Below are 103,417 nucleotides of genomic sequence, written 5' to 3'. Positions count from 1 at the left end.
TCTCATTTCCTTGAACAAAATATCATATGCGAAACTTATATACATGCATTAAAAATCCTATTGAGAAGGTTAACCGCACCATGATGGCATGAGGCATGCGAAAGTCCACAATGCAAACAAGTTTGTTTCCTAGACAGAAGATACTTGCAAGTTTATTAAAAAAAATCTACTTGCAAGTAGTCCAAAGCCCAACAAAAATTGTAAAATGAAATTTTCATTTAACTTAAGTGTAAGTAATAAGTCCAAATATAAGTATTTAGATACCTAGATGATATGAAAAAGAATGCTAAAATTGTTGAAAAAAATATAATATGCATTAACAATATAAGATAGTCATATTAACAATGATTTATTATTTTATATTATTAATGCATGATCATTAAACTCAAAATTATTACTCAATTACATAAACAGTAAAAACAACACAAGTACCGTGATTTATGTAAAATCTAGATTTTTGTATTTTTAAAACTTATTTTTCAACAAATCAAATATTAACATGCCATTTGTCAAACTCTCGTACCAGATTAATTCGTACCGTTTAGCACTGCTGTTTTCTTAAAACACAGACATGAAGAGCTGAAGACATATACTATAATACATTGGTGTCCCTAGCCCCAACACAATTTCACGAGTACTAATATTCCTGTATTAGCATTGCCGCATTGGCCCTTTGTCCCCATCCAAATTTCGCATTCACCACATCGGTGTTGTGGCTTATTCAAACAGAAATTAAACTATTGCTTTTAACCGGAATGTAGACAACATAAAATGTTTGAAATCATCCCACTATGTACAACCAGATATACTTACCTCTTCCTATTGTTAAAAATTTACACAATAAATATGTGCTCTTTAGTACAGACCATACACTTAAAGCTACCTTACATAAAATCAATGAACCTACTGTGCATAAAATTCAGAAAGAATGAGCACCTGCTAGCATGTTTATCCTGTCACAGAAAATAGAAGACAATGGGAAACATTAGAGACTGAATTCAGGACACATGGATTCCATCTTCGTCACTAAAATATTTTGGTATGTCAGCAGACACTTTTCACATTCATGCAGCCCATGAAGGATAATTTACCAATCAGCAAAAGCCTTTGATTTTCATTGAGGCCTATATACATGCTTCCAGATTCTCATTTTCATGCAATTCAAAAGTTCTAGGAGCCTTGGGATGATTTGTAAATCCGATATGCAGCTATGCACATTGTGGCATTACCTATAACAGTCAGTGCCGCTTGAAGAGCCACCAATACCTACAACCCATTAAGGAACCCCAATCATTTCAAATCTTCAGCATAATTCGCAGTCAATCAGTTTTATTACAAGACGGAAAGACCGTATGTCTACTATTGTAATCCAACATGACAATATTCTCAACAGTGTCACACTAACATAGATGACAGCATGTAATGTATAAGAATGGATCTCACAGTGCAACTTGGTAATCCAAATATTATACTTTGCTGTATTCTGACAAGTATAGATGGCAATGGTAGTGTTGTGTAAAAAAAAGATGGTAATGGTAGTGGATTAGTGGTAACTTAGTACACATGTTCAGTTTACGGGAAAATAGCAAATTTTGGGTAAGTGTTCAGATTGAAGTAACTAGTAAATTAGTAATATCTAATTCTACAATCTACACTATGACAGGAAAGGATTCTCCTAATTCGTCTCTAAGTCTTACTTTTTTCAACAAGCTAGTATTCTGTTTTAAGTTTTAACAAACTAAAAGTAGAGAAAATTGACATTGCATGTTAACCATAGAAGTCCACCATTAACACTCACTTCCTACTTTCCTGAAACTTTTCTTTAAATAGTAATTTTTTTCATGTTTCAATTTAAAGCAGGTTTTTATTCAGGTTCTAATTTTAAAAACAAAAAACTAATACCATGCTGTTGTAATAAATGAAATGAAATTAGATTTCAGTTTATGAAACAGAAACAGGCAGAGCTTTGCTGGGCTAGAAAAAGGGTTGGCAACCTTTACCCCCCAACCCCCACCCCAACACAAACAAAGAACATATTTAATGTTTTGTTAGTTTGTTTATTCCTAGACAACAAATTGCTTTCAAGGAAATTAATTATACGTGATTTATAATCTAAATATTGAATAGCAAAAGTACTCTGCAGTCTAAAGTATGTAATTCTCAAATTATCTGTAATAAGAAAGTTTCCACAAGGAACGGTGCAACGCCAATGTTGAGTTTTGAAATATTCTTAATTACATTTTAAAATAAGCATACAACTCTCGGGGGTTCCAAGGATAAGTTAAGATATATAATGGTGAGTGGAATGGAGCAAAATTATCATTTCATTATTTGGATATTTCATACTATTTTAAACCATCCAAACATGTTAATTAAGATTGTTCAAAGTAACAATAATATGAAGGATGGAAAGCCGTCTTACCTCGAGGGACTCAGAGTTATAAAAGAAATGCCATGTGCACGCACAAAAAGCTCCACCAAGTAGAGGTACCTAGAACAGAACAATCAAGAAAATAAGAGATGGAGGAATGAAAAATGGAGTGAAGAAAGCGAAGTGAGTGACTGACCATTCCCCAAGAAAGGCCCTTCCAAGCTGGGTATCCAGATTTTTCTCCGTATTGCCACACCAAAGCCATAGCTATAATCCATTCAGCGACACTGGACACGTGAATGGCCCATGTGGGCAAAGAGAGGGCATTGGGGGGTTCGTGGAATTGCAGTTGGAGACATGAACCGGGTTCGACGAAGTTAAGGAAGTGGAACAGACCCAGACCCAGTCCCAGGATACCCGCTTTCACTTTGGTTTTAACTTGACACTTTACAGTTCCAATTCCACTGTCCCTCACTCTTGGAAACGGAATTTTGGGAGTAAAAGACGAAGGCGGTTTTGCCAAGTACAACGTTGCCGCGGCCATCGCTCCTGTTCGTGCTTTTCAATCCACCCTGCTTCGGATAACATAACACCCTTTTCTCCTTCTTTCATTTCCACGCCTATTTTAAACTTCTAATTCTAAACAGTGGTCATTGTAATTTTAAGAACTCCTCCAATAATCATTATTTGATCATTTTAAAAATTAAAATTTTATCCTTAAAAATTTCAAAAACTAAATTAATGGACGTTCATAATTTAAAAGACTAATTTAATATAATAGATCAGGAAACAACGATTTTTTTACCCGGTGAGCAGAAAATATTATTTTTAAAATTTATTTCAAATCATTTTTTATTTTAAAATTATATATTTTTTAATTTTATTATGTCAAATAAAATAAATAAGTGTAAAAACTTTAATAAAATTAAATAATGTAAAACAAGGCTCGTAGGCTAAGAAATAAGAGGAAGCCCGAAGTTACTCAAGTCCAAACATCAAAATGCATGAGTACCCACAAAGAGAAAACAAAAAACAATTGCGGAAGTCTATACAACAAAAACAGGTAATGGGCTTGTGAGCGTGTGTCCATGTATGTAAAGGGCAGGACTTGAATCCTACACCTTCCTTCTTGGATCCTGCACCTTCCATTATTTAGTCTAAAGATCATTATACCTCTAATAAAATTTTCACCTTCCATCTTCCAACCCTAACACCTCCTGTGACAGCATCTCCCTCCCTCAATGGCCACCCCCCTCAACGGCCACCACCCACGACAGCATCTCCCTCTCGTTCCTCCTCCTAGGAAGGTAATTGATTTCTCTAATCAAATTTAATTAACTATAAAATAGTTTCCAAAATGAAAATTTCATAAGCAAAAAAACCTTTTAGAATGACCTTTCCATAAACAAAAAACGCTTCTAGAATGGCCTTTCAGTAAGCAAAAAAAATTCCAAAAATGGTTGTTCTAAAAGTATTTTTGCTTAAGAAAAGATGATTCCAGAAGATTTTTTTAAAATTTGAAACAACCTTTTTCAAAAGTGTATTTTACATATTTTGAAAAGGGGTTTTAAAAATCAGTATTGAGCTTACAAAAAGTCCATTCCATAAGCAAGAATTACAATCTGGAGTAGTCTTTTTGAAAGTGTATTTTGCAACTTCTGAAAAGGTCATTCCATAAAGTACTATTTTGTCTTATGGAATAACCCATTCCCAAAGCAAAAATAGCAATTTATAATAGTTTTTCCAAAAGTCCAATTTGTACTTTTCAGAATGTTCGATCTAGATAACACTTTTTTGCTTACAAAAAAGTTGTTCTATAACAATTATACTTCCAAAAGAGTCATTCTGTAAGAGTATTTATACTATCACGGAACGTCTGTTCAGAAAATAGGTCCACAATGTGAATGTGAATGTGTTAAAATGCACCTACAGAGTGGAGATGGACTTTTGCGACGTTGAGTTGGACTTGCTTTATACCCTTGATGGCTGCAATAAGAAGAGTTAGAGAAGAAAAAAAGAATTGGAAAGGGAGTCTAGATTGTGTTGTGGGAAGAAAAGAAGAACGGGAACGGGATGCGGCTGCAGGAGAAAGAAGAAGAAGATAGAAGGGGTAGGTTGAGGGTTTTCAAAAAATAGGAGGTGCAAGATACATTTTGGGAGGTGTAGAATTCAATTGCCGTAAAGGACTCTTTGTATAAAATAAAGCAAAAGTGCTTTTAAAAGTAGACATTTATATCCTACACCTCCCTTTTTGCATCCTACATCTCCCTTTTATAAAATAATCTCAAACCATCCTTTTCAAATTATACCTTCATCTTTCTCCTCATCATTCAACTCCACCACCAACGAGCTTCCTCTTCACGCCCACGAGATGCCGCCACTAGCTTAGCATTGAACTCCATGAGGTTTTTCTTCCTCCTTTGCATTCAACTCCACAAGCTTCCTTTTCATTTCTCCGCCATACGCAACGATTCTCTTCCACGAGAGAGGCAACAAAAGTGTTGTCCACATGCAGCTGGACAACTCCGGTGAGGTAGTCCACGTGCAATTACGTCATCTTCTCCCATTTTTGTGAAACTTTTTGATTTATGGACCACCTATTCCGAAAGAGAAATAATGCGAATTGTATCTATAATAGGTATTTTGGAAGTCCAAATTTGTACTTACCAAATGACAATTATAGAACACAAATTGGCTTCCAAAATATGCATTTTGGAATACATAAAATATGCTTTTAGTGTGTCTATTCTGAAAACATGTTTATTGATTATGTATTCCTTATTCCAGAATGTTAAAAGCATTTAATGGAATCTCTAATCCAGAAGTATAATTTATAGTTTTCAAAAATCAATGTGTTCCAAAATGGTTGTTCCGTAAGCATAATTTATGCTTTCAGAATGACTATTTTGTAACCATAATTTACATTTTCAAAATGATTATTTGGGGAAGGGAGGTGTATCTCATTAAATGTAGTTTTTACTTTTCAGAAAAAAAGAGAAGGTACATGATGCTTAAAGGGAGTGTAGGGTTCAAAACCCATAAAAGTATTTTTTTTAAAAAGTGATTTTTGAAGAAACTAATAGGATTTTTTTAAAGCAAGAATTTCTTTTTAAAACAAAAACAGTTTAAGCAAATACATCAAAAAAATAAAATTACTTATTTTATTAAAAAAATATTTTTTAACAAATAAATTTAATTAAATGCACCTAAAATATATAGATTGGGATTTAGCGTTTAAATTTAATTTTTAGAAGATGCTTGATACAATAATTTTTTTTTACAGTTAGATATGTTTGTTTCTCATGTTTGATTATTTAAAAAAAAATAAAATTTATAAGAAAAAACATTTTCATATATTTTTATTTATGTTTCCCAAAAAAATGTTATAACCTAACTTTTCTAAGTTAAAAAAAAGTTTTACTATAATAAAAATATTATATTACTTTTATTAAATTATTTAATATAATAAATAATTAAAAATCCTAATAAAAATATGATGTTACTCTTTGATGCACATTAAACTTATATCTCAACAATATTTATGACGAATCAAATAGATTTTAATCATTCAAATAAATTATGATTTTGGGATATTATAAAACTTTTCTTTTGCCAAACTTCCTCAAGAGAAAACATTAAAATAAAATATCAAATAAAGTTCCTAATTGTAATCGGAATTTTCTGGTTTTTCTAAAGTAAAATGTGAATGATTTATTTGTGTTTTGATAAAGAAAAGACACTTTTTAAATTAGATCATCTACATACTTTCTGAAAGGTGCCTATCACCGAACCCACTAAGTACTTGCAGGTAACGAACCTCAGCAGCCTTCAATTAAACATTTATTAAATCCAACGGCAACTAAAACTTGAGGAACTGGCGTACGTTACATACCATACCACCTTGGTTTGTTCTTTCAACAAAGTAAAAATTAAACCACAGAAGTTACTGATGAACTGAATTTCATTGATCACAACAAACTTCTTATTTGAGGTTCCTAAAATCTAAAAGAAACAGGCTACTAGTCATGAATAGATAATATGATATTAATACATTATCACTATGACTGCCATTGTTCCCTCCTAGTAAGCAGAACCGATGCTCACTAGAACAAAAGATGGACCAATTAGCAGTAACATATATCCCGATATCCATACCTTTCAGGAGCTGTTTTTTATCTCGCTCTTCCCTCTTCTGGTCCAAATCAGCACCAGAACAAATCCCATCAAAGACATAATTGAAGTCTGCAAGCAAATTTGGCAACTTATATTGCGATAGCATAATAATTCTTAAACAGCACTACGCCCTCCTACTTCTCTAGGTAGTCTAGTCATGCAATAATATATGTTATACTCAACACTTACACACACAAACTAGGTAGTTTTGTTTATATATCTTTTGAATTAAACCAGAAAAGAGGTAACAACAGATTTCAGAGAGTAAAAGAACACAGGACAAGGTCCCTCACAGAGTAAAATCTTTAAATACACAAAAACAGGCCTAACCCCCCAGTGCAAGTCCTCCTCTCTGGATCACACTCAAAATCAAGGTTTTCAAAACCGGACCGGATCGGCCGGTTCAACCGGTTGCCTGTCCTGTCCGGATGTTCCTTAGAACCGTTCTGTGAATGAACCGCTGAAGAATCGTTGGAACCGGTGAAGAACCGGGAAAACCGGCGGTTTGAGTGGTTTCGTGAAAACAGTTTTTTTTTAAAAAAAAAAAAAGGCTCAAAACGTTCTTCTTTGTCACGACTCTTCTCACAAGGCAGCTTCTCATGATCAGTCTCTCTCACCTTATCCGGCGAACCAGAAAGGAAAGAATAACCAGAAGAACACCATTTGCAGAGCTCTACAAAAAGGAAGAAATGCTCTACCGAAAGAGAAGAACAGTGAAAAAGAATAAGAATGAGCAAAAAAGAAGAGAGAAGATGAAAAGGGTTATATTTTATTGTTTCTCAGAAAAAAAGTGATGGTTTCAATAAAAGAGTTGTAGTGCACTGTTTGATAAGACCATCGGTAACCGCCACCAAAATTAAAGCAGTACGTATAATCATATTTAATTTAAGATTAAATTAAAGACTAAAGCACTGATCCACACGTAGTTGTAAATAGTAATTGCCAACAACATATAATATTAGTATTTTAATAATTTAAATATAAATAGTTTAAAATGTTTTGCACTTTATTTGCTTATTGATAATAATTTATAATATTTCATAATAAAATTGATATAAGTTACAAGAAGTTGTAGTATATATTATATTTTATATTCATAATTAATTTATAAAATACTTAGAAATACAGTATGGGACGAATGATCATTTTTTATCCTTTAACTATTTTTCATACTTCCTACAATTATCATTGAGTAACACTTGAGTGAAATTTAATTATTAATATTATAAATTTATATATATTAAGTTATTTTTTGTTTAATATTACTTAGTCTATTATATTAATTTTTTAAAAATATTATTTTATTAAAATCAATTCAATCCTTTTGAATCAGTGCCTTTATCGAATGACTGACCGGTCCAATTTTAAAAATCTTCCTCAAAATACAATCCCCACACTAAATGCAGAAACTGATATACCATACATAGAAGAAAAAGAAAAAAAAAACTCGCATATATAACTATAAAATAGTTACTAAGCACAAAACTGTCCAATAGTTACTAAATGCATAAAAAATTACATGCTGTTTACACTTCACATAACTGTCCTATCAATATATTGTTTGCTTTAACACATTCCACTGTTCACATAAGTGACATAATTGTCTTATCAATATAGATAATTAGATACTTCAGTGCCTTCTATTTTGTTGACCAAAAACAAAAGTTTGCATTTTCCAAAACATCGAACCAATCAGCTGTGTTGATATAAGTATGCAGTGAAGGAATTTAAATAATATACCATTCTATCCCATTTTTTATAGATTTAAAATCATATATCAAGCAGAACATATGTACACAGCGTCACACATACATGTGACAGAAAAGAGACAGGATTTATATTGCCAGACATATGACTGAAATTGAAGTCTAAGTGGAGGGGGAACTTACAGAAATTGCTGGAGGAATAGCCACTTTTGGATCTTCGAAGAACTTATTAGCAAGAGCCAGGGCAAGCAGGCTACTTTGCATGCCTGGCATCAGATAAATGAGGTTATTGAAGCAACATGCTATTACAGGCATTTGATGTATGAAAATGGAGAAACTTTGTACCTGTCTCAAAGGAAATTGTTCGTTGCAGTGCCTTCACATCAAGAGAATCGCGGAAGACAAACCCACTGAGGATATAACCAGCTATAAAAGATGACAAATGAAAAGCAACAACAAGCAACAAGATAGCGACTCCCAAGGGGGATTTCATAGTCTCAACATTTAAGGCAAGTGGCGCTCCGGCACAGATAGATGCCACCAGTACAGATAGCGGAGGCAAAAATGGTCGAATAACATTACAAATACGAGGAAAGAATCTGTAAAAAATGAATGGGTAAGAAGATGAAACCATTAAAAACAAAACACTAATATTAACATTTATTGAGACCATAGTATTACCGATTTAGAAGCAGGCCAGCTGCAATAGGCACAACCACAATCTGTGTAATGTTATACACCATTCCTTTTACATCTATAGGCAATTTCTTCCCAATGAGCAACAGTAATAAGAGTGGCGTGACAAAAACTGCAGAAGCAGTGGACAGTGATGTCATAACTATGCTTAAAGGTGCCATTTGTGGATCCGTCAGGAAAGTAGCATAACTTGAAAGCTGAGCACCACTAACACAAGCCACCAATACAATTCCTGCGCCTGATTCATTTTACTGCCAAAAAGAAAGTTCATCTGAGCAGCACTTTTTAACATTAAGACGAACCATCCTCACCTACTGTTGTTGGTAGGCCTAAAACAGTTACTGCAATCATGCAAAACAGATATCCAAGAAGAGGCTTCACAGCAAACTGGCCAAAATAACCAGTGACAATTTCTGCTGGCCTCTTGAATGCCTCAAGGAAGTCATTTTCATTTGAATTAACCCCAACAGCAAACATCAAAAAACCTAGTGCAGGTGCATAGAATCTGCAAGTAAATCATTTAATAATAATAATAAAAAACTATGGCTGTGATATTTATAAAAAGAAGTTATTTGTCTGTTTTCCATTCTGGATTTCAGATATCACTAGTTTGCAGCGTTACGTTCCATTTTGCATTTGCAGTTCAAACTTGAAAGATATACAGCATGAAATTCTATGCCAGAGCTAATTATTGTTCCTTCATTAACTGCCAATCATCTCACTAGTTGTGTTCACAAAATTGCAAATAATTGCAAAACAATCTTGTTATCTATCAATTCATCAGAACATCCACAGACCTGCTGGTAAACCACGTTAAAGAACGTGGGTAGATTAGAGCTAGCAGTATACTTGCAATGAGTGCATGAGGCAGATATGAATTTGATTGCTTAAGAATCTCCAGAATTGACATTGAATTTTGCTCCATCTGAGGAAAGAAACAAAATAACCAAAAATGAAGATGCCCTACGTTATTTTGTTTTGATTATGTGCGTGGCAGAAATTTCAGAAGTCAAACTTGATTACATGAATTTTAACACACTTTTTTTTTGTTGGGGAAATTTTATGAGTGTCATCAAATAGGAAGTGGAACCTAAATGATTTAGTAGGTTGCACTTGCACATGAATTTCACTCAATTGCTAGCATTTAAAAAAAATCTGATTAAGTAAACTGTAAAAGTCTAGACCAGGTGAGCAACTACTTTAACATATGAAACAAAGAGGAACTACATATAATATCATGTAAACAGTTAAGGATGGCAACCATGAACAATTTCAACTAATCCATTGTCACTCTTTTGATATCTGAATTATCCTCCGGCCTCTCTCTGAGCTAAAAGATTTCATGCATCTAGTACTGTAGTGCAGTAGACAAATAGAGATCTTAGCCGCTCCATTGGCAGCCCTAGGTTATAATCAGGCCATGCTGGATTGATTAAGATTAAAATGTGCAAAGTCGAAATTGACGATGTTGCTGGACTATATATAGTGAGTGCAAAGTGCAAACTACAAGTGTCTACTATTTTATTAGGACAGACCCAAAACGAGATCTGTGACAATTTGAATTAATTGTCATTGTCTTATTGTACAAACGCAGTATTGTCGGTGCTTTCTCTAATTAGAATTGGAATTTTACGGAGGTAAGGAAACTCTAATTCTAATTGAAAAACAACTATTCCTGGGTTAGTTGCCGGTACCAAACACTTTATTTTTTTTTTTATTTTTTTTGAATTGTGGTATCAAAGAATAAAAAATACCTGGGTCGAGGCAGAGGAAGGATCGGGTGGCAGGGAATCTGAAGAGTGCAGCGGTGCACATTTTAGGGGAATCTTGGGGCTCCGGTCTATGCAAACAAAACACAAATAAAATACAAACTACTATGTTGTATTTGAAAAGAGTTAAAGAGGGAGCAAGAGAGAGTAGAGTACATGGGAAAGGCGAATTGAAACGAATGGAGAATGGAGAAGAGATGTTATTGTGGGTGTTGGTTCGGCAGCATGGGACTATAATTGGATTTGGGGGTTGTTGGGATTTGGAAAGATTGAAGAGCGAATGAACGTTGTGGAAGTGCTTCGGTTTCAGTCCACTTGAAATCATAGTACTGTATTGGTGAGCACAACACACAGCTACTATTGGGATGGGGACTCCTTTTATACCTCCTGACAACTGATTCTGATTCTTCAAATCACCCAATTTTCTTTCTTTCTTCTTCTTCAAAACGCCATGTCACTCATACTTACCCGACCTTCTTCTTTTTTATTATTTTCCGGCAATGCCCAATGAAATTGGGTTGACTTTCTGCTCATTTCTTTTGACTAATTTAAAAGTTAGTTAATTTATTAAACAACATTAAATATGTTACTTAATAAATATGAATAAAACCCATCATTTTATTCTTTTCATTTATTCTCTCTTTTTCTCATAATAATTATCATATAAAAATAAGTAATTATTTTTTTATTTTAAAAATCATTTAAAGAAATATACAATGTAATACACAATGAGTATATTTTATGAATAAATTATGTATACATGAATACATCTATTCTTACGTGATATGTTTGTCGATTTTTTTAGTGACAAAAGAGGTAAAATACTAAAGAGCATATTAAATTAATATTTTTTTAGATCTTTCTGAATTATATACAATAATTTTATTTATTTAATGTTTACAATAATCTGTCTTATACGGGTTAGCGTAATATAAAAGGGAAAATAATCTCTCTTATACGGGTTAGCGTAATATAAAAGGGAATATCGGTATAATATTTTCAAACACTATTAAAGAAGATTAATGTAAAAATGAAAAAAAAAAGTGGTATTATATACAATTAGAAAGAAAGAAAAACTCAAGAAGTATGAGTATGATTTACTCAATATTAAAATGGGCTTTATGGCATGATGAGATTACCACCAAAGGCTTATCCATAAATTATTACACAACTAAATTATATGTTGTTTTCATTAGTCATGGCAACTGCGCAACACATCCTTGAATAGCAGGAGATTTCTGTAAGGAAGGTTGTCCATTAAGTAATTTAATAGGAATAAAATATAATTTAAATTTAAATTATAATTCATTCAAATTTTTATATATTTTTTTCTTTTTTATTTATGATTTTATTTTAATATTTTGTCTTTAATAATGATGAAAGGATAACATAAAAAATTATATATTTATTTACTGTTTCATATGAATAAAAATTATTAATCAAACCCATGTCTATTAGGAATTTGAGAAATCATTTTTGTTTTATGATCACAAACCAGTTGTGTCAATTCATGTTTGCTATCGACATTTATAGTAATTACTTGAATGTTGTACTAAAATAATTTCATTAGTTACCAATATAAAATTTTGTATACTTACAATTAAGCAACTAAATTGTTGAACTTGTTTCTTCCATGTGTTTTGTACGTGCATAAATGTTTTAAAAGACAAATAGAGAACCAATGGACTTGTCAATTTTAGTTTTTCCAATTTTTCACATGTATTTTTTTAAAGAGATTTTGTCCAAAATAAAGTTAAAATTAAATATAAATACCTCTATTAACAAAATTTTAAACCTTGAGTTATGACATAAAAAACTAACCATTTTCGTTCGACCTAACCCCCATTAATCATGTATTTTGGTTCCGGTTTTTATTATTTTAACCCTTTACCAAAACAAGTAAGTAAATAAAAAGTGGGTGGGTGGGGGTTGAATATTATTATTCATAGCATTGAGTACAGGATGAAGAAGATAGAATAAAAGGAATTTTTTAAAATTCACTAAAAAGTTAAATGAAAATTAAAAATTCAAAAATTAACTTATTAAATTAAAAGTGTTTAATAAAATTAAATGTTCAAATAATTATAAAATTTAAAATGATAAAAATAGACATATTTATATTATACTTATTTTATGTTGCATTTTTTTATGTTATGTATTTTATTATTAATCTTATATTATTTCTTAAAATAATTTTAATCAAATTTAAAATAATATAAGAAAATATATTTAAGTAGATATTATACTTTTATTATGTTAATTAATGTAATAGTTAAAGTAAATCATGTAATATAAAATTATTCAAAAATAATAGACAAAATATAATATTAAAATAATAAATTAAATATTATAGTAACATAAAAAATATAAAATATAATAACAAAAGAGTAAACAAAAAAATTGATAAATATATTAAAAATAAAAAAATAAAATTAAAAACTAAAAGTTAATATAAAAAATGTTATTTCAAATAACGTTTAAAAAATAATAAAAATTATAAAAAAAACTTATTTACCGAATAAGTAAATAAAATTTTTAACTAGTAAAATAAATTAAAATTAGTTTTTCCCAACCAAAATCCCTGATGATGTTAAACTAATATTTGTACGAATTTGTTATATTGACGCACGGAATGAATAATAAGTATTTTATTCGTAATCAAACTTATTCATTATTTGCATGGTGATTGGTGAACATAAAACCATTTTCATTTGTAATCAAACTATATATCTGTACTTCTTCCTTGATCTTAAATTCTGTGATAGAAGAATTTATATTTCTTGACAAAAATGGTTTTATATTTATATGATTTTTTGAAAAACTTCATTTATTTGTTGTAATATATTTTCCACATTTTTTCTGCTATTTTTTAATTTAAAAAATTTCTTAAAACATGTAAGTTTAATCATGTCTGAGCCTGATATAACAATTATAGAGATAAAACTAAATAAATTATAATAACTCAACACCGGTTGATACATGTGCTCCATGAAAAATAAGTAAGTCTTTTTAACCTTAAGAGGTTGACTTGTAACAGCCTATTTTGTTATAATGTTGCCCAAACCAAAGATAAGAAAATAATGTTCTAATCAACAATACAACAAGTAGTAGATAGATAGGTTTTTTTAGAGGTTTGATCACTGGGGTGTATAAAAAAATACTTTATTAGAAAAAGAAAATTTATTTTGATAATCTTTACATTTTGAAAAAAAAACCTAATTTTTGACTATTGTTTGAGAATATCTTGGTAATAATATTAATGATGTTCTATTGGAAGATGAATGAAATAAAAAAAAATTGGGAAAAAGAAAGAAGAAAAAATATAGTAAATAAACAGTGACGAATGTAGAATATTTTAGCTGTGATAGCAAAAGGCTCACATATATAAATAGTGGGGACTAACTCATATTATAACTTATTCGCTGAACTAACTTTTAAATTATAGAGATAATTTATAACTACACATTTATGTCGTATCAAGAAAAAAATAATTAATGGAGCAATTGTCTCCTTACTTCACAAAATAGATCCGTCCATGAATAAAAATAAAAGTAAAATAGAATAAATATTACTTACTATTTAGATACATAAAAAAAGAAGTAAAAAAATCTTTCTTTTTAATTGAATAAATGAAAAAGTAGAAATAAATAAATAAATTATACAAAAATTCTTAAATTAAAAATATTTTTTTGGCTATATTGTTTCTTCTCAATCTATTTTTTTTTACTTATTATTTTATTTTATGTCACAAGGCAACTAAAATAAAAAAAAGCCTTTGGTCTATTTTCTCTTTAAATAAATAACAAAACTCTAATCCAAATTATTTACTTTATGTTATTTCTTTCTTCTCAAATTCGTTAATTCAAATATAAAGGTAACTGGAGCCTGGAGGTGTTGAGGAAAGATCAGCTTTTTAGCTTTGTTTTTCTGTTTTTAGTTTCCGTTTACCACCCAAAAAAAAAAAATATGAGGTAACTTGTTTGTTTTAATATTTTGGAAAACTATTTTTCATTATAAAAAAACACAAAAGTAGTATTTATCAAAGGGAGTTTCTAACAGAAATTATTTGTATCAATCTAGATAAAAAAACTCCATATAAAATTGTGCTAATATTAAATTATTGAATAACCTATATTGCAGGATATATGTATGCACATGAATATATAAATTATAAAATACACATTTACATTATACATCAATTTTTTTTAATAAACATATTAGTATATAAATCATATAAATAAATTTTTTTATTATATGGTAAATAAAAAAATGATAAAATTATTAGTATCTAAATGATAAAAAAAGAGTCATGCTTATATCATGTATGAATTATATTTAAAGATATCATTTAATATAAATAAATTATATAAAAATAAATATATAAGGGATAGTGGCATGAATTATTACACTACATTAGTTAAATAAGAAGCAAACATAAAAATAGTAATCATAAAAAGAAGCCAATTGCTGAGATACAAATTAATTGTATTATTATTGTGGAAAACAACAAAAGAAAAGAAGCAGAGAGAGGTGAGGTCCACGGTCCACACAGCCGAAACGACAGCGTTCAATCAGTTGGAAGTAAGCAAAGGAATTTATTACTTTCCGCATCTACCTTCATTCCTTGGCGGGTGTTAGCGGTTGCGGTTTCGGTTTCGTTGCGCCGAATCTTAACCGTCCTTTTGGGGCCCACAAATCGCCGATACTGTGTTCACTTTCATTGCCGGTGGCGGCGAAGCCACCGTACCAACCACCGACGCCGTCCAATCCTTTTCAGCCTTTCAAATTGCGATGACGTATTTCGAAGAGGATGCCATTAACGGCGACGGTGATCGAACGAGGGACGTCAATCGCAATCACGACGGCGGAGGAGAATTATACGTCAATTTGAGGTGGGACCCACAACCGGAGGCCCCGAACACTAACCGGAGAGGATCGTCGCGTCTCTGGTATTGGGTTAAGTTGGTTCTCTGTTTCTTATGTCTGGGCCTCTTGGCTCTCGTTGCTTTCAAATGGCTTGTCCCACTCTTCACAGAAAAGGTTTCCTCTTATTCTTCCTTTCAAATGTCTCATGCATTTTAATTTGCATATGATCTTAATTTTTTTTTTCTTTTCATGCAATGTGACTTCATTTGTAAATTGGACATCTAGTTTATTAGGTGCGTTTGGTAATGATCTCCAATCAGAATTAGAATTTCACTTCGATAATCTATATTTGCATTAAAGATCAATATAGGTTACTGAGGCGAAACTTCAATTATGATTGGAGAACAGCTACCAGAATACTTAAAAATTGCACTTGAGTTTTATACTTGAAAGGGGGGAAAGGTCGCCGATTCCCCTGCTAACAATTAACATTTGCGGATAAAAAAACAATTTTGAATGCTGAAACACCTATCTTATGGATGGCATTACTTTTTTATTTTTATTTTTATTTTCAGGTGATTATTCCTATAATAAATTGGGAGACGAACACGTTCAGTTCTCCAGTGTTAGCTGTTCTGGTGTTTGCTTCTATAGCGCTATTCCCTACCCTAATTCTGCCATCCTCGCCTTCTATGTGGGTGGCTGGGTTGACATTTGGTTATGGCTTTGGATTCTTGCTAATCATTTCTGCAGCAGCAGTGGGAGTATCACTTCCTTTCTTGATCGGTTCAATCTTCTATAGTAAAATTGAAGTACATGCCTTGTGACTTTAGTATAAGTTGTTATCTGTCTTTCATGTGTTTGCCTCACATTTGCTAATTAATTAGGACCTGACATTTCATGATTCTTTGCAGGGGTGGTTAGAAAAGTATCCAAAGAGAGCTTCTGTTCTAAGATCTGCTGGTGGGGGAAATTGGTTTCATCAATTTCAGGCAGTTGCTTTAATCAGGGTTTCTCCATTCCCATACATAATCTACAACTATTGTGCCGTCGCAACAAATGTTGAGTATTGGCCTTACCTGCTCGGTTCCATGGTAGGAATGGTGCCAGAAATATTTGTTTCAATTTACACGTAGGGACCTCTTCTCTCTCTCTAATGCACACTTTATATTCCATACTAGGAGTTTGCTTTTGTTATGCCTGACCATTTTCATTTTTTTTTTTACTTCTTGAATACCTAATAATTGTGTATAGAATATAGATACAGAAGTTGTTGTGTACATCAGAAAATATAGAAGGTGACCTGTCTTTGCTCAATTTTAGGTGCTCATACCATACTTTGGATTTAGGTTGTGTAATTGGTTCAGCTTGCTTTGCCTCCTCCAGCATGAGTATATTTCACCATAGTATGGTTATTTAGAAAAAGACAATTGCTTACATCATGACTTGTATCATTTAGTGATAATTGCTTCATTTAGGTTTTTTAAGATCTGATATAATCAAGGTTCTTGCAGACTCTCCAACTTGCTTTACAATATTTCTTTGTTGTACATTGTAATATGCTGCTGCTCATGATTAGTCAAGTCAAATAAATATATCTAGAAATGATTTGGTGGATTAATTAATCTTAACAACTTACTAGGATCAGCCTAGTAGTGGAAAGAGATTTTGGTAGTTTGCATAAGGTCTTAAGTTGAAACCTCATTGCTGTCTTTGTACGCCGAAAAATAATATAATGGTAAAGTTGGCATAGCTTTTATTTTATTTTATTTTAATTTCATATATGCCAAGATTTTCCTTACCTCTAGTTTTTTTTCAGTTCATGGTTGTCTTTAATCATAAGATTTCTTAATCTGTATTTCAGACCAAACTCAAAGATTGTTTGTGGTTGGTCTTCAAAGTTTGTTCATTTAACAGATCAATACTTGTTGATCCATTTCCCTTCATAAATTTTACACTTTCATCTTTGAAACAAGTGTATCTTTTATTGTGTATGTCACTCCATCCTCACTATTTACTACTCCATGAAGTCGCCCATGGAAAATATGTTGGGCAGGTAAATTAAATTGATATCTTACCCATGAAGTAAATGACTGTTTTTCTTAGAGCAGTGGTGTCTTTCTATTCTAATTTAGATATTCACTTGGATCATGCCTTACCATCCATTCTATGATTTTGTCTATATGTAAGCAAATTATCTATTTCCATGCATGATAATGCGATGTAAGACTGTCATAACCTATGGAACCTCTTGTTCTCATAATCCCCCCCTTTCCCACCCTCTAAGCTAAAAATTGAAAATAAAATTCTATCTGATTGTTCTTTCTTTTCTTAGATTGTTTGCTGCCATTTTATTATTTAAATAAATTCAGCATGCCATGTTATTAATGAATGTTATTTGTCATCCTATTTTTGAACGGGTGTTGGAAAATAAATACAACTATGTAAGTATAGATGGATTGTTTGATTCTCAACAGCCAGATACAATACTCTCTAAATTCTTTATTTTGAAAATGCATCTTTACTTGGCAGCCATAAACGTCATTACCGTGTGAATTCTATGTTGAACCTTTTCTTTTTCCTCTTAGCCCTGCCCTCCCCAAGGTTGTTTCCGAAAACTCACATTCACTTGATCTGCCATTTCTTTGCTCGGTTTCATCTATCTCCACTAAAATCTTTTTATCCGCTAAATAGCAGTGATGATAGCACTTAACTGATACTTCTATTGTTGCTTTTTGACATGTATTTTATGTTAGCCATTTCAAATGTTGATTTGTTTTATACTGTTTATAAAGATAGGAATTAGGAATTAATGGTGCAAAATATCCTCTTGAATTCATTGTCTCCTTGTCTTCCACTGCAGGGGAATTTTGATAGAAACATTGGCTAATGCTTCACATCAAAATCACACTCTATCCACTCCACAAATTGCCCTCAATGTAGTTGGTTTCTGCATAAGTGGAGCTACAATAATCTTTTTCACAGCCTATGCAAAGAGGCAGCTCAAGGAGTTACAACAGAAAGAGGATGGTTTGCTCTTGCAATAATCCAGTAGGTTTAGTCTGGGTTTATTTGCTGGCAGCATGAGGCAGTTATCACTATCTTGAACGTCACATGTTAAGGCTTACCACAGAACAAGCTAACGCGGCTAACATCAGCATTTCTATCTCTTTTTTCTATATGTTGCCTACAACAACTGCTTTCTTTGATGGTGTTTCCGTCTCATTTCACTACTAGCATGTTTGGTTCTACATTTTGGATGTGATTTTCTACATCACAGATGTGATTTTAAGAAGCTAATAGTTATAGTTCCTACATCCTAAATGTAATTTTTTTATTCTTAACGAATTTCCAAACACGCCATATGTGTATTAATTAAATGAAATTCCCACTTTTGGAGTAATCGTTTTCAACATGCCAAGATTCGTCTGTGTAAATCCAGTATCGTCGTTGTTGACTTGTCATATGATTGATTCAATGTTCTAGTCCTCTTCGTTTTGGCATTTTTCTTTTAACCTTTTGTTATGACGGAAAGCACAAGAACCAATAATACAGAAATGATGGACATGACACAGTGACTTGTTCATCTCCACCCTACTCCCAACCCCGCCGCACCCAACGAATCTGAATTATTTTCGGCTTGTTGGTTATGAAAAATGTTTGTCTCACATTATTTTCATTTACACTTTGAATTTCCTGTAAAATTTAAATCACTGAACAGAGAGAGGAAAGAGAACTAAAGTAGTTATTTTTCATTAGGTTTAGAGATAAATATATTAATAGATGACTTGAAGGTGGAATAATGCGGCCTACTTAAACCTTTTTATCTGATCAGATTAAAACTATGACCAGGAGAGCAGGGAATGAGTTCCTGTGAGCCATGATTTTCTTTTCGTACTCCTTAATGCTAGAGCTAGACTATTTTAAATTCTTCTGTATACAACAATTTTAGGTTTAATGAACTGGATTCAGTTACTAAATTTTAATTGAATTTATTATTTACTTTCTGCGTACGATTCACATGGAATTTGTTGATTTCCTTGAGTTTGACAAGTTATATTAATGTTTCCTGTCTTTTTCCAGCTACATGCTTGTCCACTAATGATCTGACATCTTCATTGGTTTGTCCTATAGATATAGCTATCACATTCATACCTTTTTTTTTGTTTAGTTGTAAATTGTGAGTATATTCTACTAAAAGAAAACTTCAGAAATTGTGCGTCAAAAATAGGACAAGAAAAGAGTAGTGAAAGCTCGACGGGGAAATGGTAATCTGCATGACGTGCTTAACTACATAAATGTCATGTAAAATGTAGTAGGGAATATTAGGAATTAATCACGAATTACAGAATTAGAGATGGGTTTTCTAAGAGTCAAGATTGTCTATCTCCACATTCATGCTACAGTTCTCATTAATATCTCTCAGTTACACAATTTTTATTTTGTTTTTATCGCGGTCTGTGGAATTTCCTTTTTAAAATGCTCCTTTTTTTATAGTAAACATAGGACAATGATTGATGAAAACATCTCACTTGTATCAATGTTTGAATGAATATGTATGCAGTATGGGCTTGATGATAAGATCTCACTTGTTATGCACCCTGTATTGTTGTAGAATGCAATGGGTTTGATTTGCAACGATCATTCTGAAGTATAGTAAGAGGGTTCAATTTAATGTCACAATGGATAAGGCTGATTCTCTTGGTGGAGAGAGTCTCAGAGTTATTTGGACCCGTGGAGCATATTAACCATTGGGTACATGTTTATAATGTACCGTATTTATATTATTTTTTGTGTGTGTGTATACATATATACACGCACATATATATAGTGGGTTATGTATATAATTGAGTTTGGTACATGGATGTCTGAAATAACATATGTATACACTTAATTTGTAGTATTGTGGAGTGAGCTATGTTTTGTCATCCATCTCAGATTCAGTGCGGCACAGCTCAGTAGAGCATTTTGTGTTGGTTCTCCATTCTCCTTGGTTGTATTTACCGTTCATACAAGCGTTAGAACTTAGAATGACGCGTATTGAATTGAATATGTTACATGTGTCTTTAACAATTGTCTCAATGTGTTGAAGACTCTCATCTACTGTTTCACAGTGACATAAACACATAGGTACATTCGATTACAAATGAAAATGGGTATATGACGTGGATCCCATAAATGAAATTGAACTGTTGATGTCAGTTGGCCCTCATGTTTGTTTTCTTTTGGGGGACATGGGTCAATATTGGTGCCTACTATTTCGTGGGAGGGAGGGCATATATACCTGGTAGCTCAGCCAAGGACGAAAAAGAACCAACCTATTAGATTAGCTTCCCTCTTCTACAGTTTAAATACTTAATTTATAGAATGTTGAATTGAACATGATATCATCAGAGTTTGTATAAGTATAATTTTGCTAAACAAAAGAGATAGAAGGATCCAAAGATAGGACCCCGGGGACCACAATTATGCCAGCCATGCCTTTTATTATTCCCTATTAGATATTGAAGGCATTGAATTAAATGCATTTTCAAACCATGGCACGAGGGAAACCTACCTTTTGGAGACGTTGATTTATGCTTACATTCCATGTCTCAATGTGTCATCTGCTAAAGTTGAGCTTTTTAACCGTTGATTAAGTAAGAAAAATCCCCCTTTACGTAAAAGGAAAAGAAAGAAATTTCCGTAACAGAAGTGAAGAGATTCTGGTCCCTCTTTACTAGTCAAATGCTAAAAGACAAATTTGAACAAAAGGGAATAACGTTTAAGAGAAGGACTTTTCAGACAATTGAAAAACCAAAAGAGTAAAATAAAAATCAAACGTTTAAAAGAAGTAATGGGAAGGACCAATCTTTTTCTATTTAAATCCGACGACCAAAATCACCTAACCTAAGAAGTGAACGCTGCGTGGCAAGAATCGGATCACCTACGTATTTTTCTACTTTGCCTTTCACGGTGTCATTGTGGTCGCATCGCAGTGGCTGCGTTAACTGTTAGAATATTCTCGTAATTTTTTTAATAATTTTTAGTTACTTAAAAAAATAATGTTTTCTACAATTTTTAAGGCATAAAGTAAAACAAAAAATGTCATAATATTTGTAATAATACTCTATTTTTATAACTGTGACATTTGGTCCACTAAAAGCTTTTTCTAAAAAATATCTTTCCTAATCCTTAAGAAAATAAAACAATTAAGGCTGGTTAATTACACAAGATATCAAATGCAATTTATAAATACTTTGACGTGACTATTTATCTCTTTTGTTGGCACTGTAGATGATAAAGTAATGAGCTGCTAATTACGACGAATTCCAACGAAAAGTGTCGCGAACGAAACGGATAGATAGAATAAAAGCCAGGAAGCGGTACAACAGACAAACAAACACAGTCCTTAACTCTTTTCTTTTGCTCTTCTTTCTTCAATTTTCTTTTCCCTATATTACCTATCTCCTCTTTCTTGCATATTAATTGGGATGGTGCTGGTGATGGCGACGGGGGTGGTGGTGGCTTGGTTGGTAGGGAAGAATAAATGCCGGGTAAGAGAAACAGGCCCTACACAACAACACAAGACATAGAGTACTGAGATTATTAGTAGTAGTAATAACTCATTACTACTCATGAATCTATAGTAGTCACAGACACAGATTGGGTTCTCATAGTTAAAGGGTATCATTGGTTCAGAAAGTCTATAGAGAGAGAAAGTCTCTACTACTCACTCTCTCATGCACGTGGTTCAGCCTTCAGTTGGTGGCAATCTCTGAATTTATATATCACAGCCTATTAAAACAAGTTTATTTAATTCCCTCGCACTGTGTCACCTGCTCCTTTCCAGCAAAGGTACAGCCACCATTTCCACCTTCTTCATTTCATCACATTTACTCTCTGTTCTCTTCTCTTCCCCCATTCCACCCTGCCCTCCATTCCTTCTCTCTCTTCCTCTCCAAAATCTCCCATTTTTATGCCACCCCACTAAACCCAAACCATTAAAATACACAAAACACAAGATGGGCACTAATGAATCTTTGTTCTTGATTCCTACATAGAGAACCCAGATGGAAATAGAAGAGAGAGATTAAACGGCTACTAGTAGTACTTTTGTTTATTTTATTTGTTTGGGTTTTGTTTCTCTCTCCTTCGATTCCAATCTTCTTAATGAGAATGCTCCCAGTCGGTGATGATCGTGATGTTTTGTTTCTAATCGGACCAACGTTTACGAGACCTGAAACGTTGTAGCTGAGGAAACAACACCTCAGAATCACATCCAGTTCGGTTTTGACAGCGATGATGTCAAAGGGGTGATCACATTGTTTCGAGCATGAGAAGACACCGTGAAATTCATCTCTCTCATGCTCTGTTGTGCACCGTTTTCTGTTTGCTTGTGGCAGCTTCTGCAGCGACTGAGAAGGAAATTTTGCTCGAATTCAAGGGTAACATCACGGAAGATCCACGCGCCAGTTTGAGTTCGTGGGTTTCAAGTGGAAACCTGTGTCATGATTACAAGGGTGTTTCTTGTAATTCCGAAGGGTTTGTGGAGAGAATTGTGCTTTGGAACACTAGCTTGGGAGGGGTGTTGTCCTCATCACTTTCGGGGCTGAAGAGGTTGAGGATATTGACGTTGTTCGGGAACCGTTTCTCAGGTAGTATTCCAGAAGCCTATGGTGATCTTCACTCGTTGTGGAAGATCAATTTGAGTTCCAATGCTTTATCTGGTTCGATCCCTGACTTCATTGGTGATTTGCCTAGCATTCGGTTTCTAGATTTGTCCAAGAATGACTTCACTGGGGAGATACCTTCGGCTTTGTTTAGGTACTGCTACAAAACCAAGTTCGTTTCTCTTTCTCATAACAACCTTGCTGGTTCAATTCCTGCCTCCTTGGTGAATTGCTCCAACCTTGAAGGGTTTGATTTTTCCTTAAACAACCTTAGTGGGGCTGTCCCTTCGCGGCTTTGTGACATTCCAAGGCTGTCATATGTGTCGCTGAGAAGCAATGCCTTGTCAGGGAGCGTGCAGGAGCTCATTTCCACATGCCAAAGTTTGGTACATTTGGATTTTGGTAGTAATAGGTTCACTGATTTTGCTCCATTCCGCGTCCTTCAAATGCAAAATCTTACCTATCTCAATCTATCGTATAATGGGTTTGGAGGACACATTCCTGAGATCAGTGCCTGTAGTGGGAGATTGGAAATCTTTGATGCTTCGGGGAATTCTTTAGATGGGGAGATTCCCTCCAGCATAACTAAATGCAAGAGCTTGAAGCTCTTGGCATTGGAGATGAATAGGTTGGAGGGGATTATCCCAGTGGATATTCAGGAATTGCGGGGACTAATAGTTATCAAATTGGGTAATAATTCCATTGGTGGAATGATTCCCAGGGGCTTTGGCAACGTTGAGCTGCTTGAATTGCTGGATTTGCACAATCTAAACCTCGTTGGCCAAATTCCTGATGATATAAGCAATTGCAAGTTTCTTCTTGGGCTGTGAGTTCTGTAACTTTCTTAAATTTCTCTGCATTATCTTAAACCCTCTGAATAAAATCTGAGTTCATTCTTTTATGTTGCTGCAGGGATGTTTCTGGTAATAAATTAGAAGGTGAGATTCCTCAGACCCTTTACAACTTGACAAACCTGGAATCTCTTAACCTACACCATAACCAGCTTAATGGAAGCATTCCCCCAAGCCTAGGAAACCTATCAAGGATCCAGTATCTAGATCTGTCACATAATTCACTTTCTGGCCCAATCCTTCCTTCCCTTGGAAATTTAAATAACTTGACACATTTTGATCTCTCATTCAATAATCTCTCTGGTCGCATTCCTGATGTTGCAACCATACAGCATTTTGGTGCATCTTCATTTTCCAATAATCCTTTTCTCTGTGGTCCTCCTTTGGACACCCCTTGCAACGGAGCTAGATCGTCTTCAGCTCCTGGGAAAGCTAAAGTTCTAAGCACCTCAGTAATTGTTGCAATTGTTGCTGCAGCTGTAATTCTCACTGGGGTTTGTTTGGTGACCATCATGAATATGAGGGCACGTGGTAGAAGAAGAAAAGATGATGATCAGATTATGATTGTTGAGAGCACACCTCTTGGATCAACAGAATCAAATGTTATAATTGGAAAGCTGGTTCTCTTCAGCAAAAGCTTACCATCAAAATATGAAGATTGGGAGGCAGGTACCAAAGCATTGCTTGACAAAGAGTCTTTGATAGGTGGTGGATCAATTGGTACAGTCTACCGAACTGATTTTGAAGGCGGCATCTCAATTGCAGTGAAGAAGCTTGAGACTCTGGGAAGGATCAGAAACCAAGAGGAATTTGAGCACGAAATTGGTCGACTAGGCAACCTTCAACACCCTCATTTAGTTGCTTTTCAAGGTTACTATTGGTCATCTTCAATGCAGTTGATTCTATCAGAGTTTGTCCCAAATGGAAATCTGTATGATAATCTACATGGGTTTGGCTTTCCTGGAACCAGTACTAGTAGAGGCAATAGGGAATTATATTGGTCTAGAAGGTTCCAAATAGCAGTGGGAACCGCGAGAGCCCTTGCTTATCTCCACCATGACTGTAGACCTCCAATTCTTCATCTCAACATTAAATCCTCTAACATTCTCCTAGATGACAATTATGAAGCCAAGTTGTCTGATTATGGTTTAGGAAAGTTACTTCCCATTTTGGATAATTATGGTCTGACCAAATTCCACAATGCTGTGGGATATGTTGCACCAGAGTTAGCTCAAGGCCTGAGGCAGAGTGAGAAGTGCGATGTTTACAGTTTTGGAGTCATTCTTTTGGAGCTGGTTACAGGAAGGAGGCCTGTGGAAAGTCCAACCACAAATGAGGTGGTGGTTCTGTGTGAATATGTAACAGGTTTGTTGGAGACTGGCTCAGCTTCAGATTGCTTTGACAGAAATTTACTTGGCTTTGCTGAGAACGAATTGATTCAGGTTATGAGATTGGGGCTAATTTGTACTTCGGAGGATCCTTTAAGGAGACCAAGCATGGCTGAGGTTGTCCAGGTCCTTGAGTCCATTAGAAATGGATTGGAGTCCCATTAGACAGTAAGAGCTTTTCCATGCAGTACAGTTCAGAATTGAAGTGATTGCTTATTTTGTTAAATTCTTAATGGAATGGACGTATGAGATTTTGACATTCAAGCATACATGGAAGGAGATTTGGATCGTGATCGACTGTGTATACAAGAGGGCATGGGGGAAGGATGTTACTTAGGCATTCAAAATGTAAAAAAGATGAAGGATAAAAATTCTTTTGTATTCATTTTTACATTGCCATTATTTTTTTTCCATAAAATTTGTAACATTTGCAAATAAAGGCATTTGTTTATTCCATTACTACGCGTGTTTACAAGGGAAATACAAAAGATTCCTATGATTCATTTCCAACTTTTTTTCTCTTTTGGCTTTCCAGAAATGTCACGAGGTACAATACAAACGATGATACGAGAAAACGTTGAGAAAGCATGATACCATACGACGGCTCTGTTTCTAATCTTTATCTTTTTCTTCTTTCTTTGCCTTTTCCCCCCAAAAAGCAAATGAATGCCTGTTATTACCCATATTCTACCCCACAAAACTGGCTTTTCTTCTTACAAAGTGTTGTCTAGGGAAGTTGCTATCAACATTAAATTTGATCAATCCTCGTGAAGGAGGAGCACCCTGATAAAGGGTCTTCAGGAATTCCTTAGAAAGAGCATGTCATCCAAAAGCTCATTAAACTTCAACAGCTGAGCAATCAAGAACACTTATCAAATTCTGCCCTCGGGTTTGTCAATTATCACACCAAATGTTATATATAATACAATAGGACCTTCCTGCTGAAATATACAAAGCTTGAAGGATATGTGATTCTCTAATCTCTAATATAAGTTTATGAAATAAAAGCAAATGCTAAAAATGAAGGTGAAGAATAAAAAATAAAAACTGCCATCATGCCTATAACCAAATTAGGTTCTTGCAGTGAGTTTTTTCTTTTTATCTTTCCTTTCTTTTCATACACTTTTGTCATTGTAAGCGACTTAACTTGATAGCATCAGTGGTGCCACCTTGTCCATGTCATTTTGAAGCAACTCCATTGCATAACACCCATGTCCATGTCATCCAACTACCCCTTGGTGATTATTTATTCCTCCTAGGATGATGCTGCCTTCTCCAAAAGAATAAAAAATCAATAAACCAACTAAATTTGCAGAACTAATTGACCCCACATCAACTATGTCCATTTGTGGCCTCAACAATTCTCCGAAGCCGCTCCATTACTACAGAAACAGCCTTTTCAGTGGATGTAGCAAAACAAAAACGAAACCATCCAGGTTCAATGCAGTGACATGATGATCCCGGGGTAACATTGATCTTAGCAACATTCAACAATCTATCCCAGAGCTCAAGCTCCCCCTTTTCACTGTAAGAGCGAATCAACCTGCTCATGTCAGCCCAGCAGCAAAAACCACCACTGCTCCTAGTGCACTCAATCCCCAACTGCTTCAGCCCTGCAACAAATGTATTATACATTTTCCGCAGCCTCAATCTGTTAACCTCAATAAAATTTTGCACAAAACTTGTATCTGAGAGCATGGAGATGAGCAATCTTTGGGTTGGGGCAGAAACAGTGGAGAACCTTGCCAATTTGCTAGAAGCAGCCACGACATTGTCATTATAAGAGTAGATAACACCCACCTTTAAACCTGGAACCGAGAGCTCATTTGACAAACCAAACACTACATGAACTCTGTCCCGGTCATGATCTTCTGCCTCCATGATTTCTGCCATGCTCACAAACTCTTCGTTTCCATAAGAAGAGCTGGCAAACATTTCATTAGAGATTATGTGAATGTTCTTCTCTCTAGCAAAGTCCAAAAGATCCAACAGTGTTTCCCTATCCAATAGTTTGCCAGCAGGATTTGAGGGGTTGTTTATTATAATTCCGCGAACTTTTTGACCACGCATCTTTGCTTGATTGAAGATTCTCTCGATTGAAGTTATACTTAAATTGAAGTCATCAGTGCTGCGGCAGGGAACAGGTACTATCTCCACGCCAGTGCGCCATTTTACAACCCCGTCAAAGCTGCACAAAGTATTCAAAACTGTCAAAGCAGGAAAAGTTTTAAAGAAACAGTCTGTAACCTTAATTGTGATTACAGCATCAAGTGTTTAGAATCTTTTAATTATAAATTTGTAATTATAGTCACATCAGTTGTGACAAAATGTGATTACAACCCCAATTTAAAATCTGCAAAAGTTTTGAACTGCAACTGCAATTTTGATCGCAACTTGAAGATTTTTGGAGTGTTTTGTGGTCACAATTGTAGTCGCATGGGTGCAATTTAAAGACTGCAACGAAACTGCAGTTTAAAAACTTGTGTGCAACATAAAATGGATAGTTGGGAGATGGGAAAGTGATTTTTACCCAGGGCTAAGAGGCGTGGGAACAAGGAATGCGTTTCCATGATCTGCTAGACAGAAGCTTAGAATCTCGATGGCAGAAGTGGCACCTGCAGTTAGTACCATTCTCGAGGTGTTGAAGAAAATCAGGTTTTCCAAAACTTGAGACATGAAACCAGCCACAGCCTGCAGGATTAGAGAATTCATCAAGCAAGAATCACTTTATTATATGAAAAAACAGAGCACAGAGAAGGGAAATGATAGGAATTACCACTTTGAGCTCCATCAATCCATGGAGAGGTTGGTAAGGAACAATCCTAGAAATGCCGAGTGGTGTCCCGAACACAGCACTGCTTCCGTTGTGGTGAATCCAATCTTGAATCAAGTCGAGAGACAGCTACAGCCAACAATGAACCAAGTCAATTTAACGTATGGTTGTGAAGAGAAGAGTGAAGAGAGAAGAAACTCAACTCACGGTGCTTTGATGCAAAGAAAGCTGAATAACACCATCAGGATTATGAGTCTCGTGATAGGGATCATCTGCAAGCTTGTGCAAGCCTAGGAAGTAAGGGGAGTTAGCAGCGGTTATGGAATTGGCACGAGGAGACACGTAAGCGGAGGCAGTGGTAGTGGAGTGCCTGTGATTGGAAGAGAGAGAGCGGTGGAAGGTGGTGGAGTCATCGTCCTTGTGGTTGTTTTGGGAAGGTGGAGGGTGGTGAGGTGTCTTGGTTTTGAAGTAGAGCTGAAGAAAGTAGAATAGAGCACAAGGAATGACAGAACCCCAGAAAAGACCCCCTGTGCCTTGGACAACTCCTTGTAGAGGCACTATCACTCTCATCTCATCGCTCTCTTACTCTTCCTCCAATGTATCTTGGATACAAGGTTTTATCATTAATAATGCTCTCATCTCATTCCAATATCATTATTTTGAAACCAAAAACCTGATAGCTTTTATGATTTTCGTAAAGACAAATTTGTGTTATTTATCAATTTCTTAGATCAAAAAAGGAAATTCTCTTCACCTATGCCTTTAATTTTGCATTTAATATATGTAAAGTCGTGTAAGTTATGTACAAAGAACTCGTGTCCTAAAATATAATGTCGTGCATGTCAAATGCTTATTTACATATATAAAGAACAGTTTCTTATTTAATGTATAGCGTAAAAGCATTAAGCCAAGCTAACTTCAACGAAATTCAACACAAGCTGTGTCCCTAAGCTCAAGTCACTGTTCAATATAATATAAAAATGATGTTTTATTTTTTCCACGATAATTTTACAATAAATATAAATAATCAGTGAAGAGTTAATACAAGTGATATAATAAAAAAAATTATAAAATTTTGAAAAAGTAATATAATATTACTCATACTTTAAGCTAAATTAATAAAATAAAATTATACATGTGGCTTCCCATCGTTGCTGCCATATGCACAGTTCATGCAGGGGCCAAATGGTTTGTGCACCGTTCAATTGAACGTTGATAGATGCGACAATGTATGTCAAAGAGTTTATCATGAGAACAATGAGCGAAATGAACGGTAAAAATGAAGCACAAATGGAAACAAAAAACCAGAAATGAGAGTAGATAGGCCACAAGCTGAAATTTGGACCCAGACTAAGGTTGTTCTCGAGCACAATCAATGCGATTATTCTATGTATGGGAGAGAGAGACAAAACACGATTGAGTGGAGGAAAGAACTCTTCAAATCATCAAATTCAGAATCTCATGTACTCGATCATTTCAATTTGAGTGATGATACTTTTATATGATTTTTAACAACAATTTTCATACGACAAGACTAAAAATATGTGAAGTACTAAAAAAGAGATAAAAAAATTATTATATGTATGATTACTCTTTCATACTAGCAAATTATTATATGCTATTATGAAGCGATTTTTCCATACATTAGAAAGCTTAAAAATAAACTTTCATATTAAGACTTAAGAGTCCGAGACTGAGTCATTCAATCATGCATAAGATCTTTTATTTATATTTTTCATATATAAAAACAGGGACGTGGACGTTTGAGGTTGAGGCTTGGATGAGAATCCGGTTGCGTGTAAAATTAATGCTAACAAACAAACCATGTAACATTGCCAATTTCATGACTGAAATCTTAAATTTTCTTATGCCACACAAATAAATTTTTAATAGAAAATTGTTAAATTAATTTTAAAGAATTTAAAATGTCGGCTATATCAGTTTTGAATTATTAAATATATGTCTTTGGGAATTTGAATATGATATTAAATTAAATCTCCCAATCAAATTAAAAGAGATCCAAGTTTTTTAGAGTGAGTAAAATAATTAATTCTTTTACAAGAAAATAACTAATCTTAATTATGCTAATGAAGTTAACTACCAATATTAAAAGTGCACATACATAATAGATAGTAAATGTCTTCATAAATATAATTATATATGTGTATATAAGTTTGATTTAAATTAGGTTTAGTTCATTTATAAGAAAAAAAACTATATATTGATTTTGGTTTGGGTTAATAGATTATGTATTGATAGTGTGCAGTATTTTATAATACCATCCAATTATAAATACTTGTTAATTTTTATAATAATTATCTTAAATGTTATATTAATAGTATTTTATTAATCTTAAATTTTAAATTTAACTCATCATATAAACTTGAGAGGCATGAAAATAGTGTCTTGATTCAGAAAACATATCTGCATAGTTTTCATGTCAATAGTTATTTTTTGCAGGATCGGAGAAAGATGAAAGGAAGAGCGATTGATTGCTGAGAGTGAAATGAACTGATTTGGCTGGAGGCTACGACGGGATTAGACTCTCTGTATTATTACATTTCTAGCGGGTGGAGAGTAGCCTTGCAAAAAATCAGTCCTAACAAAACACACATAATACAACTTATGGCCGAGAGTGTCATCAAAGAAAGGATAAAATAACATCCTTATTTTTAAGATACATAATTTCATTATCTAACAATAATGATATTTTTGTCTCTTATGTATTTTTAATTTTACTTACTTAAATTAAAATAAACACTTGAAATCCACAAAATATTATACTAGTACTTAATTAATAAACTGCTTCAAAACTTAATAAATACAATAAAATGCCTAATTGATATCCGCTTGATAGTTGATTACTTTTTTGTCATGATGATGATATTGATATAAATTAATTTTTATTGAAAACTTCAAGCGTCCATAAGATGATATTTTTTATATCAATCTAATTCATTAACACTTTAATTTTTTTTTTCTTCTGGTGAAAAGGATAAACAGAAAGCAAGGACAAGATGTATTCTTGAAAGAATGCTGAATGTAAGAACAAGTTAATGGTGGATAAGGATGAGTTTTTTCCCCTATATGGAAAAATATCTCAATTCGTTTTACTCTTTAGCCATTAGATGATAAAAATATTTATTGATTTTGTCCTTCACTTCCCGATCATTTTCGTCTTAGCTCCAATCCTGAACATGTTTTTTAGTTTTTCTGATTATTTGCACGCGTATATCAATGGAAAGAAATGTTATTTGTATAATAATATTTTTTGTGTTCATCTTTTTTCTACACATTATTTATTTTGTCACAGTAATAGAGAGATAGACATAAAAAATAATAATTATATAATTTTTTATATGTATATCATGTTTTATTAATGAATACTTATTTACTTAGTGCTCTGTATAATTTTTTCGAAGAGAGTTTGAAAGTAAACCAGAAAAAGTAATTTCGTTTTGAAAATATAACCTATCGTTACCTTAAAATATCAGTTACGCGGCCCATCCCAGCGAAGCCCAGCCCAAGAGGGAGGAAAGAGAGCCGTTACGTTAGGGGGAGTTTTGCAAATATAATGGATTGCGAAAGGTAAACGAGGAGGCGCCGAAATCGCAGAGTCTGAGTCTAAGCAGTGACCACACATAACATAATATAACGCAGTCCAAAGCACCACTTCCCTTCAAATTGTATCCAATCCAAAGAGCCCAAGGGTGAATCCGTCCAAACACACTGTCCCATACAATTCAAATTTTAGATCGTTGGTCGTTACTCACTTACTCCTCGCGGGTCCCACTGCAACCAGACAAACAAAATTACAAAAGGTCAAATTATATTTTTAATATTTTTATCTCCTTATTGTCTCTAACTTTGATTTTAATGAACTTGGTCTCTAAGTTTACAGATTTAAATGTTGACGATTAGAAAGAAATATTTGATATTATGTTCTGATTAGACATAAAAATATACGTCCAAGGATAACTCTAATATATTTTCTTCTGGTCATCATCCATTTAAATGCATATTTAATGTTGAAATTTAAATTTATGAATAAATTTAAAAGAAATTAAAATCAAAATGAAAAAAAACTAAAAAGATCAAAAATACAATTTTAGTAATTAGAAGACCGATGCACGGTAAGCCTACTATTACATGACTAATTTTGTATTTTACTCATGTAATTCATAATTAATCATTTGTTATTTCTATTTCTATTCCGTTTATTTGCAAAACCTCATCGCTGAACTCAACACTACTTCAAGCAACAGTGGCACTGCCAAGAGTTTGAACGCACACAAAAATATTTGTTTGCACTTACATTAAATATAATAATAATAATCAATGATAGTGCATTTGAATTGAAACCTATCTTAGTGAGGAAGAAGAGGTGATGATGATGATGGAAGAGGAAGATATGGAAGTAGAGGCACAAGTGTTCGTTGCTCACGAGATTGATTTGGATTACGAGTTCGACGCAGTTCGATTCTTCGATTTCGGTGCACAAGAAACTCCCGCTCAGGCTCGCCAAGCCGAACTCTGGTTTCATTCCGCCGGAAGCTATCCTCCTTCTCGTCCGTTTAACCCTCTTTTTCTTCTATTCTTTCCTTCTTTTCTATAAACGTGCATTATTTTGTAATCACTGTGTTTTTTTTTTTTTTGTTTCAGCTTTTGTGGCGAAGTTAGTGGCGAGAGAGGACGACGTTAGCGAATGTGCAACCACCGTTCACGCTGCCAAGTCTAATGTTCCGTCCGGGATTGGATTTTCTCGCACAGTTTTTCACCATGACGGTATGCAATCCTCTTCCACTGTTCTCTTGATTTTACTCTCTCAACTCAAATGTTGTGAGCATTGGTCACCTCAATCCTTAACATTAGGCTCATCTTAATCCTGATTTTACAAATCGACATTTACTTTCATCTAATTTTTTTATGCAAAAGATTAGGAGACTAATGTGTGAATTTTGTAAAGGACTAAAATGACCTACACTTGCAATCTCGGGACTAGAATGAGATTTTACCCCAATTTTCATTTACGTGTTATGTTAGAAGGGGCATGGCTCTTGGCTTACTGATGCTTTCTACTTGTCAGGTTCAAAAGGAGGGGGTGGGAGTGGGAACATTTCTGCCTTGCTGAGTGGAATTCCGTACGATCTTAATTTGCAACTTTTACAAGTAACCTCAGGTAACTAATCTTATAGATAGTGTGATGATAGATGATGCTGAGTAAGGAGGGATAGTCTTTAATGAAATTTTTTGCTTATACATCTTGTGATCCTTCCCCACAAATCAACTGATTAATTGCACAGTTTCAACTTTGGCTTCATCAAAGTTTCTCTTTAAACCCAATCATACCATTGTTTGAGTTGTGAACCTAATGTATGTTGAATTTAATCTCTTGTGCCACAGTGATTTTTGTTCTGAACTGTAGTTTTTTTGGTAATTTATAACTCATTACATTTTGCTTTTATTATTTATAACAGTATGTTTTTGCAATTTTCTTTATGTATTTTTCCTTTTACGTTCTATCTAAACTTGTTTTTCTTTCCTGAGCCTGATATGTAATTATGTCTTTCCAGGAATGACCTTTAGCAGTAAGACAATTGGTAGCAATTTGAATTCTAAGGTTAAATCTGCTGTGATGAAGGGTTCAACACTAATGAGACCTACTGCTAGTCTGTTGGCTAAGCAAAATCGGCCCCATCAAATTGTTAGCTCAAGGTGATCATTGAAGAAACTTGTCCTTTGTCATGGTTCAAGGAATGAATTATTAGTGAAAATCAAACAGTCTTGCAACACTTGATTAGTTGGCAAACATTTTTTTAATTGAATCATGTCACTGCATTCTACTATAAGATATCTGTTTGCTCGGCATGGTACATTGACTTAAATGCTCTCTTACTTGGATGGTTACTCTGTTCTTTATGAAGTCATGGATTCTTATTAAGTAGGACTGCCGTGGTATTACTGCATTTATTCCCTACTTTTTCTCTTTGGTGCTACGATGTTTTATGGTTGTATCTAGCTTTCTAATCCATGGATGTCAAGAAAACTGCTTTTCCTTATATATCTACAACTCAACTATTCCATTGTCCTCAGGTTTCAGAAAGTACAAGATCATAACAAAAAAATGAATTCATCTACCTCTTCTGGGATAGAGTGTCAAGCTGCCAAACGGCAGAAATTAGAAGGTGGCAGCTTGCACAAGGTCTGTAAATTTGACTATTCTACTTCTTCCTGTGATTATCTGATAACAGAAGAAGTGACTGTTATTCTTTGTCTCTGTCTGAATGCTTAGATATAAGGCAGAAATTGATCATAAAATTTGAACATTAGTGCTTTAAAATTTTGTGCAGCTCTTAATAAGTTGCTAATGATGCATTTGCTCTTAAAATTGTGTTCCACTTTTTTGTATCAGAAATGGTTTAAGGTAGTTATGAGAATTTAGTTGATGTTTTTCAAGGTTAACAATTTAATGGATCATAGATTATTAGAATAAAATTTCCCCCCATGTTTGGCTGGTATCATGGAAGTACTTGAAACCATGAACTGAAAATTTAAATGTGTATTTACTATTGCTGGCATTCCATTTATTTTTAGACAGGGTAATTGGATTGCTTACTGTATCTTCTCTATGATAGGTTGCTGATGTGAAGCAGCAAGTTAATTTTGTCCACAAGGCACCTAAAAAGGTAAGGATTATAATGCAGATTACTTGAGTAGATTTTACATGCCATTTGCCAAATATATTCTTCATGTGACTTGTATGATGCTCATATTCTGTACCATATATTTTTGCCCACCTCTGTTGTTCATTATTGCTTTCCCTATTTGATTTTCATAAACAAATGAACAGAAATTCCGTCCTTATTGTTTTCCTGATACAGCACTGTTGTTATGGGTGGAAATATATCAAATAATGTCCAAGGAGAGGGTACTCTTGAATCTTGACAAGTATCTAAATTTCAAATTTGAATAGCAAAAAATAAAAAGAAAATAGTTAAATTCCATTGGGCAAAGGGTCATTTTTAATTAGGGATAGGGAGTAGGTTCACACAATGGTGCACTATAAATTTGCATATTCTTTCAGGTTGCAACTGTTGATCAAAATTCTGGACATTCCAAGCTGAAGATTACTATTCCTAGAGAGCCTGACCTAGAAACAGCTCACAGAGCACAAAGGATTAGGTTTGTTATTTTAGTGTAGTAAAATCTTAATGAAGATGATTTTTCTTCAAACATGATTCATCTTCCTCAAAATTGAAGTCAACATATTATACTTGTGCTTTCCAGACCTAAACCTGCTGCAGAGGCAGAAGTTGTGACAGTGGCTGTCCCCAGATTCAAAGCACGCCCGTTAAACAGAAAAGTCGGTACTTGCTGTTTTTAGAATTTATTTTGTTGGGTTAATCTTATTTTTATCTTTTACATCCTTTCCCCTAACTAATTATGCTCATAATCTAGATTCTAAATGCTCCTTCGTTTCCACTTCCCAAGAGGAGCACTCCACGATTGCCAGAATTTCTAGTAAGCTCTTGACACTTGCTTTCATAAGAATTGAACCACGATGATTAATCAGACAATGCATCAGTTATCTTGAAGCTCATGTTCTTTTATGTCTTCTTAGGAATTTCATCTCAGGACACAAGAGAGGGCCATGCAGCATACATCTGCGACTTCATCGTCTTCACTTCATTGCAATGATTTTGATAAGGTTAATTTAGGTCATACAATTTTAAGTAGTAATATTAATGTCTCTTCACATAATTGTATTCTGTCAAATGTCATTCATTTTCTTGTACGGTTGTACCTGATTCATGCTTGTGATTTTTACCTGCATTTTCTTGCTTTAGTTTGTTGTTACAAGATACATATGATTAGTGATCTCTGGGGAACTTAAGTTTGCTGGTTGCAGGATTTGGACAAACATACAGCTGTTTCTGCTCAAGAAAATAGAATCAGGGATTTGAGAAGGTAGCAAATGCGATGATAAATGTTAGAATTAACATTCTATTCCCATAAATCATGAAACAATGGTACTAACTTCAAAATACTCCCTTTGCATAGGCCATCTGCCCTGGGTGCTCCAAAGCATGATGGATTGGATTTTGCTCATTGTTTTAAAGCTCGTCCTCTTAATAAGAAGGTAACGAGATATTGGCAATAAATTTGGTATGAAGATACCTGGACTACAGTTTTATGAAGAAACGAAACAATGAACTTTAAACTATATTCTAGTTGTATGAGTTAAGATTTTCAAATTTCTTACTTTTAACCAAGCATCTATCTCCAATTAAAATTAAAATAGTTTGTACAAGTTGTATGACTTTAATGAATACATTTAAGCAAATTGCATAAACAATGAGGTTTTCTTTTCAAAGTTTTTTTCATGAAAACTAATTGCTTTTTTTGAAAGTTTCTTTTCTTAAAATTCTGTTTGGCAACAAGTTATGCCAGACACTACCACATCATACCCTTGTGGGAGGTTTGGTTGACATTGTATTATACATTCACTGGCCAGTTTTAGTTATGATGAAGTTGCATATTAAAATTGTTGCGTGGTATACAAGTTTTCAGACTTTTATTTTCATTTTCACTTGCTTTTATTTTTGTGAACTCAAAACATATTTTACTTTTATGACCCAATCTTAGGATTAACATAAAATTATTTCTGAAACAATTTGTCAAGAGAATTTCCTGTAAAACTCAAGTTATTATACTTAATCTCAAAAGTTGATATAAATAATGTGAATGAAAGTATGGTAACTCTAATTTGCTTATGAAATATTCTTTTGCTTGTGGTTTTTCTGTATAGAAGTAGTTTGATCTGATGAAAAGGTGGATTTCTATTTCAATACTTCGTTGTCATTTTGTCATCTGTATTATTAGAAAACTAATAGATCATGTTAGAACTCTGTTTAGATCATAGAAAATGAGAAAAGAAGATAAAACTTCAAAGAAGGAATGAGAAAATATTATTGAGGTAATTGAATCCTGAGTTACAACACTATTTATAGAGTTATGAAGTTAGTTGCAATACAGTTAGGTAGTTAGGAAAAAGTTAGTTAGTCATGCAACAGCTGTCAATAACTAACTTTACAAACTGACACAGTGTGCTAACTACTAACTTGAGAGAGTGCAGTTGAATACTGCACCTCTCTATACAATACTCTAATATGTATCCAGTATGCTCTACCTTTCTTTCCCCTGTTATTTTTTTTTATTTGCTGCACTACCAACTGTAAAGTGCCGGTGCAGATTCTTTCAAGTAAAGGAGATATTGCTGTTTTCCTGAACAGAAAGCAGGAAACCACGGTGCCAATGGTGAGTTGGTTTGCTTGTTTTTTCTCACCTTAATAATATCGGGAATCTGGATAAAAAAATATGATGATATCACATCTTGCTTCAATTTATACAGGAATTTAATTTCCATACGGAAAAGAGGGTTCAGCATAACCCACCAAGCGAACTCTTTAGCAAGGTGTGAATTCATGCCGATCTTTTTTCTTGCTCCTTACATATTTTTTTCTTAACTGCAATTTCTTTTAAATTAATCCAGAGATATTTTGCATTGAGGGTTCTTCACTTAATCAGTATTGTTACTGTTTATAAAAGATATTTAATTCTACTATTCTCATTCATTCTCCTATCGTAAAATGTTGGCAGATGTCCCTAACATCCGAAGTCCAGTCAAATAATGGATCTCAGTTGAAACTGCCTCGGCATTCCAGAGTGTTCAGAGAGGTTTTCCTTCTGTAACTTTGAATTAAATGTGGCTATCGCGTATTATTTTTATTGGTCTTGTTATCATACTGAGTTATTTGTTTCTGGGTGCAAGGATTCAAAAGAAAATATAGGAAGTTCTTTTCATCTGGATGTGAAGGTATAGATAGCATTGCCTGAAGAATACATTTAGCCTATGATTTTCATTCATATCCATTTTTGTTTTTCCCCCATTCATTTTCTAATGTGTTTCTTTTACTGATTCATCGCACAAATTGTAAATAGGAAACACCTTTCGTATTTGGGGGAAGGCAAATTCACAGTGGGAGGGAAGGTTGCGACGGTGACGCTGGTACTATGTTGACAGCAAGGAGGTATGCATAATTGACACTACTACTATTGTTCATGTTTGGTACATTTCATTGGCTATATTATCTGCTTTCAACTGAAATGGTGCAGGAGCTTGGGAATTCGATGATGACGATACAGACAAAGGCCAATATGCAACATAGAAAATAGTTTCTCTGCCAGAGTTGAACTTCGATAGCAACATAGCTGAATCTAACAGTCGCCTAACAACTTTCTCAGATTTTTTTTATTGGTACACAGAATCTTAGAAAATTACTGTTAGGACAGAAGTTAGCATACAAAATTCTGCATCACTTGTATCTTGTACAACTCCCCTCTGGGTCATAATCCAATAATAAAATCGTTAATAGGCAGGCAAGTGTATTATATATAATTTTTAAGCCTATTTTCTGCATTTTAATTAGCCTCAGTATAATAATTTGTATAAATCAAAATATACGGTTTAGTATTCTGTACTATTGTCTATTCTAATATTTAGAATAAATATCATAAAAAAGTTTGCATTGATTTATATTATAATTTATGTTTTACTTATTATTAATAGCATAGAATACTAAACCGTATATTTTGAATCATACAAAATTTAATGAGCACACCTACGATTTTTGACAATCTTAAATAAAGAAATTATGAATTTATTCAAGATAAATGTACTTGTCAAATATCATTTCAATTCATCCCATTTCATCATATTTGAGATGTGATACGTTTTGAAGGATGAATAGGATAGTTCCAATAAGACTAACCTTTGTACTACAAAAGATGGATAGGTTTTATATATATAAATGAAGCATCCTAAAAGGATTCCTTGCAATTCTTTCATCCTTGTAATTTTTTATCAGGATTCCAATTCCTTATATTTTCTTTCATTTTGATTTTAATCTCTCATTGACGCAGGAACCAATATCTTATAAAGATTGGTGTGTTAACTATATATATATATATATATATATATATATATATATATATATATATATATATATATATAAAGATCGAAATCTAAAATAATAGCAATAATTAGGGCTAAAATTTTATTTATAGCGAAGAGATAAGATGCTTTTTCTAGGTAAAAAATAATTCTAACATTGAACTCTATAAATTTTTTGGTTTTAACATTTTGGTTCATCAAGAGAGGAACATATGATAATGTTGGGGCAATATGTTATAAAACACAGCTAAGAAGAATGAATGTCCTTTCCGCCTATTGGGGACGGGCCTCGTCCATAAAAATCAATGCACAAGAGTTAGAGCGGGAATTAGCATGTGAGTGCCTTAATTTACGTACTCATTAGTTATCTTAATATTTTGTTAGGGCTAAATATAGTAGGTTGTAGTTGGACAATAAACCGTCCTAGGCCAGCAAATTTTTTGTGAGAAATTACATTTGTATTTTTTTTTATACACAATATTGTACCAGAGAGAAGCTGAGATAAAATATAGTTAATATGAAAGACAAAGGTAAAAGAATAATGTTATCAAAAATAATATTATACCAATAATGTTCCTCAATCATTGCAGGCCATTTCCTTGTTTGCCAAGTGGTAGAACTATGACCAATTGGCATCGTTAATCACACCCATTTTGTTTTCCACTGCATGTATATATATATATATATATATATATACACATGCATGTGGCACTAGGCCAATCCCAACCCAAGTAACTTAATTTGCATTTCTTTACCAAATTTCCAACTATGGACAAAAGCAAGTACGTGATGGAGCTTGCTTTTCTTCTCGGCCTTATTTTCATGCTTAGCGCCAACCCGACTTCAATGGCTGAAGAGCATGACATCAACAACAACTTGCAAACTTACATTGTTCACGTCAAAAAGCCCGAAACCATATCTTTTCTTCAATCAGAAGAGTTACATAACTGGTATTACTCGTTCCTACCTCAAACCACCCACAAGAACCGAATGGTTTTCTCTTACCGCAACGTTGCCTCTGGATTTGCCGTGAAGTTAACCCCAGAAGAAGCCAAAGTTCTTCAAGAGAAAGATGAGATTGTATCAGCTCGTCCTGAAAGGACCCTCTCATTGCACACAACACACACTCCATCTTTCTTGGGGCTGCGACAAGGTGTTGGATTGTGGAATAGCTCCAACCTTGGCGAAGGTGTCATAATTGGAGTCATAGACACAGGTATATACCCTTTCCATCCATCTTTCAACGATGAAGGGATCCCACCTCCACCAGCAAAATGGAACGGACACTGCGAATTCACAGGGCAAAGGACATGCAACAACAAACTCATCGGTGCAAGGAACCTGCTAAAAAACGCTATTGAAGAGCCTCCTTTTGAAAACTTCTTCCACGGAACTCACACTGCTGCAGAAGCCGCTGGAAGATTTGTGGAGAACGCTAGCGTTTTCGGCATGGCTCAGGGTACTGCATCTGGCATCGCACCTAATTCTCACGTGGCAATGTACAAAGTGTGCAATGACGAAGTTGGTTGCACTGAAAGTGCCATCTTAGCCGCAATGGACATAGCCATTGATGATGGTGTTGATGTTCTTTCTCTTTCCCTTGGTTTAGGCTCTCTTCCGTTCTTCGAAGACCCTATTGCGATTGGTGCATTTGTGGCTATTCAGAGTGGAGTTTTCGTTAGTTGCTCAGCCGCAAACTCTGGTCCTGACTACAGCACTCTATCCAACGAAGCACCGTGGATTCTCACCGTTGGTGCAAGCACAATTGACAGAAAGATAGCAGCATCGGCAGTGCTTGGAAACGGTGCAGAATATGAAGGGGAATCTTTGTTCCAACCCCAAGATTTTAGCCCTAGTTTGTTGCCACTAGTGTATTCTGGTGCAAACGGAAACAACAACTCCGAGTTCTGTCTCCCAGGTTCCTTAAACAACGTTGATGTCAAGGGAAAGGTTGTTGTGTGCGACATAGGTGGAGGCTTTCCAAGTGTTGGAAAAGGACAAGAAGTTCTGAAAGCTGGTGGTGCAGCCATGATCCTCGCCAACCCAGAACCTCTTGGCTTCAGTACTTTCGCTGTTGCTTATGTTTTGCCAACAGTGGAAGTGAGTTACTTTGCTGGCTTGGCCATAAAGTCTTACATAAACTCATCTTACTCACCAACCGCAACAATATCCTTCAAAGGAACCGTGATTGGTGATGAACTTGCTCCCACGGTTGTTTCATTTTCTTCAAGGGGTCCAAGCCAAGCAAGTCCAGGGATTCTAAAACCTGACATCATTGGACCCGGAGTGAACATTCTAGCTGCATGGGCTGTGTCCGTAGACAACAAAATCCCAGCGTATAACGTTGTTTCAGGAACATCAATGTCGTGTCCTCACCTTAGTGGCGTTGCTGCATTGCTCAAGAGTGCACACCCTGATTGGTCCCCTGCGGCTATAAAGTCAGCAATTATGACCACTGCTTACACGGTCAACCTCGGAGGCACACCCATAGTTGACCAAAGGAATTTACCTGCTGACATATTTGCCACTGGTGCAGGCCATGTTAACCCTAATAAAGCAAATGATCCAGGGCTTGTTTATGATATTCAGCCAGAGGATTACGTTCCCTATTTGTGTGGTTTGGGCTATGAGGACAGAGAGATTGAAATTCTAGTGCAAAGGAGAGTGAGATGCTCTGGTGGGAAAGCCATACCAGAAGCACAACTCAATTACCCTTCATTTTCTATTCTGATGGGGTCTAGTTCACAGTACTACACCAGAACGTTGACCAATGTTGGACCTGCACAGTCAACTTACACGGTGCAACTTGATGTGCCTTTGGCCTTGGGGATAAGTGTGAACCCTAGTCAGATAACGTTCACGGAGGTGAACCAGAAGGTTACATTCTCTGTGGAGTTTATCCCAGAAATAAAAGAAAATAGAGGCAACCATACTTTTGCTCAAGGTTCTCTCACCTGGGTTAGGGTATCTGACAAACACGCTGTTAGGATCCCCATCTCTGTTATTTTCAAGTGATCCATGCATACGCCAAGAGGTGAGGTGATGCTCAAGAAATAAATTAAGATATATGCGGAGATTTAAGAGCTAGCTACCTGGTCCTATGTGTTATGTCCCTTAGTAAAAGTTCATTAATTCCTTAACAAATAACTTGTTGTGTTAAGATCATCTTATCAGATGGTTTGAAATGCGACCAACATTTTTTTTAATGGAATGGTTTTCTAATTATATACATAGTGTTTACTCAAAATTAACGTCGTCTACCCTCCTTAGATCGATATAATACAAATGCTTGTCGTAATCTTCTTAAGTACATAAGTCAAACATATATACCTCTTTGAAATCACCGAATATGATAGTATTTGTTTAGAATTATGATTTTCCCAATGTATTGGATCGAATACATCCATAAAGGTCGTCTCTAAGTAGGGAAATATTATATTTTCGGAAGCATATATAATAATTTCTCCTAGAAGCTAGCACAAGTTTAGATATTCTTAATTAGCTAGATTTCTTGACCATTAATTAGAACTGTCCAAAATCACATTTCTTTGACAAAAGTACATGCATGAAATTCAATTATAATATAAAGAAATTTTAGTGACGAAAAACCCATGACTATACAAGAAGATCGACGTTGCTCATATATTTCTCATGAGAAGACAGATTTATTTGGTACGTCACAAAGGCAATGGTTAAAACTTAAAAGGATTCTAGAGACAGTCGTATCGCGAGGCCTTCTTCATGTATAAATTCTAATGAGATTAAAGCGTTCTAAACCTCTAATTAACGAGAGCAAGAAAGATAGACGAGTACTAGCTAGTGAATGTTTGAAGATGTACCTTTATGATGAATTGGCCATAGAAAGTATAGGTAATTCTCACGCACAGATTATGTCAAATGTGTTTTGTTTCTAAAGACAGTCCCAGCTGGTTTCTCAATACAAATAATCACCGACAGTTCTCAGATACTAATCACATCTGGTTGTAAAATAGAGCGTAACCTGATACCATTTTTTCACGATGTTCTTGAACTTGTCTGTGTGTTGTGTCTAATGTAACCAAATTAGCGACCAAACCAACAACGGTTAGCGGGCATTTGGGTTAATTGTTATACCACTGTCTGGAGAGGACACGACATCTCCTTCCAAACTTTTTACAACTACAAGAGGAGAGGTTATAAAGAAAAGGATAAAAAAGTGTGGGATGAAATTAGTGACACAATGCATGAATAGATAAAGATAAAGAGTTAAAAAAAGTGTTATAACTTTTAAGAGACTTTTTTTGCCTATTTTAATTTATCTGTTATGGTTTCTGAAATATGCCTTTGAAAGCTTTTAATTTCTTTATTTGGTGAAATCCTATGTTAGCCTTCTTTACAAGAGGATATTGACAAGAAAGTGTAGAGTCTCTGATTTCTCAATGCAAATAATTAATTGCTGTGGTGAGCTTTTCTGAAGCTAAGCATCTCTGGCAGTAGAATAGAGCATAAGCAATATTTTTAAACCAAGTTCATTGACTTTGTGTCTAATATCATCAATATTGGCGACCACAATAACCAATAGACGATAGCGGGCATCACCATGCAACTACCTTAATTTACGTGATAATTTTTTACCTTGATAATATTTTCTACCCAGCTAGGCACTAGCTGCATATATACCTTGATATAGTCGAGGATAATATCCCTATAGTCATCGTTGACACCCACCCATGTACTACTCCACAGTACTATATAACCAAATGGATATAGCCTTGTTACTAGCAATCTAAGAACCAGCAATTTTCTGTTTCTTAATTCACCAAGATGGAACTTGCATTGCCTCTTGCTCTTGCTCTTATTTTCGTGCTAATTAGTATATACCCAACTTCAGCACACCAAAATACAGAATTCGTGAATGCAAAAGAGGAACTCGATGTTCCAAGCAGCTTATTGACTTACATTGTTCGTGTTAAAAAGCCTCAAAGTCAGGGTGATGATTCTCTTCAGTATAAGGACTTGCATAGTTGGTACCATTCACTTCTACCAGCTAGTACAAAAACTGATCAGAACCAACAACGCATTACTTTCTCATACCGCAACGTGGTGGATGGATTCGCCGTGAAATTGAACCCAGAAGAAGCCAAAGCTCTTCAAGAGAAAGAGGAGGTTGTGTCAGCCCGTCCCGAAAGGACATTTTCTTTGCACACAACTCACACTCCAAGCTTCTTGGGGTTGCAACAAGGACTAGGACTATGGACCAATTCCAATTTTGGCAAAGGCATCATAATTGGAATTCTGGACACAGGCATAACCCCTGACCACCTTTCCTTCAATGATGAAGGAATGCCACTTCCACCGGCAAAATGGAGTGGCCACTGTGAATTCACAGGGGAGAAAACTTGCAACAACAAGCTCATTGGTGCAAGAAATTTCGTGAAAAACCCAAACTCAACCCTTCCACTGGATGATGTTGGTCATGGGACCCACACAGCCAGCACAGCCGCAGGAAGATTTGTCCAGGGTGCTAGTGTCTTTGGCAATGCTAAGGGTACTGCAGTTGGCATGGCACCTGATGCGCACTTAGCAATTTACAAGGTTTGTGACCTCTTTGGTTGTTCCGAAAGTGCAATACTAGCTGGAATGGACACTGCCATTCAAGATGGTGTAGATATACTTTCTCTCTCACTTGGAGGACCCCCTGCTCCTTTCTTTGATGACCCAATTGCACTTGGTGCATTCAGTGCAATTCAAAAGGGTATTTTTGTTAGTTGTTCAGCTGCTAACGCTGGCCCTTTTTATTCCTCTTTGTCTAATGAGGCTCCGTGGATTCTCACTGTTGGTGCCAGCACCATTGACAGAAGAATAGTAGCAGCAGCAAAACTTGGCAACGGGGAAGCATTTAACGGGGAATCGGTGTTCCAACCCAACAACTTCACGTCCACGTTACTACCACTTGTCTATGCAGGTGCAAATGGAAATGACTCTTCTACCTTTTGTGCCCCGGGATCCTTACAGAGCATGGATGTGAAGGGAAAGGTAGTGTTGTGTGAGATAGGTGGATTCGTTAGAAGAGTAGACAAAGGACAAGAAGTTAAGAGCGCTGGTGGTGCAGCCATGATCCTCATGAACTCACCAATTGAAGACTTCAATCCCTTTGCTGATGTTCACGTTCTTCCTGCTACACACGTGAGTTACAAGGCTGGGTTAGCCATCAAAAATTACATAAACTCAACATCAACGCCAACAGCTACAATTTTGTTCCAAGGAACCGTTATTGGAAATCCACATGCACCCGCAGTTACTTCCTTTTCCTCAAGAGGTCCAAGTTTGGAAAGCCCCGGAATTCTGAAGCCAGACATCATTGGACCGGGACAGAACATTCTAGCTGCATGGCCTTTGTCATTGGACAACAATCTTCCTCCATTCAACATCATTTCTGGCACCTCAATGTCTTGTCCTCATCTCAGTGGCATTGCTGCTTTGCTGAAAAACTCTCATCCAGATTGGTCTCCAGCTGCAATAAAATCAGCAATCATGACAAGTGCTAACACTGTGAATCTTGGAGGGAAGCCTATATTGGAACAAAGGCTTCTACCAGCTGATGTGTTTGCCACTGGTGCTGGACATGTTAACCCTTTGAAGGCCAATGATCCAGGCCTTGTTTATGATCTTCAACCAACTGATTACATTCCTTATTTGTGTGGTTTGAACTACACAGACAAAGAAGTTGGATTCATCTTGAACCAGAAAGTGAAGTGCTTGGAGGTGAAAAGCATAGCGGAAGCACAACTCAATTATCCCTCGTTTTCTATTCGGTTGGGGTCTAGTTCACAGTTCTACACCAGAACACTCACAAATGTTGGACCCGCCAACATAACCTACTCTGTGGAAGTTGATGCGCCTTCGGCTGTAAGCATAAGCATAAGCCCTGCAGAGATAGCATTCACGGAGGTGAAGCAGAAGGTTTCATACTCGGTTGGGTTTTATCCTGAAGGGAAAAACAATAGAAGGAAACACCCGTTTGCTCAGGGATCTATCAAGTGGGTATCTAGCAACGGCAAGTATTCTGTTAGCATCCCTATAGCTGTCATCTTCCTGTGAAAATTTGGACAAGTTGGAGCATCATGTTGTTTTGTATTAAAGGAATAAGATTGGAACCACAACTCTCCAAACGAGCCGTACAATGGCATCTGGGAGCTTGTTTTACTTTCTTAAATGTTCATCTCAACTGTAACTCTCTTAATCATGTGAAATTATTAGTCTTAAATAACATGTATGGTTGACTGATATTCATGCCCCTTTACCGAGTTTTTGATGAAAATAAAAAATTACTCACCTAAAAGGTGTAGTATGAAAATTATTTACATAGATAATTTTTTTTATATTTGTTATATTTTAAACCCGGATGTATAAAAAGTAATTTTATATATTGATTATGTTTGTAATGTAAGAAATCACTTTTTTATAATGATTATAACTTCAACCAATGTTAATAAAATAGAATCACTCATGGAATGTGAATAGTTTTCATGCTACGCATATAATTTTTTTTTACCTTTTTCTTAAAAAAGAAGTCCCCTTATCCATGAATTAATTATTTCATGTCATATTTATGTTTGGAATAACATCTATTAGCAATATCTTACATAGATCTCATACTTCAAAAGATTAGTTTAGAAATCTCAATCAAAGACACCATGCATTAAAAAAAAAAACAAAGCTCATATAACTAATTGATTTTCTCTTTTTTAGTGTTTATGTTTAATTAATTAGAAAAAAGAGACTCTAGGTAGAACCAATCAAGTCTTATTTTGTTCAACCAAGTTTAGAAGAGATTATTTTTCTGTAGGACAAATGAGTTTTGGTCTTACACCAGCACAGCAAGGCGAGATCAACAAAGCCTATGTACCTTCTTTAGCTGGGAAAATACACTGATTAAGGCTTTATTGAGTTGCAGCAACGATTTTAAATAGTTACATACCGGTTTGAACTTTGAACCAGTTTAGAGGATAGATGCTCGTCTATTAATTAGCTACACATTGTAGCTTCCAAAAATTTACAAACTTTGCATCTCAATTTTGTAACACTAGTAAATGGCAAATAGAATTACTTCGAAAAGGGGTATAGTATATTTATCCACAATATATGCATTGTTAAAGTTGGCTAGTTAATGGGTGTTTCATCATGTGCAAATGTAAGACTCAAACCCGGTTTCAATGTTTTGAGAAAACATAACAAACCATAAAGCCAGGAAACAAGTAGACTAGTTAATGTTATTTACATCTTTTCTACAGATTTCGAGTATCAAATTTTGGCCCATAGACGATCACATGCAATTCAACAAACTTCAGACGAATCAAACCTACAAAAACAGTGCACATAGATGGAAAATGTTCTATGCCAGAAAAATGAAACCACACCAGCACATAAAAATATGAAATGCAGATTTCAATATCATCAAGGCCCCAACAATCTCAAAGCATTAATAAAATTGAAGACAATAGAAATTCTTACTCTCATTAAACCAATATCAGCATCTTTGCTTCAATTTTCCAGTGGGGAAAAATGCTAGTTTAGCATAGGGATAGGGGGCATATTATATATACACACAAGTATGTTTTGGTCAATCTAACTCTAATCCAAATCTAAATTTTGTACAATTGGTAAACAAACCTCAAATTAACTGGAATTGAATCGCATTAATATGAAGTACTGATTTTAGTCAATTACAATTAACTTCCATTTCATCTTTGCTATACATAACAGGAAAGGGGCCTCCTTGCAGATGATGACACCACAACACAAGTGCAAAATTTAGCTGACAAAAAGTTAACATGTTCACTCATTGGAGGAGCAGTTATATCCATGGCAAAGATGAATGATGGATCTTCCCATGAGAGTTGCTCCTGTCTCTATCAACCCCCGTCTTCCATATTCCTGCAAAATACATCCTAGCTATGAAATCACTGAAGTGACTGAACACTACTTACGATTTGGAATTTGGTAAAAGGAAAGATCTTCACCTATCATCATCATGTGAATTACTTCTCAACAATTCCAGTTGTTTGCAAGATGATTTAGTTGCCTGAAAGAATTTTGATGGCTTGATTATGGTTTCCCATGACTGTGATAGATATATGTCTAGATAAATAAAAAATAAAAAATTGTGAAATGATATTGATCTCAATACTGACACTGGTGCATAACTGTTTCCTGCATCTGCTATGAACCTCCAGGTATTCCTCATAGGACTACAACCAACACAACATACACACAATCAAAATTAGCAGCAGAAACAAATACAGCTATACCAATTATATAAGTGTGCAGAACTCAAACAACAAAAATCCTTTCTATGGTAAGCCTCAGGCAACAAATTTTGATCAATAGCTCCAAGACCTAAATCTTTCTAGGAATTCGATATCCAGTAAAGGTGCAGCAGGAGGCTTCCATGTCTTCTTCGGGATAACAAGGGGAGGAAGAATTTGAAGGGCCACAACAGAGAAGAGATTCCTATAAATAAGAAATTAAAACTGGGAAATTCTCACTTCTAGAACATCAATTTAACAAAAGAACTCAAACACACCAAAATTCAAATAAGCAAGTATAATAATGAGGGTTGCAGCAGGACAGGTAAAATGTGGAGAACTTGCTTGTTCAGCCTTCACATGCTTTTTAGCTGTCCAATGATCCAATCCAAATGAAAAATTGATCCAATCTATATTAGAGCAGTATCCTCAAAAACCAGTATTAAGAAATACTCATTTATTGTGATTATAATTACAGAGCAAAGCCATAATATTATTTTTTTTCTTCTAAATATTCTTCACAAATCAGGAGGCTGACTAAATGGCGATTCTATATATCATTCTAACTGCATAAATAGACATTAGTAAGAGTTTCCTCCAGGTTAAGACCATGTGAAATATAGCACCTCTTTTCAGGACAAAAAACCTCTAATATTGGCTGACTTTGTCAAATCATATGATTGTAGGAATTCCCTAAGAAGATTCTCAAGGGCAACAAAACAACATCTAGAAATAAAAAAGGACAAAAAACAAAATAATTGATTAGAGGAGGAAAGATAAATTCCCAGTACCATGTCAAGAAAATCATCCTCAGTTAGGGTACTAGCTAAAGGGCTTTCAGAAGACAGACCCCAAAAATCAGATTGAGAAGCCACATCCTTAGAACGCTTAATTCCTGACACTTGTGATGACTCAGAAGTAGTTGGCAATATTTCAGTGAACATTGTCCCACTGATTCTTTGGTTTGTTGAATGAAATTTATTTACTTCTGGTTGATTTTGGTAAAAACAAGAAAGAATAAGGCAGGGGCATTGGCCACAGCATATGCAATGGAGGAAAGTTACAGTCTTCATCTCCCATTGAACTTGGAGTACTCACATAATGCCCTTTCAAAGAAAATTCATCCCTTGATAAACTGCAAAAGAAAAAACCAATACACAGCAAGCCTCCTCTAAATGCAGATGAAAACACAATATTTTACCTCTGCAAAATTTACCTGGTCAGCAGGCCATCCGTGTCATTCTTACCGTCAAGAAGTTTGCAAAGAGCTAGACCAATGTCTGGAGATAACTCCTAGAAAAGGCACTCAACTCGGTCACATTATATATGCAGAAATTTCAAAGGTCCAAGAGGAAAAATAAGAGAAAACCTGGCAATCTCTGCTAATTTTGACAGGCTTATAATCATTCAATGGATTCTTGAGATGTAGAGTCTTGTGGAAAGGCAAATCATTCAAACACAGCCATTTGACCTTAAAACTGCGACCCCAAGGATTACTTTTACCAGTTCCCTCACTCCAAGCATTGTCTCTCCCCCTTCCAATGGAGGTCATCATTTGTGCATACCCTTGGAAGGAACCACTCATGTTGACACTGAATATAAGGATTACACTGCCTGAATTCTGCAAATATGCAAATAATTCTCAAGAAAGTTCTTTTTGTCTTATTGTAATTCATTTCCTAATTCTGGACAGGCACTAAATTGTAGAACAGTTTCAAGAATATATAAATATAATTTGAGATCAGAAAAAGAGGTTTCTTACATGATAAGCTTCTTGTAGAATCGGTTCATTCATGATTTGAGTAGCCCAAATTCCTTTCTCAATCGACAAATGGATGTTTTGATGGTTCAAACTCTTGATGACAAAGTATTTTGTATTGTGACATTTTTCCACTCCAATTCCTGCTGGATGCCCTATCTGACCATGAGAATGTCCCCCTTTATCTGCCCTAGTTGGATTAATGTTTTCTTTAAACTTGTAACCTGAGCTCTCTAACAAAAGGTTTAAAACAAAGTCAGAAATCAAAATAGGAAAAAAATTAAATCTTAATGCAAAAGAAAAATGAAAAGAAAAAAGCTCACATGCATATATTTATGTTAATAGAGATGTACATGCATCTATGAAATGTTTTTGAGTATGTGATCAACACCCTATTCCTTGCTCCACTATCATTGCTGAAGTCATGATCATCTGGACACACTACAAGAAAATTTTGCTAATTAAGGGTATGTTTTGCCATTTTGAATTTCTGCGATTTGATGGATTGAGAAGGTGGTTCACCATTGGAAGTAAACTAAACAGCAGAAGGGAGGGACTGGGCTGGAGGGATATGCATTACCCCTCCATACATGCCCAACAAATGTGTTTTGATTAGAAAATTGTGACTTTACTTTTTTTTTGCCAATCACTTTATTTGGAATGTTTTGTAATTCTGCATTTATAACTTTTCTAATTCCATTTCTTCCCCCGCAATGTAAGCTCCTTAATTCACATGATACGCATGTGACAAGAGAAACATTATCAAAACCTGGATCATCTGAATTTCCAATGTCATTCCTCCATTCAGTGACTGATGAATCAACTACTGATGCATTTTCCTTTGCACTATCAGAAGACATATCCGAATTGATCTGTCATGAAATTATGATAGTTAATATCAGAGTGCAAGTAGACATTACAACCACCCAATACCAAAAAAAAAAAGGAAGGAAACGGTAAAACAATTATGCAGAGAACCTGTATTGCAACAACAATTTTGATAAATAACTGTTTTTCTAAACTTAGTAAGATAGTTTTAAAAAAAAAAAAAAACAGATAACACATGTTAACAAAGACTAGGATTATGTTTGTTGTAGGTAAAATCAACAACAAACTATCACTCTGCTTCTGCCGGTGTCATGGCAAAATCAACATCTTAACAACCACTAGGATTATGTTTGGGGGCGAAAATTGTATGGATTAAATTTACCAAGAAACATATTCTTTAACCTAAGTTGCCAAAACAACCACATACATGTTCTTAGGTATTTACATGTATTAAAATAATTAATTTAAGAGAGGATAGAGAATCTGTCTGAATAATCTCGTTATTTCTCTCCCCACACTCAAGAACACAGTTAATTAATTAATAGGTATTACAATTAATTACAGCATGAATTAGAAAAGTCGAAGCAAAGATAAGCAACATATCCCCGCAGTGTGAAGTAAACGAAGAATAACATAACCTAGCAACAGTTGAGAAGCTAATGAATGCTTAAAGTGAAAGCAGAGCTACTGAATCGTGATTCAACACATTCATTACGGTATAAAGAGGAAAAAATTAGGATTCGAAGTTTGAAGACTCACAAAAGAGAAGAGTATCGGAGGCGTCGCTGGTGGTAGTGAGTGGGGGTAGCTGCCGCGTTATCCATATCTATCGCTAAAATGAGTAATGCCCATGCTGAACTGCCTTTCCTTTCTTTTTGGAAGTCTAACTTATGATTATATATTCTCACTCCTTTTTTTTTATTTCTTTATCCATTTATTCCAAATTAAATGATTGTATTATTATTATTATATTTTAAATCTCTAAGAAATACTTATAGTTACAAATAATAAATGTGATGAATTATTTGTAATCAACCTACGATTGTTTTAATTTTTTGAAATAAAAATAGAATGTAACTCTCTCTCTCTATATATATATATATATATTAGTTTTCATTATTATTTAATATAAATAATTTAAAATATAATTTTTTAAAAATGAACTCAAACATGGATTGAGATCAAGTTACTTGAGCTACAACTTTTAAATAAGGGATATCCTAGTTAGTCCTTAGTTTCATGGGAAAGTGGCATAGGTCCTGCACGATAGGAAAGTTTTTTCAGCATTTTGATATATCTGTTACTCAATGGGCAGCACTTCCCTCGCAGTTCTGGCGCAGCCACTGCGGTGCTCAACGATTCTATCTCTCTGCTGCTTCAATTTGTCGCGGTAGTCGACGGTCGCCACTGCGATGCGGCGTCATTGTGACGCCAGTTACAGCAAACCCCGTGGGTTTCAAAGACAACACCAAGACCAAATCATCAAAGAACATGTTTTAATTAATAAATCTAAAAAGTGAAATCTGAGTAACAGTGTTTGTGACGATGGCCAAGCAGCCCAAGCTGTCAGCCTTCACGGTGCTGTACTTTAAAAAAAAAACTCGGTTCAAGGAGATCTCACTGCGTTGCCGCCAAAAATAACCAACCCAAAAGATGGGGATGTGCGGTCACGGTTGTCGCACCCAACTAATCTGCGGCCACACCCAACTCTTCAGTTTCGCGACCAGGATTCGCGTCAGATCCGCACTCCGTTCAGAAAACGGTCTTGATGTTGACGTCGATTTGCGGAATGTCACTGCACGAGCGCTGCGACGAAAAGCAAGACGGTAAGGGGAGAGGGTGCCGCCGGAACGTCGTGCAAGGAGGCGGCGCAGTGTCGCGGATGGTAAAGTTTAGTAACGAACTAATTATAAAAAGTGTTCGCCTACGGTTGGGATCAGTTTATCACATCCAATCTGTGCCTTTTATTTTTATGAGCTTATATCCAACGCTCGAAAATTCTTTTGCATGATGCAGGATCTACATGCTATAACCCGTCTAGTTTTATGTACTCAAATCAATATCATTGAATTTGGATTGATCCAAATCTATGTCCACCCCTAGTCACTTCACTTAGTTGGATTATTCTGATATTATATCATGATCCCGCACGTAAAATTTTAGCTAAATAGTATATATGTAGTTAGGTAATGTTAGTGTTGATATGAATATAAAAAAAAATAAAAATCTTAGAGTTGATATTTATTTTATAAGAATCAAATTCAAGTATTAAAAAGTTTATAATAACTTGCGAACTATTCAATTGATTTAGTTAGATTCAAGTTAATATTTACTGACATCTTAAAATAGATTTAATTATATAATTATCCTCTTAATTATTTATAAAAGTTCAATTGAGTCATCAAATTATTAAAACATTACAATCATATTATTCATGTCAATTTCATTAATTTGATTGACGAATAGATTACAAAGAATTTTTTATATCAATTGTATTAATAATTGATGTAAAAAAAGATATTTTTGCATCAAGTCAATGTAAAAATGATATTCGTGTATAAATCTCACCTTTTGTCACATTTTTACATTAGTCGTATTAGCAACCGTTGTAAAAATTGTATTGTTTTTGATTCATTTACAAAACTTTTGTTAATCAAAATGTTATCTCGTTGGTTATTAAGGGAGCCGATTAAAAAGTTGGGGTTCTTTCATCACTTCATTCCAAACCCTAGCGAACTATCCATCGCTCCCGCTCCCAAAGTTCACATTGGCGCCCGACGCAGCTGAGTTCGTAACAACGTTGTTAATGACTTCATTCCCAACCCCAGTGAACTATCAACCGCTCCCAAAGTTCACATTGGCGCCCGGGGCAGGCTCAGTTTGTCACCGCGTTACCACCGTTGCGTAGGGCTCGGGAAGCTCGGCATTTGGCCATTCTCGCTCTGTGTGTTTTTCTCTCTTTCCTCAAGCTTTGTTTTGCTTTGCTTTGGCCGTTTTCTCTTTGACCTAAGATCTAAAATTGTACTTTAATTCTGATATTTTGTTGGGTGAATTAACACGAATCCATTTTTTGGGTTGAATACCTGCCTGGAGGGTAGGTTCTTTGGCCTTGCATGGGAGAGAATCAATTTCACACAGCAGAAAAATATTGACTAGGATTTATAGATAGCCTTTACTTTCTTTAAATTGAATTTCTCAGGTGCAAAATAATTTACTACATTGAAGAATTCAGTTAGATACTAGCTATATCATTAACTGCCCCAAAACTCTCAAGCTATATAGTTTTATTTCTTAAGGCCACGTGTGGAGTAGGATTAAGAATAAGGTTACGTGGTAATTCCAGCATGCTTCTTAGAAAGGGCTAATTGGCAACCATGATCTTTGGATTGGAAATTTTGGCGAAGTCACAGTGCATAGCCATTACAAGACTCTCGTAAACAGAATGTGCTTTAAAAACTTGTGATCATAGGGAAGAATTTAGATGTACAGATATGCAAGGTGGGTAGTTTAGATGTATTTTCTATTATCAACTGCTTGGTCCTCCTTGGCCTTGGTGATTTAAAAAATGTGATATATGTTCTGTGAAAGAAAGATAGATAAAAGATAATGAAATAAAAAAGGGATTAAATATTGTAAAAGTATGTGAAAAGAATTGTTGAATTTATTTTCCCCTCACATTTCAAGTCTAGCTTAACAAACAAAACCTTGGAAATTGCAAAAACCTGGTTACCAACTTTTAGAAACAATATATATAGGAATACAATTTTTGCTATAACTTGTGGCTGAATAGCCTATTCATAATCCTATATTTTCTTTGCTGGAATCAAATTACCTGTACCAAAAGAAAAATTTCCTGTTTTTTTGTTCATTTTCTTTGCCCCTCAATTAAAAAAAAGCACATTAGTAGAAATAACTTATAAAAAAATGAGTGGCATCTTTCCCTCATGTTATGTTCATGCTAGCTGTTGTAAATTATGTTTGTTACTTATCCATTATATAAATAGGATATTAACCTGTAATTAATTATTTTTGTCTAATCAGGTACACATGGATGATTCATTAGACATCACTCCTTCACAAGCTGAGTCAAATTCTCAGTCTACAAAAAAAAGGGTTAGAGGTCCCACATGCTTGAAGAAGTTAAGACTCAAACGTGTTAGAGATCAGAAGATATCAGTTGAGTTTGATCAATCGACTGGCAATGCTAAAGGGCCAAACAGGAGAGAGTTCAACAATTATGTGGCTTTCCTTGCTCGAAGCAAGGTTAGTATTCTACATGAGGATTGGGATCATGTAGAGGAGAGCGAGAAGAATATGATTTGGCAAACTATCATGGTACTTCACTTTTACCCTCCATGTTTGTATCATTGTATTTAACCATGAAATTATGAAACACTAACTCCTCAATTTTTTCGTGTAATGTAGCACAATTATGACGTTCCAAATTCCAAGTTCCTCAAGAAGAAACTAATTTCATATGCTGGTCAACGTTGGAGGGGATTTAAGACACAGCTCTCTAGCTTTTACATATATGGGAAGTACAAAGACAAATCTCCTTGTGATAAGTATACATTCCTCAAGAAGGATACGTGGCAAAGATTTGTTGAGAGTCGATTGGACCCCGCCTTTCAGGTTAATTACTTGGACTTGTAGTTTTTTACTTAGCCAACATTTTTTTTTTACTGAATTGAGTGGTTTTGTTATTATTTATAACAGGAGAAAAGGAAAAAGGCACAAGAGGTCCAAGCAAATAATCTCTACCCTCACACATTGTCTTGTGGGGGCTATCAGAAGCTTGAGGAGAACATGATGCAAGAAAAGGCAAAAAAAGTTCAAGAAGCATCCCAGTTAGATCATTCGTTAGTTATTGTTGAACCTCCATCTCCACTCAAACGCCATGAAAAATGGAAGAGAGCCCGACAAAAGAAATCGGGAGATTATATTAATGAAGAATCACGCATTATTGCTGAAAAGATTGTGAGTAAATATTCTATTCTACTTGTAACTTATGCTTGCACATTCTTACACCTGCTTATGAATTATATGTTGTAGGATTCTCTCGTTGAACAGAGCACGCAAGGATCTTTTCTTCCACTTGGACGTGAAGATATTTTGACTGTTGCCATTGGACAACCAGAGCATCCTGGTCGTGTACGTGGTGCTGGTCGAGGTGTGGGCATTAGGCAATACTTCGGACCACCTTCCCGCAATCCTCTTAGCATGGAAGATTTGGAGGTCATTACACAGAAGATACAAGAGCAGGTTACTAAGCAGCTTAGTGAGCAGTTAGAGCACAAGCTCAAAGCAGATCTTTCACAACAGTTCCAACAACAAGTGAGACAAGAGTTGGCATCTCTAGGTCTTCTTCAACAAAATACAAATATCGAGCCAGCTCCTCATTCTCCTATACATGTGAGCACAAAGGGAAATGATGCTACTCCTGATCCATTGGTGGAGGACAATCACACTAATATCCGTGATCAGTGTGAGTTGTATGTTGATGTTGATCCTCCACGTTTAGTGGCAATTGGCAAAGTGTACAATTTGGGGTCAACCATACACCACAAGACAATAGAGGATGACAATGTGAGGGTGGTGGTTGAAGAGGTTCGAGATGCAGAGGCTCGAGTTCCTCTACCCACTGATGAGGTTCATACAGTGGGACAAGCCCCCAATCAATTCATTCAGTGGCCAAGAAGACTTGTGAAGTCTATGTCAGCCAAGGTATTCACAATCAATTGTTTACTTATGGCTTTCTCTATTTACAATTGCAATGACCTAACCGTGTTTACTAATATTGTTTTATCTTTGTTGTTTAGGCTGTTGTCGAATCTAGCAAAGATGCTCCACACAAAAGGTTGGAACCTCAACTTGATCCGCTCGAACGCTTGTTGATAATAGTAAGCAAAATTAGGAAGGATCATGTACAACTACCTTGGGATCCGGATGTACTAAGCAAGCCCTCTACCATGCCATTTTATATCTATCGGAGGGATATTTTCAGATTATGTATGGGTAGCGAGATGCCAAACATCTCAATTATGCAATTGTGGTTGATGTAAGTACATTTGATTTGTAAATCAGTCAACTAATTAAGTATCAAACTATTATAATTAATATTTATTTCAATATCTTAGGTATCTGCATAACTTATGTACTGATAAGGGGAATGCACATATCTATGGATTCATGGACCCGCAATCCATTCAAAGTGTTGGGAATAATGCAACAGAAGTTCAGGGCTACTTGCAGAGTAGGTTACATGAAAGCAAAAAACAATGTTACCTAGCACCTTACTTGCATTCGTAAGTATAAGTTTAAGGGTTATTTCAAATTATGTGTCACTAGTCACTAATTGTTCTCCAATGCAGGGACCACTGGCAATTGCTTATTATTTGTCCTAAGCAAAATGTTGTGGTGTTATTGTGTTCATTGCACAAGAAGACGATCAACAGAGAAATGAAAACTACAGTTGATTTGTAAGCCTTTATTTCTAATACATTTGTTTTCTGATATGTATTATAACTCTGAAACCTAAAATGTAATTTGCATTATTATTTTTTTATGATAGAGCTATGGACGAATATCAAAGGTTGGTGGGTTCACAGTCAAGATCTAGAAGGAAGAAGCCTACATGGATTTTGCCCCGTGTAAGTAATTTATAACCCAACAAATCAATTATTATTAATAATACTTTAATAGTTACTAATTATAATAAAATTCAATATTCATTTGTAGTGTCAAACACAAACTGAGGGTTATGAGTGTGGGTATTATGTCATGAAGCAAATGCTCACTGTTGTCACAGTAGATATTGTTGATTCATGGAAGAAGGTAATACAATTTTCAACGAGTTAACTTCATTATGTTTTGTTTTAGCTCATGAGCTAATATTTTATTGTATGTTATTTGAACTTGCAGATCTTCAACAGTTCGGGTCCATTCCCTGAGGAGGATATTGCAGACATTCAACAACGTTGGGCAGCATTTTTACTTCAAATTAGTAATTTGTAAAGTTGTTTGTTTAGAATGTTTACTTTAGATTCAAATAGAACATTTGTCTTTATACTAAGTTAAGAAAATATATTAGGTTATGATCAACCTGTTTATGCTGTGTCTGTGGTTGTTGTGTGTGTCTATTTTTCAAATTACAGGGAGGGAAAAAGATAAAATTTATCATATATTTTTAAAACATGACTTTTTTATATTGGTTATTTTTATGATTGATGTAGAAAGCTAAGATTTTACATCTGATATTTTCATGACTGATTTCGAAAGTTTTAAGGGTTATTTTTACATCTGTTAGTGTTTGATGTAGAAAGTTGTGACATTCTATACGGCCTGTATTTAATAACAATTGTACAATGTAAAAAGTCATTTTAACTGATGTAAAAAGTCCTCTCTTCGCTAATTTAAAATGGTCTGTATTTTGTAAAGAGTAAACCATCAAATGGATCTTTGAATTATTACTCTCTTAAATGATCTTTAAAGTAAGAAAAACTACTTAAGTAGTCTAAGAATTATAAGAAATAATGCTAAATAGTCTATTCACACATATTAGAAAAAATCCTTCAGAGATCGTGATATATATATTTGATTGATACAGTTGAATTAGCTCAATATAAAAAATAGTTTAAATGAACTCAAAAATTTAATTTACAAAAACGAGACATGAAGGAGTAAAGGACTTCAACTTGATATGAATAATGATCATGAACGCCGTGTTATATGATAAAATCAAGAAACAAACTCAAACAAGAATAATATCAATAGTATTTAATAAAGGATAAAACAAACTTAGCATGAAGATTGATGAGGCCACACCGACATCCATGACCTATTTTATTAGTACAACCCATAAGAACTAAGTTCATAAGACAAGCAAACAAATACAAATGTGATCAATTTGGGAGACCTTCCTGATCCTTCCTGAATAGTTTGTGGTGAATATGCTGAGCAAAAGTGCGAGGTGGAAAGCGTGCTGGCTCTGTCTCAGTGACAAGCTCGGGAAGTGGCTGCAGGATGATCTTCTCCTTGGGGGGTTCACAGAACATTGCCCACGATATTCTAACCTTTTCCTTGTTGACCAAACCCCGATGAAGAATGCTCTTGTACTTGCCGTTGCTCAGGATCTCAATGGTGTCACCAATGTGCATGAGAATGGAATTGGGGACACATTTTGCTGTGAACCATTGGCCTTGGTAGAATAGCTGCAGACCTGGCACCATGTTATGAAGGAGGAAAGTGAGTGAACTGACATCGGTGTGGGCTTCAACTCCAAGAGCAAGTTCTGGCTGGGGACAAATAGGGTAGTAGTTGATCTTCAATTGAAGTAGAAGCTCTTCCATCCCACCAACTTCCTTCTCCAACCTCCCTCCTTCCAGACCCAATCCAATAGAGAGGGCCTCCAACATCTTGGTGGCAAGCCCCCTCAGTCTCTTTGCATACTCGCTTGTAACCTCACTGCATGCATGCATGTACCAACATCATTAAGAAAAAGGCTACACATGATTGAGATTGACATGGGTCAAGTAAACTTACATATAATCATCGGGTTTCTTGGGCCAGATGGAGAGGTCACGCTTGTCCTCAGGGAAAACAAGGTGGAAGAAGTAGTCTTCCCACTCGAGTTGGCCACTGGCATTGTTGGCCAGCTTGCTTCCATAGCCTTGAATCTTACCAGACTCCTGATCATTGGCGTACTTCTCCTTTTCCTCAACCGCCAGACCAAAGAACTCTTCCCCTGCTTTCTTCACTCGCTCTATCAGCTCATCCTGGATCCCATGGTTCACCAAGTTCATCACACCCCATTCCTCCGCCGCTTTCTTCAGCTTCTGGCGACACTTGCCTCGGACAACCTCGTCCTCCGAATCTATCTCTCTCAAGTCAATTGTGGGAACCTCTGGCCCTTCCTTCTTTTCCTCCTCGAACACGTTCCCTATGCTCTTCAACTCTTTTTCAGGCCTCACGTATTCCTTCGGGATACACTTTATCCCACTGCTCGCCAAGCTTTCAACTCTGGGAGCCACCGTACCCATGTCTTTCAACTCTCAACTGAAGACCCCATTCCAGTCCTTAGGGTATATATAATACTACTACGTACTAGTATGTAACACAACGTGATGTGTTGGTTATCACGTGCCTAGCTTCTCAAGCTCAGTTGACTGGAGGTTAAGCTCATGATCCGCACAGGACTCTGCCTAACCGTCCCCTTCTTTTCTATTCTATCAACCTTAATTAACTTCCCCTCAAACACTGCGTAAAATGGAAATGGATTTAAACACAAAAGATCATTGCGAGAGTTCATCATTATTTTACTTGCTTCGATCAAATCAATTCTACATTCAACCAATTTTGCCTCCTTCAATCAGAGAGGATTATGCTATTAGCATTCACCAGTATTCTTTTCCATTAATTTTAACTAATATTCAAGTAAAAATGACTGCGTCTTGGATTTCTTTCTTAATTTCACAAATATTGAAGTAGAGTAATTTGTTTCTGACCTTAAAATTATCTATTGAATTACATTGTCAATGTTTTTTTTTAATTAATTTCTTATTAAATTTATGTATGTTACATCTTACAATTATATTATTTTTCTTATTACAATATTTTTAATATGTAACTGTTAAAGATAAATTAATTTTTTAAAAAATGTATTCAATTTTTTTAAAGCTTAAGTTCAGTCTATATAACGATCTTTCCAAGCCCAATAATAAAACTAACTCAAAATCACCAGTGTTGACTGAAATTAAATTCATAGCAGGAACGCTAAGATACACTTTTGAACAAAAAAATATCATTGTCCATGAGAGGCCATGGGCTAGTGCTAGGAAATTCATACCACCTCTAACTCTTGTATACACTATCAATGTCATTGTGAAAAATAATTATTTAATACATATTACTTTTTGTGGGATTTCTACTAGCTTGTGTTTTAGACTGTTTTTTTAAGTACTCACTCACTTCTCGCGGTAGTTTTAACCTTACCTGAAATTCTACTAGCTTATGAGTTAGAGTGCTTTTTATTGTAATATTTATTTTATTTTCTATTATTTTACAATTAATACTATTTTATAGTATTATTTTGTGAGAGTTAGAAGTAATGTCTTTACCTAAGATTTGAAAAATGATCAAACATAACGTGACAATCTAATACACCTTTCTGGACCTGACCAAGTAATTGTTGACAACTCTGAGCCAACAGAGTCATACCAGCCCAATTGGCATGGCCTCGTCGCATGAGAAGGAGCCCAGCTTAGATTACTGATTACAACATACTTTAATTTCCCATGATTTCCATTATTTAGTTTTCATTAAAATAATTTATAAATAAATATTAAAAAGTAGATCTCTTTTGAGATCTATAAAAAATAATTTAAAATTTCAAAATAAAATTTATTATTGAAATAAAAAATTTAAAAAATCTTAAAAATAATATAGCACTACATAATTAAAAACCTAAAATAAAATCTCCTAGAGAAGCCTTTACAAGCTTCCATCCAGTCATACTCAGTCCACGTACATACACGCCTTTTCTTTGCGTGCGGTTACTTTACTGCATTCATTGCGGATTTTCTACATTCAACTCAAATAATTTCCTCCAGGAAATTAATGTCACCTCGACTAGAAAAAATAAACAAGGTAATCTCATGAGTAAAGACAACATTATTCTAATCAGAAAAATAAGCCAAATGCTAATTTAGGATACTGATAAAGAAAATAAAAAATTATTATTAAAAAACATATAAAGAAAAAGTAATACATTAAAAGGTTCACTTAATTTTCATTACTTAATTCTAACAAATACTTTGAAAAATATCATATTATTGTATAAAAAAAAATCATCTTATTAATTTTCCATAAAATGAAGTATCATGTTCCGACCAACTCAGGCAATTAAGTTCAACAACCGAACTTAGTGCGAACAAGCTAGAAAGATGATGGTCTTATTTTTAGAAAGTCAATAAGAGAGACACGGGTATTTTAAAACAGTTTCTATAAAGTAGTGTGGGAGGAATACAATTTCAAAAGAAATGCCACAAAGGTTAGTTGAATCGAACTCATATCAAATAAAAATCTAACAAATACTTCAATTAAATTTTTTGGTTCAGTTCATATGTATTTGAAATCTTTAACCTAATGATTTTTTTTTTATCAAACATGGTATAACTCCAACCTTCTTTATATGCGGGGTAACAGCCTACGACATACAACTATACAAGCATTAATGAACTTCTGGTATATTGTTCACACACTATTGTTTCGTATATTTTTTATAGATCTCATCAAAGATTCATAATGAACTTCTGGTATACAAGCATTAATGAACTATACAAGCATTAATGAACTTCTGGTATTTTTTTTTATAGATCTCATCAAAGATTCATAATTATTTTTTATACAAATACAGATATCATGATCCACAAAATATAAATAATAAGTACAATATATTGAAAGCACATGTAAGAAAGAAGGGTTAAAATCTCTCTTCATTACAATAACTAATTTGAATGGATTTTCAAATTGCTGCTCGGTGGATGAAACTATGAAACTAGCTTGTCCGCACGTTCACCCAAAATATATACTTTTCCCCCTGCTCGCTTAAATATATGTTTCTTAAGCAAAAAATAAACAAAACTAAAATAAAATATTAGTATATTCATCGTGAGAGGGATCTGGTCCTAGGGATTTGTCTTGTCGACTACATACATATATATACCTTTGTCTAACCATATTGCTGCGGGGCAAAAAACAAAACAACAATATTAATTGTTGACTGTGGAGTCGATCGTGGGGATCACTAAGGCAAATTAAGACGTGCTGTAGGAAGTGTACTTCATATATAAAGGATACATGTACTTGTCAATCAGAATCGCATTGCATTCCTTCTCCTCTAATTAATTAAACGAACATAGCTATACACTATCGATCAGCTATTCAAAACTTAAGCATGGCCTCCATTCTTCAATTGTTGATGCTTTCTTTTACAATGATGTTCACGTTCATGGGAGAGCGAGCAGTAGCTGGGGGAATATTTCGACCCAGTCAGTGGGCTCTTGCCCATGCCACCTTTTATGGTGATGAGACTGCTTCTGCCACTATGGGTACGTATTTTATCTCAATTCCTCTTATTAATTAGTACCACTAGTCATTGAGCCATTTCAACATTCCTGTCGTCATTAATTAATTAAAGTGAAAATTGGATGGACTTTTATATATATATATATATATATAGGAGGAGCATGCGGATACGGAAATTTGTTTCAAAATGGTTACGGAACAGATACAGTGGCTTTAAGTTCGACCTTGTTCAACAATGGTTACGCGTGTGGAACTTGTTATCAGATAAAATGCTACCAATCCAGCGCATGCTACAAAAATGTGGCTTTCACCACAGTAACCGCCACCAATCTCTGCCCTCCTAATTGGTCTCAACCCTCAAACAATGGTGGCTGGTGCAATCCACCACGAGTGCATTTTGACATGTCAAAACCCGCCTTCATGAAAATCGCGCAGTGGAAAGCTGGCATCGTCCCAGTTATGTACCGCAGGTAGGTCTTTATTTTGTTAGCGTGAAGAATTGGAAACCACAGTCTCTTTCTTTCTCATTCTCTTTTTAATTATAAAACGCAGAGTGCCATGCATAAGGAAGGGAGGGCTTCGATTCTCTTTCCAAGGAAATGGGTACTGGCTATTGGTATACGTGAAGAACGTGGGAGGTGGAGGAGACATATCAAGCATGTCTGTGAAAGGAAGCAGAAGTGGATGGATTAGCATGAGCCACAACTGGGGGGCTTCTTATCAAGCATTTGCAACTCTGGGTGGCCAAGCTCTTTCTTTCAGAATCACTTCATACACCACCAGGGAGACTATTATTGCATGGAATGTTGCTCCTTCCAATTGGAACGTTCGACTAACTTATTCCACCACCGTTAACTTCCGCTAAACATATTCGAATTAGTGCGCAACCGCAACCACAGTGGCGGCCACTCCTTTCTAAAACTACCATAATACTAAGTGATTGTGTATGCTGCAAATGAGTTCTCCTCGTGCTAGATCGAGCAGCAGGTTCATGTAGCTAAATGTAAAGAAATTGTCACTTTTTGTTACTTTGGCAAGCTTAAACGTATCCAGTGAATTAAGTTCATCTTTCCATAAAGTTGTCACATAGCTGGAACTTTTGCAATAAAAACTAGTTACAAACTTACAATAATGGCTTAATCGATCTTAATTTACACGCTTAGTTAATTAACACGAGTACTTATTATATATACCTTGTATTATAATAAATATTTGAGCATGAACTAGTTTTTTTTGGTTGATTTTTTAGTGTGTGTCATAGGTTAGTTACAGTTTGTAATTTGTAGTGTACTTTTATGATTATTTGACACAGTAGTGTAGAATATTTTTAATTGAAAATATTGTAATCGTAGTCGTCATTATATATATAAGGTAACAAGGAATTCCATCTGTTGGTGGTTTTTCCATAATTATATTATATAACAATGCAAGAGTAATTCTTACTCGCTGAAAATATTGTTTTTCAAGAGCAGACGAAAATTTGATAATAAATCTTAATAAAAGTAGACTTCATCATAAGCTTCATTACGAAACTTATTCAAATTAAAGAAACACAATTTAATAAATTATACCTCTTTGTAAAGTATAATCAAGTAGACTTAATTAATATCTTCAATACTTACCGATCGATGAAAGCATGGTTTTCGGGGTTTTGTTTTTGTAATAAAAGGACTTATAATGATCTTCAAGCCGTCATGCAGCCCACCCAACTCTAACCAGTGGACCATCATATGGTTCATCTTTTCATACACCTTAATGACACATTGGGCTGGAGTTTAATAATAATGTATTTTTTTATATAAATTATAAGAACTAAAGGTAAGGTAAGGTGAGTATAAAAAATTTATAATAATTTACGCACTAATTCGATCAAATGAGCATAATTCCATCAAATGAATAATACTTCATTGGTCTTCAATATGTATGTGTTTGTTTCAATGATGTTATGCTCATCACTTCATTGTGTTTATTGTTTTTTTTTTTTAAACATGAGTTGAGTTTCATAATATTTATGTGAGAAAATTTAATCATACAAGTTTTACGTCTTAAATTAATAAATAAAAATGGGTTTAAAATTATGTCTCAAAATTAAAAATGATCTTATTTTACAAAAATCATTTTGTCTCACTTTCAAAATATAAAATACCAAGTTAAAATATGATGTTTAAAGAGCGTTAATTAAAAATTAGTGAAATAGGAGACATTTCAATACGTTTTTATGATACCAGTTGCCAATTAATCTTTATATGGTAAGTATTTAGTGTATTTAAAATTTTCAATTCATTAAATATATACTTATTTTATTTAATACTTTTTTTAATAAAATAATAGACAGATGTGTAACAAGATTTACAAGAGGGTATAACACTATTCGATACATAATAGAAAAACTAAGTTAAATTGTGAAACTTTCATTAAAATACTATCAAAATACAGGATGATGTATCGATGGAATATATTTTTGTTGAGGTGTATTTTAGAGGATAAAATGTATTTATAATTATTACTTTTTGTATTCTAGAGGTATTTGTGACTTTTATTTCACATAAAATTAATTCTCTCTTGTTATATCAATCAATTTTAGGGTAAAGTAATATTTACACTGACTTCATGCTTATTGATTAGAAATTAATAGTTGAGAATTGTGACAAAAATTAAATTGATATATTGCAAATTCTAAAATTAAATGCACTAGGCCTCAGCTAGTGATTAGAGATTTGAGTACTTTACACGAGCTCTTAGATTTTAACTTGTTATAATATTGTGGTAAAAAATAAATCTAAAATTAATTACAATATCAATCATTAACTTTTTATTTAATAATTATTATAGCACTTTTATTTTTGTATTGATTATTTACCTAAGTCAACATCCATATAGTTGGTATATGGATGGACACATAATTAGTAACATGTACACTAATATTGGAATGCCTACTTATAAGATACAACACAAGTGATAAGTAACTTTGTTTTTTTAAGTATGTGATAAAAGTTTGATATTATTTTCTTTAAATGATATTTTATTTTTTAAAAAAGATTAATCTGATCACTTTTAATTTCAAGTATATAAAAAAATATAACCAACAACAACAGATCAATCCTTCTTCAATGTCAATCGCCTCCATACCATAACCACCAGTCCACCACCCACCTATTCCTTAACCCCTTCGTTCTTGTCCCCGTCAAAAACTGAAACTTTGCATGTCTTTCGATAAGACCCTTGATTGGTTTTTGCAAATCTCTTTGATTTGTCACTTAATCCGCTAAAAGTCTGGAACAAATTTTGAATTTCATCCACCTCATTTTTTATTTTTTTTTATCTAGGATATAGTCAACAATGTCTAATAGTTTTCAACAGGTAGAAAACATAATAAAATAAAATAATAATAAAAAAGTTAAGAAACATTGATCGATGGTCAAAATGCTTATAAATTAAAATCATAAATATAAACAAGTTTGGAGATTAAAAACATAATTAATTTTTTTTATTTCATGAAATTTTTAATCTTAATTTTTAACGAACTTTTAATAATCATTCATATCTTCGAAATATTTTTAAAAATATATAATCATCACAGTAATTCAATTACCGAGATATTTTACAAATAATACCACATAAAATATAAAGCTTTAAATCGCACCATGGCGTAATAGAATAAAGAAAAATTATAAATCTTCCAAAATCATATTTTAATTAATCATCTTATTTCTCTTTTAAAGATTAAAAGCGTTTTATTTTCTAGATATGTGTGTCAAAGAAAAAATATTTTATCTTTTTTTATTTAATAGTAATACTTTATAATATAAGATAGCAAAAAGATTAGTCAAAAGAGATAATATATCCCAACATAATCTATTTTCAACTGTCATGAATAACGCATTAATGAAAGGAATCAAAAGGGAAAGTGATAAACTGAGTTAATATCCCTAATCTTGTGTGTGGTTCATTGCAAGAGATGCGGACGAAAATAGAAGACAGAGGGGTCCGGGTCCGGGTCCGGGTCCGGGTCCGGGTCCGGGTCCGGGTCCGGGTCCGGAATATTATATATAGCGTAGGCGCCATTGATAGGTTTTCCCGCGAAAAGTATGTATTTCCCGGCAAAATTCTGAGAGCTTTTTTTGGATTTCAAGAGAAAGGAATTTGGTTTGGCTATCATGGACGAATCATTCACTCCAATGTCGTCTTTTCAACATGACCACGTCCAACGATTGATAAAGTCGAACCGCTACAAGTCACCTTCCAAAACAATCTACTCCAACAGGTTCATTCCTAGCAGATCCGGTTCCAATTTTGATTTCTTCAATCTACCTCCGTCGTCCTCGTCAGAGGACAGTTGCAGTTGCAGTCCCTACAGCACCGCGCTGCGAAGTGCCTTGTTCGGACCAGACACTCCCGATAAATTTGAAAGCCCTAATATATTCCGTTACAAAACGGAGACTCGAAAGTCCTTGTATTCTCTCTCACCCACCCCCTTTACTTTCCAGGATGACCTTCTCCCTGGTTATGACCACAATCAAAAACCTCCTAAGCGTCCTCGCAAGATTCCTCCTTCGTCTTTTAAGGTTTTTCTCTTCCTATTTTGGGTTATATTGTTTTGGGTTTGTGGATATTATGTATAATTTCAGTGTTGTGGTGTTAGGTTTTGGACGCCCCTGCCCTGCAAGACGATTTTTATCTGAATCTCGTGGATTGGTCCTCCAACAATGTCTTGGCTGTGGCTCTGGAGACCTCTGTTTATTTGTGGAATGCTTCTAGCAGCAAGGTTTATAACCTTTTTTTTTCTAATGTTTTTCTTCTATGAAAATCTTGTACATTTCACATTGACTAATGATATGGTCAAAATAGTGTATATAAGTAGGGACAACCATAGCTTTTGGAGTTAACTTAAGGGTAAACCCAAATTCTAAGGTGACATTAGAGTCTATTGCAATGATTGTTAATTATTGGATTGCCCTCAAATGTCTAGTCTTGCAAATTTTACATTCAATATGTATTGCATATTTTACTCTCTCCTTAGTCAATGATATCATTTGGGATGTTCTGTTTCATTGATTGAATTGTTTATCTTTTTGGGGGGTTATAGGTTATTTGACGATGTGCTTGTGATGTAACTGTAAATTGAAAAATTCTCTCTCGTGAGTCATTCTGTTTTAATATGCAACATGCGTTGCAGGTAACTAAATTATGTGATTTGGGGATTGACAACTCAGTTTGTTCGGTTGGCTGGGCTCCACTTGGTACCTACCTGGCTGTTGGATCAAACAGTGGTAAAGTCCAGGTACGAGTTCATGTGCCAAACCTATCTCTTGCAATTGTAACTACAGTTAGTTATCTCTTGTCAGTTATTTTTGGTTTTAGTAGTTTTATGACACCGTAGCTTTTGAGGATGTTTTGCTGGTATCTTTCCTCTTTCATGACAGTACTTGTGCCCTCTGCAGTGAGTCTTCCATACTTAGCTGTGTACTATTATTCTCAAAGAAGCAAAGGCATGCGTTTTTTACACCTTAGGGATTAGGGAAGGTCTGTGTACCAATCACATTATTTAGCATACACCTAAGACCAACACCAAAACCGTTAAGAATCCTAGATGTGGTTTGTTTTTCCAATAGCAATGTATTTTTGGTAAGCATGCCATTAGTAAAGAAGACGAAAATTGGTGGATTGTAGGAACCATTTTTTAATTTTAAACGATGAAATTCTGTATTTTATTTTGTTGGGGTCTTAGGGAAAATATTTTCAAGGAATTAATATGAACTTGCTAAAGTGGATGGGAAGCCATGGGAAAATAGCTATGAAGGTAGCCAATTTGCTGATAGACATCTTGTATGTCAACTAAGCCTTGTCAGGGAGCTATATTGGTGTACAAATGCATTCATGGGGAACATCTCACTCCATTTATCTGTGTCCAACATGTATCGCACACTTTGCTTGTGTTGGACACTTTCACGACACGTGTTAACACTAACACCACCTTAATTGCTTTCTGCTCAATTGTTATTGTCTAAATGTGTTTTGTAACTTTGTCACATACTAGGCCAATTGTAGGCATGCTTTTAATATATTTATGGTTTTTTAGCGTCTAAATGTTTTTTGTGACTTTGTCGCTTACTCAACCAATTGTAGGCATATTTTTAATATATTTATGGTGTTTTCATGTGTGTGTGCTTCAAATATCCCTGTATCTATAATTTTTAACATATACATCTATGTCATGTTGTATCTTGTGTTTGTTGCCTATATCTATGGCTCAGCTGTCTGTACATTCTTGATTATTACACATCCAAACAGCAATAAAACATGCCCTTAACTTTTGTGACACGTGCTAATACTGACACCTTTATACAGTATTCTTATTAACAAAATGATAATTTTAATGTTTTCTGCTTGTTTGCTAGCTTCTAAATGTGTTTTGTGACTTTGTCGCACACTAGCCCAATTTTAGACATATTTTGATATATTTATGATGCTTTCATGTGTGTGTGCTTCACATATCCCTGCATATAATTTTGTATCTTGTGTTTTTTGTCTGTACATTCTTGATTAACCAAACACGCGATAAGATGGGTCCTTTTCTTTTCCGTTTTATTGACCGAAGCACCCAATTAATCGGGTACAAAGCTCGAATTGATGAAATTATGATGAGACCAAATTATTACTAATTGTTGACGAAGGGATTGCTTTCAAATATATGTCATGTAATTCATATTTCAAGTTTGATTTTTATTATGCTAATATTAGATGTTACAATTCATGGAATAAACCAATTTTTGAATACAATTGATGTGATTAAAATTAAAGTTGAATACAATTAATGCAATTAAAATTAAATAATAGAGTAGAACTCTCCCAAAGATAGGTTGGTAAGAAGGGACTATAAACACTCTGGTCTTCTTTTGACCAGCTTCACGGGCAGTGTGAAGTGTTATCTTTTACTTCTACTTTCTTTTTCTTGTCTTGTGTTGTTGAGTATTTTTTTGCATCACATCCTTTAAACTTGCTCAATTCCTTTTAGTATTTTTTATACAATTGATAATGCTTTGGTTGCTGCTGACCAGCATAATTTGACCCATGCCTCTTAATCATTCTTTATGTAGATTTGGGATGTATCTCAAGGCAAGTCAATAAGAACTATGGAGGGTCATCGTTTACGTGTTGGAGCTTTGGCCTGGAGTTCTTCTCTTTTGTCTTCTGGTGGCCGGGATAAAAGTATTTATCAACGAGATATTCGTGCACAGGAGGATTTCATCAGTAAACTGTCTGGACACAAGTCAGAGGTTAGTTTTTTTATTTTGCGCTAGCATACAGTACATGGAATTCAGCATATTTATTTATTAATTTCTTTTTTCTCTCTTCTTCTTCATAGGTCTGTGGACTGAAGTGGTCTTGTGATAACCGTGAGCTAGCATCCGGAGGAAATGACAACAGGGTATGCAATGCAATTGCAACATCCTCTTGAACTGCCCCACTAACCATTACTTCTTTAGTCTTTACTTCTTGGCATGAGGGTCTATTAATTGTTTTTGTTTGTTTGCAGTTGCTTGTTTGGAATCAAAAGTCAACCCAGCCCGTCCTGAAGTTCTGTGAGCATACAGCAGCTGTTAAAGCTATTGCGTGGTCTCCTCATGTAAGTGGACTTCTTGCATCTGGAGGAGGAACTGCGGACCGAAACATTCGATTTTGGAATACAACCACAAACACACAGTTAAACTGTATCGACACTGGTAGTCAGGTATTCACCTTGGTTTAATTTTTTCGATCAAATGTTATTTGATGGCTCTATGAAAAAATTGAATTTATTTGTCACAATTCATGTCCTCTGTTGAAGGGTAATATGTTACGTCAGATAAAGCATGATAGTACAGCAAACTGCCAAGCATACTCAGATCATGCTCAATGGAAAATGAGATGAATAAATTATCAGAATTAAATTTAAGAATGATGAGTAGTTATACAGAAAGTAATATCAGTTTAGTGTTCCATGAAATCATGGATCGCTATCACTAAATTTAAATGTTACTTCTAGTGGTCATTCGACATTCATACCAACGATCGTTAGATTATTCAAGCTTCTTTTGGTTTTATAAATTACTTTTAGAATCCGCGGATTTGTCTTCAAGGGCTTTTATCTCTCTTTTCTCTTTTTGATAACAAATAACATGATTTTCTTCATGTTTGACTTTGACAGGTTTGTAACCTTGTTTGGTCTAAAAATGTGAATGAACTTGTAAGCACACATGGTTACTCCCAGAACCAGATAATAGTTTGGAAATACCCCACCATGTCAAAGGTACACACAAGATATGCTGTTAACGAAATAGATGTACAGTTTTTTAGAATTAATTTTAACATGTTTTACCATTAATTTTTATTCTTTTGATGCAGCTAGCAACTCTTACAGGCCATACTTACAGAGTTCTTTATCTTGCCATATCTCCTGATGGACAGGTTTTTTGCCTATTACTCTTTCTATGATTCATATGATGAGTAGTTTATTACGGATATTTTTCTCTATTTTTTTATTTTTATGTTATTTTCCTTATGTTGATGACTTTTACTCAATTGTTTTAGACTATCGTCAGTGGGGCTGGAGACGAAACTCTTAGGTTTTGGGATGTATTCCCTTTGCAGAAATCACGGGTAATTATTCATTAAACTCATGTTTGATGTTGTTGCCATGAGATAGGTCATCTAAAGATTTTAGATATATTTTGAAGGGACTATAATCTTATTCGTTTTATTATTTATTTACACACTGAATATTGATATGTGGCCGTGACTATGGTGCAGAATACCGAGAGTGAAATTGGTGCATCTTTTGGGAGAACTATCATTAGATGACTCTAGCTGACATATTTCTTGACAGCCGCACAAGTGGCTAAAGAAATTTCAGAACAGCTAGAAGACGGTGGAGATTTTTTTTTTTGTGTATGTAAAAGAAAAGCATCGGCGTGGTCTGTTTTTTCTAACTGGGGAAGTTCGTGGATGCTATGATTTACAATATAGCTGCCAACAATGGAAATCCACGCCTTTCACCTGTTTTTTTAATTGAACTTTGATATGTACATGTTGAGGGAGTCGAGGCATTTTTGGTTTTCTCCCATTGTTCTTTCCAGTTAACGCGACTTGCGTTATATTTGAATAATTTGCCTGTAACAACGGAATAGTGTTTGTATATAAATACTTTCTTGAGATGGTGTTAATTTATAAGGGTAAGTTTGGTGTCCCCTCAAATTAAGGTAAAAATTTTAGAGATGAATTCTACATGAACTTGTGTTTGATCTGTACGTGTTGAGAAATAGGTTTCTACTAAAGTTAGAATTCTTGAACAGCTAAAGTAAATTTTTCACTCCTTTTTAAAGGATACCAAATTGTGTTTCTACTCAAGTGTATCTCATTCTAATGTGAGTAGTTGTCTACTAAAGTTAGAATTTACAATACCTAAGGCGTTGCTGTTTATTGATTTCAATTTTGTTCTTCTAAATTTGTTTTAAGCATTTGGATAAAGTACTTGAAAAAAAATAGAGAACGAGGATAAATAAATGTCATCTAGATTCTAACTTTTTTGTTTTGTTTTTAACATGTTTATTTTAAAATAATTTTTAGAACTTAAAAAGAGAAATCGATTGATAATTAAGCTGAAATTGTTTTACAAAATAGTATTTAAAACAAAAAAAAATCAAACAAACCTTAAATAAAGCTTGAAACTCTAGATCTGCAAAAGTCCCAGATTTACCCATTGATTTGTGGACTATCATATTCATATGGTTTTTTTTAATGCGTCATATTCATATGGTGGTAAGCGTATGGTTAAATCTTAGTGAGTGATACGTGATAAGATTGATAAATCCACAGCTGATATATGACAAAAAAATCCTGAATTCGTCCCAACTTCGATACGTGATCTGTTTTAATGAGTATGATTATGGGTAGAGGCGTTATTTGAAATTTTTAAGCAGAGATATCTAACTATCATTGTACTAGTCACTGCTACATACTTTTTTACAATTTTTTGTAAAAATGATGTTTTTCTCTCATTTTATTACTTATTACTTTTTCTGTTTTCAAATATAAAAAATTTCAAATAATTTTAATTTATTTAATGTTATTATCTATAAAATATTCTTCTTTTAATAGAGAGGTTAGTTTTAATGACTTTTTCTTATTCTTAATATCAAATTTTAATCAAGGATAAGTTTTAAAAAAAATATTTTATGATTAAAATTGATATAATTAAATATGGTTAATTATTTTTCTTATTATTTAGTGGGTATTTTATTTTGTTAGTATTACTTGTACATCAACAAAGTTTAACTTAGTCACTGACGCTATTTTTCTCATTGACACTCGACCACTTAATGACTTTACGTGTTAAAACTTTTATTCAGAGGAAAAACCATGGGGATCCAAGGCTAATTTGTTGCTTATTGATCAGCCCGTAAAGTGTGGTAAGCACCTGTTAGGATGTAAGAAATATCCTTGTAGATTCCTTATCGCTCCTTGGTAATTCACCTTTGATTGGATTGAGGGTGAATTAATTGAAGTGTAAGTGTGTGCATGCTAACCTGAACAATTACAAGGAACTAAATGCCGTTCTCTATATTGAAATCTGAATTCTCTGAAGCAGAAGCTCAGCAGTCAGCAGGGAACAGTGCAATGAAACAAACAAACTGAAATTCATGTGCTGGCTTTGTGTATAGTAAGTCCTATGGACGACGGATTATGAGGCTCTTATTGACAGTTGAAATTCAAAACCACTTTTTTTTTTTTTTTCGTGTTGTGTACTATGGCAACAATAAAATTTGAACTTAGAATCTAATGTAAACTATTAAAATTTGTCATTAGACCGATCCTGATAGGTGGTTAAAGTACTCTTCTAATACTACACTGTGAATTGAAGGTGAAACTAAATTTTGAATTACTAGTTACTGAAAAGTGGCTACTGCCCCTCACTCAAGTGTCAAGTGTGGGCATCAGCAATATGAGGACATCATTCGACCGTGTCTTATGTAAACCATTATTGGTGAGGCAAGAGTGGTCTTGACTCTTCATTGCTTCAAGGAATGAGACTTTTGCTAATGTCACAACTAAAACGTGCTGTTTAATACTTACCTACCACACACTTGAAGAACTAGCTAGTCCAGTGGTTTGGTCATTGGTGTTGAGCCCTGTAATTCTGTCTGCCCAATAATATTGGCACTTTGCCTCTCCCAGAACAGAACAACCGAATACGATAAAAGAATAGAAAAGCAAACAAAATAGAATGAGAAATTCGATCCAATCCAATCCAAGAATAATATCCTCTGCTTCAACCAACCAAACCGCCTTAATAGGCTATGCCGATAGATAAACTGTGTTAGTTAAACAGAGATTAACATGAACTTGTGTCAGCTAAACTGGCTCTGTGATTTTTGCAGTTGCAGTGGGAAAAGAAAAAAAAATCGCTACTTGATTTGCTGGTTGATATTGGAATTCCTCAACGCGGTTGAAACGTGGTTCTTTTAGTTGGAGCAAGTGTTTTTGCACGGAAACACTCGTAAGTGTGAATTTGTCCATATTCCTCTAGATAGCAAAAGCATAATCTGGGTAGCCACATATATACACCGATTGAAACGATAATATCCGCATCTATCTATACATTTAACAATAACCAATAATATGCTATCAATTTTGTGGTAAGCACAAGTGTTTACACTGCAGGACTGCACATTTCAATTCATTGTCTTTGCTTAGCGAGTGGCAGTGCCCATTGAAGTCTCTCAACCGACCTACAAATTTATCCTTCACCATGATGCCATACCAATTTTAAAATAACGTGTGAATTTGAATTAGCTTATTTAGTATTCCAAATAATTTTATAATCAAATTTTATTGAGAAAGAAAGCTGTCATTTTTTGTTAAAAAAAACTAATCATAACTAAACACATACATATTTTCTTATTTTCTTTAATTAGCATATTGTCAAGGCTGATTATATAAATTTGTTCCTAATTAAACAACTTAACAAATACTATTTTAATAAGAACTTATTTATTCTAAAAATGGAACTTGAGAGCTTATGTCAAAATTGTTTAATTCAATAAATTTATTCTCATAAGTTTCATCATAAACCTAAGTAAAAAAAACCTTATAAATTATTTTATGACGATAATTAAATAGCTTTAAACTTCAACTTAACTGTTTAATTATAAAATAAAATATAATTGTGTTATATAAGTTTTTCTAAACGTCCTTACTTGATAGAAAAATATTTCAGTCATCTACAATGTTATATATATATATATATATATATATATATATATATATATATATATATATATATATATATATATCACTCGCCTTACAATTTTACATTAGCCGTGTTCTTGATGAAGTCAATCCATGCACTCATTTCTTGGTCAAGTCAGGAACTAATAATGAGACTATCTCATCTCATCTCTGAATGCGAGGCAGGGGCTTTTGTGTGTTTCTACTTTATAGTCTTAAGAACACACCCCTTAGTTCAATTTCTTTTTCTTTTATTCAAGATAACTGATTTTATATTTTTAAACCGGAAAAAAATATAATATTTCATTTAGGTAGATAAATATGTAGGAAAAAAAATAACTTGCAAAATAACGTTATTGTACATTGTTTTGGCCTTTTCTTCCTTGTTGGTTACTATCATCACCAGCATTTTTGAATGTTGTCTTCCACGGCAGAATAGCATCTTAATTCAAACATCTCAATCTTAAATTTAAATATTTTAAACTTAGCGTGTCTAACATTTGTCGTTGTCCTTTTTCAACCAAGTTTTCTCGACTTAAAATCTCTAAAAATTATAACGCAAAAGAAACAACGAAACTGAGAAAACAATATTACAACCACGAAATTCCACTCCTTACAAAAATCTGTTTAATTCTTTGAAATAACCATGCATACAGACATATTATACATGAACTAATTTAATTTCTTACGAAAGAAAAATCATAACAAAGAAAGTAAAGAAAAATATATAAAAAAAAAAAAATTGCAAATACGAGCTTCCTTATTTACATTGAAATGGGTTTCGAATATTTAATTTGTATACAGGGAATTTGCCAATTTGGCAGCATCCCCGTAACTGTGAATTGTAGTAGTTTGGCTGTTTATAGATTTTGTTGGGTCCCAATCCCATCACAAGGTTCGTAATGGCGGCTGGGAACTTGTTTAGACCACTGAATAGGGCTCAACGTAAGCGGTGGAAAGCAACATTGGCATTCTTCTTGGCATGGCTGTGGAATTGCCAACCCCTCCTCCTGGACCCCACCTGTGGGTGCTGACGCTTCCTTCAGTGGGCCCCAACATTCCACCTTGTTGAATTCTGGAATGTTTGAGTGAAAGTAGACCCAAACCAAGGCATCTTGCAATTCTGGGTAGCTGTTGAATAGGTTTTCATCGCCGTGAACGACGGCCTTCAACACCTAATTTACACACGCAATAGGAAACATGTTGCGTTTAATTTTTCATTCATTGACCAGTCAGTGAAACAAACCATAATTTGATGCTTGCAAGCAAAAGTAGCTTACCACTGGTAGCTCCTTGCAGAAGATGAAGTATCTTAACCTTGCTAATATATCCAAGAGAAAATGACCTCCACTAATGTGGCAGTGAACGTGCAGAGACATCCTTCCCTTCACCTTTTTCCACTGTGCCACCACTTCGTCCCTTTGAAATCTGTTGTACCACCCCTGCAGCTGCAATTCAATTCCCATGTTCATTCCTTAAATCATATGACAACTTCGCTCCTTAATTATGTCTTTTGCAAAAACCCAAAAAAACACAATTTGGGTTTATGGAACAACTTCTAAACCATGATTTTACCCAAATTCATGTTCAAATACAACTTTATTATGAGTCACTAAAATATATCATAATTGGTAAACAAACACAATTTACACTTTCCAATTTTAGGTTGGGAGGTTACAAATCATAAGTCAAACACACAGTTTGGACTTAAAAAGATTCATTTTCTACCGGATTGGAGTGTTGGGCAATCCGATCCTATTTCCCCTCTCTCGTAGTGGGTGTTTCGTATCAGATTATGCAAAATAAGCACTTTTTTGTTTTATTTTAATTTTTTCAAACAACTGAAAATAAAATAAAATAAGACTATTTCTCCAGAATAAATTCAATGAATTCAACCAAACACCCATCTAACATGTTAATTTGGTCGGCAGTATGATTCACATGTTACCATCTATTATGAGTTCCTACCCTTTTGGCCCAAAAAATGTTCTCTTACACCGCAAGAATGTAAGATACCCTGATTTCCTCTGTTTTGTGACAAAATTTGCATCCTCTCCTCCACCAATTTTTTTTCTTAACAACGATTCCGAAAGAATAGGAAAACAAAATTGAAAGATCAAAACCACATACCTGAGAATTATTTATGGTTTGAGAGATTGCCAAGGTGAGCTTAGCGGTTATATCACTATGGGTTAGCGTATAAGTCCTTGGGAGATTTCCTGGGTGCTTATTTTCGTCCACTCCTAAGAACAAAACCTTCAGTTTTGAGGCTTCAAATATGGCTGGCCCGAACAACCTTGCAACCTGATCAATTCCAAACAAACCCATGAGACAAACACAACAACAATAAATGTTGATAAAAAAAAAAAAAAACTCAGAAGAAAAGAAAAGAAACACATACAGGAACCATTGCTTTGTTCTTCTTCCCGACCCGTCTTCCACAGTAGGGAAAAAGAGAATTGTGGTGCGGAGAAAGCGAAGGCTTGTTAAGCTTAGAAGGGAGCACAGGAACAGTTGTGAGAGTACACATGTTCCTGTTGTTCCAATCTTTGAGGACTGAAATTCAAAGATCAAACAGTACCTTGATGAAGGAAAGGCTTTAATATTTATTTAGCTTTTATCCAAGTACTGGAGGAGTGTGGGGGAGCTATAGGTTTTGCTTGAGGAGAATAGAATCTACTTTAGCCTTTGCTTGTGAGCTTCAACAATGAAAATAAGAAAACTGTATTATAGTTCGGAGGAGTGTTTAGATGCGTGTAGTAATGTGTGTGTGACTTTTGGCCAAAAGATTGCGGTTGCTTTAAGTCGTAGCCTTGGTTGTGTTGTGATTGCTACAATTTTATTTATTTATTTTTGGATACTTTCGCTTGTAATGGTGGCTCCGCCTCTTATAGACACGTTTTTATGCTTTGCGCTACCCACGTGGTTTGGTTTCCCCAATTGGCGGTACACCAAATTTCCGGGTATACCAGACTTTTTTGGTTTTATTTTCCTTTCAAGAACAAGAACAAGGAAGGGATAAAAATCTCCTTTGAAGAGTGCAGTTTTGTAATCAACAATTAATTGATTTCAGTATTATTAAATTTAATCTCTTTAACTAAAGTATCATATTTTGAATTTTATACATAAAAAAAATGTAATTACAACAAAAAGAAACAAAAAAAAAAGTGGAGCTTAACAACTTGAAAATCAAATGATAATTCATTTAGATTTCTTTTCGTACACGTTTCTTTTGTGGTTATTATTACGTGTTATATTATTACTAACTATGAATTATTTTTAAGACTCTCAAAAATGGCAGCTACTGTCTTCTTGTCTTCCTCAAAAATTTACTATGGGTAGAAAGGTGATTGCGAGTTTGCAGCAAATAATGCATTTTTCATCATAGTAGTTTACTTTATTCTACAATTTTGACTACATTCAAACCTTACATTTTTTTTATTTGTCACTAAAAAATATTACAAAAATTTTAATAATTAGTAGTGTCATGGAAATATCCCTCTTAAACAGCTACATCTATTTGGAAAATAATTTTCTCAAGTACCCTTTTTTGCACAGTTTAGAAGAAAGTCATTACGTATCTTGGAGATTCGGGAGAGTGTGCTGATTCTTTTAATGATGGCCAAATAAGTTCTGCAAAGGATAAAGATATTTGCAATTTAATGTTCAAGTCAAAATAAAATAAAGTACATAATACCTTGAAATGATTATGTTTAAGATTTTTATTTTTATACTTTATTCTCCTCGTCCTTAATCCTTAATTACAAGTGTAAATGATCTACTGAATTTTCATTGGAGCGTATACTATTTCAGAACAAGGGCTATATTTAACATGTGGCTTTTCGAATTCAAAAGAAAAACATAAGGCTTTTCTTTAAAGAAAAATAGATCGGTTGGTCGGGGCCTTTGTTGTGCATTATTATTATGCCATTCACGGGTTCTAAAGAAATTATATGGTATTGGTAGGTAATCACAAAACTAATTCATAGGCCATTGAAATATTGTTAAAAATAATTTCTTATTTGTTTTTCTTTTGGTACGACAGTTGGATTATTTGTTTAAACTTAAAAAAAAAACAATTTTATTTATAAGTTTTAAATTTTAAATTTCAATTTTTTTTTAATTTATAAAAAAGTATTAAAATATATTTTGAGTTTTTCTTTTAAATTTCATAATTATTATAATTTTGGATGTATATTTTTATTCTTTAGAAGTATTTCTTCATAATACAAAAAAAAAACAGATGCTAAATATTTTATTTTGAGTTTTTAATTTTTTTTTATACTTTCTTTTGGATACTTTTTATGTGATTTATTAGAATCTATTGAAAATCATTTGGTAGGTTTTGTTTCTCAATTAATATTTCTTTTTCCTGATTTATATTAAATAAGAAATAAAGTCTATCAAAATGATTGATTTTTAATAAATTATAATCAATCATAAAGAATATAGAGAGAATGTGACTTATACTCTTCTAATTTTAATGTGGAAGTGCTGGGTGTGAGATTTCAGCACATGTAATAATTGTTTTAAAATTCAAAACATTTTGGAACGATAAGAAATGTCAAGAATTAATCTGTTGTTTCTTATGTAAAATTCACTAGAATTTTTAATTTAGATGTATGCAAACAGGCGCTCTTGATGATTTTTCAAATGTGGGCTTGGTTTATGCAATTTTATTATTTATGGCCATTGATTAAAAATTATTAATTTTGTAGATTTTATTTCTTAATGTTTCTTTTTCTTGATTTATATTAAATGAGAAACAAAATTTATCAAAATTAATAATTTTCAATAAACTTTAATTAATCACAAAGAATATCAAAAAAAAAAAATATCACTAGCATTTCTCTTCCCATTATAAATGAGAATGAAGTTTTCGAAATGCAATAGAAAACACAGGAAATAATACGACAGCGAAGGAAACAACAATCCAAAAGTTATCACCCACTTTAGGGTAATGTTCATTTTCCCGAGCCCTAACCCGATATCCTTGTATTACTAAAGTTGGACTGGGCTTTTGTATGTTAGAGAGATATAAACTCAACCTGGCAAAGCTGAACAAGAGGACGTTGCTACCGCGCACCCAGAAAAATTGCTGATACACCCAGTAATTGTGCACAATTTCTATTTTGCCCTTCCATAAAACTGATGAATTGCGCAATCCATATCAGTTTTATGAAAGGGCAAAATGGAAATTGCGCACAATTACTGGGTGTACCGGCAATTTTGCTGGTTGCGCATAGCAACACCCTGAACAAGTTTGGGACGACCGTTGCCATAAATGGGTGAACTTGGCAGCTGGATCCAGGATGGGCTCTGTCCTCCAAAGTTACCATTAAGGGAGTTGCTACGTGCACCCAGCATTATTGCTGGGGCACCCAGCAAACAGTGAAGTGGCGAAACTGCCCTTCAGCAATTATTCTTCCGGAAGAAGGTTCTTCCGGAAAGTTTCCGGAAATAATTTTTCCGGAAAGTTTCCGGAAGAATCTTCTTCCGGAAGATTAATTTGTGTCTTCCGGAAATACTCACAGACAATTTCTGGAAGAACGTCATCCGGAATGTTTCCAGAAGAAGCTTCTTCCGGAAGAATTCCATTGTCTTCCGGAAGAAGCTTCTTCCGGAAGTCTTCCGGAAGACGCTTCTTCCGGAAGTCTTCCGGAAGACGCTTCTTCCGGAAGTTAGTTTTTTTTTTAAATGCGTATGTAATGACGATTTTGCCCTTGTGTAAATTTCTTTAAATTAACGTCTTCAGGCTGTGTTTTACTGCGCTTTCTTTGTTTCTTCTTCCGTTTGCTTTGTTTCTTCTTCCGTTTGCTTTGTTTGTTTCTTCCGTTTGCTGTTGTTTCGGTGGTGGTCCCTTCAGCAGTCTGTTGGTGGTCCCGTGAAATGAAGTATTTGAAGATTTCGTGGTCCCGTGTTCCGTATTTGAAGTTTTATTAGTGGCTGTTGTTCCTATTTTGTCGGAGGTACGCGTTTATTTGGTTTTCCGGTTAGCTTTTAGAGAAGAAAAACAGTAAAAAATGTATCCGGAAGAAATTTTAGGCACAGAAGGAGGAAGGTCCGGAATGACCACTTCCGGATGAAGGTCTTCCGGAAGTTACGAAGGCCAATTCCGGAAGAAGTGCTTCCGGAAACTATTTCCGGAAGACCTTCTTCCGGAATTGGGCTTCTTAACTTCCGGAAGAAGGTCTTCCGGAAGTTACGAAGCCCAATTCCGGAAGAAGTGCTTCCGGAAGTAGTTTCCGGAATTGGCCTTCGTAACTTCCGGAAGACCTTCTTCCGGAATGTTAAATTATTACTAATTTATTTTAATTTCTGTTTTATAATTTTTTTAATTTCTGTTTTATATATATTTCTGTTAGTTAATAATGAATTATTGGTTTAATTAGGTATAATGATATATATTGTGGATTATAATTTTTTTTGTTTTATAATGGTATATATATATATATATATATATTTTTTTTTTGTTTTATAATTTTTTTTTATTTCTGGTTTATATATGTTGTGGATTATTGATTTAATTAGGTATAATGGTATAATATTAAATGATTTAGGTAACTTAAATGTATAATGGTACAAAAATGTTTTATTAGTTGTTTATTATAGTGATAAGTTTAGTTTAAGTAAATAATGTAGTTATAAATTTAGAATATAGTGATAATTTTAATATAGTCGTGTATGATGCATATGTCCTATTAATATGTTTGTTATTTAAGGTGTAGTAAATTTTTGGATGTGGTTATATGATAATTTGAATGTACTTGTGTATGATGCATATGTCCTTAAGATGGACGAAGATCAATGGAGGTATGACTTTGCGATGTCACAAGAAGTTCATATGGATTATGATTATGATAATCAAGAAGAATGTGGAGTGAATGAACGACATGTCCGTTGTTCAAATGCTTTTAATACATCTCAGGTAATCATAGATAATTTGAGTCATTGGTTGAATTGATGGTTTGTACGAAAATTAATGTGTTAGGGTTGCGTTGTAGGTATTCGCTACTCGAGATGATGTTTTGCAATGGGCTCGAACAGTTGCCCATGAAAATGGATTTGTTGCAGTGATTATGAGATCTGACACAGAGACCGGTAGCAGAGGAAGAAGTTCATTTGTGTTAATTGGGTGTGAAAGGAGTGGTACGTACAAGTGTAGAAATAAAGAATTCGTTAGAAAAGACACCGGGAGTAGGAAATGTGGTTGTCCCTTCAGGCTTCGTGGGAAACCAGTGCGTGGAGGGGAAGGTTGGATGGTGAAGTTGATCTGTGGGATTCATAATCATGAATTGGCGAAGTCCTTAGTTGGACATCCATACGCCGGGCGATTGACTAAGGAAGAAAAGAAAATTATTGCTGATATGACAAAGTCGATGGTGAAACCGAAAAACATCTTGCTAACGTTGAAGGAACACAATGCCGACAGTTACACCACGATAAAGCAAATTTACAATGCAAGAAGTGCATATCGTTCTTCAATAAGAGGAGCTGATACCGAAATGCAGCATCTGATGAAGCTTCTCGAACGTGATCAATACATTCATTGGCATAGATTGAAGGATGAAGTTGTGGTGCGTGATCTGTTTTGGTGTCACCCAGATGCAGTAAAGTTATGCAATGCATGTCATCTGGTGTTTTTTATAGACAGTACCTACAAAACAAACAGGTACAGACTCCCACTACTTGACTTTGTTGGAGTGACACCAACGGCGATGACATTCTCTGCTGGGTTTGCATATCTGGAGGCTGAGCGTGTTAATAATATTGTATGGGCTTTGGAACGATTTCGAGGCCTATTTTTAAGACACGATCGCCTCCCTCTTGTTATTGTCACTGACAGAGACCTAGCACTGATGAATGCAGTGAAAACTGTGTTTCCCGAGTCTACTAATTTGTTGTGCAGGTTTCATATCGATAAGAATGTGAAGGCGAAGTGCAAATCTTTAATCGGGGAAAAAAATGCGTGGGACTATGTAATGGATAACTGGGGTACTTTGGTTGATTGTCCGTCCGAATACGAGTTCCATGAGTCATATCAGAAGTTTCAAGTTGCTTGTTCGCCTTGGCCGATGTTCGTTGACTATGTTAACGACACATGGATTATCCCCCACAAGGAAAAATTTATTACAGCATGGACGAATAAGGTCATGCACCTAGGCAACACAACAACAAACAGGTATTAACAACTGATTTTATTTGTTAGTAACGATTAATATTAAATGGTATTTAATTGTTGTATATTTTCATGTTTGTTGTGTATTTTAAATGTAGGGTTGAATCAGCTCATTGGGCTCTCAAAAGAGTACTACAAAATAGCGTTGGAGACCTATGTAGTGTTTGGGATGCCATGAACAACATGATCACGCTGCAACACGTCGAAATTAAAGCATCCTTTGAAACCAGTACGCATGTGGTTGGCCATGTATATAAAAAAACCTTATACAAGAGGCTTCTTGGAATGGTTTCGAGGGATGCTTTAAATCAGATTGCTTCTGAGATTGACCGTCTACGTTATCTCGGCAACAATCTCTCTTCTTGTGGTTGTGTGATGAGAAGCACGCACGGGCTTCCTTGTGCATGTGAGCTTTCTAGGTATACTGCTAGCAGCATCCCATTGGAGTCAGTCCATTTTTTTTGGAGGAGACTTTGCTTTTCAGACCAAGGGTTATGTGAGACGGAAGTCACCATCAAGGAAGAAATAGAGGTCATATCTAAAAGGTTTGATGAACTTGATGTGGCTGGCAAAGTAAATCTGAAGAGTAAACTTCGAGAAATCGCATACCCTGATCATAACTCTATGTGCCCTCCTCCATCAAAGGTGAACACTAAAGGTGCACCGAAGAAACCGATGAAAAGAAGTCAAACATCCACAAAGCGTGATCCGTCTTACTGGGAGTATGTTGATGCTTTTCATTCTGTTCAAAGCAGCAACTCTCCAGTGAAACGAAGTGCATCATGTTCTCAACCGCGTCAGCCAACAAGGATCATCCCGATGTTGGATCAATTTGCGTCATTCTTTCAAGGTTTCATTCGTGACGTTGTGGATGTGAAAGCGGACGGTAACTGTGGATATCGGTCCATTGGCGCTTTATTAGGTATGGGGGAAGATTCGTGGCCGTTAGTGCGTAATGAATTGCTTAAAGAACTTGGCAGGTGGTCGCATGAGTACATGAACCTCTTCGGTGGCACAGAGAGATTTGAACAATTAAAGTTGTCCCTACTTGTTGATGGATTTTCAAAGGTATGTTTTTAGGTTAATTTTTTTTAATAACAATGTTTAAATTACTTACATGTGTATGTTTGGTTCATTCAGGTTAGTGTGGACAAGTGGATGGATATAACAGACATGGGATATGTGATTGCTTCACGGTATAACGTAATCCTTGTATCGTTGTCCCAACAACAAAGCATGACATTTTTCCCTCTTAGAAGTCAACCACCACCTGACTCTTCTGGCCACCGCATCATATGTGTCGGTCACGTGTTTGGAAATCATTTTGTTCAGGTACATTGAATATAGTTAGTGTAACAATTATGCAATGACTTCGCTTGTTCGTTTGGCACGGTCAGCGCATGATATAATGTTTGTTCATGTACAACAGGTTTATTTGAAAGACCATTGTCCGTTGCCGCCCCCAGCGCTGTTGTGGTCAACCAATTGTTATTCTCAGGCAAAGCAATGGGCAATTCCATATATTAGTAGAATGCAGGAATACACAAGCTTGATGTCATTCAAAACACACTATGTAGACCTAAATGAAGACTAAACATTCATTGTTTATTTATTTGTATTCATTATGCGATATAATTCGTTGTAACCCGTCACTAACCAATTAATATTATCAACTACTCGTTTGGTTAAGCAAGGAAATTGTTGGTCCAACAAAAATTCGCTTTGAGTGTATCATTTCCTATTTCATCATGGCATCAAGATATAGAACAGAAGTTTCATAGTTTACCTGTAAGAAAATTGGCACGTAAATGGAAATGGTTCTTCATCTATTTCGTAGAAAGAGCTCCAACCCATAAGTGGCTGAGACTCCATGATCATGCTCCAGACACGAAGATATATAAAGACGTTGAAGTATTGAAGAAGGATTATAAGTCCCTTCCTTGCTGAAACAGTAGTAGAACGTGGGGAATATGAAAGGAAGTTGGCAATTTATATGAATACGAAATAGGAATATACGATGATGAGAGTGAATCATATGTAACTTAAGGTGGCTATTAATTGCTTGGAGAATGTGCGCGCCGCCTTCTATGCGTGAATGCGTTTTAATGGTGACGATGAGTATGCTTGCGAGAGTTACAAGAATACAAGGGGAATAAGAATATTCCAAGTTTGAACTTTAATGAACTCTCTTGCTTCTTTAATGAATAGGTTTTGAAGATTGTGATCGTGGAGCTTCTGTGCATTTGGAAGATTTGATCTTTTTTAGGATCCTTTAATTAATCCGTTTATCACATTGTAAACAAGCAAGATGATTAGGTCTAATATGCTGTTATGTAGCCTATAATGGAACTGTGCATGCTAGCTCTGCTTGCTTTAGGCCAATCATGAATTCGGTTATTACAGTAATTATTTACTTGAACATGGAAAAAGGGTTCATTTCCTATTTTTTCCGATTTTGAGGCTTTGTTTTGACGTGTTAGTTGACGGAACTGGGGAACGGGACTATTTTTTTTGGATTCTTTGACGTCCAAACATGAGAAATGGCCGCCCTCCATTGTCTCAGGGCACAGGCACACCCACGCAAAAAAATCCCAAACATGGGTACTTGAACATGGAAAAAGGGTTCATTTCCTATTTTTTTCGATTTTGAGGCTTTGTTTTGACGTGTTAGTTGATGGAACTGGGGAACGGGACTATTTTTTTTGGATTCTTTGACGTCCAAACATGAGAACTGGCCGCCCTCCATTGTCTCAGGGCACAGGCACACCCACGCAAAAAAATCCCAAACATGGGTACTTGAACATGGAAAAAGGGTTCATTTCCTATTTTTTCCGATTTTGAGGCTTTGTTTTGACGTGTTAGTTGACGGAACTGGGGAACGGGACTATTTTTTTTGGATTCTTTGACGTCCAAACATGAGAACTGGGGAACGGGACTATTTCCTGATTTATTAATTATTTTAAAAACTTTTATTTTTTATGTAATTCTTACAAACAAAACTCATGATTCTAGGTTCCCTTTTTTTAAAAATAAATTTAAAACAACTGTAAACTTCGCTTAAGGACCACAAACAATCGGAATAACAAACTATATTATAAAATAATAAACTGTGCAAAACACGCCAACTATATTAAACAAAAACTGTAATAATTACAAATATTCATGTCAACTACAACACAACAATATAAATACAATGATCAATGGTCCGTGCGGCGTCTCTGACGAGCCCTGACCGTCCCATCAGCACTGGGTCCCCCTCTCGCGATCGTCAGGCAGTCCTGCATAATGTCATATAACTCTGTGCCTGCAGTGACTATCCTAAGGTTGAGCACACGCTCCAACCTCTGTGCAATCGCCTCATATCCCTCGTAATCATCCTGTCAAAGTCAGTAAAAACATTTATTATGAAATTCAAAATAAACAACAACTCATAAAACATTAAACGCGCAAATAATCTTACCACATATGGAGGGGGGTCAAATGCCACTGGAACCTGGGGGCTGGGCGGCTGTATGTAGTCCTCAGGGTCTGCAGCTGGTGCATCCCTCTGCTGGTCAGCTGCCTGGGTCGGTGTCATGAAAGGGTGAGATATGCGGAAAAACCACTCAATGTAATCCGCAAATACCTGCCCCGCAGGTAGTAAGTGATCCGCAAACTCCATCCACCTGTCATCTATCTGCTCCTGTGACAATCGTGCACTAACAGGCGGTGGAGGGATGCTCTGGATGTAACCGAACTGGCGTACCACCCTCTACGGTCGAACTGCGACGATCATAGGACCCCATCTGAGCTGACCCTGGAACGATGAAATCTCCTGAAACGCCCTAACACCCCGATGCTCCGTGTACGGCAACCAGGACACATCTGTGACGGTCAAACCATCACAACGTGCCCTGTAGGGTGCTCCTGTGATGCCCTTCATGTGCGCCTTCGACGTCAACCACCGGGAAGCACGTGGGGACGTCTCCTGGTATGTGTCGTCAGTCACGCACTGATGCACACTAGGGAAGTGCTCATAGATCCAGCACTACACAATAATTGAGGTTAACATAACATAAAAACATGTTTAAATCATAATCGAACCTAACATATTAATAAACACAAAATTTACCTGAAATAGCGTCAAGTACCCCGCAAGCTGTCGGGTGGTGGTCCTACAAGCCTCATCTAACTGGTCGTACATATGAACCAGCGCGGCAACCCCCCAAGCGTAACCACCACTATGAGCGAGGTCCCGGAAAGCGTCAAGGTGGACCACATGCACGTATGTTGCACTCTTATTAGCAAAAAGAGTGAAACCGACAAGGTGCAGCAAATAAGCGCGAGCTGCGACAATCCACCGCCGGGCCTGACATCTGGTCTCATAAATGTCACGAACCCATCCTAATCGTACATATGCTCCACGTGTGAGTGCTGTCTCGGCTCTGGCCTCCTCCGCAGACACTTCCAGCAACTCCGTGAGCAAGAATCTGGCCTCCTTCGTAGAAAGAGCGTGGAAACTGTGCAAGGCGCCAGTGATGGGCAAATGTAGAATGGACGACACATCATCCAATGTGATCGTCAACTCTCCTACTGGAAGGTGGAAGGTGCTAGTCTCACTGTGCCACCTCTCCACAAATGCGGATATAAGTCCAGGATCGCCAGTAATAACTGAACAATCTATCAGTGGACTTAATCCTGTGGCAGCCACCAGGCCTTCAATCTCAGGCACTGGCCTCCCAATCAGTGTCAGTTTCCTCCCATGTGACACTAACTTCAAATCAGGACGTTCCTGATTTGAAGTACAAATTATACAATTATTAAAAAAAATTAATCATAAACAAATAAATAAACAATGACAAATAATTAACAAATTAAAATACCTGTCCACTCCACACGGCATGTGCAACATGCTCGGCAAATGATGTGAGCACTGACGGGTCACGTGGACCACCAGGGAATCCCTCTGCAGCATCATCACCATCTGACCCCTCACCACTATCAGCACCCTGTGCGTCCGCACGCATCTCAGGTGCCTCCGTAGGCTGCTCAGGGACATCATCAGTCATGTCAGCGACGTCCTCAGCCATATCACGTCCCTCCGTAGTCATCTGATGAACGCGTAGCCTACGGGCTGAGGCAGTAGGCCTACGCCTCTCGGGAACATCGCCAGCATCCTCGTCAGCAGCTCTATCTCTGCCTACAACTCTACCTATGGCACGACCTAAACCTCGTGTTCTGGCCATGATCTGTAAATCATGTCGAACACGTATTTTTTTCGGTCAAAATATACACAATTTTCTTTATAAAAAATCAACTTTATTTATAAACAAATAAGACTAACTTAAATCAAATTATTTTCACACATACACGACCTAATTTTTAAAAAAAAATTAAACAACTTCATTTATATAAAAAAAAAAACAACTAATGTAAAATAAAATTATTAATAAACATGCACAACTTAATTTTTTTTAAAAAAAATTAAACAACTGCATTTATAAAAAAAAAAACACAACTAATATAAAAATAATTCATTACTAAACATCCACAACTTAATTTTTTTTAAAAAATAAACAACTTCATTTATAAAAAAAAATACAACTAATGTAAAAAAAATTAATTAGTAAACATCCACAAGTTAATTTTTTTAAAAAAAATTAAACAACTAATGTAAAAAAAAAATTATTTAGTAAACATCCACAATTTTTTTAGTAAATAAAATACTTCATTTATAATAAAATAAACTAATTAATTATAAAAAATTAGTATTTTTATAAAACTTCCAAAACACACAACTTTAATTATAAAAATAGACAACTTCATTTTTTAAAAAAAAACACTAATTTAAAAAAAAACAATAAACAAAAACAAACACAACTACTTTTATAAAAAAAAATTAATTTACAAATTAATATTTAGTAAAAATACACAATTTAAATTATAAAAAAAATATGACATCAAAAACCCAAACTTCATTTTTCATAAAATCTAAAAAACAAAATAACCAAAATAAATAAAATAATTCATTTAAAAAAAAACAAAACAATTTCTGTTTAAAAAAAATTTTAAAAAAAAAACAAAAAAAAAAAACAAAAAAACCACTTCCGGAAGAAGTGGTTCTTCCGGAAACATTCCGGAAAAAGGGGTTCTTCCGGAAAGGTCTTCCGGAACCTTGGAAGTTCTTCCGGAAGTGCGCGTCTTCCGGAATTCTTCCGGAAGAACCACTTCTTCCGGAAAGTTCCCGGAAGACGTTTTCCGGAAGTCTTCCGGAAGACGTTTGGTTACTTCCGGAAGAACACTTCTTCCGGAAACTTTCCGGAAAAGGTTCTTCCGGAACTTCCGGAAGAACTCCTAACGGGTCTTCCGGAAGACTCCGCCGTCGGCCATTTCCCCATTTTTTCCGGCGTCCTCTCCTCTCGTTTTCTACCGTCCTCTCCTCTCGTTTTCTACCCTAAAGTTACTATCCTAAGGTAACTATCCTAAGGTTCCACTGCTACAAGCTATAACAATGTTGTATCAAAGGGGAGTTAGGGAGACTAACCTCGTTCGCGGAGAAGAAGAAGACGACGTTCGCGCTTGCCTTGCCGGAGAAGAAGAAGCAGTTCGCGGAGAAGAAGAAGCAGTTCGCGGAAGGAATGAGCAGCAGCAGAAAAGTTTCTTCCGGAGAGGGGGGGCTTTTTATAATTTTTTATTAAAGGGCAAAATTGTCCATTCATAAAAGTTGCTAGGTGCACCAGCAATATTGCTGGGTGCACCTAGCATCTCCCTACCATTAAATGGTAGGTCCAACAAATTCATTTCCCCCGTACTCGTAGTGTACCTGTTTTTATGTTTTCTGAATTGTAAAAAACCCACATCTGAACCTAACCGAGTCTATTCCAATCAATTCGTAATATCTTCAAAGTAGGATAATAACAGTTTATATATATATATATATAATTTTTTTTTTGTGGTTCGTTTCTACTCATTTTAATTTATCACGTTGAGAAAATAAAATGATGCGGATTCTCTCCCTTTATTTGCCGATACGCGAAGATTTTCCGGTAAAAAAATGAGAAAGTTTACGTGAAGGTTTTATTACGAGTGGAACAATTATATATTTGTACAAAATTGATGAATTGTAACGCATAGCATTGGGTAATCCCTCCTATTAGTAAGTAAAAGATAACTATCTAAATTCACTAGAATTTAACATTTCTTTGGGTTATGGTTCGCAAAAGCAAAACGACACTTCTACAAGTTTTGCCCATTTGCCCGTTAATCCATTGTAGTATATACAGTTTTTTATATGTATTTCTACATATTATATTTGCATTATTTTATTTGAGAGCAACTTATGATTTTATTTTTTGTTGAACATTTTAATAAACTTTATTAAAACTCATGCAGATGTAGAGACGACCTTCACTTATATTTATTTATACATTTCTGAATCACGAATTATGTGTCATGGTAACTCGATCTTCATTTATGGAATATGGAATATCAGAGTGTTGATTTTTTGTTACTACTTACGGTAAAAATAAAGAAATAAAAAAGAAGGAGAAAAGAAAGAAGTAAAGAAGAGATGAGGGGGAATAAAAGAAAAGAAAAGAATTACTAAAATAGTTGGTACTGTGCGGGGTTTGACATTAAGGTGGAGCAATGAATGAAAGAAACTTTAGTAGTCCTAGTCCTCCATTGACATTGTAATCTGAGTTTGAAGGAAATCAAGAATCATCATCCATCGAAATGGCAGCAGCGTCGTCTTCTTCTCCTCCAAAGGACGAGGATCGGGAACAAGAGGAACAAAACCAACAGCCTCAGCCTCAGCCTCAGCCAGTCAAAGAGTGCGTCCACAAAACCAAAACGATTCAGTTTCTCGGACGCACCACTCCGATCGTTCTCCAAAACGACAATGGACCCTGCCCCCTCCTCGCTATCTGTAATTTCATTTCACATCCTAGGGTTTCTTCATTTCGCATCCTTTCTTTTTCATTCTTAATTCCTAAGATACCGTTTTCTCTATTGCCTCTCCTCACAACCAAACTCGATTGCTTTGCTATACGGAATTTAATCCTTCTCAATTATTGCCTCTGCTAGTTATCGATTATTATTGAAGTAGGATGACATGAAACTTTTCATCGTTTTTTTATCTTTCCGATTTTGAATTCGATTACCAACTCATATGAATCTTTCTGGTTTTTGGTGATTTCTTGCTGTTATTTTTCACACCACTCTCTCCCTTCGTGTTCGTTAGTGGTAGTTATCATTCTGTTATTTTTGGCTTGCAATTGTATGAACAAGTAATTTATTGATATATTCCACTTTTTTTTTATAGCATCCGAGATAATCATTTTGGCTCTACCGGAAAGCATATAACTGAAACAATATAACATATGGAAACCAAGGCTATGAATGGCGGAAGGTCAAAATTCCGTCGTATAAACATGCCATGGCGGGCCTCCCGTCACAAATTGCCTATGTTGGAGGCATCAAAAACACCACGTGATAGCGTTATGACGGGCACTATATCGGTGTATAACGGTTATTTATCCCACATTGATGGAAACACGGAAACAGTCTTGATTCCAAATATTTGGGTTTAGTTGCAACTTGCAAAGGAAAATTTATCAGAATCCACGTATTGAATCTCTTTCAGATTGATTCCCGGCCAAAATGCCATTACTCCAACCTGCTTGTATATCTATGTGTCTCTCTTAGATCTTGCCCCTCATATTTTTATCTTCAATCTTAATTGTGTCAATGCTTTCACTCTTCTGCCAAGGCACCCGTGTTCCTTGTTGTTCGGTGTTTCTCAATCATGAACCTTAGTACCTTACCTCTAATTGAATATACCAACGTTTTTCTTCAAGATCCATCTGTTTAATATTTCCCCACTTTTCCTTTTAATCCTATCTTATCTTGTGTGTCACATATCCATCATTACAATTCTCACTTGCTACTCTTATTTTCTGTCCTATGAATTGCAGCAAAAGTCATGGTATCAAAAACTTTCTTTAGCTTCAAGGAAAGGATATTATATGCCAGTAAATCTCCCCAATTCACTCTCCTATTATCTATTATTGGAAAACAATGATAGTTCTGCAAGAACTATCCACAGTTGTCAATAACACTAAATAGTGGCGCATTCATGGAATCGCATCACGTAGTGGTTGGAGCATGCTACAAAGATTGAATAGTGTCTCAGCTTCAAGTCGTGGCTGTGATAGCCAGACAAAATCGTGGCTGGAGTGGGACAGAATGAAACCCTAACTTTCTCAGTTACTTGCATGCACTCTGTTAGGAAGCAGCACCTACTGTTCTCCTTTCTGACAAACATCCATCCTTCTCCAGCAACATTTCCGGCGTATCCCTTCATTTACTGGTCAGCTGTGAGAATTTTTAGCTATCCTCAACCTCTGCAGTCTTTGTTCTCCACAGTTTCTGGTCATATGAGGTCATTTTCTGGTGAACCTCTTACCGTTTCCAGTCATCCATGTCCTTTGCTGCCTTGCTCTGTTCTGTCCCCATGTTGTTTTGTTTTGTAGTCTAGGCCTTTCATCTCACTGTTTTGTGCTCTTCTAAGGTTTACCCTTTAATTTTTTATTCTAGTTGGATACAGTAGTGTCCGCCCCACTATTTGTTATCCTACTATAGTATTTTTAGGTTAGCTGTTCTGCATCACTCTTTGGGATTGACTACGGAATTATCTATAGCAATCATCTAGCATAAACTATCTTGTGCTGATTAGGGCCACTCATATACACCACAAATGAAGTTAAATAAAGAACTCAAAGGCATCACTGTATGTTTTAATGATTACATATTCTCTTCTCCTGCTCTCATGATTTCTCTGACCAGCTACTATTCTTATTTTCATAGCTAGTCAGGTATTTCTCATCAAATTAATTTACTAAAGTGGAAATCTTCTTCTAACTTCAAGTCACCTTTGTGGGAATCCTATTATATTTTCCTTTTCCTTTTCTTTTGTACTATCTGGAAAGTTTGAATATTGGATCTGCACAAACTGATGCTCTCTTAGATGATAATTTTAAAAATTTAATTTAACCATTTGTTTCCTTATATGTCATGCTTAATTTTTGCACTCTAGAAGGGTTACTTGCAACATTTGTTTACTAATGGTTTATTGTTTATATATGGCATTATTGCAGGTAACGTTCTGCTGTTGAGAAACAACTTAAATTTGAGTCCAGATATTGCTGAAGTCTCACAGGAGAAATTGCTTTCATTGGTTGCTGAAAGATTAATTGATTCAAATAGTAGTGTGAATGTAAGAGTTGCATTTGTTATCACTGGAGACATTAAATCTTTTATGATACAAGTTGATTTGGCAATTTTTCTTATTGTCTTCTAGGACAAAGATGCAGGCTATGTTGAAAATCAACAACAGAACATTGCTGATGCAATTGACTTACTCCCTAGCCTTGCTACTGGAATTGATGTAAATATAAAATTTAGGAGGTCAGTTATACAGTTCTTCTCATTTCTTTGGCAGTCATGTGCATCATCCATCAACAATTTTGAACTTCTGATAAAAATTTCTTCAATTACAGAATAGCTGATTTTGAATTCACTCGAGAGTGTGCCATATTTGATCTGCTGGACATTCCTTTGTATCATGGCTGGATTGTTGATCCTCAGGTATTTTTTCCACCCTCAATCCAAATTAATTAGTTCTATCTTGTCATTCGACCTCAATCTACTGTGTCAGTTGCCTCCTTGTGCCACATCTTAAAATTGATCCTGCCTTGGATTATGATGAAAATTGTGTGGTTCATTGCTTACTGTAAATTTTAAATGGCCAAGTGATCTTTCTTAAATAAATATCAAAATACTTATCAAAATGTTATCTTTATGTTTTTCTTAAACAATGTGGGCTTTATTTCTTATTTTATGATGTGTTTATTTGATATTCAAATCTTCATGTTCTTTTGAGCCAGGATTATGACACTGTGAATGCAATTGGATCAAAGTCCTATAATGCCCTTATGGGAGAGCTTGTCTCTCTTGAAACACTAATCATGAATGTCCATCATGAAAATAATCCGGAAGATTGTGTTGATTTTGTGGCTGCAACAACTGCTACTCTTGGAGTTCCTTCTCCCAGTCTTTCAAAAGCCAGGTCGTTTGATGATTCTTCTCATTCTATTTCTGATCATATGCAAAGAAAAGGTGATCTAGAAGAAGAGGCAGAGTTGTTGAGAGTCTTGAAAATGTCCGAGGCTGAAAGTGATCCTGTTGTAGGTCACATAAATGGAGGAGAAATTTCTGTCAGTATGGATAGAAATATGTGTGATGAGGAGGTTATAAATACGGATTCTGGAGATAAATTAGGAAATAGCACTGGTGCTGGTAACAGTAACTTTCATGAGCATGGCCCAGAGCCTTCCTTATCAGATGATTGTGCTACTTCTGGCAAAGACCACAACGAACAGATATCTTCTACTTCTACACTGGGAGAGGCAGCTAATTCATCCTTAAAGACTGATGCCATAAATGACCTTCATCAATCAACTTATATGGGACCTGAAGAATCTTTTGACCTGAATAATGTGATTGAGAACAGCCTTGATGCATTGGTTCAGAATGAGAGTGAAGATATCCCATCTCCTGAAAAACACTCTGTCTCTTTGTTTGAGTGCCGTGCAGATGTTTCTGGAGGAGATGGAAAAGTCCATGATCAATCCACTCCTACAACTATAGATCATGAAGTTGTAGATGAGTCTCATGGACCTGATGCCACAGTATTATCATTCTCATCCCCTGGCCATACAAATTCAGATTCATCTAGTGTCAGATATCATCAAACTGATGTTTCTGGAGCATTGACTTCATGTGTTCAAGGGAGTGAGCCCATATATGAAGGAGAGGAATGCGTGTTGGATACAAGAACTGGAAATTTTGAGGATCGTGAACCTGTTTATGAAGGTGAGGTGGTACTTGCAGAACAGTCTGACAAAAGCACCTTAGCTGCTCCTGATCTAAGAGCTAAGGATGAACTTACTCCAGAACAAGGTACAGTGGTGCCATATATTGAAGAAGTGGATTGATTCTCATTAAAGTATTATTTTCTTAGATAACTATATATTATCTTATGGGAGACTTATGTCCATTTTTTATGGTCTTAGGTGAATTGATCAAGAGTTTCTTGAGGAATAACGCCAGCCAGTTGACATTTTATGGGTATGTTGACCTCTTGTCTTGTTGGTCTAGATAAATTGATCTAGTTCTGTGTTCCAATATATTTCTCTTTATTGGCTATGAAGAATTTTCCTTTCACATTTTGTATATTATAAATGCTTTTGCAGTCTTTTCTGTTTACAAGATGGGCTTAAAGAGCGTGAACTGTGTGTTTTTTTCCGTAACAATCATTTCAGCACCATGTTCAAGGTCAGTAAAAGTCTCAATTTTTTTTTCTTTTGCCATTTAGATTACTGATATCAAGTGCAGCCAGTAGCACATTTTTGTCATCAAGAAAAAATGTTGTTTGTCTTGCAAAGCCTTCATACTAAAGTTATTTTCTCTTATTCACAGTTTGAGGGTGAGCTCTATCTTCTAGCCACGGACCAAGGTTACATAAATCAACCTGATCTGGTCTGGGAAAAACTGAATGAGGTAAAACAGTATTGCTTTATGATCTTTTTATTGAGATAATTTTTTTTTTTTTTTATCTTTCTATGTTGCCACTGATAGATGTCCTCAATTAAACCTCTTGAAAACTGAAAGGTTATATGCTTGATTTGAGCTTCTTGGATACTTAGGTACAAGTCATGCAGGCAGTTTTCTTGGACTTATAGTAAATTATATGTGGATGAATCTTTATATAGTATCTTGTGTAGTTTCATTTTTTATTGTACTAATGGCCGACCATCTTATCCAAGTGAATAAGTAAAAGCTTGTTAAAATTATGTAATATTAAATTGCAGAAATTAATTGTGCTATGTACTTATCTTTCAGGTCAATGGTGATACATTGTTTATGACCAGTAATTTCAAGGAATTCAAGGTAGAAAACCATGAAAGTAGCACTTGGGATGAGAACAATGCTCTGACCAGCACTGCTGTATGTTATCTTCTTTAAATTTTAAAGGGGAAATATGTTGATCTTGCTTACCGATTTCTCGTTAATATTTAGACAACTTCACTTTTCAGGACTATCTTGCCAGCATAGATAGTGCAACACATGCAAGCTTAGATATCAAGTAAGTTTCCATGAAAACTTGTTAACTATTCCTATTTCAAAATTATAGTTTTAACTATTCAAGATGGTTTGGTAAAAATTCATCATATCTGTAACTGTGACAGTTCTGATCTGCAATTAGCAATAGCCTTGCAACAACAAGAGTTTGAGCAGCAGCCACCACGCCAGAATAATTCACAGCAGCAATCATCCATTAGTGGTAGCTCTAGACTGGTCACAGGTCCCCAGGTATATACTGTTTTGGATACATGTATACATATACACACAGAGACAGTGTTGTTGTCGGTTACCTGGGTATCTTATTGAGTGGGGCAGCCAATGGATGGGATCATTTTCAATTTTGTCGGGAATCTTTATTATTAAGTAGCAAATACCCGATCATTTTTATAGAACTTAACTATAATATACTAACAATGTAATTTTACACCGTCATCTAATCACAAGTTGTCATATATGATAAGATAGTTGACTTTTGTAATAAATACTTAAAAGTCATATATATGATAAGATAGTTAACTTTTGTAATAAATACTTAAAAGTCATATATATGATAAGATAGTTAACTTTTGTAATAAATACTTAAAAGTCATACTTAGAGTGATTTTTAATTTGTTGATAATGTAAAACTCTTTACACCAAGTGCATGGAAATTAAACTCTTTTCTAAGGAAATGATTTGGTGTTTGACTACTCCTACTAGCTCTGCTTATATGAAAGATGAAATTTTAAGAATTTTCTGGAAATACTATTTGCAGGTGGCAAGAAACACTGGAAGACATTCATCTTCATCAACATCTGCATCTCCCAAGTCTGATACAAAATCCAAAGATAAATGTATAGTGATGTGAATTTCACGAGCAGAGTTTGTTTAGAACCTTGCACTTTAAAATGCGTCGCCTTGATAATTGTACCTCGTTACAGCAATCTTATTCCTCATGCTTTGTATGTGATATTAGGTTAAGTTTCTTTTTGTAAATATTGGAAGTATATAGTGTACAACAGTGCTAGGTCCTTTTTAACTGTGACCACAACACTCAACCCTTCCCCGCCGTCACTTAATATTGTCTGGACTAACAAAATCCCAACCGTTGTATGGTGAATGATTGTGCAGCACTTTAAGTAGGGAATTAAAGCCCATTGGCATTCCACCTTTGTGTCCTCTCGATTAGATATTGTTGCCAACTTGCTAGATAGATGTTATTAACTGACTGGGATGTGCATGGTATTAAATTTTTAAGGGAAAAAGGTTGTGCATGGTATTAAATTTTTAAGGGAAAAGGTTGATTTTAAAATTTTGGAAGTGATATATTCATTTTTCTTTTCATACCCCAGTATTTTCTTGTAATGACAATTTTTAGAATGAGCTAGTAATTTAACTTTCAGTTTGTGATTGGCAAGTTTTATCTCAAAATTGCCACATATTTGTGATGACAAGATATTTTTAAAATGGATTTGAAGCGATGGGTCGCATGTGAAACTAATCCAGTATGTGACTCGGACCGGTTTGGTACTCGATTCCTGGGTCAATGGGTTGACCCGGCCGATTCGAGTTGGGTCCAATAACTACGGTTCTCATCCCAAAAAATATCAATCCCACCCATATGTGAGATTTTCATCCCATTTCCATTTGTAATGTCCTTTACGAATTAATTTCAAAAGTGCTAGCTAATAGTTTCCCTCCTTCCAAAATGCATTTCCCAGAACAATCAACTTTTGTGGAGGATCGTTCTATTCTTGATAATGTTATGCTGACATGTGAGATTGTACATCACATGAAATGTAAATTCAGAGGAAAAATTGCTTTAAAAATTGACATCAGTAAAGCCTTGAGTAGACTCAAAATACTTTTTTTGTTTTTTTGGAAAAATTGGGTTTCCATGAGGAGTGGATTGATCGGAGAAATTTATGTCTTTCGTATAATATTCAATTATGATCAATAATGATTTTGTTGGACAAATCATTTTGGAAAGGGGTCTTAGGTGACTCACTATCACCTTATCTTTTCATCCTGTGCGCAAAAGATATTTCATCCCTCATAAAAAATTTAAAGAGAAAAAGGGATTTTCATAGTGTCAAGGTATGCAGGGGATCTCCAATCCTCGTACATTTTTTATTTGTTGACGATTGTTTTCTTTTATGTAGGGCAAATGATGAGGAAACCAAAATCCTCATGGACATCCTTAACACATATGGCAAAGCTTTTGGTTAGATCATCAATTTTCAAAAATTAGAAGTTTTTTTTTTCAGTAGAAGCACCCATCTTAGCACCAGACATGGTATTTCATCAACTTTAGGGGTATCTGAAACCATTGGCAAAGGAAAATACCTGGGACTCCCTTCCATTATTGGCTGTAAAAAGGAGGTATTTGCTTTCATAAAAGATAGGCTTTAGAGGTGCATCAATAATTGGTCCACCAAAAATCTCTCAAAAGTTGGTAAAAAAATCTTATTTAAGTATGTAGTTCAGTATATCCCAACATGTTGCATGAGTGTTCAAACTCTTTTTGGTGGGGTTCAAACTCACATGCCAGGAAAAGAATAAACAATCTCAATTGGGAAAAGCTTGCCATGAAGAAGGAATTTGGGGTATGGGATTTTGATACTTACATGTTTTTAATCTTGCCATGCTAGGGAAGTAAGGTCGTAGATTATTGACCAACCAAGATACTATGGTTTCACAACTTTTCAAAGCTAAATATTACTCTCATGGGAATTTTTTGGATGCCAATTTATGCAATAATCCAAAGTTTTATTTGGCGTAGTATCTATGCTTGGGGTTTTGGTTAGAGAAGGTAAGAGTAGGAGAATTTGGTAATGGGAATTCCATAAATATTTGGTCCCAACCATGGTTGCAATCAAAAGACAACATGTTCATCTCTTCCCCTCCTCCTTAGGGTTTTGATTTTTACACGATTGGGAATCTTATAGATCCTATATCTCACAAATGGAAAGCTGACCTTGTTGACTCTCTTTTAGTACCAAAGACTCTACCTCATTCTTATCAATTCCATTTCTGAATTACACTGAAAAAAACCAACAAACTTGGAAATTCACACAAATAAGAGTTTACTCAGTGAGACCGCCCTATCATAATGCTATGGAATCAATTCTCAACTATAACCACCTCAAGATAACTAAAAACTGGATGTTGACATGGAATCTGCACACCCTCCTAAAATAAAGCACTTCTTGAGGTGGGCTCTAAGACTTTGCTTACCTATACGTGAAAGACTCATATCTATAGGTGTGAATTGTCCTTCGCACTGTAGTTTATGTTCCCACTCATGAAAATGCGTGGCATATATGCATTTTTCGCATGAGAAAAAGCGAAATAGATTTGACAAGTTGTTGGTCTTCGGCAACTTATCCAACCTAAGGTTGATGTTGCAAAAGGATTCACGAAATGCCTTTTTGATCTCCTTCAACATCTTCACCAGACATGAACAAACTTGCAGTTATCCTATGGGGAATTGGCAAAAACGCAACAACAAATCGGTTTTTACATATAAATATATTGTGTCTTATGTAATTGATTTCAGTAACTAACTTGTAACTAATTAAACTAACTCGTAATTAACTAAATTTATCTATATCTCTAATAACAACATGGTTTGGGATAATGTAAACACTAAATATACTATAGTTGTTGACTTAGCTCTATAATTCTATGATGAATGGTTATCTGTCTGAGACACCAATCCTCAACGAACCCATCAAGCTTCATCTTCTGCCACTTATTGAACTCCTCCGCATTCGACTCTCATAAAATATAATCTTAACGCTACAACCTTCAAGGATCAATCTTCCTTTGGCATCAAATTATGTTTATGAGACCAAAATGGTTCGTTTATCAGAGCAAGATCTGAGTTACACCCAGGTATATCTCAACCATGTGAAACTGAAACATTTGCATTTCATCAAGCTCTAATCTAGACACAACAACTCCAACTTCAAAATATGGTCTTCGAAACAGACTGTAAGCTCATCCAGGATGCTCTTAACACAACAAAGCTAAGTTGAAATGAATTCATACTATTCTAGCTAGATGTAAGACTCTCTTAAATTCATCCTAAAACTGTGAGTTTCATTAAGAGACAAACCAATGTTGTTGTCCATAAGCTTGTTAGGACATCAATATTCTATGCTAGCTCTCATGATTTTATTTGTATTTCTCAACATGTATTCTCTGATATCCTTGATGAAATCACACGAATTTGTTTGCTTAAAAAAAATTTACCTGTCCCCTAACTAAATTAAAATGAAAAGCTTTCGTAATAGAAATAGTAAATCAACTAAATGATGTAATTTTGTATAATGAGAAACCAGAAAATCAATAATGGGAGGAGTGGAAATATTTTATTGTGGTCAGGGTGAAATGAAAGTGATGGATGGAAGATCCCTTATTAGCATTACGAATTTGGTTTTTAGTTTCATTTGTTGCGTCTTTTTTCTTCTCCTTGTAACATAATTTGTCGTGTTTAATTGAGGTGAGATTTAAACGGGGGACCACTTTTATTTATCCTGATATTAACGTAGAAATGAGTAATAATGATAGAATACGACACGACTACAGCTGTGATGGTGACCAAAGTCCAGCTGTTACCTTCATCCACGACGGCCACCACCATTTTTATTTTTTTCTTGGGGACTACGTTCTGTTCCCATTCTCACTTCTCATCTCATCTCGTTAATTTCCCTCTCTTCCTTTATGCGTTCTACACGGATCGGGTCGGACTATTCCTAATTCCATGATCAAACTCTTTCAGTTAACACTTTTTTTTTCTAACACCAGTTTAAAATTACTTTCTCGTTTTATGTTCAAATGTTCAACTACTAAATATTAGTTTTATCATTTGCATTGACAAAACATTCAATTCTCTTCAACTTAATATTGGAGTAAGATTTGTAGACAGTCTTTGAAGTGCAGATAGCCATGGATGTAAGTGAGGTAAGAAGCAAAAATAGAAAAATTGGTGGACGTGATAAGAAATTTAATGAAAAAAAATAGGATGAATGTTAAATTTTGAGTGTCTAAAATTTCAAGCTCCTCTTTTATATTTTTTAATAATCAAAGTAAACATAATCACTTAATTAATGTTTGATATCATGAAGTCGAAAGAATAGGGATTGCGTTTTCAATCATTTAATAAGAAAGACTTTGGATAACATGTTAATAGTTAATTATATCAGAACCTAAAAGTTATTATCTGAAAGGAGAATGCTAATCAATATATTTAGCACACTAGTTAACATAAGTCATTAAAAACAAAGTATTTTAAAAATTATCAATATGTTTTTTATTGTAATTTTTATTACAATTTATTTTACTTTTTATACAAATAAATATAAAACAAAATAAATTATTTTACTTTTTATCATAACCTTTATTTTAACAAAACCTTTATTTATTAATTTCTTAACTTATAATTTTAAGATACTTATTAGCACGACCTCGTAATATAAAACACAAAAAATAAAACCTACTAAGGTTGCTCTAATGGTGAGGATTGGATTAAATATATAAAGACTTAGGTCTAATTCTTATTACTTTCATTTTATAAAAATTACAAAGAAATACAAGAACATAAATTGAGTGTGTTTATTCTAAAAACTTATCTCAAATCTTTATTATAAACTTATTTCATCTATCAAAATGCCTTTATTATAAACTTAAACATTTTTTTCACACTTCAACTACCTTAACATTAGTATAAATGAAAAAGAATAGGGATATAGCTAGAGAGAATAAAAACAAAATTTATACTTAGTTCATGTCACAACCCAAAAGACTACATCCATTCTTTAATAACAATTTGGAGTTTTACTAAGCACAAATTTAAAGGAGCTATTCCTTTGATAGTTACTTTATCTAGGTTTAACAATACTTATAGTGTACTATTAGGTGTGTGAATTAATTTGTGTAAAGTTGTTTCAACTTAATTAATATTTTTTGAGTTAAAGTTTAAGTGTTAAATATGTAATTATATTAAATACTAAAAAAAATATATCACACCCAATAGTCTTATCAACTTGAATAAAATTACCCTTAAAATTAGATATTGATTGTATATATCAAGAAAACAATACTTATAGTGTAAAAATAGTATAGATATGATAGAAAATTGAGGAGTCTAAAATGTAAGCTATGTTTTTAACCTTTTTTTTTATTTTTTTATAACTAAGATCTATTTATCTTCCTTCATATCAAGTCAACCTAATAAAAGATAAAATGCTCATAAATATTGTGACTCCACACCCAAAGAGATAAGTTCAATGATTTTAATTCAGAGAGAAGTGTCATACCAAACAAAATTTAGTACGACGTTTTTAACTTTAAACATACTATACATATGTATATATCACATAATTTTAAGTAATATCAGTTTTATAAAATTAATTTCATGTTTAAATGTTAACCCAAACAAGCACTATAACTATGTCTATATACTCCAACATGATTTTGTTTTGTAAGTGTTCCTGTGTCGTAGCCTTTTAGGAATTAGGATTTGGGTAGAGCAGTGATAAATGATTATTGCAGGCTACCGTTGTGTATTTCAAAATTGATAGACA

General features: G+C 34.7%; 15 protein-coding genes across 19 annotated transcripts; 9 read left to right on the top strand and 6 right to left on the bottom strand.

The window, feature by feature from the left end:
- Positions 1 to 717: 717 nt before the first annotated feature.
- Positions 718 to 2,984, bottom strand: LOC114374379 (ycf49-like protein). Of its 2 annotated transcripts, XR_003658554.1 has the most exons (4): positions 2,568 to 2,984; positions 2,423 to 2,491; positions 1,092 to 1,266; positions 718 to 953 (listed from the first exon to the last, which is right to left on the bottom strand). XR_003658554.1 is itself a non-coding variant. In XM_028332022.1 (3 exons), the coding sequence occupies exons 1-3, from the start codon at positions 2,913 to 2,915 to the stop codon at positions 1,171 to 1,173; spliced, it is 513 nt and encodes a 170-aa protein (XP_028187823.1). In that variant the 5' UTR covers positions 2,916 to 2,984; the 3' UTR covers positions 718 to 1,170. The 2 variants fall into 2 exon arrangements, 1 of the variants encoding a protein (XP_028187823.1); XM_028332022.1 differs by having other exon boundaries at positions 718 to 1,266.
- A 3,189-nt stretch (positions 2,985 to 6,173) lies between these two features.
- LOC114374381 (probable sodium/metabolite cotransporter BASS5, chloroplastic) lies at positions 6,174 to 11,166 on the bottom strand. Its single transcript, XM_028332024.1, has 8 exons — positions 10,872 to 11,166; positions 10,701 to 10,786; positions 9,744 to 9,871; positions 9,258 to 9,451; positions 8,932 to 9,184; positions 8,596 to 8,849; positions 8,434 to 8,516; positions 6,174 to 6,613 (listed from the first exon to the last, which is right to left on the bottom strand). The coding sequence occupies exons 1-8, from the start codon at positions 11,038 to 11,040 to the stop codon at positions 6,530 to 6,532; spliced, it is 1,251 nt and encodes a 416-aa protein (XP_028187825.1). The 5' UTR covers positions 11,041 to 11,166; the 3' UTR covers positions 6,174 to 6,529.
- A 4,069-nt stretch (positions 11,167 to 15,235) lies between these two features.
- Positions 15,236 to 19,002, top strand: LOC114373820 (TVP38/TMEM64 family membrane protein YdjX-like). The gene is made up of 4 exons (XM_028331362.1): positions 15,236 to 15,755; positions 16,157 to 16,393; positions 16,496 to 16,713; positions 18,445 to 19,002. Exons 1-4 carry the CDS (start codon positions 15,507 to 15,509, stop codon positions 18,626 to 18,628), a joined length of 888 nt encoding a protein of 295 aa, XP_028187163.1. The 5' UTR covers positions 15,236 to 15,506; the 3' UTR covers positions 18,629 to 19,002.
- A 2,961-nt stretch (positions 19,003 to 21,963) lies between these two features.
- On the top strand, positions 21,964 to 25,931 carry LOC114377637 (probable LRR receptor-like serine/threonine-protein kinase At1g12460). The gene is made up of 2 exons (XM_028336245.1): positions 21,964 to 24,059; positions 24,146 to 25,931. Exons 1-2 carry the CDS (start codon positions 22,897 to 22,899, stop codon positions 25,635 to 25,637), a joined length of 2,655 nt encoding a protein of 884 aa, XP_028192046.1. The 5' UTR covers positions 21,964 to 22,896; the 3' UTR covers positions 25,638 to 25,931.
- Positions 25,932 to 26,324: 393 nt separating this feature from the next.
- Positions 26,325 to 28,968, bottom strand: LOC114377638 (probable aminotransferase ACS10). Its single transcript, XM_028336246.1, has 4 exons — positions 28,453 to 28,968; positions 28,249 to 28,374; positions 28,003 to 28,163; positions 26,325 to 27,660 (listed from the first exon to the last, which is right to left on the bottom strand). The coding sequence occupies exons 1-4, from the start codon at positions 28,813 to 28,815 to the stop codon at positions 26,805 to 26,807; spliced, it is 1,506 nt and encodes a 501-aa protein (XP_028192047.1). The 5' UTR covers positions 28,816 to 28,968; the 3' UTR covers positions 26,325 to 26,804.
- A 3,504-nt stretch (positions 28,969 to 32,472) lies between these two features.
- LOC114374705 (protein TPX2-like) lies at positions 32,473 to 38,684 on the top strand. 2 transcript variants are annotated; one of them, XM_028332376.1, is made up of 18 exons: positions 32,474 to 32,813; positions 32,908 to 33,030; positions 33,332 to 33,424; positions 33,819 to 33,960; positions 34,339 to 34,447; positions 34,881 to 34,931; positions 35,330 to 35,427; positions 35,533 to 35,608; positions 35,704 to 35,766; positions 35,867 to 35,953; positions 36,155 to 36,213; positions 36,307 to 36,385; positions 37,498 to 37,563; positions 37,658 to 37,720; positions 37,906 to 37,983; positions 38,078 to 38,122; positions 38,248 to 38,336; positions 38,422 to 38,684. In XM_028332376.1, exons 1-18 carry the CDS (start codon positions 32,633 to 32,635, stop codon positions 38,438 to 38,440), a joined length of 1,521 nt encoding a protein of 506 aa, XP_028188177.1. In that variant the 5' UTR covers positions 32,474 to 32,632; the 3' UTR covers positions 38,441 to 38,684. The 2 variants fall into 2 exon arrangements, with proteins under 2 accessions (XP_028188178.1, XP_028188177.1); XM_028332377.1 differs by lacking the exon at positions 38,422 to 38,684 and having other exon boundaries at positions 32,473 to 32,813; positions 38,088 to 38,122; positions 38,248 to 38,337.
- A 1,313-nt stretch (positions 38,685 to 39,997) lies between these two features.
- LOC114374704 (subtilisin-like protease SBT1.4) lies at positions 39,998 to 42,484 on the top strand. Its single transcript, XM_028332375.1, has one exon. The coding sequence runs from the start codon at positions 40,028 to 40,030 to the stop codon at positions 42,272 to 42,274; it is 2,247 nt and encodes a 748-aa protein (XP_028188176.1). The 5' UTR covers positions 39,998 to 40,027; the 3' UTR covers positions 42,275 to 42,484.
- A 1,556-nt stretch (positions 42,485 to 44,040) lies between these two features.
- On the top strand, positions 44,041 to 46,525 carry LOC114375846 (subtilisin-like protease SBT1.7). The gene has a single exon (XM_028333711.1). The coding sequence runs from the start codon at positions 44,063 to 44,065 to the stop codon at positions 46,337 to 46,339; it is 2,277 nt and encodes a 758-aa protein (XP_028189512.1). The 5' UTR covers positions 44,041 to 44,062; the 3' UTR covers positions 46,340 to 46,525.
- Positions 46,526 to 47,724: 1,199 nt separating this feature from the next.
- LOC114377628 (30-kDa cleavage and polyadenylation specificity factor 30-like) lies at positions 47,725 to 52,037 on the bottom strand. 2 transcript variants are annotated; one of them, XM_028336238.1, is made up of 10 exons: positions 51,893 to 52,037; positions 51,075 to 51,177; positions 50,309 to 50,538; positions 49,916 to 50,167; positions 49,763 to 49,839; positions 49,338 to 49,681; positions 48,638 to 48,751; positions 48,433 to 48,489; positions 48,262 to 48,323; positions 47,725 to 48,175 (listed from the first exon to the last, which is right to left on the bottom strand). In XM_028336238.1, exons 2-6 carry the CDS (start codon positions 51,163 to 51,165, stop codon positions 49,525 to 49,527), a joined length of 807 nt encoding a protein of 268 aa, XP_028192039.1. In that variant the 5' UTR covers positions 51,166 to 51,177; positions 51,893 to 52,037; the 3' UTR covers positions 47,725 to 48,175; positions 48,262 to 48,323; positions 48,433 to 48,489; positions 48,638 to 48,751; positions 49,338 to 49,524. The 2 variants fall into 2 exon arrangements, with proteins under 2 accessions (XP_028192039.1, XP_028192038.1); XM_028336237.1 differs by lacking the exon at positions 48,638 to 48,751.
- Positions 52,038 to 53,803: 1,766 nt separating this feature from the next.
- LOC114376987 lies at positions 53,804 to 58,338 on the top strand. 2 transcript variants are annotated; one of them, XM_028335341.1, is made up of 12 exons: positions 53,804 to 54,077; positions 54,477 to 54,631; positions 55,175 to 55,468; positions 55,559 to 55,765; positions 55,850 to 56,110; positions 56,186 to 56,857; positions 56,953 to 57,191; positions 57,271 to 57,438; positions 57,505 to 57,612; positions 57,705 to 57,783; positions 57,872 to 57,967; positions 58,055 to 58,338. In XM_028335341.1, exons 3-12 carry the CDS (start codon positions 55,181 to 55,183, stop codon positions 58,145 to 58,147), a joined length of 2,211 nt encoding a protein of 736 aa, XP_028191142.1. In that variant the 5' UTR covers positions 53,804 to 54,077; positions 54,477 to 54,631; positions 55,175 to 55,180; the 3' UTR covers positions 58,148 to 58,338. The 2 variants fall into 2 exon arrangements, with proteins under 2 accessions (XP_028191142.1, XP_028191141.1); XM_028335340.1 differs by lacking the exon at positions 54,477 to 54,631 and having other exon boundaries at positions 53,805 to 54,077.
- A 502-nt stretch (positions 58,339 to 58,840) lies between these two features.
- LOC114374275 (leucoanthocyanidin dioxygenase-like) lies at positions 58,841 to 60,203 on the bottom strand. Its single transcript, XM_028331900.1, has 2 exons — positions 59,675 to 60,203; positions 58,841 to 59,596 (listed from the first exon to the last, which is right to left on the bottom strand). The coding sequence occupies exons 1-2, from the start codon at positions 60,169 to 60,171 to the stop codon at positions 59,035 to 59,037; spliced, it is 1,059 nt and encodes a 352-aa protein (XP_028187701.1). The 5' UTR covers positions 60,172 to 60,203; the 3' UTR covers positions 58,841 to 59,034.
- Positions 60,204 to 63,025: 2,822 nt separating this feature from the next.
- On the top strand, positions 63,026 to 64,295 carry LOC114374276 (expansin-A7-like). The gene is made up of 3 exons (XM_028331901.1): positions 63,026 to 63,240; positions 63,372 to 63,687; positions 63,770 to 64,295. Exons 1-3 carry the CDS (start codon positions 63,087 to 63,089, stop codon positions 64,080 to 64,082), a joined length of 783 nt encoding a protein of 260 aa, XP_028187702.1. The 5' UTR covers positions 63,026 to 63,086; the 3' UTR covers positions 64,083 to 64,295.
- Positions 64,296 to 67,288: 2,993 nt separating this feature from the next.
- LOC114374807 (protein FIZZY-RELATED 2-like) lies at positions 67,289 to 72,443 on the top strand. The gene is made up of 10 exons (XM_028332501.1): positions 67,289 to 67,782; positions 67,860 to 67,982; positions 68,394 to 68,498; positions 70,315 to 70,494; positions 70,584 to 70,646; positions 70,755 to 70,949; positions 71,406 to 71,507; positions 71,603 to 71,665; positions 71,789 to 71,857; positions 72,008 to 72,443. Exons 1-10 carry the CDS (start codon positions 67,375 to 67,377, stop codon positions 72,056 to 72,058), a joined length of 1,359 nt encoding a protein of 452 aa, XP_028188302.1. The 5' UTR covers positions 67,289 to 67,374; the 3' UTR covers positions 72,059 to 72,443.
- Positions 72,444 to 76,074: 3,631 nt separating this feature from the next.
- LOC114377595 (protein STAY-GREEN, chloroplastic-like) lies at positions 76,075 to 78,332 on the bottom strand. Its single transcript, XM_028336188.1, has 4 exons — positions 77,886 to 78,332; positions 77,615 to 77,788; positions 76,765 to 76,932; positions 76,075 to 76,659 (listed from the first exon to the last, which is right to left on the bottom strand). The coding sequence occupies exons 1-4, from the start codon at positions 78,012 to 78,014 to the stop codon at positions 76,345 to 76,347; spliced, it is 786 nt and encodes a 261-aa protein (XP_028191989.1). The 5' UTR covers positions 78,015 to 78,332; the 3' UTR covers positions 76,075 to 76,344.
- A 12,881-nt stretch (positions 78,333 to 91,213) lies between these two features.
- LOC114376295 (ubiquitin carboxyl-terminal hydrolase MINDY-2-like) lies at positions 91,214 to 97,997 on the top strand. The gene is made up of 12 exons (XM_028334359.1): positions 91,214 to 91,569; positions 93,800 to 93,918; positions 94,003 to 94,109; positions 94,202 to 94,289; positions 94,589 to 95,663; positions 95,777 to 95,831; positions 95,957 to 96,038; positions 96,183 to 96,263; positions 96,606 to 96,710; positions 96,800 to 96,849; positions 96,953 to 97,076; positions 97,603 to 97,997. The coding sequence occupies exons 1-12, from the start codon at positions 91,377 to 91,379 to the stop codon at positions 97,693 to 97,695; spliced, it is 2,172 nt and encodes a 723-aa protein (XP_028190160.1). The 5' UTR covers positions 91,214 to 91,376; the 3' UTR covers positions 97,696 to 97,997.
- The last annotated feature ends 5,420 nt before the right edge of the window (positions 97,998 to 103,417 follow it).

This window comes from Glycine soja, chromosome 11, assembly GCF_004193775.1.
Source record: "Glycine soja cultivar W05 chromosome 11, ASM419377v2, whole genome shotgun sequence".
In the NCBI taxonomy this organism is placed as follows: Eukaryota; Viridiplantae; Streptophyta; class Magnoliopsida; order Fabales; family Fabaceae; genus Glycine; species Glycine soja.
The sequence above is the reverse complement of the archived record's forward strand: the minus strand, read 5'-3'. Positions and strand labels throughout refer to the sequence as shown.

What these genes read in the sequence shown, in the direction of transcription:
- LOC114374379 (XM_028332022.1), bottom strand. Translation starts at nt 2,915, where the DNA reads ATGGCCGCGGCAACGTTGTACTTGGCAAAACCGCCTTCGTCTTTTACT. An exon ending in AGGGCCTTTCTTGGGGAATG is followed by an intron (nt 2,492 to 2,567) that starts GTCAGTCACTCA and finishes GTTCTGTTCTAG; the next exon opens with GTACCTCTACTTGGTGGAGC. An exon ending in ATAACTCTGAGTCCCTCGAG is followed by an intron (nt 1,267 to 2,422) that starts GTAAGACGGCTT and finishes AATGGGTTGTAG; the next exon opens with GTATTGGTGGCTCTTCAAGC.
- LOC114374381 (XM_028332024.1), bottom strand. Translation starts at nt 11,040, where the DNA reads ATGATTTCAAGTGGACTGAAACCGAAGCACTTCCACAACGTTCATTCG. An exon ending in TTTCAATTCGCCTTTCCCAT is followed by an intron (nt 10,787 to 10,871) that starts GTACTCTACTCT and finishes TTGTTTGCATAG; the next exon opens with ACCGGAGCCCCAAGATTCCC. An exon ending in CTTCCTCTGCCTCGACCCAG is followed by an intron (nt 9,872 to 10,700) that starts GTATTTTTTATT and finishes TTCTTTCCTCAG; the next exon opens with ATGGAGCAAAATTCAATGTC.
- LOC114373820 (XM_028331362.1), top strand. Translation starts at nt 15,507, where the DNA reads ATGACGTATTTCGAAGAGGATGCCATTAACGGCGACGGTGATCGAACG. An exon ending in TCCCACTCTTCACAGAAAAG is followed by an intron (nt 15,756 to 16,156) that starts GTTTCCTCTTAT and finishes TTTTATTTTCAG; the next exon opens with GTGATTATTCCTATAATAAA. An exon ending in TCTTCTATAGTAAAATTGAA is followed by an intron (nt 16,394 to 16,495) that starts GTACATGCCTTG and finishes GATTCTTTGCAG; the next exon opens with GGGTGGTTAGAAAAGTATCC.
- LOC114377637 (XM_028336245.1), top strand. Translation starts at nt 22,897, where the DNA reads ATGAGAAGACACCGTGAAATTCATCTCTCTCATGCTCTGTTGTGCACC. An exon ending in TGCAAGTTTCTTCTTGGGCT is followed by an intron (nt 24,060 to 24,145) that starts GTGAGTTCTGTA and finishes ATGTTGCTGCAG; the next exon opens with GGATGTTTCTGGTAATAAAT.
- LOC114377638 (XM_028336246.1), bottom strand. Translation starts at nt 28,815, where the DNA reads ATGAGAGTGATAGTGCCTCTACAAGGAGTTGTCCAAGGCACAGGGGGT. An exon ending in TTTCTTTGCATCAAAGCACC is followed by an intron (nt 28,375 to 28,452) that starts GTGAGTTGAGTT and finishes TGTTGGCTGTAG; the next exon opens with CTGTCTCTCGACTTGATTCA. An exon ending in CCCACGCCTCTTAGCCCTGG is followed by an intron (nt 27,661 to 28,002) that starts GTAAAAATCACT and finishes TACTTTGTGCAG; the next exon opens with CTTTGACGGGGTTGTAAAAT.
- LOC114374705 (XM_028332376.1), top strand. Translation starts at nt 32,633, where the DNA reads ATGATGATGATGGAAGAGGAAGATATGGAAGTAGAGGCACAAGTGTTC. An exon ending in CACGCCCGTTAAACAGAAAA is followed by an intron (nt 35,609 to 35,703) that starts GTCGGTACTTGC and finishes CTCATAATCTAG; the next exon opens with ATTCTAAATGCTCCTTCGTT. An exon ending in CAAGCGAACTCTTTAGCAAG is followed by an intron (nt 37,721 to 37,905) that starts GTGTGAATTCAT and finishes AAATGTTGGCAG; the next exon opens with ATGTCCCTAACATCCGAAGT.
- LOC114374704 (XM_028332375.1), top strand. Translation starts at nt 40,028, where the DNA reads ATGGACAAAAGCAAGTACGTGATGGAGCTTGCTTTTCTTCTCGGCCTT.
- LOC114375846 (XM_028333711.1), top strand. Translation starts at nt 44,063, where the DNA reads ATGGAACTTGCATTGCCTCTTGCTCTTGCTCTTATTTTCGTGCTAATT.
- LOC114377628 (XM_028336238.1), bottom strand. Translation starts at nt 51,165, where the DNA reads ATGTCTTCTGATAGTGCAAAGGAAAATGCATCAGTAGTTGATTCATCA. An exon ending in TGGAAATTCAGATGATCCAG is followed by an intron (nt 50,539 to 51,074) that starts GTTTTGATAATG and finishes ACCTTTTGTTAG; the next exon opens with AGAGCTCAGGTTACAAGTTT. An exon ending in AAATTAGCAGAGATTGCCAG is followed by an intron (nt 49,840 to 49,915) that starts GTTTTCTCTTAT and finishes TGCCTTTTCTAG; the next exon opens with GAGTTATCTCCAGACATTGG.
- LOC114376987 (XM_028335341.1), top strand. Translation starts at nt 55,181, where the DNA reads ATGGATGATTCATTAGACATCACTCCTTCACAAGCTGAGTCAAATTCT. An exon ending in CTACATGGATTTTGCCCCGT is followed by an intron (nt 57,784 to 57,871) that starts GTAAGTAATTTA and finishes ATTCATTTGTAG; the next exon opens with TGTCAAACACAAACTGAGGG. An exon ending in TTGTTGATTCATGGAAGAAG is followed by an intron (nt 57,968 to 58,054) that starts GTAATACAATTT and finishes TTGAACTTGCAG; the next exon opens with ATCTTCAACAGTTCGGGTCC.
- LOC114374275 (XM_028331900.1), bottom strand. Translation starts at nt 60,171, where the DNA reads ATGGGTACGGTGGCTCCCAGAGTTGAAAGCTTGGCGAGCAGTGGGATA. An exon ending in AAGAAACCCGATGATTATAT is followed by an intron (nt 59,597 to 59,674) that starts GTAAGTTTACTT and finishes GCATGCATGCAG; the next exon opens with TGAGGTTACAAGCGAGTATG.
- LOC114374276 (XM_028331901.1), top strand. Translation starts at nt 63,087, where the DNA reads ATGGCCTCCATTCTTCAATTGTTGATGCTTTCTTTTACAATGATGTTC. An exon ending in GACTGCTTCTGCCACTATGG is followed by an intron (nt 63,241 to 63,371) that starts GTACGTATTTTA and finishes ATATATATATAG; the next exon opens with GAGGAGCATGCGGATACGGA. An exon ending in GTCCCAGTTATGTACCGCAG is followed by an intron (nt 63,688 to 63,769) that starts GTAGGTCTTTAT and finishes TATAAAACGCAG; the next exon opens with AGTGCCATGCATAAGGAAGG.
- LOC114374807 (XM_028332501.1), top strand. Translation starts at nt 67,375, where the DNA reads ATGGACGAATCATTCACTCCAATGTCGTCTTTTCAACATGACCACGTC. An exon ending in CCGGAGGAAATGACAACAGG is followed by an intron (nt 70,647 to 70,754) that starts GTATGCAATGCA and finishes GTTTGTTTGCAG; the next exon opens with TTGCTTGTTTGGAATCAAAA. An exon ending in CCATATCTCCTGATGGACAG is followed by an intron (nt 71,666 to 71,788) that starts GTTTTTTGCCTA and finishes CAATTGTTTTAG; the next exon opens with ACTATCGTCAGTGGGGCTGG.
- LOC114377595 (XM_028336188.1), bottom strand. Translation starts at nt 78,014, where the DNA reads ATGTGTACTCTCACAACTGTTCCTGTGCTCCCTTCTAAGCTTAACAAG. An exon ending in AAACCATAAATAATTCTCAG is followed by an intron (nt 76,933 to 77,614) that starts GTATGTGGTTTT and finishes ATTGAATTGCAG; the next exon opens with CTGCAGGGGTGGTACAACAG. An exon ending in TCTGCAAGGAGCTACCAGTG is followed by an intron (nt 76,660 to 76,764) that starts GTAAGCTACTTT and finishes TGTGTAAATTAG; the next exon opens with GTGTTGAAGGCCGTCGTTCA.
- LOC114376295 (XM_028334359.1), top strand. Translation starts at nt 91,377, where the DNA reads ATGGCAGCAGCGTCGTCTTCTTCTCCTCCAAAGGACGAGGATCGGGAA. An exon ending in ATTCAAATAGTAGTGTGAAT is followed by an intron (nt 93,919 to 94,002) that starts GTAAGAGTTGCA and finishes ATTGTCTTCTAG; the next exon opens with GACAAAGATGCAGGCTATGT. An exon ending in TGAACTTACTCCAGAACAAG is followed by an intron (nt 95,664 to 95,776) that starts GTACAGTGGTGC and finishes TTATGGTCTTAG; the next exon opens with GTGAATTGATCAAGAGTTTC.